We start from the raw sequence: 121,896 nt of genomic DNA on the forward strand, positions 1-121,896 counted from the left end.
TCATTAAAATTCAAACAAAGGTTTGAACCTTTTTGAGAGTGTCTAAACAAGAGACAAATGTGAGAAAATGTTGATGCCTGTCTGAGAAAAGCAGGTGAAGGGTTTTGCAGCCTTAAAACATCTAATAATTGTAAAAAAAAAAAAAAAAAAAAAAAAATTGGCTAATTGGATTTCACTTATGGCAGGCTATTTTGGGAACCTATCCCCCGCTATAAATGAGGGAACGCTGTATTCCAGAAGCAACCAAGCACCAAACAACTTCTCAGGTTCTGAGCTCACGCTGGAAAAAGGTGTCTCAAAAGTTGGCTAAGTTAGCAAACACAGGAGTAGTTAGGATGCTACCTTTAAGACAATGTGCTCAGTGAAGCGGAGGGACACTGATGAGCAGCTAAGAAATATGACATGTTTATTGCAATCTACCAGGTACTAGTTCCCTGATATTGGAAACATTATTTTTGTTTTTCTTAAAAAGACAGCTCTTATATTCAGGGTCTTCTTATAGTCGGCTCAATACGGGGAATGTTGTCAAAAGTACTGGTGTGATGTCTGCGCGGTTTAAACTCTCAGGTTTTGTGACCTCAGAAGTACATTTTCCACAATTTCTTTGGTCAAATTGTCCAATCTTTGGGGCGTGTAGTCAAAAGAAACTGCAGCAATGATAAATGTCCTCCAAAAAGAAGCAGTAATTCACTCTGCCAAGGGATGACAACATGGAATTATTGTCTCGCTCCATCCAAAGTCTGGCGTAATCTAGGATCCAGTTCGACAGGCAGGCAGACTCATGTAAAAGCCATTGACTTGTTGCCAAAAAGCCGTACCACAGGCAGGCAGCTTTAGCGTGTCTGGGATATCATGTGACGTGAGGCTGGATGTGGGCTTATCACAGCAAATAGACAGAAGGATTGTCTTCCCCAGGAGTTTCAATGTAGAGTCAACACATTTGGACTTTTTCTCCATCTGTTTTTCCATTATCTTGTCTCTGTGATTCTCACGGCCATTAGCTAATATCCTCGATTGCTGTGTGTGTGTGTATGTGTGTGTATGTGTGTGTGTGACTGCATGGTTTTATGAGTATTGCCGTCCAGTCTGTGCACCTCTTCAGCTACAAAGCAAATGTACAGTGTGTTTTCCTCAGCATGACCTTTCCGCTCATTGGTTCTGGCTGGCGTCTTCCTGCTGTCTCCTCTTCAGTCTCTCCCGCCACTGCCACTCCCTCCTCTTGTTTGCAAGTCATGCCGTCTTTTGTCTCACCTTTCATTCCTGGCTCAGTATCTCCTTTGTACCCCTCAACAAAAGTCCTTTCCAAATCCTCAATCAAGAGTGCTAGCCTGTTGATAGCCACCATACCCGATTCCCATGTTCTTTTTCTGTTCTCTGTCTGTCATAGTTTTTTTGGTCTGTAGCAGGTCTTGAACATCCAATTTGACGGAGCGACGCCCCATCCACGCCCTATTAACCTCGGCAATTATCAAGAGCAGCGCCCCACCAGTGCAAATATTTTTCTAAGACTCCTTGAAGGAAGCTGCACGGTGGCTAGAGGTTGCTCATGTTTTTATTTCACCCCTCGGGGATGATATTTAACCACGACTCCTCCACAGGATGGGTCCAGAACAAATGACATGAGGAAATTAAATCTGGGAGTGCTGCTATTTTCGGGCGTAGTCACATTTCATACTTGAGCACCTGATTTGTTAAGGGGGTTGGGAAGTTAGGTGTTAAGTGAGATAACAGAATTAAGGATTTAGAGATTGTTTTAGGCCTGATTTTGATGGTTGTGTCTTCATAGGATTGGTTTGCTAATGGAGGGAAAACGCAGGATAAGGATCATTGTGAGGAAATGGCGTCAATCAGTTTTGTTTTTTTTTTGTTCGGTACCGTTGTCACTTGATCTTACGTTGCTGGACTGATGCAGGCAGGAGTGACATCAACAGCGACTCTTTTGTTTCATAGTCTTCACCAAGCAGCCGCTACCAAGACTCGCGTTTCTATCCCCCGTTCTTATTCCTGCTGCTCGCCCAGGATCTAAGAGGTCTTTTTTTTTTACACCTTCACATAGCGCTGGAAAGTGAAAACGACACTTCCTAGACTAAACAGAACATAACCCCCCCCTCATCCTTCAGGGGAATTGGGATGGCTAAACCGGGATGAAGGTGTAAAAAGATGCGAGGCTAGTCAAGCAGTTGCTTGTGTCTCAGTTGACAACGCAACAATGGATTGTGGGGGAAAAGTCAGTGAGTTTGACTGGAGGTCGAGGGAGGCGTCCGCCAGGGAGGGATACATTTGTGGATTTCAAAGGGTGCTGGAGATTAATTAAACTCCCTCTGGTTTTGGAGGTGTGTGTGTGCGGATGATTGAGTCAGGAGAGGAAAACATGCTAATTGCCTTCTCAATCAGGCCAACCAAATTGCAGGAAAGTATCATTTTACCAAACAACAGCTGCACAAAGAAAGAGCCAAGTATTGAAACGATGATGGAAAGTTATCTGACGCTGCACACATGCTGGTATCGTGTGTGCGTGTGTGTGTTTGGAAGTGGTCTTTCTCCACGGCAAAGCCCACAGTAATGTTTCTTTTAGTTTAACCCCTATGACTCGCAACCCCTGGGTGAACCCACGTGGGTCTAAACCTGTGAACTTGTACACCATGAATATCAGGGCGCTCCTTAGACCAACAAGCAGTCTCTCATGGGCATCGATTGTGGGAACTAGTGGAGACTTACCAATGTAATGTAATACAAGCACATACTATCCTGCATGTGCTAAAAACTGTCATCCCTTCAATAAGCCTGCACGGGAGCCAAGAATTCAGGATGCTGTCTATGCAAGCATCCGACTGATGATCGTCTGAGTGGTCAGATCCCAGGAGATAAAGGAGCTGATTACGCAAAGCCGTTTTTAACTAAAACTGTCTTTTTGTTCTTTTGCTTACAATACAGACTGAAAGCCACATGTGTGTTAAGTGTTTAGTGTGCAACTGGACAAGTACAACACAGTCAAAAGAGCATGGCAAAACATGGTTCAGCAGACTCAAATTAGTGTCAGATTCTAAGGGACACGGAAGGACAAGGACAAGCAGTTAGTGCTACCGACCCACCAATCACGGTTACTTACTGTTATGAAGTCAACTAAATAGGCAGCCCCTAAAGCAGGGGTCGGGGACCTTTTTGGAGAGAGAATAATGAAAGGCACATATTTTTCAAAATGTTTCCGTGAGAGCCATACAATACTTTTTTAACCCTGAATTCTGCACAACTAAAGGTGAGCATTTTTAAGCAAGACCAGCAATTTTAGAATATCATATGTCTCTGAGGATAAGTGGCATAGAAGACATATGGATGGAATAAGTCTCTGAATTTATTCTTTTTAATGTTCCTGAAGCTCACCAATAATAAATAAAATATGTATTACCGCTAAAGCAACTTCTGATGCTGCATGGTTTTACACGGTACCCCTCATCTTTCTTGTTTTTTTGACATCGTCTTTGCCAAAGGGGTTTTCTCTGCAGAATTAGCTAGCTGACATTTCTATTAAAGGAGGTAAATTTATTTCTTAATCTCTCAATGACCCGGGTAGGCTACCACATTACCCAATAATAATCAAGTTTTGTTGTTTGACACGGAAAATATGGGAAGGACAAGTGGCATTGGCTCTGGCCACCCGCATTGCGCTAGAAAATGGATGGATGCATTAAAATGCATGAGAATGTTTTGTATTTTGAACATGATTTTTAACGCTGATTTCTGTAATGTTTCACTTTAAAATGTCAGTGGAAAAAATAAATACAATTTATCGTGTTACGAAATGTCAGAGCCAGATGCAGTCATCAAAAGAGCCACATCTGGCTCGTGAGCCATAGGTTCCCTACCTGTGCCCTAAAGGAATTAGCGTGAGGCAACCTTTTGGGTATCCGCCAATACCCAATGGGTATCGAACGTTTGGGAAACGTTTGCTTCCAGGCGTAAGACGTATTTTGCTTGTTTATGACTTAAACGGGCTCGGCTTGAAAATTGGTAGTTTGGTTTATGCAGTGCATTCCAGATGATATATATTTTTTTCCCCGCTGTCTTGTCAGACTGTCATTACGAGCTGTGACTGGCTAACGGGGTGGCTAATTGGTCTGATTATTGACGGTCAGATCGGATCTGGATTCAAGTTTTTGATAATCAAGGATAACAAGTATGATAAGGATCTCTTTGACTGGCCATCCCATCACTCATTGGACCTGTGCAGGACTTGGGCAGATAGCAGCAGTAAACTGGAGATGGTTGCGTCACAAACAATCCTTTGTCCACTCGCCTTTTATATTTCTAAACCATTTTCCAAACTGTTCAGCAATCAGCTGTTTCCTAGCTGGATTTGTGAAACATTGCTTGTGGGGTGAAATGATTAAATGCATCACATACAGTTGTTTGTTTTCCAAACAGAACCAGTTGATTGGCATGTGTGTGTGTGTGTGTTTTGAATATTTGTTCCCCCATTATGTTTATTTATGGTGGCAAGCGTTCCTGTGCACGTTTGAGTCGAAACAACAAACATCAATGAGGCATTGATCGCGGCTTGCTGTTGTTGCTGCAAGGTTTAATAAATCTCACACAAATACATCCCGCTCTTTTGCTCAAAGCAGACTGAATGCTTGTAACGATTAGATTAAGTGGCATTGTCAATGGCGGCTGTAGGTCATCGCCCCAAGTCATCAGTGACCAGTGAACTATCTGTGTCATCATCACCATGCTGCAGCAGCAGGAGGTGTAACATCATTTCAGCAAGCGATAGCGACTGCTAGCATGTCACTCGCAGATAACCTTTCACAATCTCCTATCCCGTTACCAGAAAATTGGTTTGCAAATCCTATGATGTCAGCAAGCCTCTTTGTTTATAGCGTCTCTTTGGACCCCAAGATTGCAGTATCATATCCCTGCAGTCTGGGAATTGCATTTTTCTCACTGGCCACTTACCATATTTATAGACTTAATATTTATAGGTTTACATCATTGTCACTGCACCTTTTTATTAAACTCTCCCACACAACCTACTCAACGAGGAGAGGGTCATCTTGCAAGCATGTGACCACTGAATGTGGTTGTTTCAGGATCACACTTCAGTATTTGAGGTATGGATTCCATACCTTACATTATTTGGCTTTAAAGTGTTCCTCACCACCTGCCCCTCCACATTTCTATTCTGAGCAGCTGTATGGATCACGTCCAGACTAATTAAAAGTGCAAGTGTTTGTGATGCCACTTACGCTGTCACAGTCTGTGCCGAATCCCAACAGCTGCCTGGCACACGGCTACTCGTCAAGACTCAAGACCGCTATCGCTGTTAAGGCAGATGAATGTTTGTGGCTTTAAATCAGGGGTAAAATAAGAGCCGCGGGCTGAACAATGGTCCGGTTTGAAAGGAAAGAGCAACGAGAAGCGGGCTTGTCGACGGTGGGCAGGCCGTCATGGAGACAGGGTCAGGCGAGGAGGATAAAACAGACTGGATTTACTGTAAGGGGGAAAGAAAGAGTGAAACCTTAGTACCTGACACGTAGGCTGAGGCCTTTAGCCGCTGGAGCCAGAATGGCTTTTTACAAGCCTGCGGTCAGACAGAAATAAAAGGCAGCCAAGCGGCTGAATGGCATTGCATGCACACACACACACACAAGTCAATGGCCTCTCAGAAATCACAGTTTGGTTTTATAATGTCACAGTTATTCAACGTCTCCAACTCCTTTAATGTGGTACGACTGAACAAGCAGCATACTCTCCCTTGGGGTGGTAGTAGTAGGAGGCATGCAGGGAGGGGGAAGAAAGCATTAGCAACACCTTTGTACGCTTTTTGAAAGGTGCCAATGGCAAAATCTTCTGTGTGTGGAGTCATTATACAGATTTTATAGGCGGGTATTCTTTTGTTGCCTTTTTGTCTCTCCTTTTCCAGCAGATACTAAAAATGCTTGCGTTGTTGGTTAAATGTGAGCTCTAGAAATAGTGGTTTCATGGTGAGATGTCAAACATTTGGCAATGGTTACCTGAGACCTGTGCTCTACAAATATGGCTTCTTGACAGACGGTGATGGAATTGGCAATTTGGGATCAGGTCATTACTGACCGGCTCTGCTATTAACTGTACACACCAGAACAACTCGCTGCGGTCACCATGGAGATGGTGACGGATTGTTGGCGAGGCCCAGAAGCAGATTTAAAATGGTTTATTTGGACGACCCCTTTTAAATCACTTTAGACCGTCTCAGAGATTCAAATGTGCATTTGTAACGCACTGTAAACAAATGCCAGAGGTCACCTTCATTTTGGGTTGCATAAACATGCTATGAGGCTAGTTTAGCTTATTCCCATGGTCTCATACGCCCACACACACACACTCTCATTTTTTACTTTTCCATAGCGCGTTTTGTTGTTTACAGTGTTACATGCCTGATGGAGGTGGTTTCAACATTTTGTGAGTTTTATTTGGGATTCTATAGGAATGTAGCACTTCCTGCCTGTAAACTAGTTGTGTGTCAATGCATGTGTGTGTTTGTTGCTGCTGCTGGTAAGTGCTTGTTTGCCATTCTACAGGCTCTCTCATTAATAAGTGAGCACTCAGCAGTAGAGTTCACCTTTCACCCTCTAATTGCTTTCTCTGTATCACACACACACACACACACACACATGCATGCACAATGCACGCAATGCCAATAAGCAGTAAATCATAAATCAGTGAGTGCACTTCTACGTGAGAAGGTGCATATGCTGCAACGTCATATTCGGTAGGACAGAATAGTAAATTGTTTTTTAAAGAGTTGTTATGGAGACAGTGGTGCAGACGTATTGATTAGCAGCACGTGTGCATAGACGCACACCAGGCCCCCACAGTTGGTGAAGCTGTCTTGTGTGTGTGTGTGTGTGTGTGTGTGTGTGTGTGCGTGCGTGCGGCTTTTATCGCTTTAGACTTTTCAAAGAGTGAGAGGGTGAGAGAGATCATGGGTGGGCCCCAAAGAAACCCTCCAGAGATGGAAGCACTTCAGAGAACTCTCACTCTTAACAATATGGAGATTCAGGGTGAAGACCGAGGACTGGATATCACATTTTATCGTTAAATGCTCTTCACTGTGCTTGAGTCTGGCTGTTATTCCTTGAGTGGCAACAGCTACATGTTGAGACACTTATTGGTTAATGATTAGGTGTTTCCTGCCAATGCAACGGTGGATTGATGTGTGGTTGGTTGGACGGATCAAAGGATGAAGAGTGAAATACCGTCGATGGTTTGCAGAGTGAAGGGGGAGATTGTAGGGTGAATGACGGGGAGGAGGGGTGTACGGGTAATTTGGTCCGGATGGATGATGGCTGGCCCTTTGAATGATGAAGGGCTGCAGTATTGTTGGATGATGGATGGCTGGATGGATGACTTTTCTTGGTTGCATGGGGGGAATGTGTGGTTACTGGACCGTTTTTTGGATGGATGGCTGGTTGTCGGAGCGAAGAATGGGTGGCTGTTGGACAGGTGAAGTGGGTGGATTAGTGGATGATTGGAATAATGGAAGGGATAGCAGACTTGATGGCCAAAGGAAAGGTTTTGTGGAATGGATGGAAGACAGGGATGGAAGAAAGTATTAGTGAAATCAATGAATGGACACAAGGAGAGAAGGGCTGGTTGAACTTGAATATTGGAAAGATGGAGGCATGGTTGTTGGATGAAAGACATGGTAGGATGGAAAGAAGATTTTTGGGGGAGTGGATGAGGGTTGAATGAATTGTTGGAATGATATTGGGGCTGGAAACCGCATGAATGGAGGGATGATGGAATGGATGAGTGGTGCAGTGGATGGAAGATATGGGGCATTCGATGGATGATTGGAATGAGGGATTTAAGAACTGGAGTGATGGAAGGAAGTTTTTTAATGGATGGATATCGCAGGTTTTGATATTGATAGAATGAATATTAGAAGGGTAGGTGGATAGATGGAATGATGGCTGGGTTGAATGAAGGACTGGTGGTGGAATGGCTGCATATTGGTGAAGTGGATGGAGGGATGGTTGTTGGATGGATGAACTACATGTAGGTGGTTCAATGGATGATTGGAACAATGGATGGAAAAAACAGCGGGATGGAAGGAAGATGTTTGGTCTGAGGGGCTGGTGGCTGCATGGATGGATTGATGAATTAGGCAGTGAAGTGGAGCATTGGAATGATAGATGGAAGAAGCGGGATGGTTGGAAGGATGTTGTTGTCATGGATGTACATTGTAGGGATGACAGATTGGATGCCTATTGGGTAGTGATTAAAGAAATGGGATAGATGGATTTTTTAAAATGGATGGATATTATATGGGTGAACGATGGGTGGATTGATTAGATGGATGGATGAAAGGGGCCATTCAATGGATGATTGGAATGAATGGAAGGAAGCAGTGTGTTTAAAGATGATACTGCTGGATTGTTGGATGGATGAAGTGGGTGATTCTGGGGATGACTGGAATGATAGATGCAATGGAAAGTGGCTGAATAGATGAACGGATGGATCTGTGAACTAGATGTATAGAAGAATGTATGGCTAGATGTCGCACCAAGGCAGCTACTTCCTGTCGTCTCACGAGCTGTTTGCTCCCACAGCTCCCCTCAGTGTGATTCACTCTCTCCAACACTTCATACTTATTTTCACATGAGCCTCTGTGGAGCCGACAGCCATTAATTGCCTCCCAGACGGGGGAGCATCAGGGAAGGTGTGGCAGGGAGTATAGAACGTTCCCTGCAGAAGAAGAAGAAGAGCAGGCGAGGCTGGGTACAGCTCTCCCTGGAGGAGGCACAATTGCTCTCACACATGGCTGCCCACATCCATCTTTGGAATAATCTGTTCAATTCACCGCTGACTTGACTGCGTCCCTGATGGTGTTTGTCATCAGAAGAAAATAGCTTGTTGCCTTCAGGTCTATCTACCGAATAACACAATCACACCTTTCCTGGCTGCAGTTTAGATATATTTTAGCTGTTTTTAGCAGCAGCATTTTGTCTACTTACTCCCACAGCTTTATGAAACACTTTTATTGCTTTCTTCTTTTTCACTCCTCCTATTCTTCACCACATTTCTCCCCCGTTTTTGTAATATTTCCCCTTTGGAACGGATGCGCTCAGTTTACCATATTTATTTAATTACCGCATCAGCTCACTTGTATTATTTTCATGCTTCTTGCCTTTGAAGCATCGCTTTAATTGACTGATATTGATGTGCTCTCTCCCAGCGCTGTGCGCAAAATGAAAAACTTCCAGGAAATACGTTTGCAAGAGACTGCAGAAATGTAATAAGCATCATTCTGATGACTTCAGTCATTTGTTGCCGGTGAAGACAAAGCCATTAAGCTGACGTGCGCATTATATTGCATATTGTTAAGATGCTTTTTTTTTTGCTCAGGCTTTTAATATAATTCATTGTTTCTGTGTCTACAGGTGACATCGGAACAACTTGTGCTGCTTTTGGAGCTTCTTTTAGAAGAAACTGAGCTGAGCACGTACACGTTGTGCACTCTGGCTCGCGCCTACAACTTGCAGAATCAAGACGCTGAGGCAAGACACACACACACACACACACCTATTGCAAAAACACTAGCCAAAGATCCTCATATAACTGGAGCGCTCTGCTGTTTTTAAGGATCATCTGCAAACAAGCTAGTCAAAGATCCTCTATAGCAGTGGTTCTCAACTGGGTGGGTCAGGACCCAAAAGAGGGTCGCGCAGCGGGTTTTAGTTCGCCGCGGGTCTTTGCCTGTGAAAAAAATAAAACAATTATGTAATGACCCAATGTCTGTGAATGCACCTCACGGTCTTGTCTGCGCTATTGGTTTGCTACGCCATTGCGAGGTGCATGCCATCCATCCGACACACAGTTGCAGATATCTGCTGGAGAAGAGCGTGCCATAAAGACACAGCATCTCAGTACTGCAGCTCACGTCGTGTTGAAAACAGTCCCTTAAAATGTAAAATATATAAGAAGTTTGAGGTGAAAAATTCCTGCAATTTGGGTGACCACTTGTCAATGAGGAGTGATGGTTGTTTCCCGCAGCCAAACCAGTTGAGAACCACTGGTCTACAGGATAGGAGCGCTCTGCTGTTTTTAGCAATCTGCTGCTGCTGCACATGCTCGTTTTGTCATACATGGGCTGTATTTGGCCCACCAGCCACTGGCTGAATAGCCCTGTGTTAGAATAACGAGGGCCCGCTGTCCCCAGCTCCACAACGCTAAGTAATGCGTAGTAAATTCCCCAGTAATAGCAACTCTCCTCTTTACGGCTGCCATTACTGAGTAAACCCCCCCCACAAGTATGCACATTATGTTTTTTTTTAAGTGCTGCACAAAGTTCCTTAATGGTACTATTAAAAATATGCGTGTGTATGCTCTTTGCTGCACTCCAGGCACTCACTGGCCACAACTTTAGGTACACCTGCACCATCAAATGAGAGGAGGGCCTTTATTATTGGGATCTGCATTGTACTGAGAGCGGCTGGTAATATTCCGTCCTCCGTCTCCTACCTTAGCGAAATAAGGTTTTTCAGGTCTTTTAGGCTTTTAAGGTCCCCTGTTGTCGACCCACTTTATGTTTGGCCTCAGGTTTAGGTGAACTTCCCAGAACACGAGAGATTTTACTCTACAGTTTCTAGGGAAAAAAAAAAAACCTTGAGTGTGTACTAAAAATACAACGGGGCCATTATGCACGTAGCCCTGCATGGAATAACACTTAAGCAAACACACACACCTTCTCAAGGCAATGGACAAAGCTCTTATACGGAGCAGTGTGTTCATCTTACACATCCACTTGTTCTTGGTCTGAGACATTCTCTAATTAGTACTTAACCTGCATAACCTCATCATCTCATCTTCATTTACTTCTAGTTTTGCACATCAGGATGACCCCTTCTTATGACAGTGTTTACACTATTACATTTCCAAGGCTAGTTTCAAGATTCAAGATTCAAGATTCAAGAGAGTTTTATTGTCATGTGCATGGTAAAACAGCAGTTATACTATGCAATGAAAATCTTATTCTGTTCATTCTCCCAAGAAAAGAAAGAAAACACAAGAAAGAATAAGAACATAAGAAACATAAATAGACCAATAAATTAAGCAACAACAAAAAAAGAGACATTAATACAAATAAATATACAAATAAATAAGTAAATAAGTAAATAAAGTGCTATGCAGTGGAGCCTCAAAAGGTCATACAATTTGGAATTTGACATTTTATACAAATATGCCCCCTTCAAGTTTCATGATGTCAGCATATTATAGCGTCAAAAAATTAACTGCGCGTGCATTTGCTTTTTCCCCCCCCACCTTTTGTGTTTTTTCTATTGAAAACAAAAACGGTAGTGATAACAGTATCAGTACACAAGCGTCAATCACGTTATATCCCTCATTTGCGTTTGTATGTTTTCTTCTATTCTATCAATTTTCACCGCGTCGTCAATATGTTGGTATCATTGGTTAAGTATTGTCATAATATCACATGGTGAGTTAGTGCAATTCCCACCCCTAGTGTCCAGAAGCGTCCTAATACTTTTGTCCTGAATTACCAGACAGGTCAGGCCTCAGGGGTTGCCAGGAAGGTTGCTGACGTTGACTGCATGAACATATTAGTGTTTAATGTGGTCTGTGTCTGTCATAGCTGCCCGATTGTTGCTGAGATTGTCTTGGAAAATGATCTCAACAAAGAGAACCTTGACAAACTTTCAGCATCTGTTTTAGTGCTGAAGCACATAAGTGATGCCTGTTCAGGGTGGCGTGCAAAGCTTGGTAGTTTTCTGTGTGTGTGTGTGTGTGTGTGTGTGTGTGTGTGTGTGTGTGTGGAAATAGGAAATATGCGGCTGGCCACAAATTTGCTTGCTGGTGGGAGGGTGTGAGTGAGCGTGCATGTGTGTATGAGGATCATGTGTGTACATGTACTGACTGTACTGTACAGTATGAGGGCCACTGTGTCAAATCTATGAGAGATAAAAATCATCAACATTTCTAAAAATAGATGCAATTTTGGGCCCATGTTGAAAATGAAGTACACTCACAATGCACTAGTAGTATGAGGGGGTTGGGGGCAGTAATAAATGGAGGAATGTCGCCGTCAAAGCGTGAGGGGCCCTCAGAGAGGAGAGTAGAGGAGCGCTACTCCCAGCATGCAGCTGCTCTGCCTCAGGGCTCTCCCCAGGAATGTAACCCAGTCGAGGCAACAGCTGCCGGGGGCCGTCACGCAGGTCCACCATATCATGACCACCACTACGCGCTGCGCACGTGGCGCACCTCCACACACCTGGGACAAAATAGTGCACGTGACTCTGCTGCACACTGCCGGTCACCATGGCAACAGAACATCTGTTTATTCTTGGAACGAACTATGAACTTAATTTTAACATGTTGACATTTTTCCCCCGCAGAGATTCAATATCACTCCAAACAGTTTCATTCCAGCTGACATTATTATTGATACCAGATTGGAAATGCTCCAGTTAACACCTCTATTCAAAAGGCTGCCGAGTGGCCTGTAGTTTTCGGGTGTGTGGTCTACAAAAGCAAATAATTACCTACCTCTGCATACGCTTTAAAATGTCAGTGACTGAGCTGTCTGTGTGAAACTCACGCGTGTTACACTTACTGTTCTGTTGTTTACAATGAACTCATCAGCAGTATGCTCCATACCGCTATTACAACATTGGTTCTGTTGCTGCTGTGTTGTGCGATATGCTTGTTCATAAATGTCCGCAAGTTTCCAAAATAGCATTTGTCCTCCAAAGCCAGCCGAGTTCATTAGTCCCCGCCTCCTTTCAGCAAACATCAAACCATCAGCGTCACATTGATTCAATCAAGCCTCCTCCCGCCTGAGGAGCAGCATCCTCACAATCAGGTGGACGTCTGACCTTGAGAAGGTCACACGCTTACCTAGCCTCTAAGAACGTCACGTCTGGACTGCAGCAGGTCAGGAGCGAAGCCAAAATACACTCTCACGCCTTCATCCGGCACAGATGAGCCGTCAGCTTCGTTTAAAGTGCTCTCATGGCCAGATGCCAGGCTGTGGAGCTGCAGAGCACTGCCTCACTCATGACTTCACACGGCCCAGATCTGTTCTGGTTCCACACTCAAAGACCAGGACTTGCAGTAAGGCCAGGCTCGTGTGATCACATCTTAAACATGAATTTGAATGAAGCCCGTCCCAAAGGTTCCTGTGTTTTAGAAGGACTTAACCACATTTATCCTGGTGAAAATGACACGCCAGTTTTTGCCTCTGAAGCCAAAAACTTCAAAATTGCATGAAAGGCAATGCGCACGGCAATGCGTACGTCTACCAACAAACAGGAAGTGGACCATTTTAAGTAGGAGTAGGATCATTTGGAGGACTTCAATCATTTCATGCGATCACTACCAAAGTTGAACCACGTATACTAGACAGATGGTCGACACTAAATCATGACAATTTAGATTCTCCATCATAGCATGTGTGCATAGCAATGTTGTGACCTTTGATAACTCACCTTTGATAAAACACGTAAAGAGCCAGAGCCCCCCAGTAGTGTGCTTTTATGCCATTTACTTCCTATTTGCTGCCATCTTGTGATCATCCTGTGGTACTGCATTGACAGCTTGGCAGCGTCTAACATATTTTTTACTGTAATTATTCATTAGGAAGTACTTTAATACCATCACAAGCAAAGTAGTGAAGTGTAAATTGAACTCTGATCCAAATGTTCTGTTGGATTTTTTAACTTTGAGGAAGATCTGCACTCTACCGATGGCCATTTTGTGCATTTCAGTATAGCTCCTGTTTTACAATACATTCCGTTTCCCCGTGTTGTTGCTTTCAGGTGCGACATCGCTGGTGCGAGCTGGTGGTCAAACACGGCCATGCTCAGGCTTATGGTGATGTGGAGCACTTTCTGCTTCATGATCAAGTAAATGCACGTTATTTACCCGTCCGTCCTTCATACCATGCCGTCATGTCATTAACTGTGTGTGTGTGTTGCAGGCCATGGGTGTGTATCTGTACGGAGAGCTGATGGTTAAGGAGGACGCCGAGCAGCAGGCGCTGGCTCGTCGCTGCCTCTCATTGGTCAGTGAGGAAATGGACCAATCAGCGCGCAGCGTGGTGGAGGAGATGGTGCTGTAACCGCTACAGGTGACTTTTAACCTTTATGATGTTTGTTTTGCCTTTGCCAGCCTTGCTTGGTGCGAGAAGCTCAGCTTTGGGGAGAGTGTCTCTGAATGTTCTGAACTTCTATTTTCATACCAGCATTGGAGCGCTCTCTCTTTCGTGCTTGTGTTGGATTGTGGGATTCCATTTAAGTAGTTTAATTATCACTAAAAGTAGTCTTATCTGCAAGCCACATCCACTCAGGGGTCACCTGTCTACCTACTCTGGCACATTCCTCTGTGGTCCCAGTGTGTGTGTGTGCACATATTTGTAGGCTCAGGATGGGGCCTTTTCTGCGGTTTCACAGCAGCGCTGTCGGGATGTGTTTATCAGAGAAGGAATTTGGGAATGCGCTCGTCAAACAAACGCGAGACAAAAAGAGGCAGAGTAGGTCAGCAAGTGTTTGTGTGTGTGTCTAAGGATGGTCCAAAGCAGATATAGCGTATTTTTAAACCCCTTTTCACTCTTTGAATTTGTTTACTTTCATACCTTTGTCATGTGACACTGGGCTTGTCAAGGGTTGGGTTTAGGTTTCGGGTTTGTGTCCGTGTTAGGATTCATGTTATGGCTAGGATCAGGGTCCGGGTGTGATTTAGGGTTTGGTTTTAGGGTTAGGGTTAAGGTCTTATTCAGGGCATGTGTTTTCCCAAGGGGCCACATGAGAGAAACAAATATCACGGAGGGCTGCCAACAGGCTGAAGTAAACTATGCTTGATATCGTTCCTATCTCTTTAGAATAAGCTGAAAAAGAAATCGTTGTTTTGCCAAGATGCAACTGCTAAGAGTAAATGTGATGATGAAGCAACGCAAAATAAGCTTCTCAAAAATATTTATTGAATCTCAATTTCTAACCTGAGGATGTTGAAGTGTGTTGAGCTGAGGCGGGAGCAAAGCAAGGCACGGATCCAATCCTGTTTTTAGTCAGTGTGAGGAGCAGCGTTTGCATGTTTTAAAGCCTTCAAACCAAGCCTGCTTTATGCTTCTGTGTCATGGCTCACAAAGCTCACTCCTCCTCCAAACCCTCTTGAGTAGCTTGACGCTACTAAACCTGTGTAATGGTGACGCGGACCGTGATTGGCAGGCTTTTAGTACATTACTTCCTGTGTGTATACAACTCGTTCAACCCAACTTCGATTTTGGGTGCACATTTACAATAAAAAGGTGACAGTTGTAACACGAAGGAACAAGCTAAGAGCTAAACCGATGGCAAGTGTGGTCGTTTAGGTAAAGGTGTGCACATGCATTTTAGTGTAAGTGGCGTACGTACATGCGCAAAAAATACACCTTCAAATAACAGCGTTGTTGTTTTAATCCATGCATGAATAAAATGTGTTTGCATTTTATTTATACGTTCCAATTAACCGTCGAAGCGCTGATGAGAAAGGGGCCCGTGGACGGTACTTTGCTCAGGTCAGGCTTGTGTTAGGGTTAATTGGGAATATATTTATTATTTAAATGTTGGTTTTGTACCTCAGCATGTATTTCAGCATAATCTTGGCTTATATGCTTGTATAATACTCACTCTGACCAATACTTCATATAGTGTATGTAGGCTGTCTTAGTCATGAAAAACGTCATAGACATTTTTAGTCTGATGCTTTTTAACGCTGACACCCAGCTCCATCATCCTTTTTTTAGGTCACGACCAAGAGTCGTCACAAGACAGGTTTTATCTTCACACACACGCTCGCTAATAGAGACAGCCTGATGCGTTGGCCTAAGATGTGAAAGGCTTCCTTTTAGACATCTGGCTGTGGCCTGATAAACGCCTGTTTCGTGCTTCGCTGTCATCATACTACAAGTATATGCATAGGCCTGATGATGGTTTGTAATGCACATGTAAAGTAAGCGGTACACTACAGCTTTAAAAGTCACGTATGCAGTGACACTGTGCTTTTATTTAGGGTGGTGTCAGTACAAGTAGAGGCCTTTCGAACAAACAATCCATGAAGCTTTTGTAAACCAATTAAAATGATGGATGAGCCTTGCTGAGCTGTATGTATGTTTTACTTCCAAATCTACTCGTCCTCTTTGTGCTTGCAAACAGCATGTCACTCCCTAAAAAGCACTTTATTCCAAAAAGCAAAGACGGGCGGTCTCCCCAGTCAAGTACATGCCTTTGGAAATCCCTCCTGATCCGCTTAATGAGGGGGCATATCGCCGGGTTAGCCGAGCGTGGCCGATAGAAGCAAAGTGTAAAAGCGCAAGAGATGCAAGAAGAGGAATTTAAAGTTAGGAGGAAGAAGATTGTTGTTGTTTGTTGACTACTGTCCGGGCTGTGAGGGTTCCTGGCGTGCTGATTTGTGACTTATGATAAAAATCACATTGCCAGGGATTACCACGTAGCCCTGACCCAGCAGCCGGCTGCTATGGTAACCACCAACACACACACGCCAAACCAAAGAAGACATGATTATGTAGGAGTGCACTCTTTGTGTGTGAGGTGGCGCACAGCAGAGAAAACCATGATGAGAGGAGTCGGGGGTCTTCATGCATGCGTGTGTGTGTGTGTGTGTGTGTGTGTGTGTGTGTGTGTGTGTAGTTAAGTCAGGGGACAGCCACCAGGTTGTGTGTCCTGTCTCCATCCAGGCACAGAGCTTAGCTGATTGGTGAACAGTGATTGATTTCCTCTTTGTTCACAGTGGCTAAGTTCTGCACCTGAGGAGAGCATTGTCCACACTCTCACATGGGAAATACAACTCTTACTGTTTATTTCTACTTTTACTGGAGGGTCCTTGTCAGTCACACACTTCTCCATGAGCATGTTTGTAAAACATAGCACAAAAGCTAAGATGCTCAACTGCCGGAAATGCGGCAATTAACACCTGTGTTCAATCAGCCGTGGAGTCTACTACAGCCGCCTGGTGCGTTGTCAACAAAAAGCAAATAACTGACACTCTCTTAATTAGCGTTGGTTCAAAAAAAAAAAAAATAAGGCATTAACACCAGTGGCTGTGGGCAACCTCCTGAATTCATTTTCTTATTTACTCCCCAAGACGGCAATAGCAACTGTACATTTGAAGTATTATGAGTGGTCAGCCTCGAGCAGCTTTGTCTACCTCTACATGCGCTTTAAATGTCAGTTGTCCGACTTGGCTCTTGGCCTGAAATTCATGCGTGTTCCACAACCGTACTGTTGTTTACAGTGAACTCATCAGTCGTATTAACGCTGTTACATTGTTTCTGTTGCTGCTGTGTTGTACAATATACTTGTTAGTAAATGACCATGTGGTCAAAGAGAACTACATTTTCCTTTCCGCTTTCTCATGCGCTCCAAATCTTTATTAAAGCTAAAAATGAAGTTGATATATTATATGTATACATTTCAAACAACCTTTCTCCAATTGCCGCCTGCTTCCAATTAACGCTGCATCTTTTTTTGTGGTTTCAGCTGTAATTGGAGCTTTTGCAGTACCCAAATAGTAGTAGTATATAATTGTAGTAGTACAATTGTCCAAAAAAGATGAAGATTTAATGATGAAGGGGTGTGTCTTGTGACATCAAGGCAGTGCATATATAGTGTACATTAAACTATTAGGCCTATGTGCAGCAAAGGGGCAATCCGTCTTTAGGAGGCGTTATAAATGGGGTGGGGGGGTCGTCTAAACGAGGACGGGTGTGTGAATTAGAAATGAGGTCCATGTGCTGGGTGTCATTGGTCCACCTATATTTAGGGCCTATTAAAGGAGTAATGACCATCAAAGGTCCATAAAAAGAGAGAGGCCATATACTGTACATTAGACGTGATTTATGATGCCCTAATGGTGTCCGCCTCATCAAGGGACAACATGGTGGAAAGGATTCACCATCTATTCATCACGCAATCACATTTTCAAAGAAACTTGATGGATTTATAGTTTATGTTGTCAGTTTGTCCCAACTTTGTTCAACTTAAATGATCCAACTTTATTCAGGTTTCAATGTAATGGACAAAAAGAATAGGCAGCAAGATTGGGACTCTGCCTCCTGTGCCTACTGAGCTGATAATCAGTCCTACACAACCACTGGCTCAGTTCAGCAGGAACAGGAGTCCAGTCCACTCAACAGCTACTATCATGTGACTGCAGCAACCACCCCTGGAGCTGCTTTTATTTTTTTGTCTTTCATCACTGAGACAAGCGTGATACAAATAACACCTGTACAATGACTACAGTTCATTCAATCTAAAATCATTTCATCCAATTTATGGCTCATTCTGTGTTTGTTTTTACTGTTGCAAACCCCAAACGTTTTAGGAGACAATTAACGTAAAGTTGATATTGTTATATAAAAATCATCTATAGACACAGGCGATGTTGTAAATCATCCCTGGGAGCATACACAATTTTATCAAAAATATTTATTTTCCTGATTATTTTATTGGTGAAGGAGACATTTTTATTATTTGGTTATATTATATATACATTGTGTGTGTGTATATATATATATATATATATATATATATATATAGTTGTTGTTTTTTTTTAACACTGTTCGTGTTCATTTTAATTGGCTGTTACCAAATGGGCCCAAAATATGTCACAGGTTAATTTTTATTGAGTCATCAACTGCCAGAATAAAATGAAGTTAGTAGATAATTTCTTGGTTAAGCTCTTAATGATTCATTCCTTCATCTACTGTATGTGTTCAATCTTGTTAACTTCCATTTCAACATTATTATGTTTTGGTTTACATTACATACGTCTGTCTCTATTATATACGTCTGTCTCTATTATATATATGTCTCCCTGAGTTGACTTCAGATGAAAATCTTCTGGGATCTTGACATGTGCTTTTTTTGAACCACGGATTATGAACTTGAGTTACAGAAGTCGTGTCTTTATTATACATAATGTGTCCAGCAGGGGGCGTCTACGAGGCCTTTTTATATAAACGCATCGTGTATTGTGTCCAGAAATGCTTCTACAATAAATCTCCATGTGTACCTCTCTCTCTCTCTCTCTCTCTCTCTGTCTTCAGGCTGCTGACAACATACGGAGATGACAGGAGTTTGGGGTCGTGCGAAGGTTGAGTACTCGTGGCGAACACCGGAATGTTGCGGCGGTCTCCGACTCCCCCAGCCAAGATTTCTTGCTGACTGGGGAGGCACAGTTAAAAATAAGAAATAGAAAACAAGTTTTCTCCTGTAACAATAGTCCATAGTGACTTCTGTAGTCTGTAGTATTTTTATATGTGAATGACGAGAAAATAAAGATGTTCTGGAAAACCTCAGTGTGTGTGTGTGTGTGTGTGTGTGTGTGTGTTTAGTCTGAAGCTCCAATCAGGCTGTGAAAGAGTTTAGACTGCAAATACTTTCAGGTGTTTTCATACATAACACATGACTTCATGCATAATGTGGTGTCCATGTAAGAGATACACCGCAGACAAAACACGTGTGCAGATTGTGAGATTATAATAACAGAACATATTGGCTCAAACTGAGGGTAGACAGAAAAAGAAGGGATAAATATTTGAGGTCATTTTGTATGTGTTACAGGTTAAACGCTCACTCACTAAATCTACTTTCAAAAGGATACGACAGTCGGCTAACAGAAAAGAAAACAATTAATTATTAAATAAATGATAAAATATTATAATTCAAGTATTGCATTATGGGAAAAGGTTTATTTTTTAGGTATTTTTTTAAAGTCATACAATTAAAAGATTAAAGACTCAATAAATGTAATTGTCTGCAAAAATAGAAAAAGTTGTAACATAAGAATAAAACTAAAGAAAATCAATACATTCATAATATTTAAAGAAAAATAAATATTGCATGCTTACAGTTGTAATATACTGTACTGGGAAAATTGAAATATTTCTCTCATACTAACTATCCCATTTTTTTGTCTGGTCTAGACTAGGATTTTTCTGTAGCATTTTTTTGTTTTTCAGGGAAATACTTTACTCATGTTCATGTGTCATGAAATCACTGGAAGATCACAGCACTTACTTGTGTCCAATCAGAATGAGTCAAACATATTTTAGTTTATTTTTACATGATTTCTTTCTCTCTTTTATGTGATGTACTGTTTTATGACTTCATATTTTTTATTAATTAAATAATATACTGGCCACACGGTGGCCGAGTGGTTAGCATGTTGGCCACACAGTGAGGAGATCGGGAAAATCTGGGTGTGCATGTTCTCCCCGTGCGTGTGTGGGTCTCTCCGGGTACTCTGGTTTCCTCCCACATTCCAAAAACATGCATGTTAGGTTAATTGATAACTCTAAATTGTCCATAGGTATGAATGTGAGTGTGAATGGTTGTTAGTCTATATGTGATTGGCCTTTGATTGGCCAGTCCAGGGTGCACGCCGCCTCTTGTCAGCTGGGATAGCTGGGTCAGCTTGTCAGCATACCCCCGTGACAAAAATTAGGATAATGTAATTCATGGCCAGATGTTCGTTTTTGCTTCTCATTTCATTTGTGTATGTGTTGAAGGAACTGTACAGTATTGTAGTGAGGTAGTTACACGAGTGGGATCATGGTGACACAGTGCTGCAGCTCTACAGGCTGATCTGTCACTGCTCCACTGTCCTTGTACGCTTCATCTGTGTCTGTGTGTAATTGTGTGTCATTTAGACCCCTTGCTGTCCCTGCAGTACATGAGCGTGGCCTTCATTTATGATGCTGCAAACTCATGAAGAAAAACCCTGAACCGGCGCTGAACTGGCTGATGTGTGGGGGTGAGGTCATGCCTGTGTCAATGCAAGGGGCGGGAGTCTGCAGGGAGGTCCTGAAGGGTGTTGTGAAGCTCCTTGATCCTGATGCCAGCTCTGTTAGCGTCACTTAATGGGGAACTCGCTGCGCTGAGTCGATGCTCCAATGAGTCCAGAACACGTACTGCTTCACTGACCAGACCGGACCGAGCCGCCACCTGGCATCACATACACAATTATATGCACAATCAATCCTCAGCCTGATAGAGACACACAAACATCCACGCTTGGTCCAAACCCTTGGTAGACAGTACAGTATTTCCGTGGGCAATAGTGGCCAGGAGCGTATGGGGAGGGACATCCGTTATTTCTATTTTTCAAAAAACATAACACAACAATATTACAGGTATATTAAAACAGTATGTCAAGTGAAACTGAAGTTTAAGAAATATATTAAAGATGATCAATGAAAAACTGCAGGGAAACGCACAAACCCACAGTGAGCGGGTGTAAAAATGCTTGTAACTTCCCGGAACATAAGCTAGGACGCACACAATATTGTGGAGCCACCAACGGTCAGTCGGAAAAGACCGTCTACAGGTATAATATTCCTACGTGTTTATAACATGCAGAAAAGTCCATATCTTAATCTGACAGACTGCTGCCTCTGCAGGTGCTGCTGTTTTGGTTAGCTACAGAGCTAACGGCCTGAGTAGTTGCCCATGAGTAGGCCAAGGGTATACCAGCTGCACAATTTCAGAACCACACTTTTTAAGGAGGTCCACAGCCAAGTGCCCAGGGTTACTCGGAATCTGGGCTACCAGATGGGCCACACGACGTGAACCGGGCCCCTCCAAACTCTGGTTCTTTTTAATAATGGGAGAACACTAGAAAGAAATGCATTCTGAAATACAAAATGTGAGTTGCGGATACCAACATGTTGTTAATGTTCTGGTAAAACAAGCGTATTGAGTTTGTTTGGGTTAAAATAAGCTATGAAAATAAATGCCACCGTAGGTAGGTAGGTAGGTAGGTAGGTAGGTAGGTAGGTAAATAGATAGTTAGATGCAATCCTCACCGTGTGTACAATCTCTGCAGAGACTCTCAGTGATTGTTGTGAGAAAACTGCGAAGTTGACCACAAGGTCGACAATCAATAATGGCGCCGCCGATGGCTGCTGAGTGCTCGGCGAAATGAGCGCCAGCAGACTGTGGAGCCGCTCCACAGGAAGAGGGGGGTGAGCAGGAGGGGGAACTGAGAAAAAGATGTGGTGCAGGTGGTCCCAGGCTTCTTTAAGGTGTACCTGGGGATGAAAATGACCAGAAGACGCAATGCAAGGGAGGCTAATTACAAATTCAATGTATCAGTAAGTCACCAAGGAAGGCCACGGTCTGACGACAGCATGTCTGCTGCATTATGAAAGCAGGCAGAGCAACAGGAGACAGAGAGATGAAACTCCTGACCAAGAAATCAATACCTCATCCTCCTCTGCACCTCTCTCTGATAGGAGTCATCCATAATTTACTTTTTAATGTGTCTCTTCCCGCTCTGTGTTTGCTGGGTGCTGTTGAAATTACACTGTAATGATCCACACGTCATCCCATTGACCTACAACACAGCAGCCTGTTGTTAAGACTGTTGGAATACGCTACGGACACATTAGCTTTCCTCTGGCATCGAGCAAGCATCGATATGTGCGTTGCTATTTAATGCTTAGCAAAAACACTTTTGCGGTCCATCCAGAATTCCGTGACCTGGGTCGGCATGTGTTCTTCCATTGTACTTTGGCATGTGTTTCTGTTCAAGTCCCGCCTCCCTGCACAGTCAACTGTCATTAGCCGGCTTCGAAGCCACTGTTCATGCCAATAAATATATGCAGCAACAGTGATTGGTGTATTTGCATGGGAATTGCTATGATATGCTGTTATACATGGCAATTGTAATTCCTTTAGTAGTCATTTTATGTCAGCAAACAAATGAACATATGTTCAAATGGACATAATTAAAATAAGTAACCAAATAGATATGAATACATTATCATTATCTCATAAATTACGTCATTATTTTATTATTAGTAGTAGTATTGCTATGGTATACATAATTATTCAATGTATTATTTTGTTTTTAATTACATCTCTTACGTTGGCTTTTCATATTCTCAGCTTTCTCATGTCAGCTAGAAGGAATCAGTAACTCTGATCAATGAATGAAACTTAGGTGCTGCCTTGCCTTACTAAAGAAAAGAAAAGTGATGAGAATTGCAAATGAAATGAAACCCCACATGCTGGAGTCAGAATTACCAGTTGTACATCCCTGCAGTGCCCCCTGTTGGTGGGGTGGTGGTAAAAGGTCAGCAGCCACAGCAAGGGGTGGAAGTCAAGGATCTCTGTGGTAACCAGCAGCTGGAGGGCCGCTTGCACCCAGTGGGAACACTGGACCAGCAGGAACCAGGCCTCAAAGACGCTATGAGATGAGCCACAGATAGATAAGACATATAGTATACAGGAGATAGATAAGATATATAGCATACAGTAGATAGATAAGATATATAGCATACAATAGATAGATAAGATATATAGTATACAGTAGATAGATAAGATATATAGTATACAGTAGATAGATAAGATATATAGTATACAGTAGATAGATAAGATATATAGCATACAGTAGATAGATAAGATATATAATACACAGTAGATAGATAAGATATATAATACACAGTAGATAGATAAGATATATAGCATACAGTAGATAGATAAGATATATAGTACACAGTAAATAGATAAGGTTGTGATGTAAACAAAAGACCATTGCATGAGACAAAGACACATTTTCCTCTTTGAGAGCGTCTCTAACCTTCTGCTGCCACCTGCTTCCTCTTCCTCCTCTGTCAGTCTCTGTAATGAGCCACTGAGCCAGCTCAGGTGACGTCTTCGAGCCTCCCCTGGCACCTCTGCAAAGAACACCACGGTTGTACGCGCACACAGTAAGACTCAAACTTGTACTTTCTGCACTCAATTACTAGCAGCAAATGTGGCAATCTACTCTGGCAAATATACCCAATTTAAAAATGCAACTCCAACAGACAACTTTGCAAAGAAAAACAGTGAACATTTTAAACACTGAAATGCACTTTTTTTTTTTTGCTCAAATCTGAACCCTGACTGCACCTGCACAATCTAATGACATCCTACAAAACAGCGATATCAAATATGTTGCTTTTATGAAAATAATAATGCACCATTTTTCCACACAGATCACCTGGTGCATCCAACAACACTGCAGCTCTGTTTAGCTTTAGGCTCGACATGATATTGGTTCTGTGGGTCGTCGCTTGCGAGAAAAGACAATGGCGGCTTTTGCTCAGGGAGGCTCCAAGCCAGGGGTGGAGAAACGCGGTGGAATAGCAGACTTATGTAAATTCGCCATCTCAATCCGCAGAAAATCAGTACGGCTTACTGAAAGACATTTTCCGACAGACCCAAAGATGCGTGCGGTTAAAACAGTTTTCTGTAATATGTCCCCGCAAATGAATATGCTTTCACTTTGCTACACGCAACAATGTGAATTGAATTGTTCTTCTACTGGAATGCTTTGCGTTGAGACTGAAATAAAGGATTCATTGATCATTATTATTAATAGACACTCCCTAACACTGAACCTGTCACAGATTTTATTGTACTTTATTGTGAAAGCTGATTTTGGTACATCTCTTGTATTGGATGCCATTAGACATGCAGGTGTACCTAAGAAAGCATCTAGTGAGGAGTATACAGTAGAGTACTTGCTAAGTTGGTCCAGGTCTTAACCCTCAGGCAAGTGTTCTTTTCAGAGCATACAAATGGGAAATGAAAGCGTGAAAACTTCAGCTTGTCAAACTTAGCATTTCTATTCACTCTGCAGTGAAGCGCTGCCCTTCAGCACACACACATCCACATAAATAAGTAGTGATCATTAACTTCTGGCTGCGCTCCAGCATGCCTAAATGGCACCATTCATGTACTGTAAATCCTTCCTGTATACACATGCAGGCCAGTCTGGGCACACATTGATAAGCAGCAGACTCACCTTGGCGACTAATAAACATGCCTACACCCCCACACTGTAAGATGCTGGTATTCAATACACTAAGATGAGCAGGTTTAAAAGGATGCATTTAGGTACACATGCTCTTATCAAAATCCAAATTACGTTAAAACAATCTACTGTTGCAAGGATAACAGCGCTCGGTGGAGATCTACGCTGCTATGAACACAGTACCTCAAAAGTGAGCAGCAACTGAACGCTCATTGAGTGTCTCATAAAGCGGTCCACCACATAGCAGGTTGCACATGTCATTTTCCACCATGATGACAAACTGTGATGATTGCGAGGCTGCACAAAGTTCACCTCTGTCGCTGCCCATCATGTGACAAAAATGACCGCTCTATTAACTAGTATTGATTAGTGAGAACAAGAGTATTCATTCAAGGCGCAGCAGGAAGTGTCTTGTTTGCACACAGTTCAGACAATGCAAGGTTTTGTGCATTGAGAGATACACTGACCCCGGGCTTCCCAAGCTTTATTGAGCTAATACACATTTTACCTTACAAAGATCTCATGGCACACCAAACAAAGATGTCTTACACACTTATACGTTAATTATGTACCTTCTGCCATCTAGTGGAAGAACTTTACTTGTTTTGCCTGACGCTATAGGGTGCTTGCTTAGATGAACAAAATAGCCATTATGTGTACTAAATATTTTCGGACCAGTTTAGAAGGGACTGTCTGCAGCTGGTTCAAGATTATTTGTTGTTGTTTTTGTTTTTTTTCCAACTAAAAAAATAAAAACACCACCACCGGCTAGCATATGTTACCAATAGTGGTTTAAAAGAACAGATTGAAGAAAAAAATGTCTATATTTTCCTGAATTACAAACTAAACTCGACAAAAATTGTCGGGCACCTGAATTCGGGCCGAATCAGATGACTGGCGTTCATGGTGTGCACACGCACAAAGGCATTTTGCATTCATGTCGTTGTTACAATAGACTAAACATTCAATGATAGCTTAACATTAGAAGCTAAACTTTGCCAAATCGCTATCATTAGCTGACAACAACCATTACTAACGCATGCGCATGGCTTACATGCTCAGAACAGGAAAAAGGGCGGCATATAATGCTTAGTTTCAAAAGTTAGCGCCCTCTATCCAGCCCGCGTAACGGTTGCAAACAGTCCCTTGCAGTGAAATTGGAACATTTCCCGCGGCACACCTGATGATCTCTTGCGGCACAATAATGTGCCGCGGCACAGCTGTTGGGTATCACTGCACTAACCTGAAGGCGGGGTCAAGAGCGGAAGCAGCAGATTTTGTGGGGACTGAGGGAAGAAGGCCTTCAAAGGTAAACGGGCCTGAGAAGGACAGAAAAAAATGTGAATGCATAAATCACACTCTGAGAGCCTGACAAATGACAGTCGTGATGGCGGGGCTGTGTAGCGGTGATGCGATGGCTGCTAAGTGTGTAATGTGGCGTGTAATTGGCTAGCATTTTCATGCGGCGTGCGGCGTGACCGCAGCCAATAAGGTGACATCTAATCCAAGAATGCCGCCACTGCCATCTAGTGGATAATTCTTCAAGGCAATACTCACCTGTGGATGTAGCAGGGTTAGCTCCTTATAGAAGCAGCTGGTAAACATTTGGATGAGAGTCCTAATGCACGGATTAGCCTCTCGTTTCTTAAGGATGAACCTGGCAAATGCAAAACACACACTCGTAAGATAATCTAATCACTATCAACAAGTAGTACTCTGATCTTCGCCCGCATTTATTTACCTGAACTGTAAAAAACACAAGGTGGTAGTTAGCAGGTGATACTTGCAGAGTGGTTGTTATTTAACTTATTAATGAATTAACCTTTATTGTTTAATAATGATTTTGAGGGCATGAGAAAGTGGAAAGTAAAATGTAGCTTTTTAAGAGCACATCATAATTTATTATCAAGTATATTGGGCAACATAGCAGCAGCAGAACCAATATTGTAATAACGGTAAGAAGCAAACTACCAGGGCAGCATTAATACCGCTGATGAGTTCATTGTAAAAAACGTAAAAAGTAAAACAAGTGCAACACGCATGAGTTTCACAGCAACAGCTGAGTAGCAACATTTTAAAGTGCATGCAGAGGATAAATAATAGATAAAGCTGCTGGATGTTGGTCACTCATGATACTTCACATGTAGCTATTGCCATGTGGAGCAGTTAATCAACTACATCAGGAGGTCGCCTACAGCCACAGCTGATAATACTCATGATTTTTGAGCTGGTGCTACTTGACCACGCATCTGACGACGATTGGAGGTTAACTGCGGTTAATTAAATAGCAGCATTCATTTGTAGCAATTGAAGTAGAAACTATACTAATCACAAGCCTACCTGAAGATGTCATTTACCACCAAAAAGATGGAGCAGTGCTGGGCGCAGGCTTTCGGCTGCAAAACAGACACACTATCAACATTTTGTTGTTCAGTGTGTAATCTTGCTGACAAGCAAACAGTACCAACCACCTTGAGGGAAGTAACTACCAGCAATATTTACATATACTGACCACTAGATGTCACTCTTACACCAACATTGTGCCTCAACACAGTTTTTACCCGTTTTTTCCCCCCCCTCACTCATCTCCACATTTTGTAAGCCCTTCATGTGTTTTAGATTTAACACATTCTAAAAACGCCCCAGCACAAACACTTAACAGCTGCACTGCTTATGTCTACCATCATCTACATGTTATGTGTCTCTCAATTTGAAATATTCACCATATATTTAAGCCCCCCTGTCACATAGACATGGTTTAGAAGTGCATCCTGCTCAGTATACAGGCTTCAATGAGCAGTAGTGGGGACACATGTAAAAAACACATATGATGCACTTCCATTTATTAACTCGTACATTTACTACAATATCCTCCATGGTTAGATTACTTAGTTAGGAGAAACAGCCCCCCCAAGTGGATAGCTGTTATTGCAACATCTCCACCTTCATCCAATGCATATTTTTGTTTCTTTGTTGTCCTGTCAGGACAAAAGATGACATTGCAAGCAAAACAGCAACTGTAATTGAGTGGTTTTGCAAGCTTGCTTTGCACGCCAGTGTGAACAAAACTGTCATGGCTCCTGCTAGTGAAAACAGATGGGGCCTTTTAGCGTCCGCCTCTATTACCTTACCACTAACACTTCAAGGAAGCTCAATTACAGCACGCAACAAACATCCTGTTTTTTTATGTTTGTTTCTGGCGGTTGGAAACCAGGAAGCGAAGGTTTATTGTTATTGGGCTCGAGTCTGAATAGATCAGGGAGAGGTGGCACAAGGCAAAACGAGGAATGTCTGCCCTAATTTCAGGTTTCCCAATTTGACTGCAGTTTACAAAAAAAATGATTGGGAAAAAAGGCGAAGAGAGACACAAGCCAGTCTACTTGTTTTTGTCCATGCACATGTGTATGTCTGTTTTAGACACAGATCCTTCTTAAGGCTAAGTGAAACCTAAATGTTTGCCTCCCAACCTCTTAACAACAGACACACTATACCAGATGTAATATCATAAACAAAGAACTACAGAAATGTGTGTGTGTGTGTGTGTACATGTGCATGTGAATGACCAAGGTGCTATAAAAAAAAAAAAAAAAGTGGTCAATCAGAGACGGCTAAAAGCGTAAACAAATAGGTCCAGAAAAGAAGAGAGACATAAACATAAGGATTTTTCTCTCTTCCCTCTTTATACACACACACACACACACACACACACGCGCATATAAACAGAAATGTAACTCTTTAACTTCTTTCCAACAAACCTGATTAGTAACTTGTGCAAATAGGAGACGGCAATCAACAGTGCAGTGTTAGTCATCTGTACAGCAATCCATCTGATTTTATGGGTATAGAAACGTGAAACTCAAAAAATGTGCTTTGTTAGCAAGTTCTGCAAACCTCAAGTGGACCATCACTCTGGGTAAACAGCAGTGACACAGCTAACGAGCTTTTTGGATAGGTTTACATGAGGCAAGTTAGATGGTAGATGTTATTTTACTATTTTACACGAGTAAAAAAAGAAAAATTTATAATATGAGGATACAGTAATAGAATCAAGAAATCAACGTCAAAATATCACAAAAATTAGGTTGGCATTTTAATTTTAAAAAAGGATTTTTACATGATAAAGACAATGTTAAATGCAAACAATATCAGATAAAGTCATAATATTACGAGAAAGTCATAATTTTTCAAGACAAAAGTCATAATGTTATCACTACAAATGTGTAACATTGAATACGAAAATAAAGCTGTAAATGTACAAGATGAAGTTGTAAAATTTCAAGAAAAAAATTTGATTAAATCATCACATATGTGAATGGTGGTGTACAAAATGTATGTAATAATATTATTTTTAAAAAAGCTGGACTATTACAGGAATAAAGTCGTAATATCCATCCGTTTTCTATACCACTTCTCATTAGGGTCGCGGGGGTATGCTGGAGCCTATAAGTCATATATTAAAAGGATATTAAAAGGAAAAAAATGAATACATTTTACAGGATCAAGCCATATTACAAGAAAAAAGTCATAATTTTATGAGAATTTAGTGCAAATATTAGGAGAAAAACTATAATAGTACAAGAAATAATGTGTATATTTGTAATTTTATGAGACTACAACTTATAAGAGACTAAAAGAAATTGTATCAGATAAAGTTATAATATGTGGAAAAAGTTGTCTATCATTACCACAGTCAATGCATGTCAGGAATTTGTGCATGTAAAATAGCGTTCATGCAGGAAAGCGTATATTTTCTCACACCAACGCTTTCCTCAGGACCTTAACGGAGTGCTCAATGACTTTGCTGCTCTTTGAACCGGGCATGATCTTTCCTTTGTGAAACAAGGAGAGGGGAAGAGGGAGGAGGACTCGAGTGATTTAGCCCACACAATAAAGACTGCGTGGCACACGCCAAATGATGTGAGACGCAGTTAGGACCTGGCCAAATGACGTGAGACAAGCGCAAAGCAAATCCAAATATAGTGCAAGTTAGCCAGGCGGGGGAAAAAAAAAAGAATAAAAAAAAAAATGGGAATTTTGCAAATATTATTATAAAATGTGAAAAAAAAAAGTTTAATATTAGTAATGGTGATTTCTGATGAGGGACTCAGACTGGTGGCATATGAGTACAATAGCCTTTTTCATATACTGTATACTGTATTCTGTATTGGGACAAATGAGCAAAATGAATAATATAACAGTATGGCAAACATGACCCACCAGGAGCGACTGTGCTATTTGCTGCTGGAGCTGCTGCAGTGACTCAGTATTGCCAAGGACAGTTGACTCCAGCAGACAGAGCACTGCTTCCTCCAGGCTGGGCAGGCTGCGATACCACAGGGCGACTACAGCCTGGTCCTCCAGTGACAAGCGACCGCTGAGAACATTAAAGTCGTATTACACACACACTCACATTGTATCACACTGTAAGTTGAACCATCTGCAAACCAGATGCTGTGTATCCCATCCTGTGGCGCAGGATGGGATACTTTGAAGCAATCATAGGGTTTGACTAAGAAAGAAAAGGGTATACAACATTTTCAAATATATCTGTGTGGAATACCTGGAATAGGCGGAGCTTATAGCGCCAAGGAAGCTATTAGTAAGAGCTGATTGTGCACAGGTCAATGGCCTCTGCAGTAGAGCTCCAATGAGAGGAGAAACTTCAGTGCAGGTAACCAAGGGGATGCAAGCCTCGGATATAGCCGCAATCCTGCTACATGAACACCTGCATACACACAGCCTTTTCCTTAGGTATACTGTACGTGCAAACTGAACTCGCCTCACACCTTTCTAATATCATTTCCCAACACACATTATAGAAAGGCAGTTATGTTGTACTTGTATACACAGTTTACCGTACTGACCCGAATATACAGTAACACAACCCCCCTTTTTCAAGACCCGTTGTTGGAAAAATATTTTCTAAGGCAAAATCAAAGACAAAAATGTATCACGTTTTCATATACCGTAAATTCCGGACTGTTGAGAGCACCTGAATATCTCATCAAATTTAAAAGAAAGAAAAAAATTTGTACATATAAGCGGCACCTGTCTATGAGTCGCAGGCGTCCACATTGTAACATGGGATACTTGCAAAGAAAGACACACAATAAACCTTGCATTCCTACCTACAGCAGGCATTCCCAGCATCACTCACAAGCTCTGATGACTGAGATGTGAGATGCTTAACTCCCCCCCAATTGGAGTTCAACAGCTGTCACGGTCCAAGCAGTCCAAGCAGAAGCTGTAGTAATTCTACACTTCACCAAACTTACTTAAGATTTGTCCGATCAAAACCCAATCGCTGCATAAGACCTGAAAATGTGATGTCAGCGCCCATTTCACTAGTCCAATTCAAAAGGTTCTAAGCGCGTGAAGTAGCAGCTTATCGTCCGGAATTACGCATATGGTACATTGTGGTACAAAAGGATATTTCTTAGCTGGTAGTTGCTTGATGTCTGTGCTTCATTAATCACCAGTCTCTTAACAAAAGCTTCATAACTCCTCCTCTCTTGTTTGCTACCTTTGAGAAACTTTTTTCCAGCGGGGCTGATGCCTCCAGGTTATTGATGTGTGTGAGGAAGAAAACCTATGGCTCACTTCATTTGGCACCTGCTGGTGTGCATGTATAAACCTGTAGACCCCGAATATAAGACGACCCGTCTCTGAGACTTTTTACTTGGGGAAAAATTCTGTCTCATATTCAAGTCAATACGGTATTTTGTGTTTAAGCACAAAAAAGAGATACAAAACCAGCTGCTCCTACCTCCGATTTACATCTCCCAAGAAACAGCAGGTTTCTCCAGTGTTTTCCTGCAACTGTGCCACCATCTGAATTTTGGAAAAAGTTGCCAACACAGAACTTACTCCTTTATTTATATTTATTAATGAATAAGCCATCTACAATTTCTATTAACTCTGATATTACACATTCTTAAAGTATGTTAAATACAGGAAGTGAACAAACTGTCATGGAGAAGGGCTAGGATTAAATAATCACTGCTTTTTTCTACTCCTTTTCAAACATGTTGAATTGAGCAAGAGTAAACGTGATGTACTGTACTTCAGTGTAACTTTGTTAAGCATCTTCGCAATAATGTAAGTCATTATCATTACCACCTTTACCACACATAATACTATGTATTAATGGGCCAGCCTCATGATAGAGAGAGGCATCATCTTTCCATCTTTCACCTTTCTGAGCACTTGGAGACATTACCTTTCTGAGGACTTGGAGATGGTACTGTGTTGGCGACAGGCCCAATTCTTTCAGCAAAAGACTGGATGGGTTTGCTTCGTCTTCTGTTGCAAGTTGGCACAACACTTTCTGTTGAAGGGAAAGCAAAACATTATGTGGAAAGTTATTTGGACCTTAAATAGTAAGCTAATTAGACCCGGAATCTAAGAATGACGCTGTTGGCACCATTTGAAACACAAATGTGGGGGGGGAGGCATTCCAGGAGGTAAAAGAATGTATGGACAACATATGAGGAGGACCTTCAGATGTGAGCATTCTTTGATACAAAGGACCTCAGTGTTTTACAAGCATTTTTCAGAAGGGGCCTCATCACACACTGATAAAACGACACCAATAAACTCAAGTGATTCTCAAGTGAAAAAGGCTGATGATGGTGATGAGGGGCCAAGGAGGGGAAATACAAGACTTAGGGTCTCTTTTTTGTGGCATGGTGTTTTCTTTGGTTTATTACACAAAATTGATAGCCTGCAGTATTCAGTGGTCAAAAAGATCCGTAAACAACACTTTGGGTTGATTATCCAAGTTGGGCACTGATGTAACCAATGAAATATGACTCTCTACAGCACCACATTAAAGATATAGACTTGTTTAGGAAAGGCGCTTTGTCAAAAGGGCCTCACATTTTGTTACAGCACAATGTGACTTCAATGGAGCGCAGTAACAAGCCCACCACAAAGAGTGGACTTTGCGGATGTTTTTGGAGACAAAAGGGGAATCTTGGGGAAGGCAAAGCGAGACACAAGTAAAATAGTTGGAATGCCAAGCGGCCGAGAGTCAGTGCCGTGTGTGGTTTGTTTCTGCTTCTACCCTCCACGTCGTCTCACAAAACAAACCCCAATCACTACCATGTGAGTGGCCCCCACGCCTGCCCTACAGTGAGTCCATACCAAAGACCATCACACTTCTCCCACACTTGGGTACAAGGCATGCTGGGACTGACTTGAGTGACGGATGAGAAGGTCAAATGAAGCCTGGTTAGAAGCAGTAACGAGAGCACACCAATGGTGGCTGTTGTACAAAAACAAGAAGAGGGTGTGGCCAGCAGAAAGAGATGAAAGTCAAACTGCAAGTCAAACCTACAATACCTTTTTTTCCACCAGAAAAACAGCCGCAGAGGTGTCTTTGGAGACAGAGTAATTCTGCCATTTGTAAGGTGCAGTTTTACAATATGCAGCCTGAGATACATCAGCAATTCCAAATTACAGAATTGCTCATATTTTAGAATGACATTTTCTATCCTATTTTCTATACTAACTAAAGAAAATAGAAATAATCTGTTCCTCCATCATCATACTTGCAAGTGTATAGGCAATATAACATTCTTAACTGCCATACAAGTGCTTTATATGAATGAATGAATAACTAAATTAACTACAGTAAATGAGAAGTACTCATCCTTTAATCACATGTAGAGTTTAAGCAAGTGAAGAGGGAGTTTTGCTGATAGCCAGTCACATTTTTTTAAAACATTCTTAACTGTCGTACAGGCTTACAAAGAAGTTAACTGCTGTATAAGTAAAACTAAATTCAAATAAGTACTTTACTATACGTTACTATAGTACTTTAATGATGCATAGTATTTAAGGAAATGCAGAGGGACAGCGTCTAATTACACTTTTTTTTTTTTTTAAACAATCTTAGCTGTCATACAAGTCAAAGAAGTTAACCTTTGTATAATGAAACTCCCATAAAATCACACCACTCACCATGGAAAAGAAGTGCTATGAAGTGGAGGGAAGGGACGGCTCACAGCGATGCCATGTGAATTATTTCTGACTTTGCAGTGTCCATTCCGTGTGTCTTGCTTTATTACTGATGTCAACTTACTGTTAGCTTTAGCCATATTGTGCTGACCAGCCAGAACATAGACACGTGTATCGCTTTTGTCTCTATGCCACAATTAAATTCAATTTTGTTATATGGTCCTCATCACGCTTTTCCTCTTTGTCATCTCCTTTGTGATGGCATCCCAAAACTAATACACTTGCGGCGTTAATCCTTTAGACAATCCTTTAGACACTTGTCTTTGATGAAGTTTTGTGCCACTTTGTCAAATTGCATTATGCATTTGTGTATATACAGTATATCTGCAGCACTCGTGCAATTTCATTAATAAGTAATGTCGGAGGGAAAGAATGAAAAATATATTTTAAATAGGATATACTATAGTAAAAGAGGACATGGCACCCATGAAGCAAGACACAAGTGTCTGTTTGATGTAGACCAGTATTTTCACATCAAACACAAAGTATTCTACACAGTGTGGGCTAAGAGTCAGAGCTATGCTCCAACACTGCAAAGCAACCACAGAGGCTCCAGGGACTGTCTGTGGTTCACCCGCTTGAGTCACGAAAGAACCTCGTCAAAGATTAAGCAATCAGCAGCCCTCTAATATAACATACTTTACTCATCATCCCCTCAAAGACCCTGCCATGCTTTTCGGCATAACTGTGTGGTCCTCCTACAAGGACGACACTTAAGTCTGCTTTAAAACACAAGTTGGAACACTCTGATGCAGCGATGACAGGCAAACAATGAGGAGAAACAAAATGAAAAGGCAAAAATAATCTACACATGCAATCACATACATGTGGGTAATAATGGTACCAATGCGGGGCAAAAGCACAATTAGTACACAAACATGAGCATATTATACACTCCGAACCAGTAGGGGGCAGGATATTACTAGAAAGTTAAAGAGATAAAAAAAATGTTCCTAATTTTCTTTCGTATGAGGTCTCAGGTAACCAACGGATTTATGCTCTTCCGTTCACTCAAAGCACTAAATGATGAGTAAGCATTGAAAGAATTATATTGCTCATTAATGAGTGGCATCCATAAGTTGCCTCATTATCGCCTCTTCAGGAACTAGTATAGCGCTAGCTTGCTCCAGCGCTGAAAATGTAGCCTTTATGATAGAAATTCACTAAATTATTAAACAAGCTTAAGTCATGTGAGTCATGTACTGAATATGTGCATGTGAGACCCTTCCCCTCAGAAGGGCGAAGGCTGCCTTTCACGGCACTGTTTTAATTAGCACGATTTTTTTATGTTTAATCAAAAGCAACACTAAGTTAATTTGGTAAAAATATGAAGGTTCCACATGATAAAGCATCTGCGTTTGAACCCTGTTTAAAAAGTTCGATCTGCACTCTTTGCCTCCCTGGTGAGCCTGAAAACCACAGTAAAGTCAAACAGTGGGTAAGACCACAATATAAATGCTAATCTTTCTTTGGTGAAGAAAAGGAAGTCAAATGGTCCATTTGAATTTGCTTTGAAAGTATGTTTCACAGTTCGGGAGTTCAAGGGGGAAAAAAAAGTGTCATTCTTCATCCACCACTGGTGAGAGGACACAGGAAGTCCATGCATAAGTATTCGAATATGGCGGAAACTCTGAAGTTGAACAGTCTTACAATTCAGATTTTGAGAAAAATACATCTTTAAAATTTAACAGAAACACAACTTTAAAGAGCTGTAGCAGTATCTTAACATATGTCACTCAGTGACCAGCAAAAAAACTCTGCCTTTTTCTTTGGTTTTTATTAGGGATGCTCTGATCAGGGTTTTATGCTGCCGATACCAATACCAATCATCCATGAGTGAAATCGGCCAATACCGATACCAATCACATAGATTAAGTGTACATTTTTAAACGTACTATTGTCTATATCAGGGGTCACCAACGCTTTTTCTTGTGAGAGCTACATTTACAAAATGAAAATGGCCAAAAGCTACTCATTTTTGTAGCCTTTATTTTCATAGCTTATTTCAACCCAAACAAAACGAATATGCTTGTTTTACTAGAATATGAACAAAATGCTAGTCTCCACAACTCATATTTTGTATTTCAGAATGCATTTCTTTCTAGTGTTCTCACATTATTAACTGAAAATGTAAATGAAAAGCAGGCTTGCAGGCGCCTCGTGTGGTCGTGGGGGACTCACTGGTGCCCGTGGGCACCACATTGGTGACCCGAGGGCTATATGATATGAAAGGGGAACCATAAAATTTAGAAAAAAAACATATTTGACTTACGTTTTCAAAATCACTGGCGAAACTTAAGAGGATTAGACACCTTCCTTAAGGACAGGGGTCGGGGACCTTTTTGGCTAAGAGAAATTTAAAATGTGTTTCCGTGAGAGCCATATAATATTTTTTAACATTGCACGCATTTAGTTATATTCATTTTTAAGCAAGGCCAACATTTCTAAAATATAAAAACATACATACAATAATATCTCTGAATGTATTCTTTTTCTTTCTTTTCACTATCTTCTTCATCAAAAGTGTTGGCTCTTCAGAATTAGCTAGCTGACTATTTGATTAAAGGAGGGAAGTTTACTTCTTGACATCTCAATGACCCGGGTAGGCTACTGCATTATCCAATAATAATCGAGTTTTGATGTCTGACCTGGAAAATATCGTAAGGACAGCCGGTAGAAAATTGATGGATGGATTAAGATGCATAAAACAGTTTTATATTTTGAACATTATTTTTAACACTGTGATTTCTGTAATGTTTTACTTAAAACGTCAGCCAAAAAAAATTTAATAAATACATTTTATCATATTAAGAAATGTCAGATGCAGCCATCAAAAGAGCCACATCTGGCTCCCAAGCCATAGGTTCCCTACCTCTGCTTAAGGAGAATTTTGATACGACAGCACACAAACCCGGATTCTTCCACCGCCGAGGATGGCCAGCCATCCAGTCCGACGAAGCCAACCACGTTTTGGGCTATCCGCCTTAGACCTCCGACTGCCACGCACACACGGCTACATTTTAACACGGCAACGCGGCGAGACATCTTTCGTGCACGGTGCAAAACTTCTATCACACTCACAACGACAGGTAAGTCCCACACGGCAGACATGTTTGTTTTTGGCTGTGTGAAGGGAAAGTGCGCGGGAGATGGTCGATATAAGGCTGGATGCTGCAATGGGGGCGGAGCTGATGGACGTTATAAAGCAAGTATCGGAATATGCCGATACCATGCTTTTTCCACAAACAATCAGCCGATAGTGATCGGTGGCCGATTGATCGATCGGAGAATCCATAGTTTTTATGTGGTTTTGGTAATGACACTACTGTAGAGTACCAATGATGGGAAAAAGGGAAAATGTGAAGACATTAACTCAATTACCATTACTTCCATATGGGCAAATTTAATTTGAACAAACATACAGTATTTTTCCATAGTAAAATGTCTCAGGTCGGGTCATGTTACATTCAGGGACTAGAGATTTATACATGCAAACCAGAAGGTGGCGACATCTTCCCAAGCGAGTCGCCGCTTTTCTTTCACTTACTTTTCAGGTCACTCACTCATTTCACACCATTGACCTGAAGAGATGCAACTGCACTGTATATTTGAGTCAATACAGTATGCACAAATCTAGCAGCAAACCTGCATTGCATTTCTTAAAAATGCTAAAAATCCATACCTGTATCCATTGGTTAGACTTTTTTTCCAAAGCATTGGCCGGCTGCTCGGTGTGCAGTCCCCACAGACACTGGAAGATCAGCGCTCTGGTTTCATCTTTAAAAAGAGTAACATGGAGAAATTCTGTATTGATATGTCCATTCGTTAACAGAGTTATGAAGGACTCACCATCAGCAGTAACAACCGGGTTCCAGCAGAGGCGGCCCACAATCTGGCCAAGAGAAGGCATGTTCTTCATGGTTTCTGTCGTGGAGCCCTTGGGACAGTCAAAAGAACACCATCTATTGTAGCATGTTCAATAATATTCAGTTAAATTCAAGTCATTGTATACAGGACCAAATCACGACAAAAGTAATCTTCAGGGATTTCTCATATGGACAAATATTGGGCATCACGCTTCAAACCCAACAAGGGACAAACTCCACATGGAAGAAAGACTCAGTGTGAGGCTGCCATCTGCCTGGAATTGTTGAAACAGAAGCATGTATCGATAATGTCACTACAATAGATTTTGGTTATATGGTTATGATTAAACTTTTCTTTTCTTTGGAATCACTGGTAATAATAATAATAATAATAATAATAATAATGCATTGGATTTATATATTGCCTTTTTTCAAGGTACCAAAAGTGCTTCACAGTGAAAGCCATTATTCGTTCACTCCAGTCACACACTGGTGGTGGGAAACTCAATCTGTAGCCACAGCTGCCCTCGGGCAGACTTACGGAAAACATGGCTGCCGATCACGCCAATGGCCTCTCTGACCACCACCAAACCTTAATTCAAATTTATACACCAGTGTGGGCAGCACTGAAGGCAAGGTGGGTTAAGTCAAGGACACAACAGTGACTGGGATGGAGGAAGCGGGGTAAGAACCACCAACCTGGCATTTTCTTGGCAATCCAGAAATCTCAACAACACATCATCAAAAAAAAAAAAAACCTAACCTGTCTCACGCCGATCTAAACCCAGCTCAGGAGCTGCTCTACCTCCTGAGCCAATGCTGCTCCTTTTGGTGTGGAGGCAGCATAAAAAAGCAAAGGAAAAGCAAAACACAGTTACCCTGGTAGCTACTCCTTTATATCCGGGTGTCCAAACTTTTTCCTCCGAGGACCACATACTGAATACTGAAAGGATGCAAGGGCCACTTTGATGTTTTGTTAACCAACAGATGTACGGTAAATATGCTAAGAAGTTATAGTGTTTATATTTTAAGAAAAAAATGCAACTGAGCTTGTGATAAAAGGTGAAAAAGCATATTATTAGTATGAACTTCGGTCTTTGTTCTTTCCCCATTGTTTTTCTTTTTCTTTTTCTTCTTTCTTTTTCCAAATAACTTTATTCTTAAATAATCTATTATACTAATTATATTAATAATAACCTATTAGAATGTTATCATAAATAATGGTCTGACTTTATTCTCATCTCGTTACACCTTTTTTGTCCTTCCTAACATTTTGATATTATTCTTGTAAAATTACTATTTTTTTTTTTTTTTTGCTTTCTTGTTAAATTATATTTTTACAATGTGCTGCAGGCCAATTCAAAAAACAAAAAAAACAGCAAACGGCCGCCAGGCTGCACTTTGGACACCCCTGCTTTAGATGCTCTCTGAGCCTAGGTCGCCATATATTCTCCCATGGCGTTTTGTTTTTTCCCAGAAAATGTTGGTCAAATTCTGAATTGCATGACTTCAGGGGCTTTAGATTTTAGAGGTTCTACTGTAATGTGAAAGGTAACTCTACAATCGACTTTACAACTACTATTAATAATAATGATTGAATCATGAGGTATTATTATTAGTAAAACTAGCTAGCCAAAACAGCATAGTAGGTCTACGAATGGCAACACACATATATCCAACACTGTTGTCTTAATAAAAACAGCATTTTTTTTCGATGATGTCAGCACTCTCTGAATTCCCGCCATCTCAGCAGGATTAGGCCGAACTGGACTGCATAGGTTTGCATCTCTCCGAGAGCCGCAGTTTTCATGTTGTGGTTCTCACCATAACTGCCACAGTGAAAGACAAAACAGCCTGGCTCTGGTCCAGGGTGCTATACTTTTGCTGTGTGTGTGTGTTCGTGCAGCTCAAAAGCCACAATGTGCTTTACTTCACCCAGCAGCCTGTTAAAAGTTTGTAGGAAATTTTAAGATCACTTGAGAATTTTTAAACATTTATTGTGACCGCTCCGAAGCACAAATAACACATTAAAATAGACAAACCAAGCGGCAACATACAGTATAAGAAGCATATGTCTGCACATGTGCACCTAAAGCATCGCCAAGCCTGTGTACAGTGTTACCTGATTAACCCATATCAAACCTGTATCATATGTTTGAACTCTGCGCTAATTAAGTTCAACAGCACAGCTTTGTTGCAGCAGAAGCCCACACAGTGTAACTGGACATATGCAAGTGTAATTGAGGCAATGTGCAGTTGCTCAAGCAGAGAGAAACTCAAGACTGGGCCTCAAGTGTTGACAGAGAGAGAAAGAGCTCTCGTACGATCACATGCAGCTGCCTTTTTGAGATATCGGCCATACGTTCCTCGGTGGCCCTCAAACAATGGCTGATTGGGTGTGCAGGCACATCGTTTTTTCATCACTCATCATTAGAAAAATAAAACAAGGAAGAATTAGAAGACAACGACTTTCTCTGTGTTTACAGTGAGAACCTAAGGACACGCTCCACAGTCTCTTTCAAACCGCATGGAACCTACTCGGCTCAGGTACGTTAAAGTACTACAAAACACTTGTCTGACCTGGCTCAACTCTACTCAACAACAATGGAGGTGAATGATCTCCTGCATTTACTTCTCATCATGTGGTTACTGGCCATGGAAAGGAGATTCATTTTATGCAAGAGGAGATTGAGGGTAGCAAGAAAACAGACATCAGACAAACTAACATCAGGTAAAACAAACATATGCACAACAGAGCTGGTAGGGTTGTGAACAATAAATCAATGCAACCGGATATCCGGTTTGACAAGATTCGGCTGTGCTGGTTGAAGCCTCCTGTATTTATAAGAATCAAACATAAATCTTTAGATCGATCGATTGTTGAGACCTCCACCGGGTATCGCACCGGGGAAAGGATTGTCGCGCATGCCCCACAGCTTGCCAGCTCGTCACCGCGAAAGATTTTCAACACATCAGCAAGAAAAAAAACTCAAGTTTGGAACATCAAATACTGTATATATTAACTGTCTTTATAAATATGAGAATTTATTTACATTGTACATCTACAGTATATCGGGGTGCAAGCACTTTTTCAGCACGAAAGTTGTAAGTCAACACAATCTCTCTCTTACTATAAAACATATAACAGATATATAAAATCCAACTGGTAAACTTTTAAACTGCTATACTAAATACTAATGATCAATATTTCACATTCACAGTGTCAAAGTTTACGGGTAATCAAAGTAGTTTAGATCATTCACAATTCAATTCAATATGGCAATAAAGATAATTACACTTAAAACTTCAATAGTTGTGTACATAAATGATACTGTATGTCTGTCAAAATAGCTACGTAGCATTTATTAGACACATACATCATGTATTATGTCCAGTTAGCATTTGCTATAAAACATTCCCCCTTTACAAGAAATGAAAGTGATTATGCAAAAGACAATGCCGTCGAAGGCAACATATTAAAAAGCTTTCAGCAATGGGCACATTTTCCAATTCATCATGAAATAATAGTTTAAGAAAGGGCAGAGTACAAAAACACGCATTTCTATAGTGGAGTTCATGATGCGACGCAAAGGCATCAAACAATTCCCTTTTTTTTTTTTTCTACAAAACAAGTGAGCGGATAACTTGTGTTATAGATATAGGCATCTTACTGCTCACTTAGTTTATCCATAATCAGAAGATGAAAGTTGCGTCTCTGTGTGTACTTTGACACATCTGTTCACCTTTGCCGCGGGGGAGCAAGAGCGAATCAGGAGGGGAGCTTAATGTCACCTGACTACAAAGTGACGTTTATGCGATCGACCCAAACTACCTTCACGATCTACCGGTAGCTCGCGATCAACGTAATGGGCACCCCTGAGCCAGACCAACAGAGGCGAGGAGGGTCATTTATTTGCTCTGTAATTTGTTTACTTTGAAATGTTGCACGTTTGTTACCTACCTACGTATGCTCAGTCTGAAATGTTGCACGCTTACCATTGTTATGAAATTTTGAGTATGGGATTGTTTATTTTTCCAAGCTAACACAGCATTTTCATTGCACCCATGTGACAAATAGTTACATGTACTTAACTGTGCATGGACACATTTTTGTCACTTTTGAAGAGATGTGTCATTATTTAACAAGCTTTGCACTATTTATTTTGTATTATTGATTGGAATGAAGGCTAAGATGTTTTTTCATTGTTGTATTTTATATCGATAAGATGGATGTTTGTCATTCCACACAGTATACAACAAAACTTAGTTTGGTGGCTCCACTTCCATTTCTAGCAACATTAAAGACACCGAACTTGTTCCAAATTTGACAGGTATAAAAATAGATATAACATACAGAATGTAAAATATTGATCCCATCAAACAAAAAGGTGTTCATTCAGCAAGAGGGGTCTGTGTCGAAACAAGAAATAGACTTGACTTTATTTTTGCACATGTGTAAAATGTGCTCTTTTACACATTTGAAAATATTCTAAGCATGCCATTTTCATATAATGGACATCTTTAGTTTATAATGTAAGATTAATGTCTACATCAACTAACAACAACTGTAGAATCGAATCGAATCATTTGTACACTGCATTGAATCATATCGAATTGTTCTTTTTTTAAAAATATGGTTTAAATTTATAATTTTTTCGTAACCTGTGTATCGTGTATTTCAGGGGTCACCAACGTTTTTCCTTGTGAGAGCTACTTTTACTAAATGAAAATGGCCAAGAGCTACTCATTTTTGTAACATTTAATTTCAGAGCTTATTTTAAACCCAAACAAAGCGAATATGCTTGTTTTACCAGAACATTAACAAAATGCTGGTGTCCACAACTCACATTTTGTATTTCAGAATGCATTTCTTTCTACTGTTCTTTCATTATTAACTGAAAACCTGAATGAAAAGCAGGCTTGCAGGCACCTCATGTGGTCGTGGGGGGCTACCTGGTGCCCGCGGGCACCACGTTGGTGACCCCTGGTGTATTTGAATTGAATCGTCTATAACAAAGAGATTTACATCCCTAATAGCTAGGTGTGTCTAAAAACAGTATGTTTGAGTAAGAGGATCCATTTTGGTTAGAAGACTTTGTTGTGTTGTGGGTCTTTTAATAGAGTTTCAAGTACACATTCAGCCTGATCTACTGCCACCTCAGGGCTAAATATTCATCTAGAATTATCTGTTGGGGAAAATGCCTCGATAAAGATCCCTATAGGGGTTCTCCATATACGACAATAGAAGGGGAACACACTAGGAGGGGAGATGGGTTTAAAAATGTAAATTATGCCCAATTTCATCTTAGAAAGTAGCGAATGTTTAGGTAGCTTTAGGCCTGTGTGTTAAAAAAAAAAAAAGAGCATCAAACAGACAAGAGGTGTAACATGACTCAATTGACTTGACTCAAAGTGAGATCACCACTAATGGGAAGCAGAGTGGTGATACAGTAGGTGGGCTTCTCTTCCCCTTCTTTCTCCCCCCCCACAGCATGATGTGATCCAGAGCTGTGCGAGTGCACGTTGATGATGATATACTTGCATATGGTCATTTACATGTCAATAGCATCACACGGAAAGTACATGGCATCCATAGCATTCTGATGCTTTGCTGACATTGTTGCTAATGTAAAAAAGGTTGCAGTTAATGTGTCTTTGATTAGAGACAGACAGGGGACAGGTTTATAGAAGTCCTTGGCTAATTTAGAATGAAGGACGCAAATTGGAAACACATCATCAGAACAATAAATAGCAAAGTTACTATCGTGAGCACATAAACAAAGCCAGCTAAATTGCTTGCTGCCCTTTTATGCATTAGGTATGCTGATAGGCGTACGGTATTGAATTTTTAGCATGGCCAATGTAAGGCAAAACTTGAGCTCAACAAGAAAATCAGAAACATCAAAGTCTTTCCAGAGCAACAACTCTTTCTTTTTCAACACTTGACATTTGGGGCACAAGCCACAAGAAAGTAGTTAAGTCATCAAGGGATGCAGAGTGCTGCCAAGAAGCAGGCTATCCTCAGCTGGTCTTTTATGAGTTCAGGGCCTGTAAAAGGGATTTCAGTCCAATTAAACTATACCAGCTTTCTCTCCCTTCTTTTTTTTCTTTTTTTTTTATATATTTTAAACCCTATCCTTCATTTTACGCACCTCTGCATGACGTATGCCTGGAGTCATGCTAAATGACTGGAAGATGGAAAGTTTTTTTCACAAATACTCATCAATTTAAGTAATTTAAGTAAACCAAATTTTATGATTTTATGTTTTATTTTTATGTCTATTGACATCTATTATTAAGCAAGTCCTGATCATAACACTGCCCCCACAGGCAACTGGCCATCGATTCAGAGTTCAGTCGTTATCGTGTCTAACAAATTGAAACCCTTTCTATGGCGTTATATTTGTGCCAGACTTTTGAGGTGGCAAGAGCAGATTTTGAGCACAAAAATCCAAATCAAGCCAAAACTAACATTGTTTGAGTGAACACATTCATTTTGTGCTAAATAAATGTGTTTGCATGCTTGATATTATCTGTATTAACCTGCAGTAATTCATGTTGAGTGTGCAGGCACACCGCTGCACTCTCTCACTCATCCTCCGCTTCTGCGTGCTCAAGTAGTTTGTTTACGCTTGCGCAGGTCTCTACTCTCTCCCATCCGTCGGCAGATTTATCTCCAGCCCAGAGAGAAACCTTGTATTTATAACCATAATAACTACTTTATTACATTTGGCTACTTAGCCCATTTGTACAGCACTTTGTCAACGTGGTTATTTTTAAAATTGGCTTTATGTATAGATTAAAAGGGGAAGTTCGGATTTTTTGACATGAAGTTGTGTGACATCCCCATCAGCAGTGGAGTACATCAACAATGACTTACCTCCCCACTTCGTCCCATGAGCCAAGTTCTGGTCGGATTTCGATTATGAGGAACGTAGTTCCGGTTAGTTGGTGGGGCCACTTAAGTAAAGAGTTTGGCTTGTCAAAACAATACGCATTCAAAAGAGTAATATATTTGCAACACAAAAATGCCTCCTCCAAAAAAATCAGACCTCACAATCGCTCGGCGTTACTTTCTCTTCCTTCGTATCACTGCGCATGGTCGCCTGTCCATTGTTGTGCATGTGTTCCACAGCGGGTGAAGACCGCTGCGACGCGTGCAGTCTTACGTCTTCATCCGTGCATGTAAACATTTTAAGGAGTTTTCTAGAAGTTGTGGTCTTACCATCACTGAAATCTCAGACTTGCATCCCCTCCAGCCCCATATTCCCGATCCCCAAGGCTGCTGGAGCTGATTTGGGGATACATTTGGTTAGCACTGTGGGTCCCAGCGCGGCTATTACCTGACAAACGTTACATTGCAGCGCTGCCAGCCAGACATAGGTGATCGCTGCAGAGCACAAAGCAGCCTCTGTTGGCCTAGGAACGCTGGACTCACTGTTCATGGACTAGCGTGGACAGAGGCTGGGAGTGTGTGTACTAGTGTTGGTCGTCATTAATCTGACGGTCGTTTGGCTGCTGATCCAACTGATAATTTATCTCAGTAGGTTGACAAGTGTATAAGGCATGGTTGTATGAATGAATCATCAATAGCTGTTAAGAGCATTCCATACTTACCACGTTGGTGATGTGTGTAAGAAGTCTCTGGAGGAAATCCCTCAGTGTGCTCAAGTGAAAGCAGGCATCTTTACAAACGTCTGCACTGTCAGCTTCACCCCAATGTTCCACTTTGTCCAGCCAGAACTGGATCTCTGTTTGCTGGAGTTGGACCACTGACTGAGACATGACTCTGTTCGTACGAGAGAAACAAACAAGACAATTCTCATGATTACATAGAGGTCGGAGGCTGTGTCTTGTCTTGTGGCTACATAGAACAGGGAAAGGAGCCACAAGCAATTCACATGGCTTTAATCAAAGTTTAATCATATTTTGCTGAAATGTTGCACAGTGTAAAACTATGATTTGAATACAAACTAGGGCTGCACAAAAAAAACGCAATATTGATTCACACAAACATGCAGTCTAATTCGTAAATCACAATTATTTTTGTTTACTTAAAGTGCAACATCACAAACAAACACTGCCATTGTACTCATTATACACCTTTGGTCAAACAAAGACACTGCTCTAGCTAATCCACTTGTACAGAATTAATTGGTCATTAGAAAACTTTGATTAAACTGTTGAGATTGAGTGAATGTGAGGAATTGATAGTTGATTGATAGTGCCTTGAAGCAACTGAGCCGACATTGGCTTACACTACTTGGCTGCACTGTTTTCACAGTTTTATTTATTTTTAACGGGTAAGATCAATAGAGAACACCTTCTCATTTACAATGATGACCTGGCAAGAGGCCCCAGCATAAAGTAAAAGCAAAACATATACAGCAATCCACAATATAACCATACAACCATTCATCCAGCCATCTTCTAGGCCGCTTATTTCACTAGGTTCATGGGGGTATGCTTTAGCCTATCCCAGCTGACTTTGGGCAAGAGGTGGGGTACACCCTGGACTAACCATACAAGCAATGAGGAAAAAACATTTAAGTAAAAACACAACATACGTCATTGCTCATGTATATCAAGACCAGAAGGAATCAGCACTAAGCTGACAACAGTCAGCTAGGGACTGCTGCAGTTTGTTTAAACAGGTGGAGCGATGGAAGAGCTGAAAGTTTAAGAGTGTTGAAGGGTGTTGCAGTCACTCGCTGCAGCTAAACTAAAGGAATTTTGGCCAAACACAGTGCGGGCTTTTGGAAGAGACAGCGTAATGTCACTGGATCTCAGGTGATAGTTGTTATGGGAAAGCTGCAAGAGAAATATTGCAGTGTTTTCCTTTGAACTGTCTTATAGACAACTAGAAGCCACTGATGAAATTGCCGAGTGTAGTGGGAGGGCCAGCCTATCAGTTTGTAAAGATCACAGTGGTAGGACAGATGGGTGAATGGTCGAGCGCATCCATTCCGCTAAGGGCACACTCTCTTGGAGGCCATTTCATTGATGATGCCACCATAATCAAACATAGGGAGTATGGTCATCTTCACCAGGGTATGTTTGGCAGAGGGAGTAAAGAGGCCTTATTACGGTAAGGGAATCCCAATCTGGCCTGCAGATTATTGATGTGCAGCATCAAAGAAAGTGAGTGGTCCAACTAGAGACCCGGGTACCTGTAGGAGCTGACAAACTCCAGTTCTGAGCAGTGGGCGCAGGCAATCTGTCGTGCACATAACATGCTGAATGTCATGTTCTGTGTTTGTTTTGCACTCTGCTGCCGCCTCTGTTTTGTCCTTGCAGTGTCATGGCTGCACTGATGAGTAATCAGGGACACCTGTGATCAATCTTCTGCTCCCCATATATACCTCTGCCTAGCCACTACCTAGTTGCCAGTTATTACCTTGCCAACCCTGCTTCCTGTTCCTCAGCCCTTGGCTCCCAACTGGTCCCCTTTGCTCGTGTATTTTCTGCCATTGTGATTTGCTACTGCCTCTACCTGTTCTGCACCTTTTTTTCCTGCAGCTCCTTTCGTTCAGTGAGTACCTTTTTCCTGCCTTGCAGTGTTTTTCGTTCTTTGTAGTTTTTGGCTCAAGCCCTGTGTTCCTTAGTTATCTTTTTTTAGTTATTTTTGTCATTATTACTTTGTGTAATAAATTGTATTTCTTACTAGCGCTGTGTCAGTCTGCATAACGGGTTCCAACCTTTTTGGCATAAGTCACTTCGTGACACTGAAGGCATCAAAGACTAGTCACATCAGGTGTGAAAATATACCTTGTACATCAGTGAAATAGGCGTGTCACTTGATTTCTTGTGTCCAACCTACAAGGTTGATCATTAAAATTTAAACAAGAAAGAAATGTGAGAAAATGTCAATGCCTGTCTGAGAAAAGTGTATGGTGAGGGGTTTTACAGCCTTAAAACATATATAATAATTGTAAAACAATAACGGTTGGCTACCTCGCGGATTTCACTTATTGCGGGCTATCTTGGGAACCTATCCCCCGTGATAAATGAGGGAACACTGTATAAAACTATTCAAGCTTTGAGGATACGTGAGTCATAGAGTTTAAGGATGCGATAAGGCAGGCTTGATGAACGACGTCCACTTGATGCTTTTTGACATTCGCAAGTGTCATACGAGTGTAAAAAGAAGTTAACCACTTTACATTAAAACTTCAAAAACACTGTGATGAACGTGAAGGAATAAAATAAAAACTGCTGACTTTGCAGTGTATGTTTGTCATTCTATTGTTTTTGTTGACTTATTGTTGCTTTAGTCATATTGTACTCAGAAGCCAGGAAAATGACATGTGGACCACTTGTGTCGTTACACGACCATGAAAAAGTTCTATTCCGATTCTATGGTTATCGCCACACTTGTCCTGTCTGCCATCACTGGTATCCATCATAAACGCCCAAATAAAAGGCAAAAGATCCTTGAAGTCGCACAAAATATGATGACGTCTGACATGACGTTACACCTAAGGACTGTCTGAGTTGAAGGCTTTTATAGCGACTTCGGGGACATGTTTTTCCGAAAGACTTTAGTAACTTTCCACCTTGTACAACTTTTTTGAGACTCCACTGTGCATGTGTAAACTCAAAGCTGCATTGTGCTGGGGGTGTTTTGTCTGGCGTAAAACAAGTAGCATATAAAAAAAAACAAAAACAGAGCCATATAGAGTACTCACATTTGCTTGCTTTACATGGTAGTGACGAGCACGTTTCGGCGAAACAAACTTATGACTTACCCGTAAATGACACTATTTAAATCCCAGCAAAGCCGAAGTCGACTCCGACTGGATTTCCCTCTTTTCACCAACTTCCGCGTTCGGAAGAATGTGATTGGCTAATGTTGAACGATGACGTTATATAGCTAGAGCACAAGGGGTGATGGGAAATGTAGTGGACTTCATGCAGCCGGCACAAGCCTTATTTGCATTATTCCATTACTATTGCTATAATAGTAACGATATAATAATAATAATGGATGTTGTTTAAATATGTATGTGCTTGCATGACACATTCTACTTATATACGTACTGTACTATATGTTATAAGTATGGAATGCCTTTTGTGGATGTTTAACAGTAGTTGCATTTGACCTTTTTCTATAATAACACTACACATGCTGTTTAACGCAAATACATATTTACTTTCTGCTGCATTCACTAAACCTTCCAAATACAGCGACCAACATTTTATGGTCACTTCAAGCTTTATTAATTAAGAGAAAACCATAGGCTAGTGCGTGCCTCTGTGAAATTATTAACATAGTTGGTGATGCAATCATGTCAGAATAAGCTGGAATGTTTCCTGTAGCACATTGATGTCAATGGCAAATTTAAATTAGGAGCAAGTGATATGGTGCCCCACTACATCCACAAGATGGTGCTGTGGTAAAAAACAAAAAACAAAACTATTTTTTCAATTCAATCAATGTTTGGAAATAAACTAGTCTCGTCAGCGTTGGAGGTTGTTTTTTTTTAGTAGTTTTCTTACTGTCTTTCCTATTGACTTCCCATCCCTGCTGACTCTCCTCGTCCTTTCTCTGCTGTGTTGATGCAGCAGACCCGCAGCTCGCCCCGAGTTGCCAAGGAAACACCATTATAAAAGTGATGTGTCTATGCCTACTTTCATAGGGGAAAAAAACCTCTACATTAATGTACGTTAAAAATTTGCTGGCAAAGTTTCATAATGAATAGCGTACATTTTTTTCAAATAATATGGAAGAGAAATTGGGATTAAAGAATACACATCAGTCAGTAAGAGCTAAGTGGTTGGTCCTCCATCAGTTCTTATAAAAAAAAAAAAACACCAGTCATTATTGTTATGCTGCATGGTATCAATAAAAGCATATTTGCATTGGACCTCCACTAGGATAGTTGTTGACCTGAAACTGCCACTCATTCATTTGCTTGTACTTGTACATTCACTTAACCAGTGTACATACTGTATACACTTACACTGTATAGACACCTGCTTCACATTAGGCTGATGGATTTCATGGAAACACAAACACATATTCATCCATCAATCTATCAGCCCTCTTTGTCCATGATAATGACACACTTCCCTCTCTGAAACCCCCTTCTTCCACCATTCCTCTCATTCTCCTTTTGTAGCTATGCGTGTGAGCGGTTTTGTTTTTCAGACGTTTGCGTCGTTTCATCATCGGCGTCAAAGGCGATACACCCCACAGCCTGTTTGTGAAATGAATGAATTCAGTATGGACAGCCCACTTTTGTCCTGCATGTAAAAAGAGAGGCTAACCACCGTGTAGTTAAAAGAAAAATAACGTAAAGCTACTCACCCAGACAACAGGGAAGGTGTTTGCAGAGCAATATGGTCTCCAAGCGGCTTTAAATGGGTATTGCTGTAATGATTCAAGCTTGATGTACGTCTAAGTGTTGGAAGATAGCATACGTGGGGTGGTGGCCTCACTGAAAACACACCAAAAAAAAAGCCAAAGAAAAAGAAACACACAACACAGTCTTGCGAGATGTGTATCTATTGTGGTGTTACTTCATTTATGTTGTGTTGTGGTATGTTATCTTATGGTATGGTATGGTGTGTTGTGTTGTGTTATGGTTATGTTATGTTATGTGGAAAGTGTTTCTTTTCTTTGACAATAATGCACGGATGAGCTCCTTTCATCGTATCAGATTGTACAGCATGTATTCATTTTTTCGGTTGTGTTGATTCTGACTGAGCCTCCACATGGGGTCCTGAGTACTCCCACCAACCCCGGCCCTTAGCCCTGGTCCTCATTAGGCGACTGTCATGGTGCCAGAATCAATAAGCACAGATGAGAAATCCAATAAAATGTCATACGGCTTAGATCATTAGTAAATTCCATTGTGTTAGGGCTGGTCATACGATAAGGCTTTTTACATAGTAATACTTCTTTATTTGATGACTCACTTTGCGTGCATCCACACCTTGTAACTGTATGACACAAGTGTGAGAGACTGCACATCACATGTTTGAGCTAAGTAATGCAGATGCATGGCGCTCGAGTAACATCAGTGACAAATTACAGTAATGTAGGCTACAACTACGTTGGGACGAAAAAAATGGTGGTACAGCATCACCACACCAACATCCAAACTCCATGCTGTCGCCAACAAGTGCTGAACTGCATTGTGTCCATCTTATATACTTAAGTTAATTTCACTAAAACAAATGACACCATCAGAATTAAATTAAATAAAAATTAAATTAAATTTAAAAAATCCGAATAGCAAATTTTTTTTAATGAAATAAAATACGTTCAGTGAAATGAAAGGTACACAAAACATGTTGCAGCATTGAAATCTAAATAAAATAAATACTGGTATAACAAACACATAAAACTAAATAAAATAAAATAAAGCAAAATGCTGAGGACCCTAAAATAAATAAGAAGCTCATGACTTAGTGGCTAACTTCTTTTTGCTAGTTTTGTTTTTTTTTTTAAACAATTTGTTTTGTTTTGTTCGCCTTCTCCTCTACTCTTCTCCACTCCACTGAGGTAACGCCCCATCAGTTTTATCCAAACTGCGCCAACAAGTCAAGAATCAGTCTGCACATGTGCAGTAACACGGAATAGTCCATTGCATGAGAAGGGGGGAGGGAAGAGGATCATCAAGATCATGACAGATTTCGCATTTTGATGTAGTTTTTAAGCACATGAATTAAGACTAAAACAGTAATGTACTTTAAATCCCAGAAAAGAAAATCAATAATCGTTTTTTTGGGGGATGTTTGGGGCTCCTGGAAATCTCAGGGCCCCAGGCAATTGCCTGTGTTTGCCTAATGGTAAGTCCGCCCCTGACCGATAAATCCAATAACATAAAAAATAACTCAGATAACTGATCATTTAAAAAAAAGGTTCCAGTGAGGCGAGATTACCCGTACAGTGAAGGTGAACAAATTAGACGATCCTTTTTTCTCCTGCCTGTTACTTTAACTGCCTTCCGTAACTTCCCCTGACCTCACTTGTAAACATTCACTTACCAAGGAAGACATTTTGCATGCTAACTGCACCAAATGCTCGGCGAAGAGGGGGAAAAAAACCCCATCGCGCACACAAAAACCTTATCAGCCACCTGAAACGCCTGCAGAGCAGCGTCTTTTGTAGTATGGAGCATGTGCCCAAATACAGTGCACCTTGCTGGGCCACGCCAGGTGGCTCCTCCTGCTCTCTACTCTGGTTCTCCTGACCTCCGTAGCGGCACACCGGCTGCTCGGAGCATGTGTCCGAATATAGTGCACCTTGCTGGGCCACAAGTGGCTCCCTCCGCTCTACACGCTGGTTCTCCAGATAGTAGTGATGCGGTAGTAGTGATTTCATGATATTTCATGAGGACAAATCAACAGGTACAGTTGGTCAAATCCAAATTTGTTCAAGCCCTTCTTACCTCCAGGTGTGCACAAACTACAGTTAAATCTAAACAGAAAGTTATCTGTATCGGTTAAAAAAAAAAAAATACAAGATATCGTGCATCTCTATTTTGCATTGTTCCTATGATAAAATTAGTTTTTAATAAACAAACTGGAGGTCAGCCAGCTTTTAGAAAGGATTGTGGTCAAACTGTAAGGTCCCGGTGCAATAGTTTCAGTGCTCAAATGTCAAGCATGGAGGAAATGTGGCATGCCACCAAAAACATGTGCAGCTGTAAAAGAAGACCAAAACCCCACAAATGTTTGCATCAGAATGCACAGTACTCTACTGCAGCGTGTTGGAACGCAACCACAACAGTCGGAAATAATCATCTTCTTGATCCTCTTCCTGCACACTATGAGATGGACGATAGACTGCACACTTGAAAGACTACATACATTCGCACGGAGCTACAGTATTTGGATATGTAGGTAGTTTGTGAATGCACACTCAAGTCTGAAGATGATGTGTCTTCATTACTGTCTTGGACCTGTTGCTGGCCTCAAGCCTCTTCCCTCGACGGATTCCTGCACACCACATACATAAACATCTCTTTAGATGGACCACTAAAAAGTGCAAAAAGCTGTTGTTTTCATCAGGTTCATAAATCTATGTGTCACCTACGTATGCATAACCACTGAGAAATGGTTTTCACATGCACAATCTTTCAGATCACAATATGATTGATAACAATTTCAAAACTGGAGTCCTACCCCATCTGAAAATACAAAACACACTCTCAACAGGAAGGACAGGCCGGCTCCTCAAAAAAAAGAGGCCTTTTCTAATAAAACTAACATAAAGCAAAACTACTCACCCTTGAAGGAGACGTGAAAGGAATGGAATGGAGAGGGAATTTGCAGGCAATACTGTCACCAAATGGCGTTTAAGAAGCTTTTATTTCTTTCTCTCTGTTGGCAGGAAGCATAAGCAGCGTCGTGAAAACAACAAACACGCAATTCACACGACACTTGTAATACGAAAAACGGTGGAGTAACCTGACGCCTCGCTAGCCGCTAGTCTCAGTGTCACTCACAACGCCTCAAGCCACAGCAACGGGACAGTCCTAGGAGTGGATACTACTGGCTCTAGTTCTAAAAAAGTGGCCCCTCACATCTTTAGATTTTTCTGAATGCAGCCCTCATTGGAAAATTTTTGGACACCCCTGTTTTCGATTACTATACTCTGAAGTGTATATTGCCACCTTCAGGACTGGAGTGGAGCTGCATCACAGCTACAGAAATTTGCAGATGTTTTTTTTTTTTTTTTTAAACAAACCAGGAAGTTCCACACAAACAAACCCAATGCCATTAAAACATTTCCTCCTGCTTGTACGTGGCGGAGGTAATAATAATTTTATGTGCGAGTGAGTGTCATGGGATAAAAAAGCTGTTTTTCAGTGTTGCGTGTTCACATGTTCTCTCAGGGGCGGCCAGGGTGATGTTCCTCAACGACAGCGGGCCTGCTAAATGTCCCCCTTTGCAGGAAGGTGGGCCCCAATGGCGTACTGAATGGTTTTAATGGGTCTGTGGTGCAGCTGGCACGCCATGCTGGGATGCACTTTGAGATAACACTGTCCACAGTGCACCTGTAAAAGTTAAGCACAATGTTCTACAGCTTCCTCAGGAAAAAGAGGCCCAGGGTAGTAAAAAAAGGGATGTTCACATTGGTTCAACATCATGTTATGTAGATACCTTCTCGTCGTCATATAGTGTTCTTCACAATGAGCCAGTTGTGGATAAGACTTAGGACATAAGCTTGAGGTATGCCAGTGTTTAGGATGACGATGATTAACCAGCCTAACAGTATTGAGGAGATTCTTAGAAGGTTCCGAATGGAGTTAAAGAGGGTTGTATTCAGTTCTACTGGATTTAGCTGGCTAAGAGAGGAACAGTGGCATCGGTTGTGTCTTTAAGCTCTGTAATTAGTGTTTTTCAAATGTTGGGTTAAAAATGTCTCTTGAAGATGCCCAAATTTGAAAGGGTAGACACCAAAAACAGTAGCATCAAATCCAGTCCTCCTACCTAAGCAGCTAATGTAATACAGTAGACCGCCAACCATTCACGGATTTCCTTTCTCTGCTTACATTGTAAATAATTGGTATTTTTTATAGTAACTTAAACAGAATGTGGTTTGATGGCGCTATCTGCAGGGGAAAAATAGTCCTGAAGCCATAAATCCAGCAGAGGGCGCTGTCTCATAAGTCAATTCACTCAACATTTTCCATCAGGACGATGCTTTGACAAGACGCGATGTTGTGTAACTGCACATTTTGTACTATACTTGTACTGCACTTGTTTTTTAGTGTTTAAAACTGCATTTAAAATGTGTCTAAAAACAATGAGAGGCATGTTATGGGGTTCAGAGTTTGAAAAATGTGTATTTTTAGGGCTTCTTATGGCTACGTCCATTATTAGTCAGTTTTTGGGACATAACTCCCACAAATAGCAGGGGTCTACTGAACTGTGTGTGAAAAAAATGGAACAAGAAACAAGGAAGATGAATCATTTGTAAACTTCTTTTGTTGTTAATTAGGTTTATTTACTTCAATGAAATACTTTAGAAATGTAAATAGTTGGAGCCTATCCCAGCTGACCTTGGGCGAGAGGCGGCGTAAACCCTGGACTGGTCGCCAGCCAATCGCAGGGCACAACAACCGTTCACACTCACATTCATACCTACGGACAATTTGGAGTCTCCAATTAACCTAACATGCATGTTTTTGGAATGTGGGAGGAAACCGGAGTACCCGGAGAAAACTCACGCACGCACGGGGAGAACATGCAAACTCCACACTGAGATGCCAAAACGGAGATTCGAACCCATGTCTTCCGATATCCCGACTGTGTGGCAAACAAATAAATAACCTGCTTTTAAATGTAAGGCTGTGGTAGTTTGTATGTTCCCGAGTTATTATTTGTCAAACGATACTTCATGTATACTGTACAACATTGTGTCACAATAAATCTGACATATTTGTATTATTTATAGTTTAAAAGAGCTCAAGCCATCACTTGTGGAAAGCAGGAAAGCACATTATCAATGTATAAAATATCACTGTCACTCAAGCATTTGGATGCACAGCACACACACACACACACACACAACTGAATACCAACAACACACAGTTACTTCCAGGAAACGAAGCCTAAACGTGATGATTTAAGATATAGGGACTTTGTGAGCATGTAAACACATTTAGGTCCCCACAGGAATAGTAAGTGCATACACACATTTAAATGATTTTCAAGGTGTCTGTGAGGCCTCAAAGTAACCCCCGCCCCCATCCTCTCTTAAAGCTCTGGATATGGAGTGGTATCAACAAGACTGCTTCCTTCACATTCATTTTGCTCTGTTTCTAATAACGAATGTGTAAATCCGGACGATACTTTTGGCAGGAGTGTGTGTGTGCGTTGTCATGTCAACAGAGCAATCCTTTACTTGGAGAAGCAACAAGTACTGTACACACTTGATGATAGACAAGCCTATAAGAGGGCAAGTATTACAGGAAGAAATCAAACTACAATATTTTCTATATATTTTTGAAAAGTGCTATACAAATAAAATGTATTATCATTATTATTAGTAGTAGTAATAGTAGTAGTGGTTGTAGTAATTTGCTTTTAAAATAAAGTAAAAATATGTGCATTATATAAATAAGTAAATAAATGAATATATAATAAAATATTAAAGTTTAAAAACTGTAATAAGCGGTGTAAAAAATATTACATTAAATCAAATGGATTATCATGAAAAAATGTAGTTAGCATTATTTTGATCAATAGGCAACTTCATTCTACATTTAAGCAAATGCAGACTACTTTTCCCTGCTGTAGTCCGCTTGCATTGGGGCTAAGTAGAGCAGGGATCCACTATATCCAGCAGGTGGAACTGGGAGAAAAAAAATGTCAATATGTGACAGTTAACTACTTTATAACACACATTACCACCACCTACAGGACTGGAGTGGAACTGTATGTGATAATTACAATGAGAATGATAACTTTTCAATCAGATGTGTCATATGAACATTTTTAGGATTGTTTTGCCTTGGCGGTGGTCTATGATTCACTGAGTGACATTTTTGTTTAAATTATTAAAGCTTTTTAAGACTACTAACCCTAGCATTACATGCCATGCACTTACTAGCTATTTTTCATCTCTTAGAACTACTTCAAGTATTGCATTGTCTGTACTCACTCAACAACAAACTGTGTTTCTGTCAGATATTAACTTTTCATGACTAATTATTATATATTTAGTTGGGCTGTCAAAAATAACGCCTTAAGGGCGGTAACTGATTTATTTCATTAATCAATAAAATTTGTCAATAAAATATTTTATAATAATTTGGCCAGCAACCCAGTAAAAATTCACCCACACCCAATTTCGAGCCCTGACCGTAAGTTCGGGCAACCATGCTCTCAAATGAATGTTGGAGAATAAAGAACAGGCTACATTTAACAGCCTTGAAAAAGTGCATTCTTGCTAACAGACTAAAAATGTCAGGTTGAGTTAGCGGAGTTCAAAACGTGACACTCAACACGGCGCCACCCAGGTTCCCCAAAACACAGACGGTCGTTTGGGAGTCGTTCGTCGACTGTGTCACTTTGTGAGGATTCAGCAGAGCTGCTGTGCGTCTTTATTGGCTTTAAAACATAACGACAAGCCCTCTTGGACTGATCCAGAGTCAGCAGCTTTGGCTTGATCTTACTGGCGAATGAATGAAGGGGTGCCACCCATGCAGTCGACAGGGGGCTGGGCTGGGGCGCTGGTCCACTCACCATCTCAAGGCCACATGCCCCTTTTTTCATGACTCTGAGTGGGCCAGCTGTATTGTTACTACAACCAATTTCCTTGAAGTCTATAAAGCTGTCAATCAAAATCATACAACGGAGGCGGGGGGCGCAGGGGTGGAGCCCATTGAGGGATGTGGGGGGGCGGGATATGAGGGGGCTCTACGCCAGATGTCAAAGAAGTGCCTGCATGTTTGAGGTAATAGTGACTTTTAATGGTATTTGCCTTCCTTAGCTACAAATAATCCATATGTGATTCAAGTCAAAACCTTCGAATTCGAGAGGTTTCACAAAAAAGTGGCATTTACTACGAATTAATCCAGCCATTTGTCCTTCACTTTTGTCTGCAGTAAGTGAAAAGCATTACAGTGTTCCCTCGTTTATCGCTGGCGATAGGTTCCCAAAATAACCCGCAATAAGTGAAATCAGCTAAGTAGCCAACTTGATGTTTTTTTTTTTACAATTATTATATGTGTTTTAAGGCCCTCACCATACACTTTAGAAACTTTTCTCAGTCACTTGTGCTTAATTTTTTTGCCTACACACCCCTGTGACCGTGCCTTTTTGTCCTGGCACCGTTCCGCTGTACTGTAGCGGTTTCGTATCCTTGTTAAAACATATTGCTGCAGTCCTTCGAAACAAAGATTAATTTACAAGCTAGCAAGCAATGACACAGGAGACACAGGGCTGCACGGAGATTGATTGACAGTGGTCCACAGCCAATCAGGATGCAAAAAACAATGGGCGGTGCAGACAGACGAAAGAGAGAGTTCAAGTTCCCACTATGCAATTTCTTCTTAAAGGGCCAGGCTCGGCCTGTATCAGCATTCGTACGCTGTAATAAAAAAAACGAAGCACTAAAAAAAAATCCAGTTTAGAGTATGTTTAGCATCATTATCCAGCTGTCATATCAGTTTTCATCACAAAATTCAACCTTTCCTGCCAAAAGATGCTTTGGCAGGCCGTCATTTGCCGCTTGTTTGTGGCTCATGCTGCCTTCACTTTTGTCTGCACCTTTCTGCACCATGAAATAAAAGAAGACACACACACAAATAACTTGTTTGCAATTGTGTTTTTTAATTAAAGTTATGAACAAAGACACAAATAAGTTATATTTTTTTTATTATTTGTTAGAATTCTATCAGTGTTTGAACATGTTGAATATTTTTGCGAGCTAGTACAATGTCCTACTTTGACGGGCACACAAACAGCTGTGTAATACTGAAGGGGAGGTGTTGACGTTGTCTCACAAGACGGTTTCAAATCAAAAGTGTGCACCTTTAAAAACAAACAAACAAACAAAAACAAAAACAAAAATCTCCTTTCCCGTTATGGTACTGTAATATCATTACATATAAACTCTTTAAAATATACTTCTGTCAAATAGCCTTGACAACTACTATGTACACTACAAAAATAAATTTTCATATAAATAAATTATATGGCATACATTTATCTTTGTAACTGAAAAACAGCATACATCCATGCCCACCGACTGGAAGAATCACTGATCTGTTGTTTTTTTTTCCATTTTCCTTTTAAGAATCCTCTAAGAGCTATGATGAGACCTGTAGTGTAAAATGTTATATAATCTTTTCTCCTATTTAACATTAGTAAGCACTTTATACAGATCAAAACTCCATTAATGACAAAACATTAAACTGTAATAGTGTTTTTTTTCAATAAAAATCCCTGCATTTGTTATCCACTGGCATCACAACAATAATGACAAAAAAACACCTTATATTACAAAAATATAAATATCGCAATTGAGTGTTGAAAACCAAAAAATATTTAAAATTGAATAAAATAGTTGCCAGCTAGGATTCTCTCCAGTAATGCCAATATGACAAGTGGAGAAAACGAAACAAAACAAAAAACCACCCTATTTCATGCAAGCAGCTCATGTGACGGGAAGTGACACTGATTAAACAGGAAGTGAAGGGCTATGTCATTTGGCATTTGTAGGAAGTGTGTGTCCAGTTAGCATCATAGCGCTAACATGTGGCGAATTAGTGGGGGACAACTCAAGCCGAACGCCAGTTGTGTTACTGTCACTTCAAAAGGACTAAGGACACAAAGAAAGACGGAGGACGGTATGGTCATGTAGCATTTAGCCGTCAGCAGGCTATATGGGTTAGCTAGCTTATCGGTTGGTGAGAACCAGAAAAAAAGAGCTACGTGAGGGGGAGCGACGTTCCTGTGAGTTGAAGTCAAGTGCCACGTTGCGTCCACTTGTACAGTATGTGGTTAGCTTATCCGCTAGACGCAGAGCCACACACGTGGACCCTGTTCCAGAAGTTTCTGAGGTGGATAAAACCTGTTTTTTTTTTTTTTTTTTAGCCTGCTACGGTTAAACAACACAGAACAAGAAACACTAACACATTTATATAAAGCTGAGTGCACTAACAGGTGCCAATGCAGAGGCAGTGACTTTAAAAACAAACAGCTTAATTTAAAAAAAAAAGAAAAAAGAAAAGGAAAAAGTCTTCATACTGTATCTGCTCGTCTTAAATAGCACGCATAGCGTGTTGAGTTAAAACAGTTATTGTTACAAAACTACCACAGGTTTGTGATATTTTACCATGCGTACCTTTGTACAGTCATCATCACACACCTTTATATACACACATGCACACACTTAAGTTAACAATGTCCGTCATCGTTTAAAATGAGCGTAAAAGTTAGGCCAGGATGGTTCGGATTTATGATCTAGGGATGGGCACGCTGATGGATTCATCATTTGTTCAGAATTTGGTGTGGAATTGAAGCAGTTGAGGGGTGCAGTACTTGGCTGTGACCAGCAGAGGCACTGTTGATTCAGCTTAAAATAGTCCAAAGGGAGGGGTGTCCAAAATGTTTCCACCGAGGGCCGTATACTGAAAATCAAAGGATGCGGGGCACCACTTTAATATTTGAAAATTTTATAAAAAGGCTAAAGAAAGTATATATATTTAAAGACAAAACTTTGATTAGTTATCAGTAGCTTTATTTAATATATTTTGGCTTCTTCTCTTTACATTTTGCTGTTTTTTTTTAAGTTTAATTTTATTTCAACAACTTTGCCTTTCACCCACCCCCAATAGTGCCCATCCCTAGTATGTTCCATGACATTGTATCACTTTATATATATACACACACACACACACACACACTCCTTTCTACATTTGCATAGTTCATATTGTACGATGATGTCAACATATTGTGAGCAGGGACATGTTTTGTTCAAATGAATCAGACGAGTGAACAGTAAATGAACATCTCTCTCTCTCTCACTCACAAATACACACACACACACACACACACACACACATGCGCGCCATCAAAAATGGCAGCCCCAGTCTGTTATAGCTACTTTGTTTTTGTTCATATGTGCATATGTATACAACTTTTTAAATATAGACGAACATATATTTAAGACAAGAGACAACTGGGTTACAGCGACAATGAGCACCATGACAGGAACACTGGAGGCTGATGAGGACCAGAGGCGAGACAGGCTGGACCCAGGTGTGCCAGGCGTAGCTTTACAAAAGAAGAAAGTCCATCTTTGGCCATGACACGCACACACAGCGCCACTGGAAGACAAATACTGTTGTTAGATACAGTATGTTTTCAATGAGAGGTTGAGTATTTAAGGTCCCCTATTATGCAAACCAAAAACAGTGGACCAACACAGCTCATTAACATTAAATCTACAGACACACAAAACTTACTGAAAGCACTTTTAAACTGTCTAAATTCCAACATCAATGTTGGATTTGGGCCAACATTGATAATAAATAATAATAATAATAATAAATTTAATAATCAAAGGTTGTACCTCAGCTGGCCCGCCTGCCTCTGTTGCTTTCAGTTGCCTCAAACTCCAGATCCTGGAGCTCCATGGCCTCCACCTTGGTTTCACCTGCGTGGGGGTCCACAGGCACATGTGGGTCCTGGAAGGAGGGCTCCTCCTGGCAGTAACTGTCCGTTGCAGTGTATCCCGGGTAAGAGGAGCCGGCGGGGTGGACGGCGACAGTGACAGAGGCCGACGCCGTCACCGTGGTGATTGGCTGGCCATAAGGGTTGGGGTGGTGGTGAGTGTGGGCGCGCCCCCGGTGGCCCGCCAAGTGTTCCCTGTGGCCGTGAGCCGCAAAGTGGCCTCCGGCATCAGTCGAGGTTTCGAAAGCGTCCGTGCGCGGGCGGGGTGGGGGCTGGGCGTGCCGGGAAGGCTGGCCCTTGGGGTCCCTGTTATGTTGAGTGGTGCTGGGCGGTGGCCCGGCATTACAACCCTGAGACTGTGGATGGAAACAATAAACTTATTATAATAATGAAAAAAATCTTTTATTAGAATTTGAAATGATAAAAAATAAAATCTAATAATAAAATGGTAATAACTATAGCAAAACTACTACTAAAAAATTAAAAAAATCACAGCCTGAGACAAATCATATCAATACAAAAAATTACGCTAATTAATGATTATTCTAATTGATCATTTTTATACAAATCATTACTGTGATTATTAATATGATGTGTGATTTAATATGGGAAAATTTATTTTTTTTTAATTATTTGTTTTAGGTGGCAGATTCAAGTCTCCACTTCAAATGTTATTTTTAAATAGTTATTTATCATTTCAAGACTTCTTCATGTTTAAGAAATCTTAATGTTCAATGCACTGCTTATTATGCCTAAGAAAGTGACTGTCTTCTTACCGAGGACACTCTATAAGCTGGGGGGTCGGGTTGCCTGGCTGAGCGCCTGTGCCTCGATCCTGCCCTCCTTTCCTCCTCTGTCCTGCCTGGTCTGCCCCTGGTGGTGTGCAGGTGGTATTGCTGCTGCTGCTGCTGCTGCTGCTCCACTCCAGCTTGTCCTCTATGAGAGGGCATGCTGTAGCTCTGCAGCTCCTGGCTGACGCCCGATGCACTGCTGTTGGAGCTGTACTCGGAATCTGAGGAGTCTGAGGCTGCACCCGAGGTGGTTGAGGCCGATGCTGTGGGATGAGGACGGACTGAGAAGTGGACCACGTGGGACGGGGACTCAGGGGTGGGTAACCTGCTGCGGCCATCCACTGGAGACACCTGGGATAGAAATGAAAGGGGAGTCAAAACATTTTAATAACATGCAGGGCTTCAAGTATTCCGGCACTGTGTCGGATTGGATACAAACAAAAAAAATACAAAAATCACAGGGATATTTTAGATACATTTAAGGATGAACCGAAAATGTACTACTGTATAAACTTTACAGTTGAGCTGAATTTGAGCTTCTCTAATTTTGAATTCCACATTGTTTACATGTGCGGACGAAGGCGTCGCAGCAGCCTTCGTCCGCACATGTAAACACTGGAACACAAACACAACAATGGACAAGTGGCAGCCTGCAGTGATACGAAGGGAGAGAAAATAACACTGAGCGATTGAGAGGTCTGACTTTTTTGTGGGCAACGTTTTTTTTGTGATGCAAATGTCTTACTCTTTTGAACACATACTGTTTTGAAAAACAAAACACTTAACTTAAGTGACCCCACCAACTAACCGGAAGTACTTTCCTCCACAATGAAAACCGTGACAAAGTGGGGGAAAAGTTACTGTTGATGCACTACACTGCTGGGCTGATGGGCATGTCCTACAACTTCATGTCAAAAAATTCCAAACTGTCCCTTTAAGCCCTGAACATGTTAGAAATGTATCTTATGCAGGATACCATGTAGTCTCGTGACACCCCAAATAGCGCCCACTATGTGCTGTGGTCAAATTGTGCCCCTGCGACGACATTTTGCTTGATGGCGGCCATGTTTTTCAAACAATTTTGATGCATTATACTTCTAACAGTTTCTAGTACGTCTTAATGCTTACCTCAGGATAGGGCCCAAAGTAGGACAGCAACACTGGAAGAAGGACCAATCCGTTCAGAACCCCTAGCACTGTAAGGATGGCCAATACTGCAAAGAAATACCTGCAAACACCCCCCACCCACATACATCACATAAGTCAACTGTAATAAATCAGAATAGCTGCATGCAGACACCTTTGAGCAACATTTTTAGTAAAAATATTGACTGAAAAAAAAATGGAAATGGAACAAGTCAGAAAGAAAATACCTGTGCAAACCACAGACATTTGGACATGGGGAGACATGAGCTAAATCAAATATTACACCCAACCACTCCCCACACAGAGGCACACTTTAACACAAAGTTAACCCCCCCACATAGACAGGCAGACATGCACTGCAAAAGGGAAATGTACCTTATGTGTGTCTAAGTCCAGGCTAAAAGGGCTAGTCTTAAAGACGCCACAGAGAGAAAAGAAAGAGGAAGCATAATTAGCCAGTGCTAGTTAATTCAAAAGTGAGTTGGAAGGGGAGGGGGGTGATTGGGGATAAGGGTACTCGCTCTTGGGTGTGTGTGGTGTATAAGCAAAACACGGAGAAAACAAAGCAGCAAGGAATGTGAAGGGGGGTAAAAAAAAAAAAAAAAAAAAAAAGGCGGGGGTGAGGGGCGGTTGAGAGGATAGGGGCCTCCGTCTCTTCTATTTGAAAAGCAAAGGGAATGGAGTGAAGGGTATAGAATTTAGAAGCTAGAACAATTTAGAGGAGGACAAAGTGAGCGAGTGAGTGCCCCCCCCTTCTACGGCCCCCTTGTCTTTTATTTCCTTCCCTCCCTTTTCTCTCCCTTCTTTCCTAAGCTAAGTCCCTGTGAAATTCCCGGGCCATTCCACACAATCCCCCTCAGTCTAATTAAATCTCCAATGTATCAGGTAAGACCCGCCCACCGCCGACGCCCGTCTCCCGGTCTTTCACCGGCGGAAGGTCTCTATCAAGGGCACACTTGGACCATGAACCCCCTTCACTCATCTACACAAAATAATACACACAGCAACCACAATCATAAAAATAGTGACATATTAATGAATGGATTCTTATTTTGAAAAACTGTCCACAGGAAGTACACTGTCCAGAAAAAAACAACAAGGAACTGCTAACGTGTGAGTCTGTTATTATATATATATATATATATATATATATATATATATATATATATATACACACACACACACACACACACACACACGGGCTGTCAGAAATAGCTCGTTAAAGGAGGTAACTAATATATTACGTTTAATTTTTTTGTTGTTATTGTTATTTTATGTCTAGAGGGCTCCAATGTTACAAACTTGATTTAGAAGATCATAAACAGGTTTTCTATGTAGTAAATATCAAAATATGAAATTTATTAATATTGAATCCCATTTTGCAGACACTTATAGCAGTCGGGTCTGGAAGCAGTTACCACAACAAACGAGGGACGACTGTGTATGTAAAAAGTGGAAGTGCACAATAGCCTTTCTTTAAGACACAAACACTGTCAGACAAACACAGCTCATTTGCATTAAAGCTACAAACATACAAAACCGCATGTTCTCAGTATGGCTTACTAAAAGCACTTTCAAACTGTCTACATTCCAGCGTACAGACTAGATTTTGGACAGCACTCTTCCAACACACTACTGTGGTACCCCTGATACCCATTTAAAATTGTTGAAAAATATTACATTATGGGACCTTAAAGAGACTATCCATTGTCTCATCACCCCAGATGTAGAGTGCATACTGGGTCATCTTGAGGAAATTCACATTGCGTGTAATAAAATGTTCCCACTTTGAGAATGGTTCTGATTCTTAATAGGAAATAATCCATATTAAGTCCACACTGTAAAAAAAAAAAAAATCCTGCTTAGGAACAGTGCTTTTGATGTGTTCACTGAGCATGTGTACAGTAAATTCCGATGTATAAGCCGCTACTTTTTTCTTAAATTTTAAACCCTGTGGCTTATACAGTGGAGCGGCTAATTTATGGCTAAATTCTAATCCTGCGACATCTCCTTTACTTCAGAACTACTACTGATTATTTAAATACTGTGCCGCTTGCGAGTCAGTGAGGAAACACTACCAGTATAACAACATAACAGTCTGACTCCCGGTGCCATCTTTCAAAGAACAATTTATTAAAAGCACTAAATTCAGCACACAGCAACTTAATAATCAATATTGTATATTCAAATATACAAACATGTCTCAATATGACTTTAAAATACAAAAAACCCAACATTTTAAAGGTTTCCCGTAAGGCATTGGGTCCGAGCAACACATTCATTGCGGTACTGCAATTAATTTTTGCTTTGGGGTCCGGGTCCTCTGGCTCCCTTCTGGTGGACAGAAGCAGCATTGACTGGCTCCTGTCCTCAAGGACTGCTGCGCGCCATAATATGCCACTTTATGACATCGACATGTGCGACTTATACACCGGAGTGGCTTATAAAAGAACAAATCTGTTTTTTCCTCTAAATTTAGAAGGTGCGGCTTATACACCGGAATTTACGGTAAATATTTAAATTCTGCATGCTGAAGCTCCTGAGAGACAATAGCACGCCCTCCATCCAATTGTGATCCACACTAAGTGGGTAAAACCTACAACACCTTTAAGACGCACACACATACACGCGTCTATATGCGTCCCACATACCGGGCCCAGTGCACCCGCCGAGCTGTTTAGAATGAAAACATTCACAGGGGCTGACTTAGAAAAGTCAGGGGAAACACTCCTTTCAGTGCAAGCAGAAAAAATACGAGCGGGTTTTGTTGTCACTGCGCTGCTTTGTTTGCTCAGACAACAGCAGAATCTCTAAATGGAGGCCCAGGACTGATTCCGACACCAGAGCACACCACTGGAGGTGAGGAGAGCTGCGTACCGAAGGCCTCCCTTGTGTTTGCGTGTGTGTGCGTGCGCTCTTGCTGGCAGGCACGCCATCGTTGACCCTCGTGATTACAAGGTCAGAGAGCAGGCTGGATTGAGCGTACGCTATGAGGAGGAGGAGGAAGGCGTGACTAAAGTTTGGAGGTTGCATGGACCTCACAGTGCTGAGTGCTGCCTTTTCTTGAAGGAGAAGGCCAAGCAAATTACACAGCAACCTCATGTTGCGGCTTCACGCGACCATACCAAAATTATTCACTGAGCTCACTGGAAACTTTTCATAACACTCTGGTGGTGTGAACATATAGAATCATTCCTCATCTTCAGGATCATCTTCTTCAACCTTGTATGGCAGCCTAGTTGGACCTGTACTTACAAGAGCACACACACACACAAAATAAACCACTGACACAGAGCCCCCACAGTGTGTCGGCTTTAATTTCCACTTCTCTAGGCTTTCCACAGCTGTGCTGAGCAACCCCCCCCACCCACCCACCCACCCGGTGCCTCCTCTTCCCCCATGCTTATAAATGTCTAGCGAGGGCTGTTAAAACTAGCTGAAAGAGATTTCAAAAGCCAGAGGACTTTCCTGCTCTTCCAACCCCCCCAGCTCCCCAACACACACAAACACTCTTTCATTTTACTTTACCCCTCCATCCTCCTCCTCCTTGTGACCTTTAACTCGTCATCCGTCCCCTGGCTTCGCCCGAATACAGCAGGCATGGGGGACACAAAAGCCCACAAATCTGCTCACCTTTTTTTGCGTTCACTGTAAAAAGCTGTCCGTAAAAAGTTTAAGGTTTAAAAAGTTAAAAGTTTAAAATACCTCGTTTTGGTAACTAGAGTAGTGCAAGACACTGTGGTACCTGGAGGAAGAGTCACTTGTCCAAAAGGATGGCAGCAGAGCTAACCATGATCCCACTTCTGACACCATTTTTCCAGGGCATTCGAGCGACTAGTTACCAGAAAAAACAGGTGCCCCATTCCAATCATTCTTACACCTCACACATCAGGGTCTGTCACAAGTGCGTCACCTCTCCTAAGGGTCCGTTGTGAGGCTATGGGAGAGCCTCCCATTTACTCATTCCATTTCTGACACCATTTGTTAGGAGAACTATGAGGAGCAGTTTCTGCAACATGGCTACAAGAAACAGGTTGCAGACAGATGCCTCATTTCAATGATTGTAGTTTCACACCAAGGGCCCTGTGTGTGATTTATAGTTACCCATCCCTCTTCTGACACAAACTGTCAGAACTCTGAGGAGTAAAACAACTGAGGTCTATTGTGTTCCAATCAACTACAGTATGTGCCTTACCTATCCCACACAGGGGTTTCTGTTCACAAAGGTCCTTCAAACTGGGCACACCACAAATTAACTTATAGTTGATCCCAGAACTAGCTGAAAAAAGATGTGTTCTTCAGGTAGCAAAAAGAAAGAGGATTACAGCGGGAAAAAGGAGGCCCTCATCATGCATGACCGGCAGCTCAGGTAGATTCCTGTGAGACATGCAAGTTCAGGCATGGTCTCAGTGGTCTGCTGATGCCACACAGACCCCATACATCGAGCCTTGTAGGGGCAATCCTGTCAGCTTGTAACATCACACATCCATATGTGTCGACTCACCTGACAATGAAGTCGAACTCCGAGCCCGCCAGCATCAGAACGCCTAACAAAGTGGAGAAGGCACCGTCGAGCACCGGCGCAAACATGTGCTCCAGTGCCAGCACTGCCCGCTTGTGACGGTCCCCTATGGCTGTCAGGAAGGCCTTCAACACACACACACACGCACACACATTTTATCTCTCATTCTTGAGCAAATACCTAACTAAAACACATCAGTTTGTTCGCATGTGTACCAGTGCCACATGGACGGTGAACTCCACTCCAATGCCCACCGAGGCGATCAGGATGACCACGGGGACGGCGCTCAGCTTGATTCCCATCAACCCCATGAAGCCAAACAGCTCCACTGTCATGAGAGACAGCACAAGCACCTAAAGGGAAGCACAAGGTAGTTAATACTGTATATGGGTGAATTCACAATATATCGTTCTGATGGGTGGGTGAGCAGTGCTTAAAATGACAGATATACAGTATGTTCCTACAGATGTGTTACAGCACTGTAAATACTTCCAGCACGTGTGGTAGAGATATGTGTATGTGTGTGTGTGTGTGTGTGTGTGTGTGTGTGTGTGTGTGTGTGTGTGTGTGTGTGGAGACCACTGAGCAGAGAGGGACAGGAACCTAGAGTAAATGCTATTATCAGCTGACAGGCGTCAGGTTACATGGGGCCCAAATCCTTTGAAGGTGGGCAAGGGAGGGAACACTGGGTGTGTGTCTGTGTGGACATAAATAGTGAGCCAGCACAGGCTATGCACATAAATGTCCACATGGTGGTATGTGTCTGATTTAATTTGATTTTAGTAGTTGTACTGTGCAGTATTTCTTTTGAGATATTTCCTAAAACTTAAACATATAAAGTACTATATTGAAATTAAATAATGTATGTGTAATGTATGTCCTCTAAAGGAAAATCTGGAAAGCATTAATTAAAAGTATATAAAATGTAGTATCATTATTATTGTTATTCTGAGAGTTGAGTAAATCTCTGATCAAATTAATTAACCATAATTCTTATTATTTTGAATTATGATTTAATTATTATATTGAATATAACTGGAGAACCTCTCTCTGAATGTCCTGAACTGGTGTGTCCATGCTGATTTAAATACGAGTCAAAGGTTTGGGGACACCGTTTCATTCAGTAGCATGAAAAAGTGTCTGTAAACTTTTGACTAGCACTGTATATTGAGCAGAATAGCGCTGCCAGGAGCAGACCATTTCAAGTTATTCTTCTTATTAATATTAACTACATGTATACAGAACTCTGAATGAGTCAGTCAGTGTGGTTAATAAGGGGTCCATGGCCAGTAGCAGAGGGGGCTTGAAGGGGCTTCATTTTGTGAGCAAAGCTACTCTGGTCTGGACAGGGCAAACAGTTAAACTTGACACCTCTCCATAACCTGTCTTTTGATGTCGCTAGTAAAACTAGGACGGATGAACAGGAGGGCCCTTCCTCCCTGCGTGTCCAAGAACTCGGGTGGCCGTGCTGCCTGCCATAAAATACAGCCCACCGGAGAGAAAAACCAGAGCAATGTGTGCACTGTATGTGTACATGTTTTTCTGAGAATTATGTCCTCGTGTGTTTACACATTCATGCCGCATGCGTGCAGGTATACACACGCCTGCGTGTTTGCGTGTCTCCTTGGAAACTCCACTGCCGACAGGAAAGAGAGGAGGAGTTGGGAGGATGGAAATAAAATCAAATTTTATAGGTTTAGACTCAGGAGCAAAACTGTGTGTCCTCTCCTCATCTATTTTAGAGCTTCGGTGTCTGTCTGGGAGTGTTATACTAGACTAAACAGATGGACCCAAACAAAACAGCACAAGATAAACATTGGTGACTGGGACTACAATAACATTCAGCAGACTAGTCTCCCTTCCTGCTCTTCTCTTGGGTTTGGCCCCTGGACCACACATAAAAATTAGGGAAAAAAGTGGAAGACATTCTTTAAACTGAATGTGGGGCTCACCAATTTACCAATGCTAGCACACATACAGTTGTGTGAAAAAATCAGGGGTGGCGTTTTTTGTATCCCTGTGCTTTGGAGGACATGCTAGCATACATGTAATACAGATATCTCCAAAGTTTTATTATCACTCGACAAATGGTCAAATACTTATGGACAGTTAGCTGCAAAGTCCCATCCCTGCACATTTTTCTCAATAGTGGCCATTTTTCTTTCAAACAATCATGCTCAAAATTTACAGATGTGTACTTGTCAGTCCCCTAAAGGGGTGTAACAAAGTTTGTGGTGATTCGGCTAAACGCACTAAAGTAACAGTGAGCGTTTTGTTGAGCTGTGTGAGACATTTAAGTCAATTCCACTTATCGGGTTAAACTTTAAGGTTTAATGTGGTTTAATGTGGTGCCTTTGTCAGAAAAATAATAGCACAGGGCACAAAGTAGGGGTGCAAGTTTTCCCAAATTTTCACCCTTTTGTGTGCAGCGGTTCAGGAGTAGACGAGTTAGCTTAAACAAATACAGCATATCTTGTTTTGTAATACCACTGTCCTCCTCCAGGGGCAACAGCGAGTTTCTCGAGACACTACAGTATTTACTGTGGCTCCTCCAAGCACGGTGATGTTTTTGTGGCCATTAATGAATAAAAATTAGTGAGCAGAATTACACAAAAACCTCTTGGATTTTTTCCACATTTAACAATGTAATTTCTGTGTTTTTCATAATTTCTTAGAGAATAAAGGTTGAATCTGAGCAACTGAAACAAAGTGCCATTCTAGTCTGTATTTTATTTAATTTCTGCCTCTTTTATCATGAAAAGAAAATAGGTAATTAGTATAAATTGAACACAGGAACAAATTGTTATGAAGATAGTAGAATAAGCTCTGCTCCTTTTTGTACATGTTCAATTGTGAAACTGTAAACATGACATGTACTCCAATGTAAACATGCATGCAAATTTCAAACAAACTATAACCGTTACCGTTACCTTTACCATTTGCTAGCAAAAGTGTGTTGTCATGGTTGAGTGTGCTGCCACCTATTGGCTTGGAGATTGAAATATGAATATTAGACTGTTCAGCTTTCTTTTGACCACCATTATTACTACTAAACAATTACAGAGAGTGCTATGCGGTTGTCTTTGGTGTCTTTTCTGATACTCACAATGATGCCGGCCGTCCACGGGTTGAGCAGGAAGAGGCCGCAGACCAGAAAGGTGCAGGCCAGCACCACGCTGATGGACAGCAGGAGCCAGTGGCGCAGACTAACGTACTGTTCCCAGAACAGGAACGGGTAGCCGTTGGGGTAGGAGGGCAGGCCTTGGCGGCTGTAGTTGCTGCAGATGGCTCGCACACTTTCGATGGCCTCCACAAACTGCGGTGTCTCTCGGAGCCCGTTGAGGTAGAAGGGGAACTGTGCGTATTCGATGGGCTCTGAGGCTGGGACTGATAAATAAGCAATAACGTTAATGACAATTCCAGATGACAGCTGTCTGTTCTAATTAAATAACAGTAGGAATAATCTTGGCAAAAACTATCAGCGTCAAGCCTGTGGAGTTGCTACATCTGTGTGTACATGTGTGTGTGTGTGTGTGTGTGTGTGTGTGTGTGTGTGTGTGTGGGGGGGGGGGGGGGGGGGGGGGGGGGGGGGGGAAGACAGTGTGAAACAGAGCTCCATTGAGTCCACCCCAGCCAGTCTGTGGGCCAGCCGGGCTAATGAGGGCCTATCAGTTCCAGACGCAGCAGAGTGTCAGAGCCGATGTTGATCCACCGGTAATTGCAATGTTGGAATCGGCGGCCTTTACCACACCCTAAAGTTTGCGCTGTCACGTAAAAGTGTAATAAAGACGCATATATCACGCATATGTGTGTAATGACAACTATTTGTTGCAGTCTCTGTGGAAGTGTGTTTGTCTGTGAAGTATTATAATCTCAGCTATAAATTCCCATTAGGAGACATATCAAGCACTTCCTGTTGCTTATCCAATGATATTGGCTCCGCAGTAAAGGACTTCCTGCTTGTTATCCAATTGTGCAAACCCAGGCACCCCTTGTTATCCAATCATGTTTCTCCCCCGTCGAGCGCTTCCTGACTTGGTAGCAAATCACAGGGTGGACTCAACATGATTGTATTTATTGTTTTATGTGAATTACAGTCGATGTGTGGGGCAGGAAAATGAGAACAGGGTGTGTGTAATGGTAGGGGTCTCCATGGTAGGTAGTCTGGATTATAGTGTTCACCACGGGCACCATAAGAACGACCACAGTGAGTAGCGTCTTGGTCTGCAACCTGATGGTGCACACCCACCACAGTGGCACGGTGATGTCTACAAGCTCACTTTGGACTAAGAAGTCGGCAGACGAGAGGAAATAACTTAAAACCACAAGGCTCACATGTTGTAAATACACGACTGGACCTAGGAAAAAGACTTACATCCCCATATACTCGACAGAGGTGTTCTTTACTCAACTGCAACAAGTACCGGGCCAATATAGGGGGTAAGGAGCTTCATATTAAATAATATAATAGATATGTCCTTGAACTTCACTGTAAACATCAGCTTTATAGATGTCACGTCTAATCTGGAGGTGGTGTTAGTGTTGGTAATAACATCTACGGCAACACATGGTGGTATCAGTCATAGTAAAGGTAGCTGCAACTAGTGGAGAGAAGAAGGTATCTATTTGAAGTCCACTATTATGAACACTATTTGAAGATATACTGTATATGGTTACTTGGTAATTTGCTGGTACTAGTATGTATTAATATGTGTACGTTTATTTTATTGTTGTGATTTTTTTTTAATCTCAGTCAAAGATGTATGTTTAAATGACAGAATTATGCAAAAACTAAAACAATTTATTGTGCAGAGAAGAGGGTCACGTCCATCTTTTTTGTAATACCATTTTCTTCCTCAAGCGCCAACTGTGAGCCGCTTGTGCTGCTCCAAAGTGTGAAAATGACTTTTTCTAGTTTTAATGAACAAAAAAGCCACGTTTTCTTACTGCTGAGGCGCGTTTCGGGCATGGAATCGGTGCGGTCGTGGAGCCACTCAGGAGGGTGTGGGCGGACGTTGGCCTGCGATGCAGCGTACGCCACCGGGTCATTGCTGACCCAGGCTGTCAGGTAGATGTAGAACGCTCCGGGGTTGATGATGCCATCTGCGTCCACAAGCCTCTGACGGGTCAGCTACAAACGCAAGAAAGAGGAGTGTTATTTTGTGCTCTTTGGATTATACAAATATGAAGAGACTCAGGATTAATTATCGTAATTTCCCATGTATAAACCGCTACTTTTTTCTTAAACTTTGAACTTTACTTTTGCTAATTCTGCTGTATTTTAGTCATATACTGTATGTTACTTCTGCCCTACCATGTGGAGGCAAAGGATAGACTCCTGACATTGGATGTTATAAGCTTTACTGCACATCGCTCTGCCACACTCTCTACACTCAGCCATAAATCCCTCCCTCTCGGAGGAAGGGAAAGGTCTAGGGGGTGAAGCTCTACTAATGGGGTTAGGTAGATGGAGAAAGGGAATTTTTTTGAAGGGGGAGGGGAAAAAAATTGCTCAAGTTAGCGTAACAATAAAAAAATTGGCTGGAGTCCCCGAGCACGTCTGTGTGTAGTTAACCTGGTTGTTAACACTGAAGGAAATGCCACCCAGCAAATGGAGGAGAGCAATAAAAATAACACGACATCTGTATAAATGTTGCTCACGCGCTTGCTTCTCCTGACCCCTACGGGTACCCGGAATGCCCGGTGCCATAGGCAAACATGGCCGGAGAAAAAAAGCCTGTAATAAAAGGATTAATGTTCCCCCTTAGCACACAAATGTCCTACCTTTTGGTACACCATCCACCCTCTCTTCCGATTACCTCATTTATTGCCTTACATTAAAAATCACACATGTCCACAAAAGAACACAAATCCTCAAATGAAGGCACACTAACGCACACCACCGAGAGCTACTGTAGGGAGAGTAAGGATAAGGAAGCGGGACAGAGAGTGACAGGAGCACCAGCTTTTCGTAGCTGTCCTCTTTTATTTTATTTTATTTATTTATTATTTTTTTAATTGCATTATAGACACAATCACACCTTATTACATATACGGGTGGGGCGGGCTGGATTGGGGTGCCTCATGCACTGCGGCGCCTGCCCGGGGGCCTGGCCGTCGCGGTGGCTCGCCCGGGGTGGCCTGGCCTGTGGGATGCCTATGTCTGGTTCGCCTACCCTCCCCTGGGGTGGCCCTCTGGGGCCTGTTGATGCCGGGGCTTGCGGTGCTTCCTCTGGACTGACACGTGCTGCGGGCGCCTCTGCGCTCTTGGGGCGGGTTCGGCGGTCTCCGGGGGGCGGTGCTGGCGCTGCGGGTGGCCCGTGTGCCGCCGCGGGGGCTGGTGGTTGCTGCTGGGGCGCCGGGCCGGCTGGTGGGTTGGGTTGGCGCATACAGGGGTTTGCTCCGTGGGGTCGAGTGCTGGGTGATACATCTCTGCCGCCCGTGCCTCCGCTGGGTGGGTGGAGGGTGTGCCTCCTGCATTCCTGGGCGGGGCGGCCCTGTGTCGGGGGTCGGGCGGGGGTTGGCCCGGGGCGGGCCGGGCTCCGCTCCCTGGGGGTGGGGGTGGCGGGGATTGGCGCTTCCGGCGCGGGCGGGCTTCTTTCCGGTTGTGGGGGCGTCTCTGGGCCTGCCGGTTTGTGGCACCCGGTACTCGTCTGCCTTTGTGGGGTGTGATCTTTCGCTGGTCTCGGGGGTTGGCAGTCTTCCGGCCCGCCGGCGCCCTGTCCTTGGCTGGGATTACCTCTCTTCGGCCCCTTGCTGGTCTTCCCGGGGGGGAGGGCTCTCTGGGCTGGCTCTTGGGGCACTGATCTTTGTGCTGCCTGCCCCTGTGGGCCTGGTGGCCTTCTGACGGCGGGGGCTCGGCCTGGCTATTTGGGGCGGGGCTCTCTGCGAGGTGGAAGGCGGCCCCTTTCCTTTCATGCATTCTCAGTGACAATTACACGCCCACACATTCTTGCACCTTTATATATATGAAGTCTTCCCCTCATACAGAGATACCTGTACATATGCACACACACTTTTTACAATGATGTGCATTACAGTAATTATCATTCTGTTCACTATCATGGATAATCATTTTCATTACTACAATTATGTGTGACTGTTTCAATGCAGTATTGTCATTTTGATCACTATCATAGTTCATCATTTCATGACTGCTATTATGTGTGACTGTTTCAATGCAGTATTGTCATTTTGATCACTATCATAATTCATCATTTCATGACTACTATTATGTGTGATTGTCATTGACAGCGTTATCGTTGTGGTTGTTGATATTGTTTTGTCCTTTGTCCTTAAGTCCTTGTTCGTCTTTATAGTTGTCACAGACATTTATTTGCTGATGTCGTTCTGTATGTTTCTGTTGTTCTGTTCTTGTTGTCACAATTGTTGTTGTTGCTGCTGTTGTCCCTGTCTCTTGTCTCTCTTTTTTTTTTTTTGTCCCCCTCTCATCCCCGCACCCCCCCCCCCCCGTTTCCTTTTCTCTTCTTCTCTGTCCCCTCCTGCTCCGGTCCGGTCGCTCCAAATTTGCTTTATAACAAGCATCAAAGTCAATTCAATTTTGTATAACAGGGGAAGTGTATATCACACTTCTCCCTGGCAGAGTAAATCTGTTGAGCACTTGACGGCATTTAGATCTACAATTCTATCTGCTTTAAAGGCTGGACAGGACAGGGGTATAAAAAAAAAAAAAAAAGAGAGTGACAGGAGCACAACAATAGGTACACCTGCACCAATACAAGAGCTATGTCTGCCCTTGATATATAACACTAATTATCTTCTATAGCACGGGCATCCAAAGTGGCCAGCAGCTTTGTTTTTATTGGCCTGTGGCACATTGTAAAAACAAAATTATACCAAAAACACAGCAAAAATGGGGTAAAACAGAGCAAAAAATTGCTAAATGTAACAGGAAGAAGCTGAAATGTTGATAGTAATAACTAATAATAAAACAACATTTTGTATATATACACAACAATATATACAACTAAGCCTGTCACGATAATCAATACATCAATTAACCGCACGATAAATACAAACAAACTGGATAATTTTGCCAGCCAGCCTCGATAATTTGACATGTGCATGCATGTTTGTTGGTGCTAGCAAGCGTACACACAGTACGTGCTGCAAGTGAATGTCGTGAAAAATAACCCATATTTTTTAAACACAAGCATGCAAACACAAATGGGTGATTCTCCTGAAAGGGGTACCAGCGAATGAGCGTATTGAATGCGTACCAGCGACAGTGGAAGGTCATGACGGACAGACTACAGTGATTTGCAGCCATAGCCATGTGAACACATACCGCAAACATATTGATCAAACAGTGGAAACAGTGTGGAAAACTTTCTTCGTGCCTGTTGTGCATAAAACATGATCTGATGTCAGAACATGCAAACTCCACACAGAGATGCTCAAATGGGGATTCGAAGAAATCTCCTGACTGTGTGGCCAACATGCTAACCACTTGGCCACCGTGCGGCTCATTTTTTATTTTTAATTATGGAGTGATGGTAATAAATTAATGTATTGGCTTTATATTTATATTTAATTATGGCACAAAAAACTCTCCACAGTTTGACCCTGGAATGAATGATTACGTTTCCATTATTTCCTATGGGACCTCTCTTTCCCTAATATGAACAAATCTAAAGTAGACCAGCATCCCAAAACGTACAACCGCATCATGCGGTGCTCTGTCAAATCAGTGCACAGTGCTTCTTCATTTTGTCCCTCTCCCTTCTGCCCCCAGTCATTGTCAGCTAAGTTCGCATGAGGCTTCATTTTAATCTGGCTCTATGTTGCTATCCGGACCTCCTGCAGAGACCTTCGCTGGTGTCATTTCCTCTGCAGTTCCGCACTAGATATAAGCTTGTTTAAGTGGATGCATTAAGTCTGCAGCTCAACTGGTCTCAGACACAGATGTTGAAACCTTTTATAGCATGTGGACAAAGAACATGCTTAATAACTGGATATAAAAGCAAATACGCAGTTTTATGCAATAACCCCTCTTGGTAAAGCAATTTTAGCTTGAGAATCCTTTGGGCCTTCAGCATACAATGAGCTGGATCTCAGGATCCCAGACAAAGTGTTAAGCTGACAGGCTGTATGCTACGGGGGAGACATCCCGCTGTCAGGACCCCTCACGCATGTTCATCCATCACACACTAACACACGCAAGAGTTAATCGGTTTTTCAGAAGGCGGGCCGCGATCCCGGCGAGAGCTTTAAATTCCTCAGCTCGGTAAAGTCATCACAAAGCGAGATAGACGATGAGGGAAGACAGACAAGGAGGAACAGAGGGGGAGGGAGTTTATAAGGTGGGCGTAGTTCCTTTAGGTCCAATCACAGAGGCAGACATGCTGCATAAAGGATAGCCATGCACACATTGGTGTTAAAAATTGCCAAAGTTGAAGCTCTAAACATACCAGGTTGAAGTTTATGGGCTTGTCTCTACGTCCTGTCTGCACCAGAAGCTTATAAGCCAGGACTCCATCGTCAGAGCCGTTCTTATAGCTGTTGAGAGTGATGCGACCGGCCTCCCAGTCCTTGTCGAATGCCTGCTGCAGACCTGAGGGAACCATCAAGAAAAAAAAAATTCAACACTTAACAACTCAGCACCACACACTCAACACTGAAACTTTACCCCTGACTTGTATCAAGATTGGCTGCATTTAATATGATAACTAAACTGCCAAACACGACTTCAAAAAGCTGAAAATATTATGTTTTTTATTCATTGAGACCATTAGAGGATATATCAGGAACATGTGTCTCCTTCTCCACGCTGCTCTCTTAATCCATATGTGCCTCCGCTGCTCTCCCAGGACTCACACTGAGGTCCGACTGCGGGAGATGTTGTTTTGGGTCTCGTTCCTCGGGCCTGTCTGGCTCCAATTTGTCCCACCATTGCACACAGCAATATCAGACACAGTTCCCTCACTCGCCCACACGCTCTCTGTGTGGCTCGCCTCACTCACTCACACACACACACACACACACACACACACACACACAGTACACTATATGTGCTACAAGGAAGACAGCCAGTCTGTGTCTGCATAGTCCATGACTTCAACATTTAAGGAATAGGTGGACTTATTTTAGGGAAATATCCATGCTAAGTGACACGGTCTAAAGCAGAATATATTTTAAATACACCATGGTCTGGCCTTCACTCCACTTATTAATTGTTCTGTACAAAAGGCACAACCGCAGAATGTGAGGGAGACGTTGTCCTGGCATTATTTTGCCTTCGGAGGTAGTATCAGACTTGGAACAGAGGTGGGACAGTGCACTTGTGTAAAGCAACGGTGTCTAAAGTGCGACTGAAATTATTGAATATTAAAAAAAAAAAAACAGCAGAAATGAAAAAAGCTTTAATTTTACAAGAAGAAGTCAAAATATGATGACAAAAAAGTCATATCATAATGAGAAAAAAGTCACAATTTTCCAAGAATAAATGATAAATAAATATTATAAGGAAAAATAATGTAACTTTCGTAGCATAGAGTTAAAATAGTAAAGAAAAAATATGTTTTTAATGTTGCAATATTATAAGAAGCAAAACAAAAAGTTGGGGACTTAGGTTGGGGAAAAAGTTATTTTATGGGAATAAAGTCAAAATATTATGTGAATGATGGCATAACATTATGATAAGAAAAATTTCAAAGATTATTTAAGAAGAAAACTGAAATATTTGGAACATTTTAAAAAGCAAACAACAAAAAATAGGAAAAAAGATTAAAAGACTGAAGTTCATACTAGATAGGCCTTTTCATCTATATCACAAAGCTGAAATGAAGGGTATTTTTTTCTCAAAATATATCCATCCATCCATTTTCTATACCGCTCGTTCTTATTAGGGTCGGGAGGTATGCTGGAGCCTATCCCAGCTGACATTGAGCGAGAGGCGGGGTACACCCTGGACTGGACATATAGACAAACAACCATTCACACTCACATTCATACCTATGGACAATTTAGAGTCGCCAATTAACATGCATATTTCGGAATGTGGGAGAAAACCGGAGTACCCGGAGAAAACCCACGTACGCACGGGGAGAACATGCAAACTCCACACATAGTTGCCCAAGCGGAGATCCGAACCCAGGTGTTGTTGAAAGCAATTGTCAATTTTGCAAGATTTCTATGTAAAACAAGCTCACAACTGAAATCCCACCAAGCATCCTCCACCTTCTTTATGATTCTGGACAGTTCCATTGATGCCATAGTGACACAAAATAGTGAAACATTAATTCCTTTATGCGCATCGTTATCCAGATCCTGCACAATCTTTAAAATGTTGGTTGCACTACTCAGCTGGTGGTGTGAAACTTACAGTGTGTGTGTTACACACATCAATGCTATTAATGCTGACTGAGCAGTTTGCTCCTTACCGCTATTACAACATTGGTTCTGCTGTTGCAGTGTTGTGACTAAACTTGTTAATAAATGTATCTCATGCACTACAAATCATTATTGATGTTGAAAAATTTTGTTGTCACATATATTGAGTCAGAAATAGCAGCCAATTATCGGCTGCTTCCATTTAACGCCCTGTCCTCTTTGCGGTTTATGTAAATAAACACCCTAAGGGCTGACTGTCTGTGCAACTATTTATTATGCCAAACTGACTCACAGACAAGTACAGTATATTTTCCTACCGAGCAGCCAGTCCCTGAAGTAGTGAAGCCACATGGGGGGCAGCTGTCCGTTGTCCTCCTTGAGCACGTAGCGGATAGTACGAAACCTCTGGTGCAGCTGGTGCAGCAGGGGCTGGTTCTGAGCATAATCGGCTCGCTGCGTCACCACGTACATGTTGTAGAAGGAGAAGAACTTGAACTGGGCACCGATGAAATCATATTCGCTGGTTTCTCGGGGCACAATGTCCGTCAGCTCCAGGCCGTCCCTCACTTGGGTGGTCCCGTACAGACTGACTCCCAGCAAGCAGAGGAAGAGCACGATCACCACCACCTGCAAAGCGGAGGGACGGGAATGCAGATGTCAAAAGATGTCAACTTTAACACATTATGTTAGATCTGCAAAAAAGTGCTTTAAACCAAAGACTAAGTAGAATAATATAAAAACCCAAGTGCCTGATAGAGTATAGACCTCCATCAAGGCCAACTATGCTTAAGTAAAAAAAAAAAAAAAAGTCATGTGCTGGGCGATAATGGGGTGATGAATTTTACTACTCCAGTCCTGTAGGTGGCGGTAATGATCATTACTGAGTGGGTGCCAACTGCCGGATCTCCTTAACCCCGATGCAAGTACTGTAGATTGCAATGGTGAAAAGTGAATAGAAATTCCTCAATTTGTGTCTTTATCTGGATCTGCAACAAAATGTAATGTTTTTTTTTTATTGGCCCATGCAGCTGCTCTTTATAAAAAGGTCAAATCAGTACACAGCTTGCAGTTTCGTACTGCAGGAGGGTAATCGGGTGTGAATTTTACCAGGATATTCCTCCAACAACTCACAATAAAAAAAAAAATCACATTTCAACAAGAAAAGATTTTGCATCCGTAGAACATTCACTTTTGGTTTTATCTCCTTATAAAGCGGGTTTATATAATCTTGTTTACAAAGCCTCTGATCATTTGACCATGTGTTGCCAGATTTCAGTAATAATCACGGATCAAAGAGCACAGATGTAATAAACTAGAATGTTCCTCTTAGCCGCTTGGCAGTGACGCCAGGGTTGCGATTTAAGGCAATCAGAGCGGCGCATGAAGTAATTTGCTAAACTGGAGAAATATCTGACAGCGCGATGAAAAGACAAAGGAAAGATTTTGTAATGATGTCAAGTACAGGCCACCAGATGATTTCGGTTGTGTGAGTGTTTTGAGAGGGCTGGCCACCCAGTAGACTGAGGTCAGGCTGTGTGTGTCTGTGTGTGTGTGTGTGAGAGAGATTCAGATGGGACATGACGAGGGCCTCCAGTCAAGATTTCTGAGCTCTGGTGACTAACTCCTTTCAACCACTTAAACTCACAGAAGCCACTCAATGCTCACCTTAGTGGTGGACTGCAGAAGGAAAGGAGCATAGTGCTTCTCGGCAAAAGAAGCCAGGGTCCAGCGAGTGCAGGGAGGCTCTATGCATCTTATGCCCAGCGAGGTCTCTCCGAATTGAGAGAGCAGGTCCCGTGTTGAGCTGTTATTCTCTGGGACCTGGCTATTTCCTGAAGCAGAATCCTGTGGTGCAGCCCCGGAATGATGGTAACGAGATGCAACATGACTCCGCCTGCCGCTATTATTATTGTTGTTGTTGTTGTTGTAATAGTCATTATGAGGGTTGCTCCTGCTACGAGGCGGGTTGATGGGCTGCACGGAGATCTGCGATCTGGGCTCTGCTGTGGTGTAGAAAGCCTGCGTGCGGGGGTCGTACTCCGTCCTGAGTTGCACGGTGGACTGCATGGTGATCTGGGTCTGCTGGGCGAAGCCGTGGCTGCTGTAGGAGGGCGGCGGGCTGCTGTAGCCGGGGGGAGGTGTGCAGTATGAGGGCGGGGCCGTGCAGTAGGACGGTGGGGGGCTGTAGTGACTCCCGTCTGATCCATCCAGGTACGCCTGAGGCTCGATCTGGATCACACGGTTGGCGCATGGGCTGAAGGAAGAAAGACGTGATAGTATAAACACAGACTGACAGTCATGTAAATGGATTGTGCTTTTTCTTTGGCTTTTTTCATGTGTTCTGAAAGCTGTATCAGCTTCAACAGGAAAATTATGTGAAGTTAAGTAGGGCATTGAGTCACCATGCATCTTACTGTTTTTAAGCTCTACTATACACAGTCACTTTTTACATTTACAGTATAAGAGCGTTAAAACATGAAACAACACAAACACAAAATACACTTTAGTTATTAAAGTGTTTTATCGTGTTACTAATATAGCGGCTAACTAAAGAACAACCACTACGTCAAAGTTGGCAACAGAGAATAAGTTGTGTTTACGTAACGTCCTCGAAACACTATTCCACTAGAGTGACAAGGCTGCAAAGCATTATACATGTTTTAGAAACATCTTTTAACAGCAATATGTTTACTATGGGGGAAGGCGGCAGCAGCGAACATTCATTCTCGACGTGAGTCCACATGTACATTAAAACAGGATAAAAATCCCTTTACGCTCATTAAAAAGCCAATTTAAAACAATAATTGAAGGATAAGCAGCTCCAGAGTAATTTACACTTACTATTGTGTGTTTTGAAGGCGACCAATCTGTCCCTGTTCTGCAAATTCTCTATTTCATCTCCAAATGTTTCCTCCTCAGCGAAAACTATTGGCACATCTCTCAAATCTTCGCTATAATCACTATAAACATCCTCTGTTTATGTTTGTGTAGCTGAGCATACTACCCCAACCCCACCACCATACTACGTTACTTCCGGAAATGAGGCTGAGCTGTGAGCTACTTCGTCATGGCTGGCGCCATGGACTATAAATGTAATCTTTGCTAATTTACCTTTTGCTTTCAACAAACCAAACAATGTAGAACATATTTAAGAACAATATATAATATTTTTAAGCAAAGATGATAAATCATGTCAGGAACCCTTTAACTATAGTCATAATACATTGGATCACTTATTTTGACACTTTTCTAAGAGTTACTGTAAAAATCTTGCTTCAAGTATTTCTAATGACAAGAATTGTTTTGAAAGCCAAATAAACAGTAGGCATTACAGCTTCCTGGAATATATTGTGTTCTGCTGTATTATTATCTTGTAAAGATAATAGCATATTTTTGACATTACTTTTGTATTGGCTCTCATTGGATTGTGCATGTGTACCTACTGTTGTATTCCGGAAAGTGAAGAGTTGAGCTCCAACAAGGGTATTTAACTTAGTGTAAGTGTGCACATCTGTGTGACTGCTGTGCCAAAAAGCATGCCCAGACTGGCAGCAGACTGGCGAGGCTTTCACAACAAAGACCCAGGCAGACAAACAACAAATAAGCAGGGAAAGCCGGAGAGCAATAGACAAGCTGTGAAGCAATTAGGGTAAAGAGCTGGTTGTGTCTGTCAACCGTACTCACTGTCAGACCACAGAGGCTTTCGGACTCGTTTGTTGTGTGTGTCCATACCTGTAGAAGCAACAGAAAATGTCGAAGCGCCTGTCTTCTCGTCGGTAAAGATCCATGCTAAGGATGGCGGGAAAGATGAGCAGGACCATGGCGAAGTTAAACACCACAACCACTGCAGCCTGCCAGAAATAAAACATAGCAGTTAAAATGAATTGACATTTTCATGAGCGTCAAAAACACGACTGACAATGGACACATCATTAGGTATACCTGCACAATCTTCTTCTTTCACTATTATTCCTATTTTGTCTGTAATGTCAATGCAAGGCTCTATCCTACACATCTTTATCTCACCGTTTGTCTAATTTAGCCATAATGTCATAAATTAATTGACCAGCAATAGGATTACACTCGTCAAAGATCATCTACAGCATCTGACAGGGGAACGCTGCTGTTTTTAAGGACTTACTGAAAAAAATGCTAGTCAAAGATTGTCTGCAAGACAGAAGCATGCTGCTCTTTTTACTGCAAAAACGCTAGTCAAAGATCCACAATATGACAAGAGAGTGCAGGTGTACCTAATGCTGTAAAGCCTATGAGTGCAAGCCAAACTGTATTGCAAATCAAGGAAAAAAGAGGTGAAACAGAGGATACCGTAATCCCTCGTTTATCGCCGTTAATTGATTCCAGACCCGACCGTGATAATTACATTTGCGCAAAGTATAATTCAATATTAATAAACTGAATATTTTCATAGTTAGAGCATAGAAAACCTGTTTATGACTTTCTACACTCACATTACCCAATATAGTAGACATAAGCAGAGAAAATAAGCCATTTAAAACATAAATAAGATCCGTGCTTGTGTGTGTTTCAATAAATGCCATCCGAACGTGTGGCCAGGAAGTGACGTCGGGGATTCAGAGTTGAGTTTTAGCTGGAGTACGCCCACAAAAGTAGCCCGTGTTATTACTATGGTGACGATGATGACGACTATTTTTATTATTGTTATTATTGTGCCTGTTGTGAGATAAATATTTATAGAAGAATAAAAGCTACTAGGGCATCAAAACAGCCATTTTGCCTACTCTTCCAGTAAAGAAACTTGGCCTGGAGCTGCAAAATATGACACAGCTTATAAACTGTTTAGTTTTAATCTTTAAAAATTGTACCTGTTCCAACAACATAATTCAACTAACAGAAGTGCAGAGTGCATGTGGAGGCCTCCTGTGAAATAATTTAAACACTGAACTATGTCGGCTTTTTTGAGTCGTTCCCGTGTTTGTGTAAAATTAAAAGAAGACGTAGCCAACTTTAACATAAAAAGCCCATCAGAGTTCACATATCTGTATATCAGTGTGTCTGCTCAATATCCTTTACATCACTGGACTCATCACAGGCAATTCAATATGTTTGCAGTGAATGAATGTCATCAATTTGCCTACTGGTGGTGTTTGTTGACATTCTATTGGTCCTGTTCTTGACTGTCTTTGCAGGGGGGAACATTTTTTTCATTTTCTGAATAATAATAATAACAATAATAATAATTTCGGAGAATAGATGCTATGATATTTTTATGAACAATTTTTTATTTATTCTCCATCTGTGAATGACTTCTTCTTCCTTACGATCTCCAGTGCTTTCACAACGCTAGCAGCTAATTAATTCTAGAGAAAACGTGATAGAGTGAGGGAGCGATGGAGCGAGTACATGTATTTTACAGTTTAATACAACAAGAATAACAATAGCCTTTCAATACAGAAACACGAATATGCAGAGAAAAATGGAGGTATGTGTGTAATACAAGTAGGTGCAGTGTTGTGGTTTAAGCTTTTGAAGGCGGAAGGGTGGTTGGATTCAACTGGGGCCCGGCCCAGTGCATAATCTAGGACTTGCACAGTTGCCAGACCACTACACACAGACACACAAACACAGATGTAACACAGTGTGCACCATGTATTTGTGTGTATGGGTGTGTGTGAGGAGACCACCCAAGGAGGCACAGAGAGAGTCCCGTGGGGCCTGAGGTGATGAGCAGACACACAGCAAAAATATGCACATATACACACATATCAGTTAGTTTGGCTACAGGTTTAAACTGCCTCTTCACACACACTCACTTCGTGACTCACTTACACACACATCTGTGCCCTCCCTCATTCCTCAGATCGCTATGTAGTCAGAGAGGAATAATGCGAGAGACAACAAGAGACTGCGTGCAAAAACAATTCATTCTCAATTGGCCCACTAATGTCCAGACTGATCCCCTACGACTCCCAATACACACACACACACACACACACACACACACACACACACACACATCTTCTGACCGCTCACTGACCTCCGTGCGGGAAGATTTACCATCACATCTGTCTTCCACACATGAATGTGTGTGTTCCTATCTGTGTGTGTGTGTGTGTTTTTATGTGTTGTGTTGTTATCTGGACAGAATTGCCTGCCTGCATTTAGCGACAAGGAGGGAAGCTAATGAGGATGAGACAACTGCCCAGGAACAGGAAGTGCTACTTAACTGATGTGGACTAAAAGTACTGGGCCACACAGGAAGTGTAAGTGGCACAACTACAAAAGACCTACAGTATGTCAGGGATCACTAACTGGCGGACCGTGTTCTGAGTCTGGACCCAGACGCTGTCAAATTCAGACCTGGACCTATGGTCCATACATCTTTTAAGTCATTTAACCTTTTGACGGGGCACTTGTATTTTGACTGGCTTATTTTTTTCTTTTTCAAAATCAGCTCTATGCTCACATAACAAGTGGCAATGTGAAACTATGAAACAAAGCAAGGTTTTTGACCAAACCCACTCAAGTCTGAACAATATACATGTTTTGTACCTGGACCTAGTTCGATTTTAATTATACCCTCATGTGAAGACTTTCTACAAGGTTTTGGAGTCTGTCTGTGGGAATTTTTTTATCTCGCAGAGCATTGATCAGGTCAGAGGTCAAGTTCTTCCACACCAAACTCATCCAATACATCTCTTTACTGTTTCCACAAGCATTGAATAGTCCAAAAAGGGAATCTAAGCAGTGAAAATATTGACGCAGCATACAAAAGAATGCATGCTATGTGCATTTGTGTGTGTAAGCTATGTTCTTATAATTCTATACTGTATGTGTGCGTGCCTACAAGCCACATGTATTATTAGACCCATGGGGTCAATGGATCATGTTTGACAGAGTGGCTGTACTAAAGCCATCCATCCACACATGCTAATACTCACTGTGGTAAAATTTGGCCCTCTGTGTGTGCATGTGTGCTTGCAAGACTAAATCTAAGCTCTGCTACATGAATAAAGAGTACAGTACTAGTAGAGTTAACTTATGTAACTGCAAAAACACTCATGCAGTTGGCATTTGCATTGTTACACTGCACTCAAGTTTTCATTATGTGTATGCATATTGTAATGTCAGATGGCGTTAAACCCACTCCCTGTGACTGGCAGATGAAACGTACTAATGTCCTCACCGCCTGCTCAAGTTTGCACTTGCTACACGGCTGTAAGACCGTGCATTATCTCAGAAAAGTGGTACACCCCTCACTTTTCAGCAACCATTTTAATGACAGTATATCTTCTTAAGGGGCAATACTGCTATAGAAATGAAACTTGAATATACTTTAGAGTAGTCAGTGTACAGCTTGTATAACAGTATCAATTTACTGGAAATGACTCAACACACCGCGCCATTATTGTCTAAACAGCTGGCAAAACAATTGAGTAGCAGGATATTTGTGCCTTGCCTACACAAGCGGGAGTAGCACCATGGTCTGGGGCTGTACGAGTGCTGTCGACACTGGGGAGCTGTGGTTCAGTGAGGGGAAACATGAATTCCAACATGACTGTGCAGTCTGAAGTGGAAACTGGGCCGCATGTCAGTTTTCCAACATGATAAGGATTCCAAACACACCTCCAAGATGAGTGCCTTGCTAATGGAGTGGGCAGGTATGGCTGAACGCCCCTTACCCTTCATCCTACCCTTTCCCCCATGGTTTGGCACATTCAAGAGAATCAAGTGGTGTCCCAATTGTAGTACATCTATTCTGCTATACAAGCTGCACACTAACTACTCAAAAGTACATCGAAGTTTATTTTCTTTTGTATTGTCCCTTCAGAAGATGCTTGCTGAACCATGAGGGGTGTACTCACTTTTATGAAGCACTTTCATTGAAGCACTATACAGAGTACAGACTGAAGCTTGTGTGCTGCTGTGACAGAGGACCCGTTTTGTCCCACTTTTCTTCTGTTCTGATGACGTCTATAATTTGTGACAGATGCATGAGAAGTCAGAGCCCCCCTACTGCATGATGGATCCCCATCTTTACACAAACATACACATACACACACACACACACACACACACACAGCTAGACCATTGAATTGCTTTGCTTTTTAAACCTCCCACACAGATTGAGTTACTTGGACTACAACACTGGACCCACCAACAAACAGTCGTATTTCACTGCACAATTACAATCTGATGAAAACTGGAGTGTATTGAGATTAAACGCTTAAACATTTAATATTTCGAAGTGTACAGTCGTACCTGCAAAGAGAAGGCTCGCAGCGCGGGGATGGGAATGAGGGCTGCCATGAAGAACGCAGTGACGTTGCTGATGGAAGTGAGTGCCACGCTGGCCCCTGTCCTCTTCAAACACTCGCCCGTGCGGTCCTGAGCGAGACGAGACAAGGGGGTGCAGGTGAGGAGAGAGGAAAAAAGAAAATGACAAGTACAGTCAGCCCCTTTGATGTGACTATAGCCAAAAGGCAAACGTGTACTACTTGAGATTAGGTAGCATTATCATCACACTGATGCTGACTGACAGTGATTGCAGCGACTTGAAGTGCAATTACATGAACGACAAAAGCACCTGCTGTCTCTCAGAACACTTCAACTGTTAAAAGAAGCTAAGTTTTAAGAATGTTTCCCCCTTTCTACTAAAAAAACGCAAACACTAAGATAAGCAGGACCCTGCAGGGTTTTTTGGCGGCAACTGTGTGAAGATTGTGAGGACATGAGGGACCACACAGGCTGCGTCCTGATACAGGCGTGTTTGTGCATGTGTGTGTGAGAGACAGGCGAGATCAGGTTCAGCTCTGTTTAGTTTTCATCTCTGCAAAGGAAGCTGGGGGTTGAGGGGAAGCATAAGAGGAGTGGAGCAGGAGACAACAAAAACAAGCAAATGCATGCCTGTTTTCACCCTGTGGAGATAAAGTTATCACACAAATATAGACAAATGTAAGCCATGCACTTTGTAACGAGGTGCAGAATTATAGAACAGGTCATGTGATGGTATTGCACATGATTGTAATGGCCTTATGACTTCCCTGGAAGCATTTGCGTCGTTACGCTAATACTAGCAAGCTAGCAACATCCCACTAGTACTTCCTTGTAAAGGAATAAAATATTTATATGGATTAAGAAATCGTCACTGGACAATCGCAGGGCACCATTCACATTCATACCTATGGCTCTATGGACAATTAACCTAACATGCATGTTGTTGGAATGTGGGAGGAAACCGGAGTACCCGGAGAAAACCCACACGCGCATGTGAAGAACATGGAAACTCCACACAGAAATCGTCACTGGACAATCGCAGGGCACCATTCACATTCATACCTATGGCTCTATGGACAATTAACCTAACATGCATGTTGTTGGAATGTGGGAGGAAACCGGAGTACCCGGAGAAAACCCACACGCGCATGTGAAGAACATGGAAACTCCACACAGAGATGCCCAACGGAGAGTCGGACCCTGATCTTCCCGATCTCCTGACTGTGTGGCCAACATGCTAACCACTCGGCCACCCTGCGGGCCTACTTTCATGGATAAATACTACTTAAAAGTCATAGCTTTTTTCTGGACTTGGTTTACAGTACTTCGGTGGCGTTTAACACCTGACACTCCCTTCTGTCGCCTGTTGTGTTGAAAGCAATTGTCACTGGTCTGACTGTTGGATGCGGTGTTGGCTTGTGAAAGCACCCACAGTTACAGTAATATCCTCTATAGTGTGGTTCAGTGTAAAACGCACAGGCAAATAAATCTACTAGTACAACTATCGTGCATGGATCTTTGTGTGAAGAAGCTGCAGTTTGGATGTTTGATCCACCTCGAAAGGGATCCTCTTGTTCTGTCCCGTCTCGCTAAAGGCATGCGCGAGGAGGAAGACGTCGTCCACGCCAACGCCCAGAGCCAAAAATGGCAAGACCTACAGATCAAAAAACACATTAGGTACGCCTGCACTGCATCTCATGATATGCAATAAGATCCTATCCTAACTAACTGTGTGTTACCTGTGTGGTGGCCGCATTGAAGGATATGCCCAAGAGAGAGCAGAGTCCCAAACCTGCCGCCACTGACAGTGTCACCAGCAGTACGCCCGCCAACCCTACAGCCCCCTGAGATTTGGCACAGTCCCACCGCAGCATGGTCAGACATGCGTAGGCCAGCTGGAGATGGAAAGACAAAACAGGTATGGGAAAACTCTACACACTGTCATTATACAATATATAATATTACTGATTCTTACCATCAGTAAGTAACCGCTGGCCACACGGATGACGCTAATGTCCGAGAAGGACTTGAGAATGTCCTCCAGTGTGGTGGTGGTGAAAGACAAGACCTTCTGGGATGAGTTGGCCGCCACACTCTGCAACACAGCCTGAAAAAAAATAATTTAAATGAGTTTATATGTGGGGATGAGTTTGGAAAATCTAATGCCAAAATGACAATGGGAAAAATGTATTTGCAATTTTGTGACTGTGAATGTTCTGAACTCTTGCTTCCATGCCAGTGCAAACTAGTTGAGATAGAATCAACAGCGCCTCTGATGGTTGCAGCCAAGTAGTGTACCTCAGTAAAGATCCATAAATGGTGTCTCTAGTTCACCATAATTACCTTTACTATATAAGCCACAAAGCGTACTGGTAGAGTAGCAGTACTGCACATGCAGTCGCAGGGGTTCGATTCCCGGCTCGTTTCCCAGGCCCGGATGAATGGGATGGTTGCGTCAACAAGGGCATCTTGCGTAGAAACTGAAAAACCCCCGATGGGAGAAACCGACATACAACTACATATAACCACCTACAGTAGATGTACAATCCCATTCTGTTCACATGGGCATCGTTTGTAGCACTGCAGCGTGTCTTACAGCTGTACAGCAAGTGCAAAACTGAAGAGCTATATCACATCTTAATCAAGCTAACAAATAATACATCATGGGTGCTATACATCATGTGCTAACGAATTAGCAGCAATGAAGCATTACATTCTCATTGCTACACGGTGTGACAATGATGAAATTGAGAGACAGCACCCTTAACACTACAATTTGCACAAAAAATGACCTCCTATGAAATAGATGCTTTGCTTCAAATAGACATCTGGTACTCTCTGCAGTTGAGTAAGTGAACAACCGTAGGCCATTATTTGAGGAAATATCAATAACTCCAGACAGGAAGTTGCACACAAACAAACATCCATCCATTTTCTATCCCGCTACACAAACAAACAAGCAAATAAATAACAATATGAATAATAATGTATTGTTATTGTAAAAACATGATCCACTTCCTCCTTGTCTTCCGACAGAGAGATGTCTTCAACATTGACCTGCACATACTACTCAGTGGCGAGCGAGGCAAGCTGGCTCACACACATTCGTAAACACACACTTGCACCACATGCAACACATGTGCACATCTTTGACAAGCGTTCTGTCTGTAGATTTGAACAGCATGACACCAACTGCCATTGATAAAAGAAAAATACATATATAGAGCCAATGAATAAATGATCTTTTTCTATGGTGGCACCCAGGGGCCCCCAAGATGAATGGCGCGCACATACGCACACACACCAAGGTCACTGTATGTCAAACAGGGGTTTTGGAGGGGGTAGGGGAAGCAAGATGATGTCACATGTTAGCCACCAATGGGGCCACAGCTGTGAAAGTGATTGTATAGACGTTAAAGAGAGAGTGAGAGAGAGAGAGAGAGAGAGAGAGAGAGAGAGAGAGAGAGACCATAAACTCTTCTAATGTATTCCAGACTATACTGGGCCTTTCTACTAACCACACAGCAACATGGAGGCCTAGCATCCAGCATCCACTGCTTTGCAGTCTCTGGTATCCAGATAGGCCTTGTTGGAGATTTTTATTCCCTGCTCATTGTTTCATTAAAGTCCTGTGTGTTCCATCCATACCTCCGAATATCTCCTCTGCCATGCTTCCAGTATAGCTGCAGCCTTCTCCTCATTCCAGTTGATGTGGGAAACCTCCTCGTAGCCCCGAAAGTGCTCGAACATCTGCTTGGGAGTCATCAGTTGGAACATAGTCTGTAAGGCCTGGGCGCTGGACGGAGAAGAGACAAATAAAGGAGGCGGTCATATTTATAAACGAACAACACAATAAGGAGCAAGGAGAGAGAAAAATAGGTATATGTGTGAAAATTAAAGTAGAGTGAAACCTCGATTTTCGTGCGCCCTGGCTGTCTTATGATTTGGTTTTCGTACACTGGTTATCGTACGGACTAACAGTGCGTCTAACAAACTAGTACGCAGAATTGAGTACCCTAATGAAGCATCCACACGTGGTGACTCGGCTCTGTGAAGAATGGACAGTGGTTCTTTTAGAGTTGGGACAATATAGACACATTCCGTTATTATGTGTGTGTGGATGGTTTATTTGTTCATAGAACACACACAGAATGATGCACAACTCATATCTGTCTCCTTACTTCCTCCTAATAAACACAGTACGCCATGGTGAGGCGTTCGAGCGCACAGTGTACGGTGGTGTGAAAAAGTTCTTGCCCCCTTCCTAATTTCTTATTTTTTTGCATGTTTGTCACACTTAAATATTTCAGATCATCAAACAAATGTAAATATTAGTCAGTTACAACACAACTGAACACAAAATGTGTGTAAGTGACGGGAAGAAAAGCTCTGACTCACTTGATGAGAACTTGCTTGTCAGCACCTGGTTGGTGTATACTGCAAATATAAATCTATGGACCCCGAATATAAGACGGCCTATCTTTTTCTGATAAAAATATCATATACTTGGGTAAATATGGTAAAAAAAAAGGTGTGTCTTATGCATCCTTACCTTTCATTCATTTAAAAGACACTGTATACATTAGGCACTGTACACTTTACACGCAGGTCTACTGTATGTAGCTAAAAATGGTTGTATATTTGGATAAAATGTACAAGCAATAGATCACTGTGAGCACATGTACTGTATGTGTCTGTGTGTGTGTGTGCGTGTGAGTGTGAGTGGGTAGTGTCCATGCAGAGTAGCCAGAGCTGAGAGGGAACAGCTGGAACTGGAAGATTTCACTGGAATCTGCTAATGACTGCAAGATTTATCGCACAAACACACGCACTTGCACGCACGCACACGCACCATTTCAGAGTGCTTAAAAAAATAAAACATACAATCCTTCCAGAATAAGCGCTGCGCATATGTCCTCAGTGTTTGAGCATGATGTGTGGTTAAAGTTTGAATCTTTTACCTGAGCAGGGGTCCGCTGCCGTTCTTGGTGGTCCCGCCTACAATCAGTTCCTCCTGCCAGTGCATGTACTTCCTGGACAGCCCATAGCAGCCGCCGCTCAGGGTCCACGCCACATCCAACGCCTTGGCCGCAATAAAATCCAAACAGGTGAGAAAAAGACTGTCAACAGCTTTGTTGCAGCCGCCTTCCCCCCTTACAAAAAATAAGCCTACCTTGGTGGAGTTCTTGTTGGGTGCAGAGAGGGGGCAGTCGGGGTCGGCGGGGTTCAGACAGGGGCGATCCATGTAGCCGTGTCCGACGTTGGCTTTTTCCAACATCTCTTCAAAGGTGTCCACCGGGAAGTGGTCCCGTCGTAAGTCGTCAAGGAACTCTTTGGGGTCAAAGTTGGTCCACTGCAGAGGGTCTTTACCTCTGTGTGAAGGTAATAGTACAACAATTTAAAAAGTTTAAACGGAAACAACAGAATTTGGGAAAAAATAAAACTAAATTTGGGAAAAAATAAAATGGATTTCATAGGGCCCCACAGTGGGTTGCTGTAACAATACACATGCAGGTGTTGCATTGTGCATAAGGATGCTGATCACCTCCGTGTCAGAAAAACAATAGTTGGACTGTGCCAGAAGGCTTATAATAATGTGCTAATGTACAAGGAATAAGGGGGACTGTGTTTTTTTTTTTTTTATCCTTGCAAGATGACAGCAGAATAAACCCCAGTGCCGAGGCTGGATTCCTGCTCCAAGTGGTCCTTGTCCCCTTTAAGCTCTCCATGCCTCACACATTCCAGTCTAAATCTCTCTCTCGCTGTCATTCACTACACATTGTATGTGCTTAACCAGGCTTGGGTTATTATTCCCAGCCTCCCAACCAGAACATAGTAAAAAACTTCATTTAGCACCAAAAGGCCCAAACCTAACAATTGCATACGTACATAAATAGGTGACTACCATCAACTATCAAGATAACACACATGCATATGTGCATGCAAACACACATTTGCAGAGGTAAATGTCTGTGGAGTATTACTGTAGCAACAGACCATTAGCAACAGAAAGGCCAGACAATGGTGTGAGGCCCAGGGCTGAAGAGAAACGATGGCCAGCGATACGCATGCCAGCAACCACTACAATAGAGCCTTCAGAGGGGACGAATTCAGGACACACACACATGCAAACATGCTCTGTGGCGTCTGATGGTTGGGTTGAGCGTGCCTGGGAAGCACACATAAAGGAAGAAAAACAAGATTCAGAGATCTCCTTGTCGTTGTCTTGCAAACAGACTGAGAGTTGCCATAACAAATAGTCCAAGATGGCTATCCCAGCATTTTGCACTAGCCATCCATCCATTTTCTATACCACGTATCCTGCTCACATTCTAGAAAGTTCTATTCCTGTTTCACACCAGTTACCATCAAGTGGTACAATACAATTTGATTGCCATGGTCGTCTTTATTGGTAAACCCTAAACTGGATAGAGGCTTCAGTTCCTCCATGAGCTGTGTTGGTACAACGGTGATAGCATTAGCACCGTACACTGCCAGCCCAACAGCTTTCACAGCTTGTGACAACCTAAGAAAACTGAATCATATCAAACTGAACCAAACTTGTGATTCGTAATAGTTTCACGTTTACTTACGGAAGATAGACCATCCCAGAATGAAGCTTGGCTCCTTCCCAGAAACAGTCAAGAGGTGTGATGATGAGACAAGGATGAAGCTTTTCTATGATCTGTTCACACACGCATGCACACAAACAAATCAGGATTAGCTTAAACTCACACCCAAGAAGTCAGAAGTCACAAAAAGAGGTAAACTGAGCATTATTATGTTGTACATGAGATCATTAGCGTCTGCAGGGGGTCAGTCACATTTATGGCACCCCGCAAGGTTTGTGGTTAAAATGCTTTAACAGACATGCTAGGATAGAGTGATACGCATATCATACAAGTTTGATAATCATTAGAGAAATGGTCAATGACTTATGACCCATGAGTTGCTAAGTCCCTCTACCGCAAAGAAGTTTCGCTTGATGTTTTTCAACCAATGTTGCTCATATTTTACAGCCATGCACTTGCAGGTCCCCTAAAGGTGAGTACCAATTTTTTTTGGTAATTCAGTTAACACCCCTTTAGTTACAGTGGGTGTTCTGTAGAGCGCATTGACCTGTGTGAGAAATTTCAAGTCACTCAGACATATGTGATGTATTTGTCAAAAAAATATTAGCACAGGCAATTCAGTTGGGGCACATGTTTTGACACATTTGCACCTTACTACACAGTTAAGGAGTAGAAGAGTTGGCTTACACAAACACACACACCACGTAGTGTGTCCTAATTTTCACATGACTATATCTTATCTTTCCATCTTACCTGATCCATAAAATGTGTTTCTGTGACTAGTTCTCCTGATTTGTAGCATAAGTGTTCTAATTTCCATTGCCTGGGAAAAAAAAGGGAAATTAAGTCAGTGCACAGAAATTATTACATCAACTTGACATCTTGCAAGAGTTTGTGAGGGACTTGCATGCAGCCCATCTTTGCATGGATGGACTTGTGACTTCCAGTATGTCCATCACTAGGAGTATAGGATCAAAATGGTAAGCATATATGCTTGTGGACATTTACCGGTTATAAAGGTAGACATGAACTCTGCTGGCTCGCATGGCTGACTCCAGGTGCTGCAACAGTGCGTTCACCGTCAAAACGCTGGCTCCCTCCTCCCGTGGTGTCTGGATCATGAGCTGCGGGTTAAACATAGCCTCTTCGCCGATCTTCTGACGCGTGTACTTCAGTTCCTGGTTCACACGCCCGCCCACTGCCAGGAGAAGATAGTCAACGTTAAAATACGCAAAATTTCCCACTGCACATGAACTAACCATATGTGCTGCAGGTTGTGAGACATTTAGGATAACTCCTAATTCTGCACACTTTCATCAAACGACAGCCTGGCATCAACAATCTACAGCATACAGTGTATCCCACTGGGCATCATCCAACTGTTGCTGATACTAGCATGGGGGTTGTCCAACTAAACAATCAAATTTCAATAAAAAAAAGTTAGCTCCTTCTTGTATAATTTAAAAGTGACACAATGTACTTACACTATAGTCAATGGCCAATTTACTTTATTTGGTATGGCAATGAGATCCTATACAAGAGCTGTAGAAAAAAATGGCTTTACCAAGATAGTAGTGCTCAAGAGTAGGGGTGTGACAAAAAAAAAATCAATATGTGGAACTATCGCAATATTTAATCCTACGATGGATTATCGATACGCTATCGCCGTGTATTGTTTTTTTTTAAATCATTAAAATACAACCGCGAAAAAGGTCTTCGACCTTTCCTCAATAGTGAGCCGCCATATTACATATCATCTAGGGGGAGCTCTTTGCCAGAGTGGCAGAAAAATGGGTGGAAGTCACAGAAGAAGAAGAAAAAATAGCAGAAGAAAAAAACAAACAAATGCCGCCTTATGGCATCTATCGCAAGTCGGATGGTATGAGCATTTCAACTTCTTCCCAAAGGCGGTATTTTTCTATTTCTCGATTTCTACAGGTGTGACTAATAAGGTGACCCGAAAGTTCTCACACGCACGAGCACGCACACACGCACACACACACACATAAACGCCCGTATTAACACAGCCTGTAGCATGTGCTGCAACATCTGCAAGCGGAGAAATGATCCTTTGTTCTTGGTGCTGAGCCACAGTCATGTCCGCCTGGCTTTAACTTTATCAGCCTTGTATCTTCAACAAAAATACTTTGCTTGCGAGGCGAGCGTGTCAGACTTGGACGCCCGGGCAGACGAGCAACATCTCTCCAACAAATCCACATTTCGCCGCAAAAGAGGGTCAATGTCCGACTCAAATTTGCAGGCGGCTACAGTCGTGCCTGGACTACATGGACTGAATACGTGTGTGTGTGTGTGTGTGAGATAAAGACTGTGGCTGTCTTCCAAGCTTGTGCTCCCAGTAACAAGGTGGACTAAGCCCTGTGCGTGCGCCCTGAGCCTTCAGCTAGCCTGAGCTACAAAAGCGGCCTTTCAGGTCCTTCCACTGGCCGCCTACACCCCAGCACAGCCAAGCCACCCTGGCAAAGCCTCTCTCGCTCAAACACACACACATACGGATAAACGCATGCGACCGCACTCATGCAAACATGTCTGCAGCCTCAGTCCTAGAGAATCTCTAAATGGAGCGGACTGGAAAACTACAACTGGATTGAGTGGAGCACATAGTACCACCAGGTTTGAACAATCCTGATTGACAGCCATTGACATACCACTTTCAAGACATTTTCTCTTACATATTTGTTGTTTCCGCTTTCTTTTTGCTGTCATTTTGACACTGGTCCATGTCTTTGGTCTGTGTAGTGTTAACATTTGAGTTCAAGTGAACCAAACTGCACCAGAGTTCACTTGCAAGTGGGCCAAGACCCATCTCTCACGCGGTCTTGGTCAGCTTGTTTGGTGCACTGCAGGATTTGGATGACTGCGTTCACACTTGACCAAACAAACTGGACTATCAGAACAGAGTTTGTTTAACTGAACCAAACATGACAAGTGCGAACGCCATTTCTCTTACTTCAAATGAAGGAGAATCTTGAAAAATGACATTTTTCCCATTTCAGAACAGGTTAGATAGGTCCTTTCTTTAAAAAATAAAAGAAAGAAACTTAATAGAGTGGAACCTTGGTTATTGTCATTAATTCATTCCAGAAGGTCCAACTATAACAGAAACGTACGCTAACTGAATCAATTTTTCCCTACAGGAAATCATGTAAATCTGATTCATTTTTTCAGAAAGCTAAAAATGTTATGACAAAACACGTTTTTATAGTTTTACATGCAGAAAACTAGAAAATTAGAAATGAATATAAATACATATTCATGATGAATGAAAGAGATACATTAGCATTCAAGGTTACTTTTCCCTTCATTGAAAATGTGATTATCACGTATGTCACGTATGTACGTAAGTCATGCAAGTACATGTGCAGGTCGTTTCCATGCCATACAAGATGGAATTTGTACGCATTCACATTGACGGCAAACGCTCATAGCCACGACAGTGTGTGAAAAATCTGTAGCATTTTATTACGTATTAATCCAATTTAACAATGCAACTTGGTCCTTGCAAGCGGGCATAGATTGAATATTTGCAGCTCGTGCTAATGGCATGAAAGTTGAACATAAGCACGCCTGTTCTGCCAGGCCCGGACCACCCAGTTGGACGGAGAGAACAAAACGGGGAGAGGGGAGGCCATGTCTCCGGGCATTAGGAAAACACACTTGATTTCTTTTTATTCTGGACCCAAGCAGCATTCCCATCTGATCATGTCTACAGGCATGTTTATAATACTCATCATTAACAGCAGGCTTTGTCTAAGCCGAGTGACATGCAGCTCGAGCAGCTACATGACTAACTAACAGTTACCCTCCCGCCATCCAAGCAGCATGCATGGAACTGATTTGGATGCTGATGGTGCTGTAGCAAGCCAGCTTGTCTGATACACTCAACACTCCAAACGTTAAAGCTGACCCCCCAAGCTCTGTTCGAGTCGACTGCAAAGAGCAAATTGCATGAATATGGGAAGCCGCACATCCTATTAGCGTATGTGGAAAGGTTCAAGGAAAAAAGGTGTCGGGCCGTCTTGAGGACCGTCACCCCAAAGAGCGGTCAGAAAAGGACGGGACAAGTCAAAGGAATGCACTCGCTTGACAGGAAACAGCACATTATGGCCTCGGGCTCAGAGAATTCCACACTTCACGAGGTTACAGCGTTTTTGGGGTCAACACACGCGTAGCCTCAGGGTGAAATTAACACCCCAGCTGGACCAAGAAAATGTGTGGGGAGTGAGTGTGTGTGTGTGTGTGTGTGAAAGAGTGTACACACAGCTGTGTTTCCTGAGTGACACACATTCCCATATTCCTTCTCCTCAGCAAAACTGGTTGACCCAAGTGTGTGTCGGCATCTTAAAAGGAGTCTTATACCTTCTTATGCCATCAATGTAATTATAGTGTAACACTTCCCCATACATTATTGGGATTCAACTGGTGGTCCACGGGCCACATCCGGCCTACCAGGCCTTTTCATTTGGCCCGCCAAACTTAACCCAAATAATGCAGGCCATTCAGTTGTTGCCTCCACTCTACAAGGGGCAACAGTGAAGTGTGAGCGTCACAAGGAAGCAGCAGTAGTGGAAGATGACTCACATTTAAACAAATATGGCGCCGCAAACTTAAAAAAAGAAAAGCGGATACTGAAAATTGGACTTGTAACGCGCTGGACTACAAAATATGCATTTGCCAAAAATACAGTGGAGAAGCTGATGTGTTTACATTGTCTGGACATAAACACTGTTTGGAAGGGATATAACCTGCAGAGGAAATTTCAGAAGAAAGGCAGTCCATCCCCTGGGTTCGGACACATGCACGCATAAATTAAAAACTTTGAAAGACAACTATTAGCAAAGCCGGATTCTCTTTTCTCGGTTCTGCTCCACACAACAGAAGGCAACAATAGCTGCCCTCCGGGTAGCATGCATCCTTGCTAACAAGCCATTCACCAACACAGAGGTGAGGAACGACTGCATGCTGGCTTCTATAAACCAAAAGTGGTATATGATGACCAAATTAAAAACCAAGTCATTTATTGAACTTTTACTTTTACCAGAAAAACTGCTGGGATGCAACTTTTTTTTTGTTATTTGCACATTTAGTCTACTTCAAATACTGCACGATGCAACTTATTTGATACATTACTGTTTTATTAACTTGAAATACTGCTGTGATGTACCTTATTTTGGTTAAATACACTTTTGTGTGACTGTAATTTCCAGACTATTGAGTGCACGGCTATATTAGCCACACCCACTAAATTTAAAGAGAAAACAAGACTTGTACATATATAGGCCACACTTGTCTATAAGCCACATGTGTCCACGTCGTAACATGGGGTATTTAGTACACATGAAAATTTTACGCAGTTTTTTAAAAAACTTTTGATTAAATAAATGCTTTTTTCCGAACAGTGCGTGTAAATGGCTAGTTAAACAGTAGCCTGGGAACTAAAACCACTAAATTCCTTCATCACATACCCTGTCAGTCTCTCTCCCTTTCGTTGTCGCTCTCGGCCTCTTTTGTCTCAAGGCATATTAGCCCTTTAGCTTGAGTTGTCCTCTTCCTCACACAGTAGTCCAGCTTTTTGAAACCCCTTGTGATAGTGTAGCGTCCGTGGTGTAGGGCGACTAAAGTCACTTTTTAACAAGACAAAAACTCACAAACTTGTACTTTTTTGAAGTGGACGTGTTGGCACCGAATGCCAGGTTAAACTAGACCCCTCCGCTCCCTCGGACTTGTTTTCAAGGTATGTTTAGATGACTTTGATATGGGAGAGCTCCCCCCCCCCAAAACACGTTTGGAATGAACTAGAACTAGAGATGGCAAGCCTGCAGGCCCTCTCTCAGGTCCAATATGGGTAACCTCTGACCTCACACTATATCATCGTATCCCTGTCCCATTACTTTTGTTCATATAGTGTAAATCAATGCATCCTGAACCAGAGATGAAGATCCTGCTCTAACCGTTAGACGAGGGAAGAGAAGCCAGCATGTTGCATAACATTAACCCCTGCTCCCCTCTCAAATGGAGGGAGAAAAAGTGGGTTTCTAAGGAGTGCCCCCCTTTCCCGCCCTCCCGCCTTCCTTTCAGCTATAAACCCCCAAATCCCCCCTCCCCTATACTCCTTTTTACTCTCTCGCACTTTTTTTGGGCTTTATTCAAGGCCGGCCTGTGATTGGCCAGATCATGATGGCGATCAGCCCGGCCCCTCTGTCAGTCTGCTCACCCCCACCCCAACTTCTGCAGCCCCACGCCCTTGCATGCACATCTTGCATGCTTGACAACCAAAGCGTCGCACACAAACAATCAGCAGCGAGAAAACTCTAGCGTGTAGTGTGAAGAATAAAACAGGCGCCTTCCACAGGAAATAAGCATTACCTTACCATATAATTGCAATAATTACCCAACAATACTACAGTATATGACACACTGACTGACTTCATGCAAGCAAATTCACTGGACGTGAGCGCATTCTATTAAAATGTGGGGCCACGTGTGCCTGTACTGTATACGGACGTACACATGTGTACGTCTGTGGGTGTGCGTGTGTGTGTGTGCAGAGAAAGGATTAGCTGGATTAGGGCCCCTATCAGCAGAAACCCCCTGTGGCGGGGAGGAAGCCCTCCCCCAAACACCAGGTCATCTCTTCGCCACCACCAAGCATCAAGAGGCGACCTCCCATGCCCTAAGCCACAGAAAATGTGCACATGTGTCAGCAATGTGAGGAGGTGAAATAGGCTTTTCAATCACGCCATTAAAAATGATAGTACGTAATATGTATGTGTGATGTGACTAAAAGGGCCCTGCAATAAAAATACACACGAGTGGAATTGTCTGTCCACATATAAAACCCATTTACAGGCTGTTTTGCTCATTTGGGCCAATCAGAAGCATAATAAAGAAACTACAGCTGACTTTGTTGTGCATTGTAACACCTCAGTTCATCAATATAGTGAGATAGTAGATGTACTATGACGTGTTACGTCAGTGTTCCCCCTAATTTTTCAAGTGTCTGAACATACATACAAATGACCGAAGCATTATATAGTTATATAGTCCTGTGGGTGGCAGAAGTGAGCATTACAAACTGGTGCAAAAAAAAAAAAAGACTGATGCTACCTGACATATTTTAAATAGAATGTAAACGAACCAGTCAGGTTTTGGCTCAACTTTAACTTTTTAAAAAATGCGGGTCAAAGGAGGTAGAAACATGTTTTCTTGAATGTATTTGTTGTGTGACACTGGAATTTGACATACTATGTGGTTGATAAGCCAAACTGTGTGTCAAACAAACCACAGTGACAAGAAAAATCACTACTAAATCCCATCTCCGCTCAGGTATGGTTTACCACAGGAAATCCTCAACACGTGTCTCCTGCCCATTTGAGTCCTTCCTGCCTTTAAAACCTCTCAGCTGCTGCCACCAATCACCTCACACAGTTTTGATCATTGAGAAGAACTCCCCCGCTCCTGTTCTTCCTCAGCTAGTAGACTACCTTCCGCCACCATCTGCTGTCTCTTTCTGTCAGCCCGTCTAGGCTCCTTGTGGTCATGTATGTCATTATTATTTTTGAAATGAGCTCTGCAGCTTCTTCCTACCCCTTTTCGGACACAAAGAAGTATGCAAGTGCAACCATATTATTTTCCTTAATGTCATTAATGTTAAGCATGTTCGAAATACAGTGGAAAAGTGTCACGGGGTCAAAAAAATAATGTACACCTCTAGCCGGTGCTATTCGCTTGCAAAGCCACCATGAGGTGCATGCCACGTTTATGGGCGACTTGGTCAAGCTTGAGCGTGAGGGGAAGGACATTGACTTAATGTTCCGTCTGTCTGACACACAGCTAGATAGCCTTTATACCTTCTGTAGAAGAGTGCAGCATAAAGAGAAAGCACACGTTTGTGTTGCGTGAGGGAATTCCGCCCATAATGCAAACTAGCAGGTGTACTATGACAATACTGGAAGGCGTTTCATGTACAGCTACAGAAGAAATGGTCCTCCTATTGTTATGAAACGTACCTACTGAATGTTGAATTGTAGCAATTGGACTCGCTTCGTTTTACAGTTCTTGTCTTACTTTGTCATACTGCTGTCATAGATAAACAACTATGAAATAGGCGTGAAATGTAGTGGTGATTTTGACACAATTTTGACATGCCCCCACTTAGTTTTCTTAACTGACACCATCTTGGTTGTGAATAGGCCTGTCAAGATAACACATTTTGCTGGACGATAATTGTCCTCCACATTATTGCAGATAAACAATATTTTTGTCAACATTATTATTATTTTCATTAAAGTAATGATGATATGTGGCATAGTAATGGCAGTACAACATATCAAAAGCAACTTTGTCAAGGGAATATAACATTGTAACTGGAATGTCAATAGCTTTTAATTCAAATAAATAAATTAAACAAACAACCTAATAAATTAAACAAACAAAAAAAGACAGAAAAACTCCAATGAACATAAAATGGACTCAGTCTCTTTTAAATCACAATAAATCACAATATTTCTGATTTTGAATCAGTGTCGCTTTCGTTATTGTCTAATTGACCAAAAATGGAGAAATAACCCAGAAATACTCTGACGTTCACATTGTGTGTCAATGCAGATGTCAGCTCATTTGCATATACATTTCCTTGATTAACTTAGAGCACCATGCGTGTGGAATTTGCTGTTTACGTTTAATGAGGTGTAACATTTTGTCAGAGTTTGGTTAAAGTTCATATTTTGGATGCAACAAAATGTGTGTTACACTTTGGGAATCGGCTGAAACATAACGTCCAGCGTTTTGTATTAGGTATTTCATTGTCTTTGTCACAAACTTTTTCATGTCACAGAAAAACGATACGCAAACAGGCTTAAATTGACATCAGATCGTGTTTTATACACAACAGGCACAAAGAAAGTATTCGATCGTGTAGCGCACAACACCGAGCTACCGAGTACACACAGAGTGCTGCTGCTGTGTGTGCGCTCGCTTCAGTCCCGCCTCTCGTCACTGAGACAAAGAGACTGAATGACTGACAGGAGGGTTCACTCACTCTGTTCATTCCGCTATAGAACCAATGCATCCTGCTGTTGGGAGAGATGCACAGAGTGAAACATCTTATCATGCAGCCTGTTTGGTAAAGAGAGAGGAGGAAAACAACCACGTATGCACATGTCAATATATCGAGACCGGCAAAATTTGCGACTTTGTTTTTATTTATCATGCAATTAATTGATTTATTGATTATTGTGACAGGCCTAGTTGTGCTGCCACTGACAGACTACGTTCCGGGAACCAGATTCAAACGCATGCAACCATGAGCTCACACCAAAACCAAGACGGTGACAAACATATTCACACACAATAACACAATGATAATATTCACTGATATTATGTTGTGATATCTACGATATCACACACACAAACAAAAATGTCCACCAGTATGTGTCAGTATATGACACAGACACTTCAAAATGAAAGACCAGTTAGCCCTAGAATGAAACCCTATAGTATTATTCTAAGCTTCATAGACTAGATCTAGAAAAAAGATCAGATCAACTGCAAGACAGGCTAGAAAGACGAGTGGCTGCAAGCAATGCTGTTATACAACACTTACAGGTGACATCGGCTGGAAAAGATGTCACCATCGGCTGGTGGTGGACCTTGGACAAATTTATTGGACAGAAGCCCGCACTCACCCCCCCCCCCCAAAAAAAAGAGTGTGTTGTAGCTTTGAATGTGGGCTCACCAATGCAGGTGTGCACACAGCCGCAAATATGTGATGAAAGCCCTCACTGAGAGCCGAGACCCCATCTGACCCAGGGTGAAGCCCACCCTCCCTAGTCTTTTACTCCCCCCTTTTCAGAGAAGAGGGGCCTGCCACACAGAACAGAAAAAAACTATGTAGCAAGAAAGGTTAGATTACAATCAAATATAAAAGTGTAAGAGTGGTAGAAGTGGAGTGCTGTGACATGCATGTGGTGCCTCCATGTGCGGCAATTCCCCCTGAGCCCAGTCCAACAACCCCTCCACACATACTAACTCCCTGCATTAACATATGTATGGCTCCCCCTCGCCCCTGATTATGCTAATCACCTGTCCGGCCTCTGCAGTCCCTGAAATGGGTGTATTTAGCAGTCGGCTGGCTCCCAATGCAGCCTGAGGTGTACATTCACACACTTCTCAATGGGCAGATTCTTCCACGTTGCTGCCTTCATTCAGGTCTTACTCAAACCCCCCCCCTTAAAATCCCTCCAAAAAAAACATTCAAGGCCAATGGATTCACCAAGCACTGGATGAAGCAGTAGATGAAGAAAATGCAGCGGTCGGCGTACAATTAGAAATAACTGTGGTGTATCTGACTGAATAATTCAATCATGAGAAAATCCTGCACTCAAGCTCCATTGGGAAAAACAGACCTTTTTCCCATACCTCGTATCGGCATCTATCAAATTCAAGGCAGGCAAGCCACGCCCCCCTCTTGCAACTAGTGCCCTCTGATTGGCCGGCAGACCTCGGTCAGGGCGGGCAATCTCCACAAGCCATCTCCCCGTCATTTCCTGGAAAGATGGTCCCCGTGATTACAGGTATCCCCGAGTGGCACATTCCTAAAGAGTGTGCAAAGTCCGCGGAGCAGGAGGAAGCTGAAGGACAGATTGTTTTCATTTTTTCAAGTTCAAGTGACAAGTTGCCGTGGTTACCTCAGCCATTGTGAATTTATGAGTCACTTTGAGTTCACACTGGTGGACCAGTGTGATACCCTTTACAGGTTTTTTTTAAATGGTGTCCGATATTGGCTTTTTTGCCAATAACCGATGCCGATATTGTCCAACTCTCAATTTCCGATTCCGATATGTGTAACATCACATATCTTTTTCTTGAGTAAAATTGTTGTCAAGTACCAATACTCTTAAATGAGTACAGTTGTTTTGTTGGCTTCTCCACCCATCTCTGAGTACATAATGAATGTATTACATATTTTATATAAGAATATATTTGTGCCTTGATTTATGTTGTTTTTGGAAAGATTTTATTTATTTTTAGTTAGAAGGGGTATTGTTTAAAATACATACATTTTCTGAATATTATTTTGATTGATAACTTTCATGTTCTTATTTTATATTCTTATTATATTCTTAGATATTCTTATCTACGATCTACTCCATATATGTGGGATCAATAAAGTTCTTATGTTAGCAATCAGAGAAGATCAAATACATTGTTTTTGGTGCCTAACTGTTTCCCAAGTATATTAGTGTGTGTGTGAATACATTAACTTAAATTTCATTGTAGAAAGGCGCTTTATGAAAGTAAGTACAATGATTTATTTGTATTCACTTACAGCGCAGCCTTGCCACACCCAATATGGCAGCGACGTTGACGTAAGGCTCAGCGCTCGATGCTGCATCTACAAGTATGGTTTTGACAGCAGCACTTCCTGGTTCCCAGCATGCTTTGCTGTACTGTTGTTGTAAATGGCTGCTAAGTTACATGTTTAGGGCTCATATAGCTGTTGATTATTCAGCATTATTCGTTGGTAGTGTCTTGTCTGTTGTTATCAGCCTATTATGTTGCTGTGTAATGTTTTTGGGTTTTTTTTTAAGCTCTTTCGTTATAGAAATGTGTCCACGATAAAGAGTATAAATTGAGAGTCCAGAGTTTTGATAGCACAGGTGTATCCAACTAGCAGCAATATTAAAACTACTTTGACAAAAAAAAAAGAGAGGAGAGCTATTTTATGTGCCAACATTTAATTGTACTTTATTTACAAAGCACATCCCACAAAATGACTAAGAGGTGAAGCAAATGTTCTTTGGTGAGCTACCCAACATCAGCTGCCAGCTGGTGAGCTACTGCTATCTTGGGAGCTACCTGTTGGAGTGTGATAGCATCACTGTCTAAAGCTGGACACTACGTGTTTGCTGAACAACTTAGTCACACATCTAGTGTTTTGAAGACAAGCCATAAGTATTATAATGAGAGCAAGATTGTTAAGTGACACTTTAAAAAGTAAGTTAGCCTCGCCGTGATCTAGCTAACTACCGCTAGAGATGCAGTGTAAAATGGGTTAAAGACGCCAAAAAGTCGAATGAGACTGAAACGTGAGCGGTCACACACGCTGGCATAGACAGGCCTCGCGTGTGACAAGCTGTCGTCAATTGACTACACATTTTATGGACTACGGACTACTTTTGATTTGCATGATAATAAGCAACAAAGTGAACGTCAACGCAACACGCGAGTGCCACAACATGAGCAAGTGCCGACACGGCAGACAGGTGATTCCGGTGCATGTTCATTAAAATAAAGCACTGTGAAAGATTTTTATGATATTTAAAATAGTTTTCAAACAAATTGTGGTCAATATAAATAATAAGCTGTGTATGTATCGATATAGCATATACAGTATATACATTCACACAATATATTACTTTAAATTGTTTTCAAGTTTAAAAAAAAAAAAATCATTTTTAAGGTATGGCAGCCTTTATTTTGTAGTGGCGGGCCGCTGTGATCAATTACGTGTTGTGGAAACCCTGGTCCATTTACGACTGATGAACAAAACCTACAAAAAATAGCTCAGAAGTACAAACCATGGCTCCAAGGGGTTACCCCCCTGGTCGTCTATGGCAAACTTTTTTGCACTTTTCAGTCGTCTTCTCCGCAACAGCGAGAATTCCCACACGATCGACGCCATGTTTGTTCCAAGTAAGCTTAGGGGAAGTTAGGACAGGCCGTTTGCAGAAAAGAAGCGCTTGATTTGCTCTCACGCTAACCCACCTAAAGCACAGGTAATCCTGCCTCAATGGAGGTTTTTTTTTTGTTTGTTTGTTTGTTTTTTTAATCGGTTATCAAAGCTATTACTTAATGTTACCAGATTTATCGGTACCAACATTTACGCATACATATGCCAAAGTATATTTAAAATCAACACTTTTATGTTGATCATTGGACAGAATAAAACTGGTGTCGGTAAGGCAATATTGGACATGTTCTGCTGTGAGATATACTTTATATATGAGATAATGGTACACAATTGAATAAAATGACAACGTTACATGTTAAACACAGGAAGCAAATAAACAGTAACTGCTGAGACGCAGAGAAGGCAGAAGATAATTAAGCTCTGATTCTTCCAATGTTGAATTGTGCAAGAAATAAACTCAACCATTACCATAAAACCAAGACACACTGTTTCATTTTGGTAGTTTTAACAGTATATTTCTTGATGGAAATGTGTTTGAATAACACAGAATATTCACTATTTAGTACCAATAACACTGGCAATCATACACACAGGGTCGCACACACACGTTGCCCCTGCTTGAACGCCTCGATCGCACGCGCTAACAAAACTTGTGCGACACAGGAAAAGTTTTTGTATCTGTAAATCTTTATTATGCCGTGCGTGTGCATGTGTGGTATCGTTGTACATGTTGTAGCTGCCAGATTCTATGACGCCTTTCTGCAGGAATTACGATCAACTGAATGAGTGTGTGTGCGTGTGTGCCCTGAGGGGGGGCTGGAGGGCGTCCAAAGACTTTATAGTATATGCGTGCATTGCATTGAAAAAGTACAGTTTCGATGGTGCGGTGGAGGTACAAAAAACACTGCCGCTACTATGCTCCAGCTACAAACACACTCGCCCTCTGCTGTTTGTGGCTTTCTCCACCCCTCTGGCAGTCAGTGCTGGGAGGGAGGAAAGGGGAAGCGGGAGGGAAGGAGGGAGGGAAGGAGGGAGGCCAGACCACCCTGCTCTCATGGCAGGCCTGAGTGTTTACATTGCCGTGGCTCACTCTGTAATACATCTGGCATTCTGAGGCCACTCTCTCCAGCCAGGGATAGGGGAATCAAGGAGGGAGAAGTGGGGTGGGGGTGGTGGGGTAAAAGAGAGAGACCTTTCTGGCATAGAGAAGGAGAACGAGCAAGAGAGGGAGGGAAAAAGGGAGGAGGGTAATTCTCTGCACAGCACTCCTGTGCTCGGTCATTCGCAGGCCTCTGCTATTTGAATAAGAGCGCCTGGAAGAATGCACAATGTAAACAGAGGACTCGGAGGCATCTCAGGGTGTCATTTGTGAATGAATATGGGTCCACCTTGCACTACACACACACAGCACTTACAAAAGAAATAGTATTTCACATAATGTACACAAAGCTGCTTTCAAATTAGCTTCAAACATGGCGTCGTCGTCACACGTGTATTACACTAAATCCCTCACCAGCTAGTCTGTAGTTTTCATCGAGCCGTAAAGTTGAACACAACACCACTGGAATCTTATCCACACTATAGTACACTACGCTAAATACTTGCGTGAGATGCAAATAAATAGAATGCTTTTTTCCCCCAATCAATAAAAGACGATGTCACAGCAAAAATAGACGATGGGATGTGTGGTCATGTTTGAGTTCTTGCCGAATCACAGTGGTTGCTGGAGACGGAGCGTAAAAAAAAAAGATGAATAGGAGAAAATAGCATAGCAAGCCTTGTCGGACTCAACCAAAATTCCAACTCTGCCCTGTGTGCGTGTGTGTGTGTTCAATTTGCACCCATGCGTCTACAAGGAGCGCTCTGACGCACATTAAAAAAAAATAAAAAAAACGCTGGATCATCCACACATACATGCAAGCCACAATCTCCCCCCCAACTCAAAACTCCTTCATCCTCGTCCACAAGAAAGGATGTCAGGCACAGCAACAAAATAACCGCTAACTCTTTTGTCAAGTCAGCTCTTAATTGTACATGATGCAATACAGATGAGGGAGGAAAAGACAGTTTTAACTATCAAATTGTATTGTAATGTGGCGTTACAGGTCCTTAACAACAGCATACAGTGGAACCGCTATATTATAATCCAATCCAACTTTATTTATAAAGCACATTAAAACAACCACAATGGACCAAAGAGCTGTACAGATATAAAACACATATACAGAATAAATAAATACACATGCAAGACAATAAAAGTCATGCACGTTTGTGGGTTTTCTCCGAGTAGTCCGGCTTCTACCCACATTCCAAATAAATGCATGTTAGGTTAATTGGAGACTCTGAATTGTCCATAGGTTTGTCCATGAATGTGAGTTGTGAATGGTTGTTGGTCTATATGTGCCCTGCGATCGGCTGGAATGGATGAATCGACGGATATAAGATAATACTGTATATAAAATATGCTATGATATAAAAGTATGCCCCTTTAAGTCATAAAATCCGCTCTAATGTTGCATAAAACTTATGAATAAGTCACGCAAGACTTCAGTTCTGTGAGCATCAAAAGGGTTTTTTTTTTTTACCACAGAAGGAAACCAGTGATGGTTTAAAAAAAAAAAAAAGGAAATTGACATTTTTAATGGTACGCTAAGACTCCCCTGGCTTGCTGCTTAGTACAATATGGCTGAAGAGACAAGGAAAAAAAGAAAACAGCATGTTAACTGTAAAGGCTGCCTACGTGAAGCGATTCGCCTCCCACGCCCGAGCATATTCGTTACCAATGTTAGCTCTATCTAGATGTATGATACCAATCCTGAACTTCTTTTTGCACATGTATGAAAGTTAAGCGTGTCAAAAAACATAGCCTGTACTGTTCAAATACTTACCATAGGAAGATGGTAAGGCTTTGACCCTGGAACAAATTAAGAGCTGCTATGTAGCTTATCTATGCATTGTGCATTGTGTTAATATCCTATTCATTGCCCTCAGACTTCATTGAATAAATACAGCAAAAAGACAACAACTGGGATATAAACACACACACACACACACACACACACACATTTACATGCAGGACACAAACAATAATTGGGTGACAGCTGCACCCTTGAAGCACCCCCCACCACCACCTCCCCAAACCGTTCTCCACCGTCTTTCCCCTCTGCTGCGAGTCTTCACTCTGCACCCAGGCCACAGGGTGAGTATCAGGTGAGGTTTTAAATAGTGGGGGCCTCTACAAGATGACCTCAGGATCCCAGGGGTCTACCCCTGTGGCCCCTGGCCTCGACACTATGCCCCCACCTCCCAAGAGCACTCAGGACCCAGGTTCCTCCCTCCCTCCAAGTGTGCAGCTTTAAAAATGACAACCCATAGCAACATGTCCTTGTCCACAACATGACATTGTCGGTCACATGAGATAAAAGGAACTGTTGATGCGTTTTTGCTTTTTCTTCGCCTTTTATCACGTATTATTTTTTTATCCCCCAAAATAGAAGAATCTGCAGCGAAATTGACTGACATTCAAAGCAGTTAGTGAGCATCTTCAAGTGACGGTCAGCGTCACTTTAAAGAAACTGAAGTCTTGGCAGTGTAGTCATGAGCTGTTGGCGCTCGCCACTGGCTAGTAGGGTCGTGAACGATAAACCGATACGACTGGATATCCGGTTTGACAAGCGAGAGATTCTGCTGCGCCGGTAGCAGCCTCTTGTATCAATAAGAATCAGCCATAAATCTTTAGATGAACTGATTGAGGCATGCACCGGGTATCGCGAGAACAGCAACTGGTCGATACAGTCATAGAAAAAATGATTAGACCACCCTTGTTTCTTCAGTTTATTGATCCATTTGAATGCCTGGTATAACTAAAGGTACGTTTGTTTGGACAAATATAATGATGATAACAAATATAGCTCATGAGAGTTGAATTTAAGATGATATCTAGCAACTTCCATGGTTTTCTTGATGATAACTAAAATCACATCAGTTCTTGCATGAACAGCTATAGCATTGTACTGCCAAAATATTGAACACTTATGAGCTATTTTTGTTGTCATTGTTATATTTGTCCAAACAAAAAGGTACCTTCAGTTGTATCAGGCATTAAAATGAACAAGAAACTGAAGAAACAAGGGTGGTCTAATCATTTTTTAAAACAACGTGAGAGCCTGGGCTGCCAGCGAAAGGGCTGTCACGCATGGTCCATAGCTTGCCATGACTGAAGACAAGGTTGGATGGTAATGGAAATAGTAGCAGGCGTGCTAGCGCTCACCGCGAAAGATTTTCAAAATATCATCATAAAAAAACTAGCTTGGAATGTCTTTTTACAAGAAGGACGCAATTTGCAGCTCTGAAGTCCAAAGGGAACACGACATATCTTGACCAGCCAGACCGACAGAGGCGAGTATGGTACCTTTTTTGCTTTGTAACTTGTTTACTTTGGAAATGTTGCACCTTTGTTACCTACCTGGAGTGTTGAAAACACTACGCTCAGTCTGAAATGTTGCACGCTTACTAGTGTTATGACATTTTGAATATGGGATTGTTTGCTTTTCCAAGCTAATACAGCATTTTCATTGCACCCATGTGACACATAGTTGTATTTACTTATCGTTGCTTGGACACATTTTTGCCACTTTTGAAGAAATGTGTCATCACTGAAAGGGCTTTGCACTATTCATTTATTTTGTATTATTGATTGGAATGAAGGCTAAGACTTCTGTTTGTTCATTGTTATATTTTATATTGATCCCGTCAAACAAGATGTTCATTCAGCAAGTCTTTTTTTGGTTTGTGTCAAAAAAATAAATACATTTGACATGTTATTCTGCTGACTTTATTTTTGCCAGTGCCTTACAGCATAGTTCTGGATATGATGTGCTCTTTTACACATTTGAAAATACTGTAACAATGCAACTTTCATGGAATTGGCATATGTATTTTATAATGTAACATTAACGTCTACATCAACAAACATCAAACGCAGAATCGAATCTTTTTGTTTGAACATTTTATTGTTGTATTGTCTCACAATAATGGTTGACTTCTTTTTATACCTGTGTGACGATTAATGTAGAAAAAATAACTCTTTGTTTATTGTTAAAATTAAGAGTGTGTTGCAATGCAGCAGTTTTCTCACAGGCGCCAGAAGACTTCAGGGGAGGTGCTGCAGCTTGAAAAAAAAAATGAATGAAAACTTATGTTAATGTGTTATTATAAAGGCATAAAGAAATGTATGCCTTTACACAACAAAATGTTATGAGTACATTAATATTACAGAGCCCAGCTTATTTTTATACTTGTATGGTCATTAAAATTTTAATTACATCAAAAACATTGGCTGCACAGTTAACAAAAGTTTCATGATGGTGACGGTATGACCTGGAAGGGATTAATCCAATTTTTATGATTTCCTGTGAAAATTGGATAGTCTCCCATCATCTCTTGAGTACCTGGAAGCTAAAGCTACATGCTAACCACAGCATCAGAAGGGGGATTCAACTCCCAAGCATCAAAAGACCCATTTGCAAATTCTCAAAGCTGCCCAGGCCAAGCCACGTTCCCGGCCGTCCTTGTGGCGCAGAAACGACATTCACACGTGAGGGCCCGTCCTACAGGAAGGCTAATGTTTATGTGATACTGTTTTAATTAGAGGCAGGTGGTGCGGCTATTTTCTTTACAATTTGGCTTGTGTTTGCCTGGACCCAGAATGCTGAGGGATGGCTCCGTTTTCCATTTTGCAGCCGGGTGGAGCTCTTTAAAAAAATATATATGAGGGGGTCTTATTCCTTATTCCCCCCGTGGTCCCTGCATCATCATGGACACGGCTTAAAAGTGAATAATCATGAAATCTTCATGACTCATCTGCAACTTGAAACTTTGGAGGACGAGCAGCAACGAGTCAGTTGGAGGTCGGGGCAGGGTGGGGGGGGGGGGGGGTGCAAAACAACAATACTACAACTTCCTGTTTGAGCAAATGACTTCCTGCGAGTGCCACAGTTGGCAGAAACATGCCATTTATCTACGCTGCGGAGGCGGGGAAAGATCCTGAGCATAATATTTAGCAAAAGCAGCCCGTGGGGTTTGACAAGTTCACCTCTTTGTGTAAGCAAGCCTCTCGGCCCACATCGCTCTCTGTCTCTTTGTCTAATAAACACAACTTCCTGTGTCAGAGTGTTTATAAACACTGTTGAGTGAGCACCGCGCGAAAAGACACCATGCGGGTAAAAATGGGGCAGCGTCAGACCTCGCTGTAGTAGTTCCGAGGCGAGTGCATGTGCGTCCACGAGGCCCACACAGCTTCCCTGGCGGGGTCGATCACGGGTCGGCTGCGGAGGGCAGCTCCAAATGAAACATAAACAGCCACTCCGTCCCGCTCATTCCCTCTACTCTTTCCTCTAGGACGATGGGCCAGTACGCCCCCTCCCACCCATCATCATCATCACCACTACCACCACCACACCAATGCACGGCGTTCCACGGTCCAGGCAGAACTAATCTATCCCTCAGCTGTGTAGTCTAATCTAAACAAACACATCTCTCCCTACCAACATCTGGAACCCCTCATGTACAGGACCTATGAAACCACTGAGGCCTGGTGTGTGTGTGTGTGTGTGTGTGTGTGTGTGTGTGTGTGTGTGAACAGGTCAGTCAAACAGTAAGAGTTGATGCTAGTAGACATCTAGTGGTAGATTTAGTGTATCTGATCATGCTCAACAAACCAAGACAATTGAATCTAATAACAGTTTGGTTTTGGACATACATATAGCGTTACTTTGCTTTATCGCGGTTCACCTTCGCGTATTCACAGAATTTTTTTGTTTGTTACAGGCCAAGCGTGGCCCTTTAAGAAGAATTCCATTGTGGGAAACTCAGTATCTCTCTCTTCCCTCTCTGTCTGTCTGCACCACCCATTGTTTTCTGTGTCCTGACTGATTGACAATGGTCTACAGCCAATCTCCTTTGTGCCGCCCTGCCCTGTCTCCTGTGTCATCGCTAGCTTGCTTGCTAGCTTGCTTGCTAGCTTGTAAATGGATCTTCAGTTCGAAGGAGGAGTACTGCAGCAGTATGTTTTAACAAGGATACAAAAACGCTACAGTACAGTGGTACGGCGCCAGGACGAAAAGGCACAGTCACAGGAGTGAAATACATGTAAGTGACTTAATCATTTCTTGTGACCGACCTGTAGGTTGATCATTAAAATTCAAACAAAGGTTTGAACTTTTTTGAGAGTGTTTAAACAAGAGAGAAATGTGAGAAAATGTTATTCCCTGTCTAAGACAAGTGTATAATGTGTATGCTGAGGGGTTTTACAGTCTTGAAACATGTATAATAATTGTAAAAAAATATGAAGTTTATCCCCGCGATAAACGAGGGAACACTGTATAAGACAACTCTCACTTAAAAGCAACACTGTGTAAAGACTGAAAACAGTCACAAGCAAAAATGGCGGATAACAGTGTTTATGCAGTTGTAGTTTTTAACCGTTAAAAGGCCACATATACTAGTTTTCAACAATTAGAAGTCGCAATAGTCGATAGGAAGTGTGCTGCTCAAAATCTATCCTTGATGCAAGCGTTTAAAAGTGCTTTTAGTAAGCCCTCTCCACTTTTTACATGTGCACTGTAACACTGCACTTGTCCAGCATAACAGATGCCATACATCACGTACAATAATGTCATTTTAAGGAGTGGGACATGAGTACACAAACGTTAGCAACACTAGCATAGCTATGTGAGCTACAGTGCTAACCTTACACTCACATTTTAATAGTGACATCATGCTAGGTTAGCCTATTCACTGAAGAAAAACAAAATGGTCAAACTTCCAGGTCCCATGTCTGATGGATAGTTGGAAAGGTTGCAGGGTTTTTTATTTTTATTTTAAGATGTGGAGTGAAGCCTTTTTTGTTTTTTTTTAACAGAACAGTGGTGGGCGTATACTTGGGGCAGGATCATCTTGCTAGGGGCAAGGCAGAGGCGGTATCATGCCCATGAAGAAGGAGGTTTTTCTTTCATGACGTCATGAAAACAAAAAAGTTGAAAAGCGACTGTTTGAGAGCCTCTTCTCAAAAAAGTGAGGTAGATGACAGATTTTTATCATGTTTGGTGCTCATAAACAAACTCAAGGGACACATAGCTGTTAGAACATCCTTAAGAAATCGGAGACCTTTAAGCTGCCATTTCCATTGAAAAAGTGTGAGAAACTCAGTTCTGCACAGCAGTGACTCCATTATCGTTACTATTGTTATTAAAATCAGGTGAGCGATGCTACATATTGAGCCAGCCTGAAGCATAGATGTACCACACGCCAACACAATTGCAAATTCAATGTATATTGAGGAAAAAAACAAACAAAAAACCAAACCATCAGCTCTTCCATTCATGAATCCGCCAGACGACAGTGCTGGAATGTGGATCAAAGGAAAGAAAGGAAAAAAGCACAGCCGCTGCGACCCCCCTCCTCTTCTCCTCTCTGCAACACCACCACCACCCATGCACAGCCTCTGTTTTTTCTGCCCATTCTTTCATTCTGTATATTTTCCTCCTATAGCAACAACAAGCAAGAAGGTTTACAATCCTCCTCACAAAACACAAGTTCCCGTCCTCACTCTATTTCTCTCGCTCTCTCTCTCTCTCTCTTTCTTCCTCCTCCCTCCCCTCTCAGCCAGAGGCAAATCTTTTTGGAAAGTTGAGAGCTGTCCAAAACGGGGACCACACACACAGTCTGTGAGCATTCAACTGCTGGGGGCAGGCACACACACTACACACACACACACACACACACACACTCACACACACAAAATGGCGGCTTTGGCGAAGAAAAAAAATCCTCTACCCCCCAAAAGCTGCTTATGAACTTAATTACAACTTTGCTTTTTTGGAGCATTTTAGTTGGAGATGCTGCGAAGAAAGTTGTGATGAGTCCATTTAGTCCAACTGTTGTCTTGGACACTTACTGTACCAGAGGACTAACAATAAACAACTGCACCCCTTAAATGTGGCTTTGTTTGGTACATTCCCCCATTGCCATGCAAATAAATAACAAACCACAGAGTCTTACCTTCCACCCAAAGTTTCTCCACGTCCGTCTCCAAATTAGCCGCTCGTAAGCCCACCGCGAAAGCTCCGAAAATCATGAGGCCCACCACTAAAAACTTTCCACAGTTCTTTTGTATATAACAGCCCAGCCTGAATAAAAGTCTCTGGAACTTTGCTCTCAGCCATAGCGGCGCTTTCCTCCCAGTCGCTTTCCCCTAAAGACAAAAAGACAGCAGAGAACTTGCATTAATGGTCTGGTTCCACTTGGTAATGATATACTTACCTGTGCAGGTGAGGCATGCATGGTAGAGACATGCATAAGGTTGATTGTCGCTGCTACTGATTGTGTTATTGGAGCACATATGTCTTTGAATCGATATTATCTTTGAATGAGAAACCATGATCTACATTTAATAGCAATTATGAGCATTAATATGGACGCTCTAAGCACACATGAAACAAAAAAAAAGCTTTTCGACCTCAGCTTGCACAAGAAGTTGAATAAAAGCAGTCTACATCTAACACTGCAATGCATCCTTATGCAAATAATAACAGCACCTGCAATGGAGGAAAGTGTACCATAACTGCAAAACAAAGGCATTGGGAGTAATGTTGTTGAAATGAATTCACCCTTCTCTGTATGTTACCATTAATTTGTGCACAATTTATGTTGAATACATGATGCTTTGTGTTAATTTAGCTTGTTTTTAGTGACCGAATATTTGATTTAGTGGAAAAGATGAAGGCACCCTGCTGTAGTATAAACTATAATCAGCATCTGTATGCACACACACGCACACACACAGGGTGCATAGGATTGCGTTGCAATGCATGTGGTCCAACTAGTGCTGAGACCTGAGTGGCGACTGGAGGTGCCTTCCACGAAGGGGAGACTCACGGTGTTTGTGAGCGGATGAAGGCAAAGCCACATGGAGCGACACGCAACACAACATGTAATGTTCTGACGTGAGGAGAGACCGTTATGCGTCTTAAAACACAAGAAACAAGTGGAAGGAGTCAAAACATGCTGGGGGCGACACAAGAAGCCGGGACTTGTGTGTACAAGTGTGTTTAAAAAAGCACCTGGGAGATCTGTTCCAAAGCGAAGCCCGCGTCGCAGTAGCTCGGCCGCTGCAGGTAGTCCAAATCCGGCGGCTGCGGCGGAGGAGGCGGCGGTGGGTCGCGGCTGGAGCTCCCCCGGGTCCTCCGCGTTAGCCTCGGCCGGCCGGACTCTCCTGTCCCCGGCTCGGGGGGCGCACTAGCAGCCGAGGCCATGTTGCGGGGACTGTGCGCTGCTCAGCGATTCCCACTCGAGTGTGTCTCCCCGAAAGACGGCGACGACGGCGGCGGAATCCGACAAAGTTTCACTCGGAGGGGGGACCTCATAGTCCGCTTGGAGAGGGCGAGTCAAAATAGTGTGCGCCGTCCATCCCAACATTGCGTGATCCGGAGGTCTCCGCCGCCTTTGCACCGCATTCACCGAGGAGGAGGAAGAGGAGGAGGAGGAAGGTAGAAAAACAACCAAAAAAGCACAGTGTTAGTGTCTCTTAAAAGGAGCGATGATTCCCACACGACAGAAGGCTGGATGCTTGCAGCATTGTGCGGAGATGTGCGTACTCTCTTCCCTTGGGCCGCGCGTCACGGCCAACTCTGACTTTCAATAGAAGAGGAGAAAAAGAGCTCTCTCCATTTGGAGGAGGAGGAGGAGGGGGGCAAAAGGAGGGAGGAAAAGAGGAGGGGCCCAAAAGAAGGGGAAAAAAAACTCAAGATCCCGCCTCTGGTGCTGTCAGATTGCAAGGTTTGCTCGCTTCTGATTGGTTCCAGAAGGGCAAAAATTACTCAGCAAACACGACTATTATTAGCTGCTTAGCAACAGCTCACTAAAGTAAGGGAGGACCACCCAAGCAGGGAGGGGGGACCTCATGTGTGCATCTCCAAATGCATGGGGATGCTCACCCAGGGATAAAGCCGCTTGTTGCATGTTAGGTGTTTTTTTATTCAAAGAGAGAGGGTGTTAACATTTAAATTAAACATGCACCCCACCACACTCACACCACTCATCCATACATGAGTGGAAGTTCGTTGCACGTGACAGTGTGGAATCCTACTGTTTAACATCGGTACTGCACCTCATGTATTATCCCTGTGGACACTTCATTAGGTACACCTGCACAACCTACAGTAATGACACACTAGAGTGACATAAGAGATAAACGCAGACATAAAAAGCTTCATAAAAAATACAGTATTATTAATTGACCTGTGGTAAATGTTTAAAAACTGAAGCAAAGCAAAAATAATTCCACATACAGTTGGTGTCAATATTATATTGTATTCGTATTTAACCACGTATTTAACCACTGCTTTAACCACTGCTTTCCATCATATGCTTACTTGTACACATTCATACAACCAAACAATAAATTAGTTATACTTTTTAGAAATGTCATCTTAGAAGTAATATTTCAATATGTCAATATTTCAAGAAATCTAAGGGGTATAATTATCTACACAGGGTCATACAGTCATTACTTTAAGAGGTAATATTAGAATAATATTAATATAGGTCCACACGTACCATCTTCATTCCAGGTTTGGAATGAAATGCCTTTAATAATTCCACGCCCTTAGGGTTATAGTATTTCAAATTATTTGCAAACGTGGGGGAAAAACTCAATTACTGTTGTATGGGACTAAGTGGAAAACCTTCTCCTGTGTTGTAAGAAGAAAAAGACAGAAAAACGTGGGTGGTCGCCCCCTAGCTTTTGAAGCAACCACTGTCACGTGATCCCCCCCCCCCCAAAAAAAAATGTAAAAGCAACATATGATATGCCATCACGTCATCTTACTCATTTAACTCCATAGAAGAGCCCAGAGCACAGAAAATAGAACAAACGGGTAACTACATTTGTAATTGTATATTCACATTCGTTTGAAAGTTGAAGAGCTATTGCTATTGTCTCTCTTCTCCAATTTGCTGTGTTTAAAAAACATCTAGTTCCAAAATTGGTCATGTGTACGAAAAAACTAGCTAGAAACTTAACGGACGATTCAATTCAAACATGGCGGACATGTTTTCTCCTTCATTAGCTTGGCAGTTGACACCTACCGAGTTTGTATCTCGCAACACCGCCATCAACAGGACTGGAAAAGAAAAACACCAACCGTAACGTATGACTGCTGGGCTTTCCAACAAATGTAGACTTAAAATAAAGACTTGTATTAGCAGAACGAATTGTTCACAAGGGAATTTTCCATCATATCCACATTAAACGGTTTCCTCCATATTGTTCTGGTATATTATCTTATAATATCTATATTTTACAATAGATAAGATAAGATACGTTATTGATCCTTTTCTTTGGATATCTACATGTTACAACAGCATGATAGGGCAGAAAAAAGGGCATGAAAAATTATATATATATTTTATATATATTTTATATATATTTTATATATGAAAGATAAAACTGTATGCATTGTATATTATAGAAGCAGGGGATAAATTCAAGAATGCAGTATTTTTACAGCACAAAAAGGATGGAGGGGGAAAAAGATTATATTGCACATTGACAGTTATTGCACTTTGCTTATGTGCTTGTTTGTTTCAGTTTACTACACTACAACAGCATTGTTTGGTTGTAGGATGATGTATCTGAATTGTTGAACAGAAATGTGTCAGATTTCCTAGACGTCTTGCTTTAATAAGAAAATCGTGTGGGGGGAAAAAAAGTTAGTCTTGATGCCCTCTAATGCCCCTCAAGCAGACATGTCTCAGCGGGGTGTAAAAAGATGCAGGAGTCACATCCGCTTCACAGCATATCTGTATGAGACATGCTGTTATCATGACGGTAAGGCGGTGGGACACCATCAGCGTGCCACGGGCTAATGTGGAAAAACGTTGTCCGCATCAACAACAAAAAAAAAGTGTAGCGTGGCGGGCTGTAAAGATATGCCTGTAAAATGTTGCTGGGAGATTATATGGCAAGCATCTGTGTGAACTAATGGAATACGTATGCATGCACATGAGATGACGCTAAAAAGGCCTGCAAACAATACAACGGGCATTTCTAAGTTTGTTGGGCGTAATTGCAAGGCTAGAGCCCAGTACACAGCATGATGTAGTGTAGTTGTCAAAGGTCAAAATTACTTTTTTCTCACTGCTATGAAGTGGTGGGACGTTTTTGGATCTACAATTGTACTTGCCTCTGTCACTTCAGTGCTTGCTCATGGGGTTCTGTTGGCTGTCTGTAATGTAAGAGGATGAGGAGCCTGCTCCATGTGTAAAGTACCAAGAGCTAACTTTTGTTATGAATTGGTGCTGTAGAAATAAAATAGGAAACAGAGATAATAATTGTAAGTAGCTAAGTTACGTGCCTTATAGATCCTTCAATAAATGAACAGGTCATTCAATACAGTGCAACCTCGGTTTTCGAACACCTCCGTTTTTGGATTATTCGGTTTTCGACAAAAATGTTTGCCCAAATTTTGCCCTGTTTGTCAAACACTGTTTCAGTTATTGTACAATATTATGATATATTACAATATATAACAAACTGTTGCATTTTCACTTTAGCATGTTGAATTGTGTGGTATTATTAATAGTGTGGCTGGACTACTCCCAGCATTGTTTATTTGTTCAGCCATCTTGTATCACACGCCCAACACCAAATCTCACGATACAGTGGAACCTCGAGTAGCACGCCCCGGTTAGCGTGTTTTTTGCTTAACATCGAAAAATTTACTCCAAAGTTGTGGCTTGTTTTGTGTATATTCTCCGGATAGCGTACAATATGGCGCGCTTGTCCATCTGTGTTGGTAATGTATTTTTTTTTTTATCACAAAACGTCCTTCCTTGTTAGCATCCGATTAGCTACCTAACAGAATGGCAACCGTAACCTGAAGTCAGCTACGTCACGTCACCCATCTACGACGTCATCAGCTGTTGACTCTCAAAAATGTTAAGACAAAACACGTTTTTATGGTTTTAAAGTTATAGTTTTACATATAAAACATATAAATGACTAATGAAAAGGATAAATTAACATTTAAGGTGACTTTTACCTTCACTGAAGACCTGACTGTTCCCAAAGACATGATGTGGCAGCGAGATCAACCACCACCACGTCTTCAGTAGCCTAAAGCAACCTTAAATGCTCATTTATCCCATTCATTTATCATTTATATGTATTTACTGTATATGCATTTTGAATTGTTTTCTGCTTGTCAATAATTCTGCTTGACCTATAAAAATGTGTTTTGTGTTGACATTTTTGACTTTCTGGAACAAATTCATAGGATTTACATTATTTTTTATGGGAAATGTTTATTCGGTTAATGTCCGTTTCAGTTAGAGCTGGACCTTCTGGAGATTCCACTGTACTTAGTTCACACAATACTGGGGCATGCTGTAAGGGTCATTCATTTGGCAAACTCAAATGAGAATGTTACAGAAAGTAGTCCATTTACCCACGGACTTGAGTCCCCAGGCAAATCATCCAACGTGTTGGTGACTCAGTCTTGTCGTGTTATTAATACACTGGGTGAGCCCAACTGTGTTCATAACATGTCTTTATTGCAAAATGTGAATGTCAGCATCCTCTCGACTCCCACCCTTAAAGGGGTAGTTCAGATTTTTTTAACATGAGGTTGTCTGACATCCCCATCAGCAGTGTAGTGCATCATGGGTGACTTACCCGCCACTTGGTCCTGTGAGCCAAGTTCTAGTCGGATTTCGGGATGTCATACAACTTTATGTGAAAAAATCCGAACTCTCTGTTTAAGTCATTGTCCCCCAGCTCCATCGCCCCTCTATGACATCATCAGCGGTTGACTCTGTAGTTCTTTGCTAACTAATATAGTTACGCCACAAGTTTCTGCTTTTTTTATTGATCACGGCTGCAAAATAAGCCAGTAGAAAGTTGCAAGTGCTAGCACTTTAATAAAGGAGGTGAGAAACACTTAAGAAATAACTCATAGAAAAGTATAAATATCTTCTCTCCTCCTCCCTAGTCACTGCCTCATATCACTGTCTTTGTGAACAAGTCTTCAAATCAAGGTAAAAGTGACGTGAAATGTTCATTCATCATCTTTCATTCCTCATTTATGTGCAATTCCAATTGTTTTCTGCATGTACAGGCTCACTGTTTCTTGACAAATAGCTTTTTTGTTCATGCTGTATTACCGTTGTGCTTTTTTAAGTCTATTTTATGGCGATGGATAATGTATTTTAATCATTTTCGGCTGAAAAAGATTGGGAAATTTTGTCATAAATAGTGAACTAGTATTAGCTGCATATTAAGAAATAGGCTTGTAAAATATGGTAAAAAGGTCCACCTTCTTGGAAAGTTTACATTTCCTCACCAGTGTTGCTCAATATTCAAAGGTAGGGTTATGTTTCGTCCAACATTTGTATAAGTTGACTCACAGCCTGAGACATAAGCATTTAACTTTTTTTTTTTTAGATTTACAACACCTGCATTGTTGTTGCATGGTTTCTTGGATGTGTTAGCATTCGTATTTATCCATCAAGTCCTCCTCCAGACTGAGCCGCTCGGATTTCATAATGAGGAAAGGAGATGAAGTAGTCGTGCAGTGAGTGTTCGGGCACGGATCCC

General features: G+C 42.0%; 3 protein-coding genes across 8 annotated transcripts in view; 1 reads left to right on the forward strand and 2 right to left on the reverse strand.

Annotated features, from left to right (window-relative positions):
* aopep (aminopeptidase O (putative)) overlaps positions 1-19,349 on the forward strand; it is an 89,872-nt gene extending 70,523 nt beyond the window's left edge. Inside the window, exons 14-17 of one of the 2 annotated variants that reach the window (XM_054772833.1) lie at positions 9,423-9,539; positions 13,818-13,904; positions 13,979-14,128; positions 19,103-19,349. In XM_054772833.1, coding sequence (XP_054628808.1) covers positions 9,423-9,539; positions 13,818-13,904; positions 13,979-14,119 — 345 coding nt within the window. In that variant the 3' untranslated portion in view covers positions 14,120-14,128; positions 19,103-19,349. The remainder of the gene's footprint in view (positions 1-9,422; positions 9,540-13,817; positions 13,905-13,978; positions 14,129-19,102) is intronic. The other variant, XM_054772834.1, reaches the window with a different exon arrangement.
* Positions 11,092-48,569, reverse strand: fancc (FA complementation group C). 2 transcript variants are annotated; one of them, XM_054772835.1, is made up of 15 exons: positions 48,497-48,569; positions 45,366-45,537; positions 37,732-37,819; positions 37,565-37,659; positions 32,081-32,188; positions 31,628-31,692; positions 30,422-30,586; positions 30,079-30,235; positions 27,202-27,257; positions 26,419-26,518; positions 26,105-26,180; positions 23,641-23,737; positions 23,085-23,247; positions 21,863-22,087; positions 11,092-21,002 (listed from the first exon to the last, which is right to left on the reverse strand). In XM_054772835.1, the coding sequence occupies exons 2-15, from the start codon at positions 45,531-45,533 to the stop codon at positions 20,829-20,831; spliced, it is 1,737 nt and encodes a 578-aa protein (XP_054628810.1). In that variant the 5' UTR covers positions 45,534-45,537; positions 48,497-48,569; the 3' UTR covers positions 11,092-20,828. The 2 variants fall into 2 exon arrangements, with proteins under 2 accessions (XP_054628810.1, XP_054628811.1); XM_054772836.1 differs by lacking the exon at positions 21,863-22,087.
* Positions 48,570-57,737: 9,168 nt separating this feature from the next.
* ptch1 (patched 1) lies at positions 57,738-117,991 on the reverse strand. Of its 4 annotated transcripts, XM_054772693.1 has the most exons (25): positions 117,858-117,991; positions 116,363-116,742; positions 115,302-115,494; positions 94,538-94,727; positions 94,283-94,352; positions 93,551-93,642; positions 92,131-92,329; positions 91,919-92,040; positions 90,606-90,753; positions 88,933-89,064; positions 88,697-88,852; positions 88,513-88,611; positions 86,943-87,068; positions 82,434-82,552; positions 80,367-80,955; positions 79,019-79,328; positions 76,781-76,923; positions 72,297-72,480; positions 70,456-70,736; positions 67,565-67,702; positions 67,332-67,474; positions 62,810-62,909; positions 61,667-62,032; positions 60,790-61,246; positions 57,738-60,544 (listed from the first exon to the last, which is right to left on the reverse strand). In XM_054772693.1, the coding sequence occupies exons 2-24, from the start codon at positions 116,552-116,554 to the stop codon at positions 60,791-60,793; spliced, it is 4,548 nt and encodes a 1,515-aa protein (XP_054628668.1). In that variant the 5' UTR covers positions 116,555-116,742; positions 117,858-117,991; the 3' UTR covers positions 57,738-60,544; position 60,790. The 4 variants fall into 4 exon arrangements, with proteins under 4 accessions (XP_054628668.1, XP_054628667.1, XP_054628669.1 ...); XM_054772692.1 differs by lacking the exon at positions 117,858-117,991 and having other exon boundaries at positions 116,363-116,987; XM_054772694.1 differs by lacking the exons at positions 115,302-115,494; positions 116,363-116,742; positions 117,858-117,991 and adding an exon at positions 94,437-94,487 and having other exon boundaries at positions 94,609-94,707.
* Positions 117,992-121,896: the final 3,905 nt, after the last annotated feature.

Source organism: Dunckerocampus dactyliophorus, chromosome 4 (assembly GCF_027744805.1).
Source record: "Dunckerocampus dactyliophorus isolate RoL2022-P2 chromosome 4, RoL_Ddac_1.1, whole genome shotgun sequence".
Taxonomy (NCBI): Eukaryota; Metazoa; Chordata; class Actinopteri; order Syngnathiformes; family Syngnathidae; genus Dunckerocampus; species Dunckerocampus dactyliophorus.

Bases quoted from the DNA above. Each gene is read 5' to 3' on its own strand.
- ptch1 (XM_054772693.1), bottom strand. From the start codon at position 116,554: ATGGCCTCGGCTGCTAGTGCGCCCCCCGAGCCGGGGACAGGAGAGTCC. The intron at 88,612-88,696 runs GTAACACACAGT...TTTGATCTGTAG, and splicing joins TCAATGCGGCCACCACACAG to GTCTTGCCATTTTTGGCTCT. The intron at 67,703-70,455 runs GTGAGTATCAGA...GCTTCCCTTTAG, and splicing joins CGTGGACGGCCGGCATCATT to GTGCTTGTGCTGTCTCTCAT.
- fancc (XM_054772835.1), bottom strand. From the start codon at position 45,533: ATGTCTCAGTCAGTGGTCCAACTCCAGCAAACAGAGATCCAGTTCTGG. The intron at 37,660-37,731 runs GTGAGTCCTTCA...CTCTTTTTAAAG, and splicing joins CCCGGTTGTTACTGCTGATG to ATGAAACCAGAGCGCTGATC. The intron at 30,587-31,627 runs GTAGGAGCAGCT...GTGTGTATGCAG, and splicing joins TTGGGAGATGTAAATCGGAG to GTGTTCATGTAGCAGGATTG.